The sequence below is a fragment of the Pelobates fuscus genome, chromosome 11, assembly GCF_036172605.1.
Source record: "Pelobates fuscus isolate aPelFus1 chromosome 11, aPelFus1.pri, whole genome shotgun sequence".
Taxonomy (NCBI): Eukaryota; Metazoa; Chordata; class Amphibia; order Anura; family Pelobatidae; genus Pelobates; species Pelobates fuscus.
In genome coordinates, this window is record NC_086327.1 from 8995750 (window position 1) to 9127915 (window position 132166).

A 132166-nucleotide genomic window follows, 5' to 3' on the forward strand; every position below is an offset into this window, starting at 1 on the left:
AAACGTGAAAACCTCCCAAGAATTCACACAACGGTGGGGAAAAGGAGCCATTTTATTGATACAGATTATATGTACATTCCCATTTACAGATATAAACTCTCTATATTTACATGCTCATATGTACAGGGTAGGGAACAGCTGCTATGGAGTTGCACATCTGTAGCTAAACTGCGAATTAAGTCTCTGCATTTGACCGTCTTCCCTGCTGCTTCCTGGTTTAATGTCCCTATCGTCTTTGGGAACACCTGAACTCTTACCCTCGGCCTCTTTGCAGAACAGTTACAAAGTGGTTATGGTACTGAGTCAAGCATTCAAGGCGGGGTGGAGCCTGGTGCATGTCACATGATGTCTAGAACTGTAACAACAACGTGACACATTGAAAAGTGTATTCTCATTAAAAACAAGAGTAAAAGTGTGTGAAACATTTTATTTATAAGGGTTGTTATTACCTCTGCAATATCTGACCTTGTACGTTCTCCAGCTCATTATAGCAGGATGGGATTGCGATAAATTAAACTGGAGACTAGTAATCAGAAATTGGTTATTATTTCAGTGGCAGGCTCTGATTTCAAATGCCATACAGCACAGATAGCGATACCATTGAGCAATTATTCCCAGTAATGGCCGAGTAATAAAGCAGGCAGGAGGCCCTAATTTTGGGTACGCTGGGACAATCAGGTCCTAGTTTACCAAAGATTAGTTGGCGGTTGCATTCCTGAGCTGTACTTGTTGCAATTTTAATAACAATACCTGAAATAGCTGTCACAGTACTGTAAATCCCACAAATCTCAGGCAGCACTGTAGCATGCACGGGTCGGCATACTGCCCTTCTGGTAGCGTAGGGATTAAATTGGAGGAATTTACTAAAATACACGAAACATTAACCCCTATACTACACTGTCACCTACTTAGCCATTGCACATTAAAGGGTCACGGTCATCTTGATGTGGTTTTAGCACACAGACCCTGTCGCTGGAATCTGGCAATAAAAAAACATTTACATTTCATAGAAACAGCAACATTTACATTTGGGTAAAAACAGACAGACAGTCAATAGAGCGTCATCGCACAGAGCGCAGCCAAAGATTCTCTGAGAATTCTAGTTTTATTTGGTATGGGTCACTTGGATCTGTATGATAACTTACAAGGCAATGTCTGATGCGAAGTTTTCTCAGCTATTACAATATCACATTCCTAACAGGAATCTATAAAAGGGAAACAGAAGTTATTAAAAACACTTTTACAGCGTTCCTTTTGTTAACTAAAATAGGGGTATTTCTATCCTACAAAGATGCTTTCATGTTTTAAAGCACATTTAGAGTGCAGGTCCTTTAATAACCTGGACATTAATACAGGTGCTGTATATTGTCACTTGCTCTTTGTAAACACAATAAAGGATGGGATTGGTACAGCACCCAAAAATTGCTATTTAACCTGTACTAACGCTAGATGTATAATCTACAGAAAACCAGAATTCTTTCCCAAGACTCCACAGGAAAAATGCTACCCCAAAAAAGGAATTATATATATATTCCCCTTTCAATCTAAATAAATCCTGCTATAACATACTTGTCACAATATTAGATATTTAACAAATCCCCATCCTCCAGTGCAAACAGTAGATATTTGTGGATGGAGCATAAAAATAAATACATTGCTTGCTACATTTGTACCCAATTTGGACAGGACGATATAGTTACATGATTTTCACACTGAAAGAATGCTTTATTAGATTGCCTGCCATTGTTTCCCCAGCATTTTAGACAGCACTCTCACTTTGCAGAGTTTTTGTTTTCCAAATTAATCCTGTTTGTTCTCCTAATTCCTTTCCCATTTATTTTGCTTTAACTTCCTTTGTCTTTTTAGCGGAGCAGAGATGAAGTGGAGACTGGCTATTTAGCGCATGATCGCTGACGATTGGCGGAGACAAAGCTGGGTTCCGTTTCAGTTGCCAAGGTAATTTACCCACAATCCATCAATTAAAATAATTCCATAGACGGGCAACTGCAGACATCATGGGCAGAGCTGAACAAAATGGCAGCACCCAGATATTGCAATCCAGCGCAAGATAAAAATTATAATAAAAAGTATCAAGAGGGGAATGGAGTCTGTTGCACATAGAAGGCTTATCAATAAACTGCAATCTTTAAGTTGGGATTCCAATATTGTTGAATGGGTTAGGCAGTGGCTGAGTGACAGGCAACAGAGGGTTGTAGTCAATGGAGTATATTCGAAGCATGGGCTTGTCACCAGTGGGGTACCTCAGGGATCTGTACTTGGACCCATTCTCTTTAATATTTTTATTAGTGATATTGCAGAAGGTCTTGATGGTAAGGTGTGTCTTTTTGCGGATGATACTAAGATATGTAACAGGGTTGATGTTCCAGGAGGGACAAGCCAAATGGCAAATGATTTAGGTAAACTAGAAAAATGGTCAGAGTTGTGGCAACTGACATTTAATGTGGATAAGTGCAAGATAATGCATCTTGGATGTAAAAACCCAAGGGCAGAGTACAGAATATTTGATAGAGTCCTAACCTCAACATCTGAGGAAAGGGATTTAGGGGTGATTATTTCTGAGGACTTAAAGGTAGGCAGACAATGTAACAGAGCAGCAGGAAATGCTAGCAGAATGCTTGGTTGTATAGGGAGAGGTATTAGCAGTAGAAAGAGGGAAGTGCTCATGCCATTGTACAGAACACTGGTGAGACCTCACTTGGAGTATTGTACGCAGTACTGGAGACCGTATCTTCAGAAGGATATTGATACCTTAGAGAGAGTTCAGAGAAGGGCTACTAAACTGGTTCATGGATTGCAGGATAAAACTTACCAGGAAAGGTTAAAGGATCTTAACATGTATAGCTTGGAGGAAAGACGAGACGGGGGGATATGATAGAAACATTTAAATACATAAAGGGAATCAACACAGTAAAGGAGGAGACTATATTTAAAAGAAGAAAAACTACCACAACAAGAGGACATAGTCTTAAATTAGAGGGACAAAGGTTTAAAAATAATACCATGAAGTATTACTTTACTGAGAGGGTAGTGGATGCATGGAATAGCCTTCCAGCTGAAGTGGTAGAGGTTAACACAGTAAAGGAGTTTAAGCATGCGTGGGATAGGCATACGGCTATCCTAACTATAAGATAAGGCCAGAGACTAATGAAAGTATTTAGAAAACTGGGCAGACTAGATGGTCCGAATGGTTCTTATCTGCCGTCACATTCTATGTTTCTATGAGTCAAATCATTAACGCATAACTGTCATAAAAAAAAAATATATCTTAACATAGTCTTTATGTTATATTAATACTATTTCTTAATTATGTAGAATTAAAAATTGTAATAAAAACACAGGCCTACCTTTCCAAAAACCATCAATACGCCCCTTGGGTGAGACAGTCACTCATGCAAACCCAATGTGTAACCGGCGTGTGCTATTTCTGCTTGCAGCATTTTCTATCAGGCATTTTTCAAAAGTGACGTATAGGTTGCAAAATAGTGAGAACTGGCTGGGATCAGGGACTGTCTGACGCAAGGTGCATAAAGATGGCTGTATATATTTTTAATGACAGTGGTCCTTTAAAAGACAAGGAGCATGAGGAAAGAAACAAAAAATACCAAGACAGGCCTCTTTAACAGAAAGGTACATTTGGCACATCGTCTTTTTCTTTCTTTAATAACGAGAGTAATTCCCTGCAGTTTACAGCGGACATGATTGGTTACAGATAAAATGGTTTCATTTCATAGCATACGGGTGATTCATGTGTTGTTAAAATAACAATTAAACATCACGGTATGTGCGGCATTAACCAGAAGATGTGAGCTGTGCGCTGACAGCAGAGACCGACATAACTGCTGCTGCCCAATGTAGTCTACCATCAATACGCCACAATATCTCCATTATTATCTGTAAACCACCTAATGGAAACAGCTAAAGGCACACGGAGTGAAAACGTCTCTCTCACTTCTGTAAACAAGTGTCAAAACGTATCGGTAAGGTGAATAAGCCCCTACTTCTATATCACATATCAGCAGCTTAGTAAATCTATCCCCAGAATATGTAGCTCAACATATTAAATTATAAAAACATATTACAGGGAAACATGTATATCTCATGTCTGTAGCTTTATGTTAATATAAAAAATAATATAAAACACTAACATGCCTTTGGAGAAACCAAGCGGTGTCCTATGTTGCTTTACATTCTAAATTCAGGAGGGCCGGGATTCTCCTAAAAACAACAAATATAATCAAGACTTTTCAAAGACCTAATGGACCTGCAGAAAACGTATTTAAGCATCTTTCGAGAAGCCGCCAAATTATTCTAAAAGAATATAGTCAGTAATCTATCAGCAGGCCCAAACGTTAATATGGTAGCCAGGGTTTTCATCAAGTTATTCAATTAAAGGAGATAACGTCCCCACAAGTTAGTTGAAAACTGTATATGGAATAGTCCCAGGCACCTATAGCTCTGTTTAAACCTATATATTTAAATGTCATTATAAAATACACACTATTCCACTCAGGATAGCATCTGGCTTCAAAAAAGGGAATATATCTTTTCAAGTGGTAAGGCAGATATTAGCCATAATTTGGTCAGCTTGTAGTCTTATGGCTGTAACCATATATTTAGATACGATTGTATTTATATGGATCACATATTCACAAACATTAGCGAAATATCCATACCACATCCTCAATAAATATTATGTAAATCCATGTGTTTTCATGTTCTAGGGTCGTACTGTAATAACTTGTGCTGAGGGGATCAAGGATTTAAAGCAATCCAAGCGTTATGCAACGTGAGCGGCATTCTTCAAAACATGAGTCAAGTGTTCCACAATATAAAGCTGCACTCCCCAGAAGTACATCGTGCCCCCATTGCTACTCTCTGGCCAAAAATCCTTAGAAATCATTTAACAGGTAAAGCCCTCAGGGGGGCTATGTGGATGAGGGGGGTTAAAGGCAAAGCCTTTGTAAATCAGTTGTTCCATACGCAGTAGGTAAATACAGTCTAGATGATTTTAATAGAGCATGGAAAAGGGCTAATCACTTCACAGCATCGGCCATGAATACTAACTGACGTGTTTTTATTTAAATAATATGTTCAGTCATATACTGGCCTCACCTTTCCAGGTTAATGTCCAATGTGAGATAGGTACATCTCAGAAAGCCTTACTGACTCTATATGTAAACATTCCTGAGCTTGTAACATTGAGTCATTGTAACAGCATATAGAGTTCTCAGACCCAAGGTCCCAGATTGCTTAATATAAACAGCCAATGCTATAGGATAAGGGGCAGCTGCCACATTAATAAGGTACTGTCCGTGTCTTTACCACACTGGGAAGTGTTTGATGTTGGATTGAAGATCCGATACCCTGGACCTCCCGATACAATAACCACTGAGGTGATCTCCTTGCGGTGAACGTCTCTAGTGCAAGGTCTACTTCTAAACCACACATCGGGATCGTCTGCCATCTCATAGATAGATCCATCCTCCTCACTGGTTTCAGGTGTGGCACACTCCGTTCTGGATCCCTCCTTGGCAGACAGGTGGTGGCCAGGTAAGTGGGAGGTGCCACGCAGTCGGTATTGTAGAAGAATCCCTTTAAGGCGGGATGGTTGGTGGTTGTCAGATGAGACCTCTTGACATGCCCCATCAGTTGTTGTTTCTTTGCAGTCCACTGGGCCATCACTGTCCCGCACATCTTCACTTGATCCCTGCTCTGCCCGGAGACACTCTGGAGCCATCGAACTGCAAGCGACAGTGAGAAACTGCACAGGACCACTGTGACCATTTAGGGACACCATACCTTTCCCTAGTTAATAAAGAAAATATTGTGAGCACTGGAGGGAATGAAATGTAAACAACTGTATACAAATCCTATGTTAAATACACTGCAATTAAACTCTCTGCTGCCCTCCCCAAAAAATGATTAATAATAAAAAAAAATAATGAAATAGTATATTATTATAAAATCACAGTATAGTATATATTCCAATGGAAATATCCACGCATTTCATTATGCATTGTTTCATTATTTAGGAATATATCTAAACAAGGTCTCTTGTCTGCAACTTTTGAAAGCCCTTTTACCCCTAACAGAATCTGGTCGATAACCTCCCCAGCTGTCTGATCGACAGCAATTATTTCTAAAAGTGCATATTTCGAATGGAAATGAGCACTTTTAGAAACTGCAATTAAAATATACATATCATTTTATATTATTAATATCGAATGGCACATAATATCTTATTCGCGTTGAGCTTTAGAATTCTTCATGCTGTCCAAGCTGATTCGGACTGCAATTACGGTGTGTGATGGGATGGATGTGAATATTCTATATAAAACATTCAGCTGAAACCTGTATTCTGAGCATGTTTCGGCAGTTTTAAAGGAGGTTAGCAACATCTATTACTTCTTCCCATAGCGACTGGCCCCAATTAAATACAGCAGGCAGGATGTGACAACCTGTCCGGGTACCAATAACTCCTCAGAAACCCAAGGAAGATTTCTGTAATGAAAATGGATCACATGGGCTGAAGAGGCATTGAAGTTGTAACCAAAATATTACAGTGAACTAGAAACAAGCGCCAGAGCTCACTGGGTACCGGCCATCAGTTCTTGGGTTTTTGGTCAGGAATTCACCAGGAAATCACAAATTTCAGGCCTTAGATAATTCTCAGTCACCCATATCTCAGCTCAGCCTTAAATGTGGAGTTCCCTGGTCAATTCCTGACAATTCACGGTTTAGTGAAGAACCCTCTACATCTCATATTAATAGTTTAATTTTATCCAGGAGAACAAAAACTGATTGAGATTTGCTTCACTCACAGTTCACGGTTATGCTGTGCAGATAAAGAACAATAAATCCTATTTCATGGCTAAATGGATATAATAGCTCTGAGTTCTGATTTGTGTACAGCTACCCCAAGTTAGAACAGTATCTATTAACCCAGTGTGTACACATCCTCCTAGACATGTAGGCAGTGAGACATTAACAGCTAAATATGATTGCTCCACTTTTAGCAAATCTTCCAGAGCCCCAATACTTCATCATAATGCAGAGGGGGGCCAAATACAGCCTCTTCTCAATCGGTTTAACAGAAAAGCATTCATGATAGAATTACACTGTAATATTTGGTTTCATCATCCATGCTCTGCTTCTAATCCGTGAGGTTTCTTTGCTGTGTTTGCAGACTTACATGAGACTGACAGAGGCAAACTGTCCCCAGAATGAAAGTGAATGCTCTCATTTTTTACAATAGAACAGGCATTTTAAAGGGACACTCCACTGCACAAACAAAATATTTTCTTAAAGTCGCCATATAGTAGATCTACCATAAATGAAAACTAAAAAAAACTAAAAAAAATCCTAAAAACAGCTTGCAAAACCTGCAGTTCTCTTGTCTGCTGTTTTTGCAAGCCCTCCCCTTTTAACCCCACCCAGACTTTCTGTGACTATCCAATCACAGACTTCCCAATGCAGCTCAATGAGAAGTCGTTGGAAGGCAGGTGCTCTGGGCAATTGAAGCCTCCTGAGTTGATCTCCACTGAGTTAATGAAACTAGGGTAGTAACAGAACCGGTTGTCTGACTAACAGCCAGGGGGGTGTAACCAAGTTAATTTTATACAAGTGTCAATTTCTATTGAAATCTGCACTTTTCGCAGAATGAAAAAAAAGAGGATACACTCTTCACACAGGAAGCGTTTCAGAAAGCTAAAGTGCTTTAGGGATCCAGAGTGACTCTTTAATGTGTGAATTAGGGAAGTAGAATTTGAGATAAATGCAACAAAATTGCCTTTTACTAGGAATTGTGATTGTTTAAAGAAATCGTTTAATCACTGAAATGACAAGAGACTGAAAATATGAGATATTATCCTTGCATGATCCGCATAGCTTTACACATACAATAATCTTATACACTTTGCAAGCACAAGAACAGGTCAATTTGACCTACCAGTGATTTTAGGAATCCCTTCTAGTTTTGGCACAGGCAGAGTTATCAGGATACCCAGGTCTGTGCCAACCCACAGCAGGCCCTGGTACACCAGCAACGCGGTAACTTTGGCATTCTTCTGACCTGTGAAAAGATTGGATAAAGAGAAATTGATTCGACAGCTGTAACCTCTCTCTGTCGTTCCGGACTAACCGGGTTGTACTTGTGATGTGTTTGCATTTAAGAAAAACAACCAGAAGGTGTCAAGCAAGTAAAAGGACATTCCCCTGGAAGGCAGAGATTAACCGTAATTACCAATTACACCTTTAGTAGGGATACATGTCACATTGAGTACAGATATTAATCTGATCTCTTTTCACCTCTTTAGTTTATCCCACGTGCAACACCTGCATGATTTGTTTTTATCTTTGTGTATTAACTAGAATTTTGACATAAATATTTAATATTCAGTAAAAGCATCCATCACATGAGATCATTCAGGTTTCAACATACAGCACATAAAGTCACATCTGAACACAAAACATGTATGGCTGGACAGGCACAGCAATAGCTTCATCTAAGAAGCTACGTTCATTTTAGTTCGGTTTTATTTAAATATTTACATTTATTGTAGTTTAAAGAAATGTTTAGTGTGAAGCTCTGTCACACAAACCAACAATATGGAGTTACTAGAAAAGAGGGACAAAGGGATTTGGGTAAAACCAGGTTTCTTTCTCTGTTTGCATTAACATACAAATAGATTGATGCAAATAGTCAGTGTGTGTGTGATGCATTTTCTAAAAATATCTAATCTCCTACATTGAAAAAGGTGGGTCCCACAAAATAATAATAATAATAATAATAATAATGCATAATTTAAAAAAATAAAAAAATAAGCGTAAAAATGTCAGCTTTATTTCTCTCTCCACTGATGATGTTAAATGATGGTTCAGATGCAACATCACATTCATATTATTGCACTTCTTTATTAGATATTACTTATTCAATAAAAGCATTACATCTAACTATAAAACAATGATATAAGAGGAGCGTGCTTGCGCAGTACTAAATGCCGCAGGTATGTCAGGGGAACATTCTGGGGTCTATCCACTAGGGAATGGCGTGGAACAAGAAAATACAGATTTTAGATGAAAAAAAAGCAGCGTTGAAAATAAAATTCTAGCCCAACTGTGTTAGCACATCTAGTATTTTCATCAAAGTTTTACAATTCCCTTGTCAGTTCTCCAAATTTCCAGTTTATTGGATAAACCTTGTGACCTGTGTGGTGAATAGAGCAACATGTTCTGTGCAGATAAGTTTATATCAGGCAGGCTTGGGGTTTTTTTTTTTTTCCTCTAAATGATCTGAGATTTACTAAGCTCTGAATGCTGGCTGGGAAGGCTATTAAGAAGTTAATTTGTCATCAGTAGCGAAGGCCGGAGGGAGCTTTGCCCAGGTGCCATTTCCGAGGCTGCGTTATCATTCACCACCATTCGCAGGCAGAGGGGCCTTTGCAGATATTGTGTGAGACAAAACGAGGCAGCCATTTCCTGCCAGGGATTAGCATGTTGTGGGTGTCAGCTTAGATTACTGCTCTTGTTCTCAGAGTCTCTTTTAGGCGGGAGCCAGGGAGAGGGGCCGCGGCCAATTTGTATCGTATCGTTAGCAGAGTGCTCGCTAAGCGTCCATCCAGCATGCAATGCACCCCAGGACAGGATTCATACTGATAAGCTAGGTGATCCGTGCACTGACAGAGTACTCCTGCTAATTACCTGCCCCTTGGCAGCGGCAGAAGCACTGCTTGCTAGGATAGTTACACGGTGCCTGAGGGTAGCAGGCGGATAAACAAGCTGGCAAAGTACGGTCCTGACATTCTGACCATCAGGCAGGTGAATGTGACTGTAGAAACTGGGTCATACCGCAGCATTGTGAGTTTCAACAGCAGAAAAAACAATATAACCACATTCAGTACAGCACTAAACAGGAACGCATGGACATCCTACGGATGATCTGTCAGGGAGGACTATTACAACTTCATGGCATACTGGCAGGAAATGAATACCACTAGTAACTCCAGCAGTAATCAGGATTACTGGACAGACTATATAGCAATCACACGAGAATAACGAGTTAGGGGTGAACCAGCAGTAGGGGCAAAGAGGGCATATTGAATCCTAATAATAATAATAATAAGAAGAATGGGGTTATCTGGTGACATCACATTACTGTTTGATATCTGAACAGCACAATTATGGTTTCCTTGCAGCTCAGGAAGGAATAATAATGCAGTAGTTACTGGTTGACCAGCAGGAGCAGTGCGTAATAACGCAGTATTTATGAGGTACCTGGCAGGAGCAGTGAGTAATAACGCAGTATTTAGGAGGTACCTGGAAGGAGCAGTGCGTAATAACGCAGTATTTAGGAGGTACCTGGCAGGAGCAGTGAGTAATAACGCAGTATTTAGGAGGTACCTGGCAGGAGCAGTGAGTAATAACGCAGTATTTAGGAGGTACCTGGAAGGAGCAGTGAGTAATAACGCAGTATTTAGGAGGTACCTGGAAGGAGCAGTGAGTAATAACGCAGTATTTAGGAGGTACCTGGCAGGAGCAGTGAGTAATAACGCAGTATTTAGGAGGTACCTGGAAGGAGCAGTGAGTAATAACGCAGTATTTAGGAGGTACCTGGCAGGAGCAGTGAGTAATAACGCAGTATTTAGGAGGTACCTGGCAGGAGCAGTGAGTAATAACGCAGTATTTAGGAGGTACCTGGAAGGAGCAGTGAGTAATAACGCAGTATTTAGGAGGTACCTGGAAGGAGCAGTGAGTAATAACGCAGTATTTAGGAGGTACCTGGCAGGAGCAGTGAGTAATAACGCAGTATTTAGGAGGTACCTGGAAGGAGCAGTGAGTAATAACGCAGTATTTAGGAGGTACCTGGAAGGAGCAGTGAGTAATAACGCAGTATTTAGGAGGTACCTGGAAGGAGCAGTGAGTAATAACGCAGTATTTAGGAGGTACCTGGAAGGAGCAGTGAGTAATAACGCAGTATTTAGGAGGTACCTGGCAGGAGCAGTGAGTAATAACGCAGTATTTAGGAGGTACCTGGAAGGAGCAGTGAGTAATAACGCAGTATTTAGGAGGTACCTGGCAGGAGCAGTGAGTAATAACGCAGTATTTAGGAGGTACCTGGAAGGAGCAGTGAGTAATAACGCAGTATTTAGGAGGTACCTGGAAGGAGCAGTGAGTATTGATAACGCAGTATTTAGGAGGTACCTGGAAGGAGCAGTGAGTAATAACGCAGTATTTAGGAGTTACCAGGGAGGAGTAGTGAGTATTGATAACGCAGTATTGAGGAGGTACCTGGCAGGAGCAGTGAGTAATAACGCAGTATTTAGGAGGTACCTGGAAGGAGCAGGGTGCGGGTGGATATGTTGATCTCCTGTAGAAGCTCTAATGTCTCTGTGTGAAAGAGACGAATAGAGGATCCAGTTGAAAATGCCATCCAAACGCCTCCTCCTGCCCTCACCATGTGGGTGACGCTCGACGCCTCGTCCTGTAATGCTTCAAAGCTCTGTAAAGAGGAACAGGCAAAATAAACTGCATGCAGGACATATCAAGGGGCAACATGATTTAGTGAGAATGCCAAATACAAGGGAAGATATTCTAGAGATCACATACACAAAGCATACTTTTATAGAAATAAATCAGAAATCATGAGCTAATGGGACACCTGGTGTAAAGAGCTTACAATCTAGCGGTATTATAGAAGAAATAGACACAATATGTAAGGCAAGGCAGTGAGAACATCAGGTATAGATACAGAGGCATGAATAATTTAAATATGTATGCACCAAAAGGGAATCCAATGCTAAAGGCCACAGACTGACACACATCTGAGAGAATATGGACCCAGGCTGTCCCAGACGCGGGACTCACCGCTAGCACAGTACAGGGAGAATAGGGACAGAGTCTTGGTAACACACATTGAATGTGACAGTCTTTTGATCAAGAGTGACAGGTATAAACAGAGTAAGAACCAACATGAATAATGTGCACCTGTTTTACTGAAAGGAATCTGAAAAGACATAAGAACTGGCGAAAGCATATTATGCCCTACAAATAAACAGTATGTCACTATATAAATCAGAGGTCAACTAATTAAGCCTTCAGCGAAACTAACAAACCCACAGAAAGGTGACCCTCAATAGCTTGCATGATTAAACATCCATAAATTATCTTCATTACCAAGAAACCGAAGACTTCCTAAACTCATTAAAACCTGCACTTCACCTCCCTGTGACATAAATAGGTCATTCTTACGAATCCAGCAACCAGTTTGGTGAACCTGTGCCTGATTATTTGAAATTCACCTTTTGTTTATAAAGAATTGTATATATATATGCCAGCTTTGACTGTGTTTTCCACTAGCCCAACTGGCGACAAATGGGCCACTCTCTTTATTTACGTCATAAAAATCTTCCCATGGCTTCTAGGATTATGGACCGTTTCAGACAGTGTACTATTTATTTTTGTTACACCGCGAGCAGGGAGGCCTTGCGTTCCACTGATCTTGACATCTTCACGCAGGGAAGGAATGCATTTTAATGGTTTCCCAAGACAATTTACCAACAACATCTAAGAACAGCCAGTCCTAGGGTGCAAAATCAAGAACCGAGAAAAGAAATCTAGACAAGGACTAATTAATTTACCCCCCAACTCCCCCTCTCAAAGCCAATCAATACTTCTAATTAAATCCTGGTTAGAAATGTTCCTGCAATAGGCCGTGACGATGTTATTACCGAGAAACTCATTGACCAAACCCAGTGAAGCAGAATTTCATTTGTAGTCTGGGTTACCAGCGCATGAAGCCACCAACAGGACACATTTCCCAGAAGGGGTACAGAACGGAGGGGGGGGGAGGTGATGTGTTTAGAAAAAGCATCAGATTATACTCAATTCTGATAAAATGCTACAGAGAAACAGACACAGGACAAGCAGGAGAAAACACAGAGGCGCACAAACATTCTTAAGAGTTCCCTAGACAGATATCAGAGTTCCATCTTCTTAACATACGAGCAAGGGTAAACGGAGGCATCATACGAGCATGGATACATTGAGGCATCATTCAACAAGCATAGATAAATTGAGGCATCAGTCCAGAAAGGACTCCTGGACCAACAGGACACACCATCAGGCCAGCGATGCCAACATAAACACATCCTGTTTAACTCTAATTAACTTTTGACGTATAAACACCTTGCTTTGTATTATGTGTCAATCACCTCAACCTATTGTTGTAATATAAATAAAATATTTGCAATTTTAATGCAACGCAAAATTGTTACCCTGCCATTTACGGTTATTCTGCCTTATGCGGAAGCCAAGGGAACATTGTCTCATTATTCTCTAACGAGTAGCTATAGTCACTGAGTCCAATAATGTGCGCCCCAGAAATCGCTGTTCACAAACATCGGGCTTTCACACTGCACCTGTTATAGACCACAATGATTTGGTGGACTGCATTTGTTCCCAAAATCTTTGTTCTCATTCACAGTCTCCAATACCTGTTCTCTATTCCACATGTACTGACACTCTTCTAATCCCAAATAGACACACTAAACCCTCTCGCCTACAAATAGCTGAATGCTTCCAATTCACCAAGACTGAGAAATACGGAGACACTAGGGCTGACAATCATTTTGGACGGTTGGTGTAAGGAAGATCCCCAGAGGGCTCAGTTTACTCTATGGAGATTTCACGTCATACGATTTAACTTGCAAAGTGCTGCACAGCACACATTCTGCTCAAAAATACGTATAATCCTCTGTCTATGTAAGAGGAATCATCAACACACAAGGCTTTCACATCCAATAACATCCATTCCTGTGCTTCCACATGTTTTACTGTTCATAGAGCAGTAATACTCGCATAGAACGTATACTTAGTAAATCTGTTCCCCTCAAAACCAAGTGGTGTTAGAAAAAACAGTGCATATTGCTGACGGTTGTTAGACCCTGTTCTACTGATTTCGGGTGCGAGTGGAGCAGCTACTGGTAACTCGGAGGAGCTACATGTACTGACGGCAGTGGATGGGGTAACAATTTGCATATCTTATTACCCAACATGCACCGCTGTCACAGCACTTTTTAAGGATGCCAGTCCAGCGTGTGTCTGCGTGAGATAACCCAGGGCTGGCAATGCATTATTCATCAGCTGCCGCTAGCAGCTGCCAGAGTTATGAGCTTTAATAGATGCAAACTAAGTTTGTGTGCTAAAATATGCAAGTGTGGATGGGAGAGTGAAAAATACATCCGAAAATAAACGAGAGATACAGTGTATCCGCTCTACAGCTCTGATTTGCTCTCAGTGGCTCAGCCAGGACCAGGGTGTAAACAGAGCAGAGAATGAGGATATGGGAATGGGCCAGATTACAGAGCATGGAAGATAACCCCTTAAGGACCAAACTTCTGGAATAAAAGGGAATCATGACATGTCACACATGTCATGTGTCCTTAAAGGACCACTCTAGGCACCCAGACCACTTCAGCTTAATGAAGTGGTCTGGGTGCCAGGTCCTTCTAGGGTTAACCCATTTTTTCATAAACATAGCAGTTTCAGAGAAACTGCTATGTTTGTGAATGGGTTAAGCCTTCCCCTATTTCCTCTAGTGGCTGTCTCACTGACAGCTGCTAGAGGCGCTTGCGTGATTCTCACTGTGAAAATCACAGTGAGAGCACGCAAGCGTCCATAGGAAAGCATTATGAATGCTTTCCTATGTGACCGGCTGAATGCGCGCGCAGCTCTTGCCGCGCGTGCGCATTCAGCCGACGGGGAGGAGAAGAGGAGGATCGGAGGAGAGCTCTCCGCCCACCGCTGGAAAAAGGTAAGTTTTTACCCCTTTCCCCTTTCCAGAGCCGGGCGGGAGGGGGTCCCTGACGGTGGGGGCACCCTCAGGGCACTCTAGTGCCAGGAAAACGAGTATGTTTTCCTGGCACTAGAGTGGTCCTTTAACCCCTTAAGGACACACGACATGTGTGACACGTCATGATTCCATTTTATTCCAGAAGTTTGGTCCTTAAGGGGTTAAGGGGTCAAATACGTCATCTATGCAATGTGCAACTCAAAACACTGTCAAACGTACAGTTTAATAAAGTTTTGTGGAACTGACGATTTTGTCCCCATCTATGCAGTGAGATGCATCCGAAATCGCTGTCAGCTGTATCCAAGGATTTATTTAACATGTCTTATAGAACGCTCATATCCACTAGTGCTTTACATAGATTACTGCTAATACAGGCATTGATGTAAAAATTGATTAAGCAATTAAAGTGAACATAAAGCAATGAAACATTATACAAATGATTAAAGATTATGATAAAACCCTAGAATTCAGGTCTTATCTAAGAGGGATAATGTAATAATATAGTCATTAATGAGCATAGGCAGAGCTAACAGAGTTCATAAAACATAAAAAGACATTATAAAACCATTAAACAGCATATAAAACAAAAAGCTTGGAATTAGCCTAGGTGGTGTTACAACTGGGGAAGGGCAGATAACGGATTGATGAGTACACTGATGGGATGGAAGGGGTATAGGATTCTAGGATTTAGCAGCAAGCTACGTTGGATGTGTGCAGGTTAAATCGTATCCCATTGTCGGATAAGTTTGCTTGAAGTCTTTGCTAAATAGTTTGGCCTTCCCTAAAAATCATGCATACCAATGACGTATATCGCTCTATGGCAAAAGCATTGAATGTGAAGTATTAAATACTATTTTACTGACAGATTCTGGCAATTTGTTTACATAATTTACAAATAGAATGTTATGGACTATAAAGTATATCATCTTCATTCATTATGTGATTCTGGGAGGTCAAACAAGGGGTGCTGGGACTCTGTCAACCCCACCAGCTTGTCTAATCCCATTCCTTAAACAATTTAGGTCTGACTGCTGGCTCATTGTCTTTATTTTTAATTAACAAATCTATATGATCAAGCTAGAAAACGTTCCTCTTGCCATTTAAAGAGATTATATGGCATCCCCAGTATTACCTCAAAAGAGTTAACAGCAGCGCATGCACAATGATTCTGAATGTGCTCAGACATTTATACCCTTCCCAAAACTCACTGTCACTTATTATCAAAACATTGAATCATTCATGAGATCTTCTAATGCAGTCGATTTAACCTAGGCCATAGCTAATTAATGCAGAATAAACAGAAAGCCGGAGATTGTATACCCTGAAAGCATATTGCTTAAACAATAAACTGGATGAAGACATCACAGCTTCAATGACACAATGTTAGGAAATCTATGTGTCAGACGTAGCAAACAGTCTTTAGGACGAGCCACTAAATGCATATTTAAAGTATACATAGAATACAAATATTGAGCAAGCTTTATTTATTTAGTTATATGTGTAGATGCCTCTCCGGGATACACAAACGTACGCAATACTCAGGGATAAGTACCTTCTAAAACAGACGTGTTACCAATAAATATGTTTATAACAAGATATAGACAATAAATGTGAATCTTCAACATGGAAGAAAATGCTACATTTACTGGCAATCTGGACACCCCAAGTCTGCCTTTGAGGTGCAGAGAACACAATAAAACGAAGTGCCAATCGAGTGTCAGTAGACATACAATACCTGTGTCTTTAGGGTGCAGGGGTCCAACACTGTTACCCGATTCTGGCAGCTCACCCATATACAGTCATCAAGCACCAGCAAGGCTTGAACTGGGCCTCTTCCCACCTTCACTAAGCTGGGATTCCCCGGGTCCCAGAGTCCTCCTGGAACATGAGCGACAGTGAACAGAATTGTGAGATTTCATTTCAAATCCTCAAACACACGCACTGCTTAATTCACTACACGTCAAAGTGATTGAAACTGAAATCCAAATGGCAAAGTTAGGCTAAAACAGCAGATTTGGAAGAGTCACAAGCTCACATGTGCCATTTGGATTTTAATTCTAGTTTAGAGCATAGAAAAAGTAACCTCCATGTTATGTGAATATTTTCTGAGCAATCTCAACATTGTTAAAATGCATCTGAAACTCGAATCTTTTTAACTCTTTAAGTTGTATTAACAAGGATTTACCAGTTTAGCCCAAACATGACAACCCAACCTACCAGCTTCTATCGACTCATTCTACATTGACACAGCGAACCCCTAAAAATACCCTCAAATTTCCATCCCCAGCAGTAGTATTTTGCAGCATCCTTCCAAACCATTGTACCTTGTTTTTTGGGGTACAGAGCCACAGTTCCATCCTGAAGACCTGCACACAGGAAATTTGGGCTGTTCCTCAGGCACAATACGGGATGAAGCCCGGGGCTTTTCACGGCCATGAGACAAGGCGTACCTGTGTCTATATTACCGTACACCATAATACTGCCAAGGAGAAAATACCAGCGTCAAGGATTCTATAAAATGCACAATTTTAATTCTTGCTTCCCATTAACAGAGCGGTTTGTTTTTCACATGAATCCAACGAGAAGTTAAGCTTTTGTCAGGAAGCATGCTGAATACCAAAGACTGCAGTTTGCGTGTACCCCCAAGCTAGTTACACCAAAATAATTAATCTGACACTTTACACCGCTCTATTAATCTAGCAACATTGAAAAATAATGTGAAGCCAACAGACAGACGCTGTTTAAAGGCACACAGCTCGATGAACTAGCTATATTGCCTAGAGTGTTTGGGCACCATCCACTGATTTTATGTTAAATCGTTTTGAAACAGTTTGACATAAACCCGACTCTCCCTTTCACCCAGAGACCACCCTCTCAGCCACAAGGATAATGAAGAATTTACACATTATCACCTGGAAGACAGAAATTGGCTGAGAGTGCTGGGACACGTTAGCACTGACAATTTGCGCCATCTGCTATCAGGTTATGCTCCGTTTTATTTTTATTATGGGAATCTCACTTGCAACTTTGTTGGATTGTAAAACATGCCATATGCAATGTATTATGCTTTCTTTCAGTTCCTTGTATTGTAGGAGCGTCTTTAGACCTGGACACATTATTCTAAGAGAGGTCTTGATAAGATGACATGAGCATACTTTTTCGTAGCATTAGCCCTCCAACTATGTGCCCAATAATGCTGCGCATTTTATCCACTGATATCACACCCGATCCCACTATGAATACCTCTTCCTACCCATTCAAGGATAATTTTGTGTGTTTGTTTTTTTCTACAAGTCTCTCCAAAATGTTTTAATTATACCAAACGAATGTAGTTATTGTGCCTTATGGACAGGTCTATCTCTTACCTCCCATCTTGAAGCCCGACACAAACAGCGGGGCTCGTAGTGGCCGAATAATTCTCCTCTACCTCCACACTTTCCATGGCAGAGGGAGCACACAGGTTTTCCACGCACAACACCCGTGATGGCAGTGGGAATGCCTTCATCATGCGCGGCGAGGTGTGGTTCAAAGAGAAGATTTGTACCTGACCTGCGCCATCCACCTGGCCACCCCCCAACTGTAGGAGAATAATTGAGGCAGTTGATTGATAGACAGAGAGAGTATTAGATATTACAGCAGGATCCAGATAGTGTCACCATATTGACATCAAACTAAAAAACTCACCCATAAATACCCCTGCGGTAACCAGGTGCTGACAGAGGAGAAGCCCAGGAGTGCCGTCTGTACCGGGGTGTGCACCGCTCCACCGAGCTTTAACAAAAAAAAAACAGAGTTTCTTCTTAATCCAACAAGAGACACAAAGAAAAAGAAGCAGAGAGACTGAGAAAGGATGTGGAAGAAGCTCACACGTGTAGACAGAACTGGATGACACCTTCTCCTGTAAAGCACTGGAAACATAGAATCTCCAATACAAATTTGGACATTTCCCTTTTAGCCTATTTAGAGACAGCATTATGGAGGCCAAGTATCTGAGGGGCTGCAGGACATGGGGCCTGTGATTTTGGACCCTTAGTTCTTGATAAATATCCCATGGCTCTGTACACAAAACAGTAAGCCAAATATCCAGGAGACTGGTTATAAGGGTATTCATGTTATGTAGATTTAGCCAGTTTTGAGGTTTTGGATGCCAAAGGGGTTCCTCAGTATACTGGACCCTGAAGGGTTAATGAGCTCTACCCTACCCGCAATACCATTTTCATCTTTCATGCTAGACCTGATTTGCTTCTAGAGCTGGTCAGATGTTATGGACAATTGGGGGTGACAGAACTCAGAGCTAGCTCTTGACACGAGATGAGAAATCATGATTTGTTCTAATTAGAGTAAACAGCAGCCTGTGATGTGAATGTAGGGAGAACTGGAAATCCCCCAGGAACCGTTCTGTGCTGCCCAAAAAGAGAGCTTCTCACATACCAGCTGTAATCTGCCAGGAAGATCAGTAAATCTGCACAACTCAACTGGGCAAGAGGACAGTCTCCAGGGGAGCAAGGTGACACCCTAATAATGCAACAGTGTAAATAAAACACCACCAAACAGGACAAGGGGTCTGGCTTTAGCAGAGTAAGACATCAACACCCTAATAATGCAACAATGTTAATAATACACACCCAATCAGGACAAGGGGTCTGGCTTCAGCAGAGTAAGACATCAACAACCTAATAATGCAACAATGTTAATAATACACAACCAATCAGGACAAGGGGTCTGGCTTTAGCAGAGTAAGACATCAACATCCTAATAATGCAACAATGTTAATAATACACAACCAATCAGGACAAGGGATCTGGCTTCAGCAGAGTAAGACATCAACACCCCAATAATGCAACAATGTTAATAATACACAACCAATCAGGACAAGGGGTCTGGCTTCAAAAGAGTAAGACATCAACAACCTAATAATGCAACAATGTTAATAATACACAACCAATCAGGACAAGGGGTCTGGCTTTAGCAGAGTAAGACATCAACATCCTAATAATGCAACAATGTTAATAATACACAACCAATCAGGACAAGGGATCTGGCTTCAGCAGAGTAAGACATCAACACCCCAATAATGCAACAATGTTAATAATACACAACCAATCAGGACAAGGGGTCTGGCTTCAAAAGAGTAAGACATCAACACCCCAATAATGCAACAATGTTAATAATACACACCCAATCAGGACAAGGGGTCTGGCTTTAGCAGAGTAAGACATCAACACCCCAATAATGCAACAATGTTAATAATACACAACCAATCAGGACAAGGGATCTGGCTTCAGCAGAGTAAGACATCAACACCCCAATAATGCAACAATGTTAATAATACACAACCAATCAGGACAAGGGGTCTGGCTTCAGAAGAGTAAGACATCAACACCCTAATAATTCAACAATGTTAATAATACACACCCAATCAGGACAAGGGATCTGGCTTCAGCAGAGTAAGACATCAACACCCCAATAATGCAACAATGTTAATAATACACAAGCAATCAGGACAAGGAGTCTGGCTTCAAAAGAGTAAGACATCAACACCCCAATAATGCAACAATGTTAATAATACACAACCAATCAGGACAAGGGGTCTGTCTTCAGCAGAGTAAGACATCAACACCCTAATAATTCAACAATGTTAATAATACACACCCAATCAGGAGGCGGTATTCTGAAGAGTAACATGTCAACACCATAACACAATGAGGTTTAAACTAAATCATCCATGGATGCACTCCACCCTGCTTTCTCCCAAACGGGCAACGCTTTTGAATGCTGTTGGCCATGTTGGGCTCTATGCTCAGTATTCTAATGCGACCTGTCCAAACGGACTGGAACATGGCAGAGAATGCTGTAACCTATAGCTATGATCCTGCAGGACTATCACTCACGATATGGGACCAAAGAGTCTCTTTGCTCAAGATAAAGATTGCCAGGGAAGCTGGTTGTCCAGTTTCTCAGAAGGTCCTGTGTTGCTGCAATCATTAGGTCTCCAATCTATTTTTTCAATGAGACTTTTTGTGCCCTGGTTCACTCTAAAACCTCAGGCTCTAAAATCTGAGATTGCTAATTTTGTGATCTCACTTGGACATTTTTTTTTCATAGATTTCCATTGGTTTGGTTTCCTTTAACACAGAACACGTCTCTGTTAAATTAATTGCCCAAACTGAAAACCGTCCCTTATTCACACTCATCGTAGTCAAGCTGTGATTTACCAAACTATTTCTGTCTCAGGCATTAACGATTAGCAGACTGTATTCACACTGCACACAACAGGGGCACCCTTAATACAGGGTTTGTGATTTTCGCTTTCTTTCTTCATATGCAAATTGTGTAGTTCAGATGTTATCAAAATTGTCTTTTACTTAGTGAATAATTCGATAAACAAAAATGTATAAATTAACCCATCTATTGGAATGATGTGCCTGTCTTTAGGATGGGAAGGTGTGAACACCCTAATTATACTATACTAATATTCCAGGTAAAAGTTTACCATTCAGCAGGATGACGGACTTGCCTTCCAGGGGAGTAAAACTGTCAACACAACAAATAATACGAGGAAAAACAACAGCATTCAATAACACAAGGGTACGGTCTGGAGGAGAATGTTAACAGCCTAATAGGGTAGCAGGTTTATACACTGCATCAAGGACTAAATACCCCAATAGAACATGGGGTCCTAATGAGAACAATGGGTGGAAATGCCTTAAAGCACAAACAGTGATAAGATGAGGGGCCTGTCCTAATTGAAGATCTGTGTCAATGCTCCCCCCAAACAGAAAAAAACAAAAAAAAAACTCATATTTCAACATGGGGAAATTATTTGTTATCTATCTGCTGAAATGTAACGGGGAAGAAAAAGACCCTTTTAGAAATGTCATAATATGCAGAGGGAGAAATTAAGGACAAAATAAACAAACTGGAAAGATTCTCTAAGTCAGCTATGCTTTCCATTCAGCTACTCTGGCCTTGAATTCGAAATTCACTTTGAATTCACATTTTACTCTCCAAATTGTAAAAAACTGAAATGACAACAAATGGGGCTAAAACAGTCAATCTGTGACCACAGCCGAGCAGGATAATGTTTCCAGATCAGCTTTCTGAAACCTAAATTTTGACAGATTTAAATTCTCTATAATACAGTGTTCGGTAAATACGCAAGTGAAAAGGTGAACTAAACAGAGTGTGGGAAAGAGATACTGCATGTGTCAGAATGAAGAAGTGAGAAAATAAATGATAGAAAAGTATTTATAAAAATAGAACACAAGTGCATCGAACATCCAATTAATACCCCCACCCCCTTGACAAGCGGGCTACATTGCTAGTATACAGAGAGCGGCAAGCTTTATCAAATTTCCATTATCCCAGATTAGACACTATCAGCCAATTACAATTTGCATACATTGTATGCCTCTTAGGGAGATGAAAGGGAGATTTAACCTTGTCGGAATGTGAACCTTGGAACTTGAGGTCAACTTTCAACAATAATCACCAAGGCGCGCCCGTTCGGGACCAACACCACCGCTAAGCACTGCTACATCAACAGAATGACAAGTCTTTTACTTCGATTACATATACCCACCAACAAACACACAGCACTGCATCACATCCACAAACATGGCTGTACGATATTTTATTGTTATTTTCTTTCAGACTACGCCAATAAAAACTGCGTTATAAATTACATTTACTCTGAACCCTGCTGCCCTACATCTTTTAAGCACTCGATGCACCGCATTATGCATTTTTGCTTGTCTTCTAATTAAAGAAATGGAAATTCATGGGTCCTAAAGAAGTCCTGTCCTTTCCTCCGCACCCCAAGCTAGATCAGTTATTGGGTAATTCTGTATAGACTCTATGCAGTTATTATCAGTATGTGGTCATGGCATCATGCAGACATTGGAGTCATGACTGAATTAACCTGCAAATCTGATGCTTTGGTGGAGAAAGCGGGCAGCCGACACACCAACGTAGGGGACCAGAAATGAGACTTTGTTTTTTTCTCTTCTTCTGGATATAGCCATCCAGGCTGGTTCTCTTCTCCTATCAAATGGAGAGAGAGGAGACTTTACATTGACAGCAATTATCCAATAATACATTTTAGATTTTAGTGAAGTCATTCTGCTGAGCAAAACTAAATTAATATTAGCATTGTTATGTCATAAAACTGCAATTGATAAGTGAGTTAAGACATAAAATCCTCTTCCCAAACTTAGAAGCAAAAAAACATTGCCTACAGATCTCCTTCATGCCAAGCAATCCCTAATCCCATTATTATCAATGCCCCTAGAAACACATAAAAAATCCAATGTCTGGTCTTCAGAGAATAGCTATTATGAATAAAGTGTTACGTGAAGGATCATAGTCACTGTAGCCTGTCAGGAGGAGTACCGTGGAACATTTTCATGGTAAAAGGAACTTTTACCTGGGTTACCAGAGGCTCCATGTGCCTCTCAGTGCTTGTGATGCACTTTTAAATTCTGCAGAGCTGCATAAGCCAATCATCATTCCTTGGCTGAGAGTGTGAGATAACTGCTGTTCAGTGTTGGCTAAGGAAGCCGCCAGATGTGGGGTTACACCTCCAGCAGTTATGGGGTTAAACTTTGTACGTGCAGCGTGTTATAGCGAAACGCTGCACGTACAGACTCCAGGCACCATGGCCACAAGTGGTCTCCTAGTGCTTGAAATAATCCCTTAACATCAGGGCAATTTGATAGAGACCTTACCCATATTGTTACAATTAGTTTGTCATTAAATGTAATAAATAAATAAAATATAATTCTGCAATGTATCAATTCCAGCTCTCAGAGAAGAAAACAAAACTGATCAATATATTACGCTTACTATTACAAAATCAACAAAAAACTGACTAAGCTAGGAGTGATGCCCAACAATACAATACAATAGTATAAACCACCATTTACTGAAGATTAAATCAGCTCTGAATGGGTAGTTTACAATGCCGAATTAATCAACATCACTTGATCCCACAGCTGACCTGACCAGCTGTACCCAATTCTACCCCAAGGTTAATTGACAAACGTCGCTTATCTGCAGATTTCACCACTGAATAAAACAATCAAAATCACTAGTTCAGTCCTAGCACAGACATTGCACTAAAGGAAGACAGACACGATGTTTCCGTTTCTCTTTGTATGTTTGTGTTCGGTCATTGCTGATTGACAAGTGCAAAGGGAGGAGCTTGTTACAATGGCAGACAGGGAGCCAAGATGGAGGTGTATCATTTTAGGAGTAGGTAAATACAGCTGTGTGGATTCTGACATTTAATTTTACTTTTCAGATCTCACATCACATCTCACATAACCAAAGGGGAAAAGTAAACATAATATTAAAAAAATGCATGGAAGTAAATGCTCTCTGATTCACAAAAATAGAAAGTCATTAAATTATACATAAACATGAAACTGTACGGTTTGTTATTACATTTACTTCATTTGTATGGTGTATTGCAAGAACAAAAAAAAAAAAGTTAAATAAAAACTTTACTACAAAAAATAAATACATATCATTTTGAATTGTTTGTTTCTTTATTCAGAGTTATGTGTAAATTGGTTTTCCAATCTGGATCAGAATCTCAGCTTTTAATTATTGTGTGATTTAACCAGTTAAACTCCAAATCAACATGTAGAACCAAGCCAAAATTATTTTTTAGAAACGTTAATATTTAAAGCAAAAAAAAGTGTTAAATGACTATTATAATAAAAAGGAGTTGGCTATATCTCTCTCTATATATATATATATATTTGAGAGAGAGAGAGAGAGAGAGAGAGAGAGGTGTGTATACAAGAGTTGGTTAAAAAAAAACACAAATGTTACATTCCAGAGGGGTAAAGAAATGCAGAGAAATTAGCTTTTGAGTTTTTGTTGTTTTGCCATTCTCACTTGAAAAATTCTGTTCAGATTCCCTCAAAAGAAAGCAAATAAATGTATGCTTTGTGTGTGGGTGGGGGGTACGATTAACCCCTTTTTAAAATTTTGGGGATGCAAAATGCAATGCCTGCTGAATGCGTCACAGCAGTCCTTAACGCACCGAGTTAGCAATCAAGCATAAAAAGCAATTTCTTCCCATTAGACTTGAATGGTCTTTTTAAACGAGTTATACGTCTCTTCCCTCTGGCTTGGCAGATAATTTTTTTGTTAAAAAATGTGAAAAAAAAAGCGTAAAGCAACAACTAAAAAAAAAAAATTGTTCCTAAGATGATTTGAAACAAAATTTCCTCCTGTTTAGTTTGCGGGCAGCGGCTGGCGAAACTGAAAAGAAGATAACGGTGATTCAGAATAGGGGCCTGAATCTTTTAAAAGCTCTGATGAGGCAGGGAACTGAAGAACACAGGGAAGCCCATTTAAAATCCTCACTTTTCTTCTCTGTAGACGTTTACTTATCCCCACTAGGCCGGCTCGTTCCTCACTGCGAAAACGCCTGCGCAGTTTTAAACCATTTCTGTCGGCATTATTTTTCGAGAGCGCCTCATTGTACACTTTGCATGAACAGCCTTCAAAAGAACCAGGCCACCTACCTGAGATTGCACAGGTTGTATAAAGTCAAAGAACAGCCACTTTCAGAAAAAATACCTCTTTGTGAATTGCTATTCAAAGCTATAATATCATGTATTAAAAGGTCTGCTAGGCAACAGTAGAAGCAGGCAGGATGGGAATATTAGATCGGGGACAGTGCAGAATTCCGTTACACTAGCTAGTTAGTGTAAGGCATGGCAGAATCACTCTGTGAATCTTTACTTACTAAGTGCAATCTTCGCTAAATGCATTCGGTTCACCCAGGAAATTTTGCTCAGTGGGTTTGGAGTGATGAAAAGTGCCATGAAGCTCAAGGGACGTCCAGACCTAAAATGGGTGTAAACTGTGAGATTTCAGCAGAATGGGTTCCTGTGGCATAATTTGAAGTTCTAACCAGTTATCACCAAAACGGGAGAAGGAGTCAGGTCTAAATTTTGTTATTCTGAGAGCAATAATCAGCAGACATTTGGCAGTGTAAAACACAAGAAATCTTTTTTTAAGGGACTCCAAAGGTTTGATGTGATCACTACCTATTTATTGTATATTTGTGAGCATTATTGAGATACTGTACTAAGTAAACAATAATGTAATCAAGCAATAACAATAAAAAGCTTACTCATTTGACTATCCCTCATTATGGCCACACTCTGATCAATGTGCACATAACACTGCGCGGCCTAGCAATGGCTAGTGTGAGCATGGTGCTGGGCAAACTACTATTTTTCTGTTGACAGTATTGCTTTATAATTGATTCATATAAAGAATATTTCACTGGCCACCTGAAGTCCACTAGTAGAATTATATTCACAAAACTTCTTCTTAGTTTCCCTTTTTCTGGACTTAGTTTTGCAATAAAGTTAAGTACATTTACTTGTCTTTCATATTATTTAGGGACCTATCTATGTATTTGATTTTGGTTATTTGGGGATTTGTATCTTGGGTTACCCCCACTATAAGTCTTCTAAACACACCATCGATCCCTAGAGGAAGAGTATTTATTTTTGGATTTATAATTATATTCAATGTCTTACCATTCGGCGTAGTCGAGGGAAACGGAATAGCTATTTATTTACAGTAGCGTTCAGCATTGTATTAAACATATGGGTTGAAAAGATGCTAAATTCTACCGGTGCTCTCATGAAGTCACCATGGGCCCGGGTCCCAGGACGAGACTCACTTGTCAGATTTCCGTGGGAGGTGAAGCTGAAGGCGCAGGTGACACTTATTTGCAGACTGGATTTCTTCCTCTTTAAGACGGATCAGTTTCTGCAGCCCGAGGCACCAGTCCTGCGCTACGGTCATATTGAGATTCTATGGATCAAGAAAGAGACACAATAAATGTAACCTAAACATTGCAATAATAAAGCTGTCAGCTATCAATCACTGCTCACTGTGGATAAAACATGTAATCAGAACAAGATGAGGAATCTAAACTTCAGCCAACATGAAACTGATTTGTTATAAAGCAGCAAGCCCAATGGAGCAGTGGGAGGGGATAAGGAGGAAGTGGGAAGGGTACAAGTTTCGCAATGGTTTGAAAAATAATAAAGTGTACAATTGTGGTTAAATATTTCCTTTGGAGTGTTACTTGATGTGTACAGTCAACAAATAAGGAACTGGTGATTTGGTAATAAATGTAAGAAACAACAAGCACCCAGGTAACGGAGTATAGTTCCCAATCAGGAGATGAGCATTTTGTAATCCGATAGAATCACATTACTTGCCTGATATGTTCCATGCAGGGTACTGATCAACTGTGTGATATGTTTCACCACTTCAAGGTCTTTCTTAACATCCTGCAGTTCCTGGTAGAGTCGAGGAGATCCCACCGAGCCTTTAGCTACAGGGAAACAAACAGTGTCATCATGGAGTCCACATAATAACCAGTTTGAGAGTTAGCAAGAAACGTGGGAGAAGACTTACTCTGGCTTGATGGAGACTGCTTCTTGCCATCAGCTTGTAACCCCATAGGGGCATCTTTATCAAAGACATGACCCTCTTGTCCAAACTCAGCCACTTGCAACTGGGATAATGGTATGTTCCACTTCAAAACATATCGAGGACCAAGAGGCACCAAATTTCCAATGTCCGGCTGCCCTCTAAGAGAAAGAATGGCATACTAGTATCACTTCACTGCAATAGGATTGTAGAAACCAATCTAACCACTGAACACCTCCATTTCATACAAGACAAGTCATACAGGAAAGCCTCTTTCCATGCGATCTACCAGTAGCTGCACAGTGGGGTGAAATGGTGAAATTTGCTGTCACAGCACAGACAATGAGAGACAGATGTTAATATATTGTTAAGTCTCATCTTCCAATACACAGAGGTCACTGACCACCTACTCTGCTTAACTTTGCTATTATTTCCCCCAATCATCCCTGGCAGATTCTTACTTGAAATTGATGTTGGCACAAACCAGTCCATCGTTCAGAAGAAAAAGCCGGCGTTCCTTGGACTTCAATAGCTGGCCTCGTTCTCCATACACCATCTCCGTAAACGTCTCACAGAGGAGGAGCTGGTGCTGCCCAGAGCTCAAACTCTACAGGTTAATAGGAAACAGAAGGAGGTAAGATAAAATACTAAATACATCTTAAGCCACATAGCAGATATGAACAGCTATGGCATCCCATGTTCTAAAACTACATTTCCCATAATGCTCTAAACTGACTGAGCGACATGGAAAATACACAGGGGTTTTTTGTTTTGTTTTTTTTTTACAAATGTGCATCAGTGAATTTTTAAATTCCCTGCCATAAAAGCAGTTTGTAAAAAAATGTCCCCAATCAGCTATGTGTTCAGTTCGGCTGTTTTATGGTTGCTTTTGGCTGTCTTTTATTTGAAATCTACTTTAAATTCACCTTGAATTCCCAGCTGATTCACACTTTAATGAATAACTCTGATAGTTTAAATCTAAGATTCCAAGGTTAGATATCACTTTCTGGATAAGGAAAAAAAAGCTAAACTATTGTGCTGCCACCTCCTGGCTATTGGCAGGCAGAGCGTGTCGTTTCAATGCATGCAGATGTTCACAGAACTTGTTAATCAAGCATTTTTTTTAGATGCTCTGATGGAAACGAATCCTCTCATTGTGCTGGTAACGCAATATCCCTTTATGTCTCTGAGAAAGTTTGGACAATTGTGTTCCCCCCCGTTTGTCGTTCTTGTTGTTTTTGTTCGTTTATATTATATTTTGTTGTAATTATTATTGAAAAAAGAATGTTTGGAAAAGCAGATTAAAATAATAATCTTGAATATATTGGTCTTTAAAAAAATGAATACTTTGTTTCAGATTCCTAGTGATGCTCCCAGGACAGGAATTAAACTGAAATATATTAATGCTATTCACTAAAAGGTGAATTAGCAGCAAATCAAAGTCCAGGCCACAATATCCAAACTGGAAAGGAATCTCAGCCTGGCTGTAAGTTCAGTGAATTTGGCAGAATACGTCAAATACAATTTGCATCCTGAACAGCTCATGTTATAGTGAAGTTCCCCAACATTGATTTCTTTTTTACTCATTGTATTAAGTATCTGCAAGTGATGAGAGAAAATCACTGAAAATACAGGGATAGAAAATAAATATAACCAACTCCTAGAGCAAGGGTGCCCAAAAGGTAGATCCCCAAATGTTGTAAAACTACAACTCCCACGATACTTTGCATGCATTTAGAATGACAATGCATAATGGAAGCTGTACTTTTAAAACCTCTGGGGATCGACCTTTTTGGCACCCCTGCTCTAGAAGTTAGTCCTAGAGAGACTCTAATCAAGTGGCTTAACTTGTTTTCCATGTTTTTCCCATATAGTCACACCTATTGGTAGCTAAAGACTAGAACAGTGGCAGGTATTTAGTCACTGAGCTGCGTCCTACATCCCACCTCTGAAGGGTGTGAATGCAAGGGAAGGCTCACTTGGTCAAGCAGCAAGGGAAGCGATGGCTGCAAATCTTTCCTCATCGCCTCTTAAGGACAGAGAGGTGCAAGAATAATGATTTAGGTTTATATTTACTGCCAGACCCTCTGTCTGCCATGAAATCCTATTAATAGTGACTTGGAAATTTAGCACATTTTCCTAACAGCGGAGGGATGAGGGGCAAGTATCAGACTGAGCCCGCTGGCGAATAACAGTGCAGGTCCTGCTAGTTTAGAGGAGTCTGTTCACGGATTGCACCTTCGCATTATAAAACGAGAAGATCGGCTACTGTATCAGCCGGCCAGCAGCTTGTTCTGGATCCATTGTAAGTTTAGACAATGGTCTTTGAGAAGCATTCGGTGAACTGGAGTGATAGGGTGGATGACTACCCAGGCAGACGGACTGGGCATGACGCCATGGGACTGCAAAACGTGGTTTAACACAATATGGCAAACAAAATGGCTGCCACATCTTACCTTGTGAAGAGGGTTGCGGTCGCTGATGCTCTTACACAGTTGCTGTATCTCAGCCATTTGGTCGGCCATGCGCTTTTGCTCATTTAGTTTCTCTGCCAGCGTTTCCAGTTCGGTCAGCGCCAGCTGCAGTGATAGGCGGTCAGGGTGCCCACGCGGCGTGTTCTTCAACATATCCTGCAAATCCAGAGACGGAGTGTTACTGGCAAAGGAGGGAGGTTAAGGAGGACGTAAAACAGTGCAGTTCAATGAGACTTTACCTGTAGCAGCAATATAAACTGTGGGAATCGCTGGATGGGTTTCACCATTAAACCATACAGAGTGACCCTATCCGGGCTGACAGCTTGTTTCTTCTGCAAAGGAAGCAAACTGATATAGAATGATGGCAAACATAGACCGATAGGGCAACAGATCTTTGTGTTGCCCTCTACAGGCAGTACTTATTCTTCATCCATGTTTCAACATATTTGGTTAAAAAAAAAAAATCCCCAAAATGTGTGCTCGCTTACAGTTAATTTTGTGAAATTGTAAGCACTGGCTGTGAATGTCTCATTTTGGCATTACCAAGTAGCTGGCTAAAATATAGCATTGGGCCTTTTTGTTACTGGCGGTGGGCTGCAGGCTGCAAGGAGGTGGGCATCTTTCCTAAATAGTCAGTAAAACCTGTATCAGTGACGCTGGACCCAGAGCCTGCAGACTCCAAGTATCCTATCTAGTCAGCTGAAATTGTTATGGTGCCTACGGTGCCCTTTTAAGTGGCTATGCCTGCTATGTAACATGACAGAACTGAGAACGGAAAAGAAAATTATGCATTTTAGGCTATAATGCAGTTTTTAGTTTTTTTTGGTTTTATTAATTATACGTTTTCAAAAAAAATAACACTGAATAAGTATCATGCAATAAACAAGAGATTAAACCCTTTATGAGGCTACTTGCCAATTCCGGAATTGTAGAGAATTGTTAAGAGATGCAAATTTATATATACAGAAACATCCAAACTGGGATTATTATAAATTGGCCACTTTGAACTAAATATGGAATTTCCGTGCTAAATCACCATTATTCCCAAAGTAATGTGTAATGTGTATTGTGCAAAAAACTAAACCATGACTATCATGTGTTAGATGGGTGAGCAATATGCAATACACAAATGATTTATTTGGAGCACGGTTTTCCAACATACTAGAACACAGTATGTGACAGCAATCATAATTACACAACTTAAACCTATCCACGTCACAAATGCAACAAAATCTCTCTCCATCCCATCGCTGCCACCAAGTTAGGATATGCAGGCGTCTTGGGACAAATGGGATAACTGGTCAAGAGACAAACATGAAAATTAAAATAGAACGGACAAAAAAAAAATCATTCCATTAACACACCTTTAGGAATTCCAGAAACGCTGGCTTTGTAAGGCATGCCTTCTTGATTAGCGTCATGGCGTTGGTGAAGTTATTAACATATTCACTATAAACGTCAAGCACCATGGACTTCGAAAACTGTGACAAATACCAAAAAGAGTTTAACAGGAATACATTGTGAAAAAAAAAAAAAAAAAGACACGGTCTGAAATGTCCATTTTCAGTTTTTAAAAAGCGGTTAAAAGTAGAGCGAATTTGGGGCAGAGTTCTAAAAGTGGAGCAGTCATCATGGAAACCAATCTTGACAAGTTTTTGCCAGACTCTTCAACCTTTTTGTTTACTTGTGGAGATTTGAGATTTTAAGAAGTCTGAATATAAATGTGTGTTTTTGTTTTTTAAAAGGATTACAGCTAATGGATTCTCCCCATTTTAGGTTATTTGGAGCCATGGAAACCACGGCAATCTTCCTCGTGATGCTCCACTTTTAGAACTCTGATTGACAACTGTAACAAATTCTTCTTCCATTGACACTTGTGAATTTCACTCCAAATATACTGTTAATAAAATAACTGATATAGCAGACCAGATCGTTAATCGTGTGAAGTCAACGCCACAGGCCATCTCCTATAGCAGGGTATGTATTTTAAACATAGCTCCAGCAAAGACACTGACAATAATACATGACAGAACTATTTCTATCACTCATGATATTGGGCAATTCTGGGGCAAAGACCTAAAAGGGGAATAATTAGCAGAGACTTTACATTGGTTTCCATGGTAACTACTCAACTGTTAAAAAATGAAAAATTGGGTACTTGAAAATTCTAAAATATTCTTGAAACCAGCTTTCCTGTGTATTGAGCCACTTTTGGCTAACATGACATTTTCTATACAGACTGTCAGAATAAAAGTGCAATAAAATGATGGAAGACACATCATTCACGTATATAATTTATGTTCACCTAAACCGATGCTATGTTTTATTATATTCCATTGTAGAGTCCTGCAAAATGTGTCTGCACTATACACATCATGGTAATCATCTTCGCAAGAATAGTGATTAAATACTAAACGAGGGACGTATTTTATACCGTGACATAGCTGTGGCCTTGGTGTATTTTTTCGGGAATATGTTGATGCATTTACAGGGGGCATCAAAATTCAGATTAGGGTTTGAGGAGTCAATAACTTTTATTAATGAACCAATTTCAATGATATTACATAGAATGAATGCTTAATGTATGGAGATTTGTTTGACTAGGTATGTAAGGTGACATCTTTTAAATGAGCTCTATTTGCCGCCTCGCAGTCGGACTCTTTCGATTGCATTGTTCATAACATGAACATGTTTGCATCTCGAATTGCTGCACGGATATTCTTTTTGAGCTACTTAAATATATGCAGTTTGTTCACTTACACCCGCTCCTTCAGACATCACTACCGGAAGTAATCGGGAGCTGAGAGTTCGGGAGAACGTGGCAGCCAATTAATCTGGGAATTTCATTAAATTATCCACTCACTCAGTTATATCAGGAGGTCCATTGTGGACCTGGCTGTATGGGCAGTAGCCCATCTTGTTGAAACCACATTTCAGGACAATTTTCTCTTTGCATCAAAATAATGGGCCTGCCATTTTGAAAATAAAACGCCACTAGTTTAACTAGTTGCTCCTTAATGAACTTACCAAAGTACCAGAGTATTGCAGTATGCAATGATACCCTTTTTATTGGACTAACATAATATTTCAAAGATAAGCTTTCAAGAGTTTTCCTCTCTTCCTCAGGTGTGTGTGTGTGTGTGTGTGTGTGTATTTATATATATATATATATACACACACACACACACACACAGTTCTCTTTTAGAGAGAAGATGGATTCTACGATTTCATCATAGAGTAGAGGGAGAATTTAGTTTCTCCTTTTCTTCTCTCATTATTTAGATTTTGCAGGAAATCAGCATGGGAGCCAATGGATGCAGACTTCATCTACTTCCTCTAACCTTAGAATGTTACTGCCCATTAGATTTAACAACTCATGTAACTCCCATCCAGTAGGTCAAGCAGGCCATTCTCTTTATATGTGTATATATACATAAGTGACATTAATCCAAATATTCAATCTACAATAAAATATATAAAGAAGAATTAAAGAAATTAGTTTGGTTCAATACTCGCACTCACAGAGGCTACAAACAGGTCCCCAACTTTTTCAGATGAATCCCACTCAGCCACGCGTGAGGCCAGGGCGATCTGGAACACGGAGTGACAGTGCAGAATCTCCTTCACTCGAGAGAAGACGACGTGACACTTCCTAGCACTAAGGAGTTTGGGCTCCATCTCCATGAGTGGCCCCCGGTAATCCTGAGATCAAGAGAGACCTAGAGGTTGGAACATTGTGCATTCTCCGCAACTTCGAGTTCCCTCAGTCAAGCTAGCCACACAGGACATGTTCAGCATCGCTACTCACACATGGGAACAAGGTTTACTGCATCGCATCAGGTAAGGGCACAGGGTGTGCTTCACAACTGTATGTACTAAGCTTTATCAAGTAAAAGCCCAGTGTTCTGGAACACGCCAGGTAAGAGCACAGCGCATGCCGTACCATGACAGGTAAAGACAGATACACATGCAGACACAACACATACAGAAAGAGCACATGCTAAGTCAGGCCAGCTGAGGGCACAGAGTGTACTGGAGTAGGGAATGCATAATCATATCAAAAGAGGTCACAGTGTGAATTCACCATCAGGTAGGTGTACAGTATATATGTAGACATGCCAGGTAAGTGTAAAGTATATATGTGGTCCTGCCAAGTAAGTGTAAAGTATATATGTAGTCCTGCCAAGTAAGTGTAAAGTATATATGTAGTCCTGCCAAGTAAGTGTAAAGTATATATGTGGTCCTGCCAAGTAAGTGTAAAGTATATATGTGGTCCTGCCAAGTAAGTGTAAAGTATATATGTGGTCCTGCCAAATAAGTGTAAAGTATATATGTGGTCCTGCCAAGTAAGTGTAAAGTATATATGTAGTCCTGCCAGGTAAGTTTAAAGCACACACTCAACAATATCAAGCAAAATATATTATTAATGCTTATATCAACCACTCACCTGTAGGACACGCCGCAGGGACTCCACGTAACTCCTTTCACTCTGTACTATAGAAGACAGAATGTGGCGACGAAGGATCTGGAAAAGACATGTTAAGAGTGAGCCAAGGATCTGTTTTATGATTTTACAACACTGTGAGACTCCACACAGATTGGCACTCACCTGCTGGGCACTAAGACCCTCTGGCATCGGGCCAAGCTCAGACGAAGGAGGTTGCAAGTCCAAATCGAGTCCACTGACTTCCAGAAAGCCCATTTCCTCCTCCTCTGAGTCACCTGCAAAAGAAAAACACAGGCTGAGAAAGGGACTCATGTCTTGTGGACTCCGACAGTGTCAACCACAGCTGTGTGTCTGGGACAACTGTGAGCGTCTAATTACCCGAGGAGACACTGTCCTCCTTCAGACACTCCTGATCAACTCTGGAACTCGTTGAGCTGCTTCTCCTGAACCAGCCCCTGGGTCCCCTTGTCCCATTCCCCATCCTTGGCACTGAATTCATGGAGAGCCGTGATTTGCACAGAAAGCTGTGCACAGTGTGTGTGTGTGTGTGTATGTGGCTAAGGGAGGGGGGGGGGCGGAGGGCAGGGTCTCTTCCTTGGCTTGGATTACAAGCTGAGGTTTGGTATCAGTGTCTGGGGAGGGAGGAAGGGATGAGTTTAGTTTGCCAGTCTGACGGAGGAGGAGTTCTGTTTTGGTCCTTTAAGGATCTGCTGACAGGACAAATTTAATTTTGTGACTCAGATGTCACTTCCTTCTTCATGTGCACCCATACAAGCAACCAGGCACATTACAAATAAATGGCCTATTTGTAACCTGCAGACTAACAGCTCTACCCATTAATAAATATATGGCCTATATGTAACCTACAGACTAACAGCTCTACCCATTAATAAATATATGGCCTATATGTAACTTGCAGACTAACAGCTCTACCCATTAATAAATATATGGCCTATATGTAACCTGCAGACTAACAGCTCTACCCATTAATAAATATATGGCCTATATGTAACCTACAGACTAACAGCTCTACCCATTAATAAATATATGGCCTATATGTAACCTACAGACTAACAGCTCTACCCATTAATAAATATATGGCCTATATGTAACCTGCAGACTAACAGCTCTATCCATTAATAAATATATGGCCTATATGTAACCTGCAGACTAACAGCTCTATCCATTAATAAATATATGGCCTATATGTAACCTGCAGACTAACAGCTCTACCCATTAATATATATATGGCCTATATGTAACCTGCAGACTAACAGCTCTACCCATTAATAAATATATGGCCTATATGTAACCTGCAGACTAACAGCTCTACCCATTAATAAATATATGGCCTATATGTAACCTGCAGACTAACAGCTCTACCCATTAATAAATATATGGCCTATATGTAACCTACAGGCTACCAGCTCTACCCATTAATAAATATATATGTCCTATATGTAACCTGCAGACTAACAGCTCTACCTATTAATAAATATATGGCCTATATGTAACCTGCAGACTAACAGCTCTACCCATTAATAAATATATGGCCTATATGTAACCTGCAGACTAGCAGCTCTACCCATTAATAAATATATGGCCTATATGTAACCTGCAGACTAACAGCTCTACCTATTAATAAATATATGGCCTATATGTAACCTGCAGACTAACAGCTCTACCCATTAATAAATATATGGCCTATATGTAACCTGCAGACTAACAGCTCTACCCATTAATAAATATATGGCCTATATGTAACCTGCAGACTAACAGCTCTACCCATTAATAAATATATGGCCTATATGTAACCTGCAGACTAACAGCTCTACCCATTAATAAATATATGGCCTATATGTAACCTGCAGACTAACAGCTCTACCCATTAATAAATATATGGCCTATATGTAACCTGCAGACTAACAGCTCTACCCATTAATAAATATATGGCCTATATGTAACCTGCAGACTAACAGCTCTACCCATTAATATATATATGGCCTATATGTAACCTGCAGACTAACAGCTCTACCCATTAATATATATATGGCCTATATGTAACCTGCAGACTAACAGCTCTACCCATTAACAAATATATGGCCTATATGTAACCTGCAGACTAACAGCTCTACCCATTAATAAATATATGGCCTATATGTAACCTACAGACTAACAGCTCTATCCATTAATAAATATATGGCCTATATGTAACCTGCAGACTAACAGCTCTATCCATTAATAAATATATGGCCTATATGTAACCTGCAGACTAACAGCTCTACCCATTAATAAATATATGGCCTATATGTAACCTGCAGGCTAACAGCTCTACCCATTAATAAATATATGGCCTATATGTAACCTGCAGACTAACAGCTCTACCCATTAATAAATATATGGCCTATATGTAACCTGCAGACTAACAGCTCTACCCATTAATAAATATATGGCCTATATGTAACCTACAGACTAACAGCTCTATCCATTAATAAATATATGGCCTATATGTAACCTGCAGACTAACAGCTCTATCCATTAATAAATATATGGCCTATATGTAACCTGCAGACTAACAGCTCTATCCATTAATAAATATATGGCCTATATGTAACCTACAGACTAACAGCTCTACCCATTAATAAATATATGGCCTATATGTAACCTACAGACTAACAGCTCTATCCATTAATAAATATATGGCCTATATGTAACCTGCAGGCTAACAGCTCTACCCATTAATAAATATATGGCCTATATGTAACCTGCAGACTAACAGCTCTACCCATTAATAAATATATGGCCTATATGTAACCTGCAGACTAACAGCTCTACCCATTAATAAATATATGGCCTATATGTAACCTGCAGACTAACAGCTCTACCCATTAATATATATATGGCCTATATGTAACCTGCAGACTAACAGCTCTACCCATTAATATATATATGGCCTATATGTAACCTGCAGACTAACAGCTCTACCCATTAACAAATATATGGCCTATATGTAACCTGCAGACTAACAGCTCTACCCATTAATAAATATATGGCCTATATGTAACCTACAGACTAACAGCTCTATCCATTAATAAATATATGGCCTATATGTAACCTGCAGACTAACAGCTCTATCCATTAATAAATATATGGCCTATATGTAACCTGCAGACTAACAGCTCTACCCATTAATAAATATATGGCCTATATGTAACCTGCAGGCTAACAGCTCTACCCATTAATAAATATATGGCCTATATGTAACCTGCAGACTAACAGCTCTACCCATTAATAAATATATGGCCTATATGTAACCTGCAGACTAACAGCTCTACCCATTAATAAATATATGGCCTATATGTAACCTACAGACTAACAGCTCTATCCATTAATAAATATATGGCCTATATGTAACCTGCAGACTAACAGCTCTATCCATTAATATATGGCCTATATGTAACCTGCAGACTAACAGCTCTATCCATTAATAAATATATGGCCTATATGTAACCTACAGACTAACAGCTCTACCCATTAATAAATATATGGCCTATATGTAACCTACAGACTAACAGCTCTATCCATTAATAAATATATGGCCTATATGTAACCTGCAGGCTAACAGCTCTACCCATTAATAAATATATGGCCTATATGTAACCTACAGACTAACAGCTCTACCCATTAATATATATATGGCCTATATGTAACCTACAGACTAACAGCTCTATCCATTAATAAATATATGGCCTATATGTAACCTACAGACTAACAGCTCTACCCATTAATAAATATATGGCCTATATGTAACCTGCAGACTAACAGCTCTACCCATTAATAAATATATGGCCTATATGTAACCTGTAGACTAACAGCTCTATCCATTAATAAATATATGGCCTATATGTAACCTGCAGACTAACAGCTCTATCCATTAATAAATATATGGCCTATATGTAACCTACAGACTAACAGCTCTACCCATTAATAAATATATGGCCTATATGTAACCTGCAGACTAACAGCTCTATCCATTAATAAATATATGGCCTATATGTAATCTCCAGACTAACAGCTCTATCCATTAATAAATATATGGCCTATATGTAACCTACAGACTAACAGCTCTATCCATTAATAAATATATGGCCTATATGTAACCTACAGACTAACAGCTCTACCCATTAATAAATATATGGCCTATATGTAACCTGCAGACTAACAGCTCTACCCATTAATAAATATATGGCCTATATGTAACCTACAGACTAACAGCTCTACCCATTAATAAATATATGGCCTATATGTAACCTGCAGACTAACAGCTCTACCCATTAATAAATATATGGCCTATATGTAATCTCCAGACTACCAGCTCTATCCATTAATAAATATATGGCCTATATGTAACCTGCAGACTAACAGCTCTACCCATTAATAAATATATGGCCTATATGTAACCTGCAGACTAACAACTCTACCCATTAATATATGGCCTATATGTAACCTGCAGACTAACAACTCTACCTATTAATAAATATATGGCCTATATGTAACCTGCAGACTAACAGCTCTACCCATTAATAAATATATGACTTATATGTAACCTACAGACTAACAGCTCTACCCATTAATAAATATATGTTCTATATGTAACCTGCAGACTAACAGCTCTATCCATTAATAAATATATGGCCTATATGTAACCTGCAGACTAACATCTCTACCCATTAATAAATATATGGCTTATATGTAACCTACAGACTAACAGCTCTACCCATTAATAAATATATGGCCTATATGTAACCTGCAGACTAACAGCTCTACCCATTAATAAATATATGGCCTATATGTAACCTACAGACTAACAGCTCTACCCATTTATAAATATGTGGCCTATATGTAACCTGCAGACTAACAGCTCTACCCATTAATAAATATATGGCCCATATGTAACCTGCAGACTAACAGATCTACCTATTAATAAATATATGGCCTATATGTAACCTGCAGACTAACAGCTCTAACTATTAATAAATATATGGCCTATATGTAACCTGCAGACTAACAGCTCTACCCATTAATAAATATATGGCCTATATGTAACCTGCAGACTAACAGCTCTACCCATTAATAAATATATGGCATATATGTAACCTACAGACTAACAGCTCTATCCATTAATAAATATATGGCCTATATGTAACCTACAGACTAACAGCTCTATCCATTAATAAATATATGGCCTATATTTAACCTGCAGACTAACAGCTCTATCCATTAATAAATATATGGCCTATATGTAACCTGCAGACTAACAGCTCTACCCATTAATAAATATATGGCCTATATGTAACCTACAGACTAACAGCTCTACCCATTAATAAATATATGGCCTATATGTAACCTGCAGACTAACAGCTCTACCCATTAATAAATATATGGCCTATATGTAACCTGCAGACTAACAGCTCTATCCATTAATAAATATATGGCCTATATGTAACCTGCAGACTAACAGCTCTACCCATTAATAAATATATGGCCTATATGTAACCTGCAGACTAACAGCTCTACCCATTAATAAATATATGGCCTATATGTAACCTGTAGACTAGCAGCTCTACCCATTAATAAATATATGGCCTATATGTAACCTGCAGACTAACAGCTCTACCCATTAATAAATATATGGCCTATATGTAACCTGCAGACTAACAGCTCTACCCATTAATAAATATATGGCCTATATGTAACCTGCAGACTAACAGCTCTACCCATTAATAAAGATATGGCCCGTATGTAACCTGCAGACTAACAGCTCTACCCATTAATAAATATATGGCCTATATGTAACCTGCAGACTAACAGCTCTACCCATTAATAAATATATGGCCCATATGTAACCTGCAGACTAACAGCTCTACCTATAAATAAATATATGGCCTATATGTAACCTGCAGACTAACAGCTCTACCCATTAATAAATATATGGCCTATATGTAACCTGCAGACTAACAGCTCTACCCATTAATAAATATATGGCCTATATGTAACCTGCAGACTAACAGCTCTACCCATTAATAAATATATGGCCTATATGTAACCTGCAGACTAACAGCTCTACCCATTAATAAATATATGGCCTGTATGTAACCTGCAGACTAACAGCTCTACCCATTAATAAATATATGGCCTATATGTAACCTGTAGACTAACAGCTCTATCCATTAATAAATATATGGCCTATATGTAACCTGCAGACTAACAGCTCTATCCATTAATAAATATATGGCCTATATGTAACCTACAGACTAACAGCTCTACCCATTAATAAATATATGGCCTATATGTAATCTCCAGACTACCAGCTCTATCCATTAATAAATATATGGCCTATATGTAACCTGCAGACTAACAGCTCTACCCATTAATAAATATATGGCCTATATGTAACCTGCAGACTAACAACTCTACCCATTAATATATGGCCTATATGTAACCTGCAGACTAACAGCTCTACCCATTAATAAATATATGACCTATATGTAACCTACAGACTAACAGCTCTACCCATTAATAAATATATGGCCTATATGTAATCTCCAGACTACCAGCTCTATCCATTAATAAATATATGGCCTATATGTAACCTGCAGACTAACAGCTCTACCCATTAATAAATATATGGCCTATATGTAACCTGCAGACTAACAACTCTACCCATTAATATATGGCCTATATGTAACCTGCAGACTAACAGCTCTATCCATTAATAAATATATGGCCTATATGTAACCTACAGACTAACAGCTCTACCCATTAATAAATATATGGCCTATATGTAACCTGCAGACTAACAGCTCTACCCATTAATAAATATATGGCCTATATGTAACCTACAGACTAACAGCTCTACCCATTAATAAATATATGGCCTATATGTAACCTGCAGACTAACAGCTCTACCCATTAATAAATATATGGCCTATATGTAATCTCCAGACTACCAGCTCTATCCATTAATAAATATATGGCCTATATGTAACCTGCAGACTAACAGCTCTACCCATTAATAAATATATGGCCTATATGTAACCTGCAGACTAACAACTCTACCCATTAATATATGGCCTATATGTAACCTGCAGACTAACAACTCTACCTATTAATAAATATATGGCCTATATGTAACCTGCAGACTAACAGCTCTACCCATTAATAAATATATGACTTATATGTAACCTACAGACTAACAGCTCTACCCATTAATAAATATATGTTCTATATGTAACCTGCAGACTAACAGCTCTATCCATTAATAAATATATGGCCTATATGTAACCTGCAGACTAACATCTCTACCCATTAATAAATATATGGCTTATATGTAACCTACAGACTAACAGCTCTACCCATTAATAAATATATGGCCTATATGTAACCTGCAGACTAACAGCTCTACCCATTAATAAATATATGGCCTATATGTAACCTACAGACTAACAGCTCTACCCATTTATAAATATGTGGCCTATATGTAACCTGCAGACTAACAGCTCTACCCATTAATAAATATATGGCCCATATGTAACCTGCAGACTAACAGATCTACCTATTAATAAATATATGGCCTATATGTAACCTGCAGACTAACAGCTCTAACTATTAATAAATATATGGCCTATATGTAACCTGCAGACTAACAGCTCTACCCATTAATAAATATATGGCCTATATGTAACCTGCAGACTAACAGCTCTACCCATTAATAAATATATGGCATATATGTAACCTACAGACTAACAGCTCTATCCATTAATAAATATATGGCCTATATGTAACCTGCAGACTAACAGCTCTATCCATTAATAAATATATGGCCTATATTTAACCTGCAGACTAACAGCTCTATCCATTAATAAATATATGGCCTATATGTAACCTGCAGACTAACAGCTCTACCCATTAATAAATATATGGCCTATATGTAACCTACAGACTAACAGCTCTACCCATTAATAAATATATGGCCTATATGTAACCTGCAGACTAACAGCTCTACCCATTAATAAATATATGGCCTATATGTAACCTGCAGACTAACAGCTCTATCCATTAATAAATATATGGCCTATATGTAACCTGCAGACTAACAGCTCTACCCATTAATAAATATATGGCCTATATGTAACCTGCAGACTAACAGCTCTACCCATTAATAAATATATGGCCTATATGTAACCTGCAGACTAGCAGCTCTACCCATTAATAAATATATGGCCTATATGTAACCTGCAGACTAACAGCTCTACCCATTAATAAATATATGGCCTATATGTAACCTGCAGACTAACAGCTCTACCCATTAATAAATATATGGCCTATATGTAACCTGCAGACTAACAGCTCTACCCATTAATAAAGATATGGCCCGTATGTAACCTGCAGACTAACAGCTCTACCCATTAATAAATATATGGCCTATATGTAACCTGCAGACTAACAGCTCTACCCATTAATAAATATATGGCCCATATGTAACCTGCAGACTAACAGCTCTACCTATAAATAAATATATGGCCTATATGTAACCTGCAGACTAACAGCTCTACCCATTAATAAATATATGGCCTATATGTAACCTGCAGACTAACAGCTCTACCCATTAATAAATATATGGCCTATATGTAACCTGCAGACTAACAGCTCTACCCATTAATAAATATATGGCCTATATGTAACCTGCAGACTAACAGCTCTACCCATTAATAAATATATGGCCTGTATGTAACCTGCAGACTAACAGCTCTACCTATTAATAAATATATGGCCTATATGTAACCTGCAGACTAACAGCTCTATCTATTATAATAAATATATGGCCTATATGTAACCTGCAGACTAACAGCTCTACCTATTAATAAATATATGGCCTATATGTAACCTGCAGACTAACAGCTCTACCTATTAATAAATATATGGCCTATATGTAACCTGCAGACTAACAGCTCTATCCATTAATAAATATATGGCCTATATGTAACCTACAGACTAACAGCTCTACCTATTAATAAATATATGGCCTATATGTAACCTGCAGACTAACAGCTCTACCTATTAATAAATATATGGCCTATATGTAACCTGCAGACTAACAGCTCTACCTATTAATAAATATATGGCCTATATGTAACCTGCAGACTAACAGCTCTATCCATTAATAAATATATGGCCTATATGTAACCTACAGACTAACAGCTCTACCCATTAATAAATATATGGCCTATATGTAACCTGCAGACTAACAGCTCTACCCATTAATAAATATATGGCCTATATGTAACCTGCAGACTAACAGCTCTACCCATTAATAAATATATGGCCTATATGTAACCTACAGACTAACAGCTCTACCCATTAATAAATATATGGCCTATATGTAACCTGCAGACTAACAGCTCTATCCATTATTAAATATATGGCCTATATGTAACCTACAGACTAACAGCTCTACCCATTAATAAATATATGGCCTATATGTAACCTGCAGACTAACAGCTCTACCCATTAATAAATATATGGCCTATATGTAACCTGCAGACTAACAGCTCTACCCATTAATAAATATATGGCCTATATGTAACCTGTAGACTAACAGCTCTACCCATTAATAAATATATGGCCTATATGTAACCTGCAGACTAACAGCTCTACCCATTAATAAATATATGACCTATATGTAACCTGCAGACTAACAGCTCTACCTATTAATAAATATATGGCCTATATGTAACCTGCAGACTAACAGCTCTATCCATTAATAAATATATGGCCTATATGTAACCTGCAGACTAACAGCTCTACCCATTAATAAATATATGGCCTATATGTAACCTACAGACTAACAGCTCTACCCATTAATAAATATATGGCCTATATGTAACCTGCAGACTAACAGCTCTATCCATTAATAAATATATGGCCTATATGTAACCTACAGACTAACAGCTCTACCCATTAATAAATATATGGCCTATATGTAACCTGCAGACTAACAGCTCTACCCATTAATAAATATATGGCCTATATGTAACCTACAGACTAACAGCTCTACCCATTAATAAATATATGGCCTATATGTAACCTGCAGACTAACAGCTCTACCCATTAATAAATATATGGCCCATATGTAACCTGCAGACTAACAGCTCTACCCATTAATAAATATATGGCCTATATGTAACCTGCAGACTAACAGCTCTATCCATTAATAAATATATGGCCTATATGTAACCTGCAGACTAACAACTCTACCCATTAATAAATATATGGCCTATATGTAACCTGCAGACTAACAGCTCTACCCATTAATAAATATATGGCCTATATGTAACCTACAGACTAACAGCTCTACCCATTAATAAATATATGGCCTATATGTAACCTGCAGACTAACAACTCTACCCATTAATAAATATATGGCCTATATGTAACCTGCAGACTAACAGCTCTACCCATTAATAAATATATGGCCTATATGTAACCTACAGACTAACAGCTCTACCCATTAATAAATATATGGCCTATATGTAACCTGCAGACTAACAACTCTACCCATTAATAAATATATGGCCTATATGTAACCTGCAGACTAACAGCTCTACCTATTAATAAATATATGGCCTATATGTAACCTACAGACCACGGCTGCTATTGATAAATACGTCTTGGGTCTTTATTAAATGTAGGAATATGGCTACTAGTTAATCATAATTTTGTGAATTTGTAACAGTATTTGAGGCATTTTGACCTCGATATGAGTTATCTACAAAAAATCCGCACGCTTAAAGTGCGACTTCTGTATATAAATTATTTGGACATTTTTCTTAGAGTACTAAATGATTTGGAAAGCTTATTAAAGTGAGGTCTATGTATCTATTGAAAGAGTGTAAGTTCTGAAATATAATTCTGTTTATTTTGCGATATCCAGACCCTTATATTTAGTACCATCTGGTTAAAAAAAATTGCTGTCCATGTATTTGGAAGTTGCAACACGTATGTTCAAATGTAAGAAAAAAAAAGAAAAAACACATACTTTTCAACAACAGCCATGCAATAAAGTAATCAACCAGCTTAGGTTTATGTGCTAGCTGCGCAAGCAAGCTTTCCAATAAATTTGGGGTAAATGAAAAGGTGGTGGGGGGTTTAGTTTGCACACCCGGACTTCTACCGGTAAATAAAAATATAGCAGTATTATGAAACCTGCAGAATTTCTTACCAGTAGTTTCTTTACGCTGTAAAAAGGTTACTTTGCGCATCACCGCATTGCGTGTTTTCTCCAGCCCATCCTTTGTACCGCTTCTCGCAGCTTTCATCAATTGCGTCATCTTCATGAGAAAAAAAAGTTGTGTTAGTTCAAAGGCCGGGACTGAAAATACCAACACGTATATTAGAGCATCAGAGTGTAAATAGTATCCGCAATCAACTGAATTTTGTTATGTGTTATCTGTAATAAACAAAGTAATCACCTGACAGGAATCTGCTGGAAGCTAAGGGATTAATTTGAAAGCAAGATTATAATGAAACCATACACACTGCGAGGGAGAGAGAGCGCAGGACAAGGCACACTGCGAGAGAGAGAGTGTCAAGACAAGGCACACTGCGAGGGAGAGAGAGAGTGTCAGGGCAAGGCACACTGCGAGGGAGAGCGCAGGACAAGGCACACTGCGAGAGAGAGAGAGTGCCAGGACAAGGCACACTGCAAGGGAGAGAGTGCCAGGACAAGGCACACTGCGAGTGAGAGAGTGCCAGGACAAGGCACACTGCGAGTGAGAGCCAGGACAAGGCACACTGCGAGTGAGAGCCAGGACAAGGCACACTGCGAGAGAGAGAGAGTGTCAGGACAAGGCACACTGCGAGTGAGAAAGTGCCAGGACAAGGCACACTGCGAGGGAGAGAGTGCCAGGACAAGGCACACTGCGAGTGAGAGAGTGCCAGGACAAGGCACACTGCGAGGGAGAGTGCAGGACAAGGCACACTGCGAGGGAGAGAGCGCCAGGACAAGGCACACTGCGAGGGAGAGAGTGTCAGGACAAGGCACACTGCGAGTGAGAGCCAGGACAAGGCACACTGCGAGGGAGAGAGAGCGCCAGGACAAGGCACACTGCGAGGGAGAGCCAGGACAAGGCACACTGCGAGGGAGAGCCAAGGACAAGGCACACTGCGAGGGAGAGCCAGGAGAAGGCACACTGCGAGGGAGAGCTAGGACAAGGCACACTGCGAGGGAGAGCCAGGACAAGGCACACTGCGAGGGAGAGCCAGGACAAGGCACACTGCGAGGGAGAGAGAGAGTGCCAGGACAAGGCACACTGCGAGGGAGAGCGCAGGACAAGGCACACTGCAAGGGAGAGAGTGCCAGGACAAGGCACACTGCGAGTGAGAGAGTGCCAGGACAAGGCACACTGCGACGGAGAGAGTGTCAGGACAAGGCACACTGCGAGGGAGAGAGCGCCAGGACAAGGCACACTGCGAGGGAGAGAGAGAGTGCCAGGACAAGGCACACTGCGAGGGAGAGAGAGCGCCAGGACAAGGCACACTGCGAGGGAGAGAGAGCACCAGGACAAGGCACACTGCGAGGGAGAGAGCGCCAGGACAAGGCACGCTGCGAGGGAGAGAGCGCCAGGACAAGGCACACTGCGAGGGAGAGAGCGCCAGGACAAGGCACGCTGCGAGGGAGAGAGTGCCAGGACAAGGCACACTGCGAGGGAGAGAGCGCCAGGACAAGGCACGCTGCGAGGGAGAGAGAGAGTGCCAGGACAAGGCACACTGCGAGGAAGAGAGAGCACCAGGACAAGGCACAGTGCGAGGGAGAGAGAGTGCCAGGACAAGGCACACTGCGAGGGAGAGAGCGCCAGGACAAGGCACACTGCGAGGGAGAGAGAGCGCCAGGACAAGGCACACTGCGAGGGAGAGAGCACCAGGACAAGGCACACTGCGAGGGAGAGAGCGCCAGGACAAGGCACACTGCGAGGGAGAGAGCGCCAGGACAAGGCACACTGCGAGGGAGAGAGAGAGTGCCAGGACAAGGCACACTGCGAGGGAGAGAGAGTGCCAGGACAAGGCGCACTGCGAGGGAGAGAGCGCCAGGACAAGGCACACTGCGAGGGAGAGAGCGCCAGGACAAGGCACACTGCGAGGGAGAGAGCGCCAGGACAAGGCACACTGCGAGGGAGAGAGTGTCAGGACAAGGCACACTGCGAGGGAGAGAGCACCAGGACAAGGCACACTGCGAGGGAGAGAGCGCCAGGACAAGGCACACTGCGAGGGAGAGAGTGCCAGGACAAGGCACACTGCGAGGGAGAGAGTGCCAGGACAAGGCACACTGCGAGGGAGAGAGAGCGCCAGGACAAGGCACACTGCGAGGGAGAGCCAGGACAAGGCACACTGCGAGGGAGAGCCAAGGACAAGGCACACTGCGAGGGAGAGCCAGGACAAGGCACACTGCGAGGGAGAGCCAGGACAAGGCACACTGCGAGGGAGAGCCAGGACAAGGCACACTGCGAGGGAGAGCCAGGACAAGGCACACTGCGAGGGAGAGCAAGGACAAGGCACACTGCGAGGGAGAGAGAGAGTGCCAGGACAAGGCACACTGCGAGGGAGAGCGCAGGACAAGGCACACTGCAAGGGAGAGAGTGCCAGGACAAGGCACACTGCGAGTGAGAGAGTGCCAGGACAAGGCACACTGCGACGGAGAGAGTGTCAGGACAAGGCACACTGCGAGGGAGAGAGCGCCAGGACAAGGCACACTGCGAGGGAGAGAGTGCCAGGACAAGGCACACTGCGAGGGAGAGAGAGCGCCAGGACAAGGCACACTGCAAGGGAGAGAGAGCGCCAGGACAAGGCACACTGCGAGGGAGAGAGCGCCAGGACAAGGCACGCTGTGAGGGAGAGAGCGCCAGGACAAGGCACACTGCGAGGGAGAGAGCGCCAGGACAAGGCACGCTGCGAGGGAGAGAGTGCCAGGACAAGGCACACTGCGAGGGAGAGAGCGCCAGGACAAGGCACGCTGCGAGGGAGAGAGAGAGTGCCAGGACAAGGCACACTGCGAGGAAGAGAGAGCGCCAGGACAAGGCACAGTGCGAGGGAGAGAGATTGCCAGGACAAGGCACACTGCGAGGGAGAGAGCGCCAGGACAAGGCACACTGCGAGGGAGAGAGAGCGCCAGGACAAGGCACACTGCGAGGGAGAGAGCACCAGGACAAGGCACACTGCGAGGGAGAGAGCGCCAGGACAAGGCACACTGCGAGGGAGAGAGAGAGTGCCAGGACAAGGCACACTGCGAGGGAGAGAGAGTGCCAGGACAAGGCGCACTGCGAGGGAGAGAGCGCCAGGACAAGGCACACTGCGAAGGAGAGAGCGCCAGGACAAGGCACACTGCGAGGGAGAGAGCGCCAGGACAAGGCACACTGCGAGGGAGAGAGTGTCAGGACAAGGCACACTGCGAGGGAGAGAGCACCAGGACAAGGCACACTGCGAGGGAGAGAGTGCCAGGACAAGGCACACTGCGAGGGAGAGAGTGCCAGGACAAGGCACACTGCGAGGGAGAGAGCAGGACAAGGCACACTGCGAGGGAGAGCCAGGACAAGGCACACTGCGAGGGAGAGAGTGCCAGGACAAGGCACACTGCGAGGGAGAGAGTGCCAGGACAAGGCACACTGCGAGGGAGAGAGCAGGACAAGGCACACTGCGAGGGAGAGCCAAGGACAAGGCACACTGCGAGGGAGAGAGCACCAGGACAAGGCACACTGCGAGGGAGAGCCAGGACAAGGCACACTGCGAGGGAGAGAGCACCAGGACAAGGCACACTGCGAGGGAGAGAGCACCAGGACAAGGCACACTGCGAGGGAGAGAACGCTAGGACATGAGTTAAATTCGGATCAGATAAATCGCACATAAGCAAAGCATAGCTGGTCTCAGAGAAGTAATAATACACTCTACACATATGGTGTGGGACACAGGACGGCTCCCCTAGGCCTGGCTATTAAATTTACAGTCTATCTGCATCGGATCATTAAATCATTAAATTAACTCTCACTTGTCAGATATAATGAAGAGTTGTGAGATGCAGCTGCTTTTATCAGCCAGTTTAAGCATTGCCAATTACAGTCCGGCTGTGTCACTAACACACATTGCCAGGTGACTGTCTCTCACACACGTTACTCTATACAGCTCACTATGTCTCTCACACATGTTACTCTACACAGCTCACTATGTCTCTCACACACGTACGTTACTCTACACAGCTCACTATGTCTCTCACACACGTACGTTACTCTACACAGCTCACTATGTCTCTCACACACGTACGTTACTCTACACAGCTCACTATGTCTCTCACACACGTACGTTACTCTACACAGCTCACTATGTCTCTCAGTAAGTGACTGCAGTTGTGAACATGGCAGTTGTAAATGCAGAACGCTGCCATCTGTAGTACTATAGACACCACCTTACATTACGAAACTTCGACCCCTGCAACTGTTCAAACTGTGCTTTAAATACTTCTATTGCAAGGGATGTTTTATTAAACGTTTCTATGATTCCTTTGTGTATGTCACGCATTTTTGGAAAAGGTCATATGAGCAGATTAAAGATAATTCTCACCAGTAACATCGCAAGACAGAAACACACACACACATTAAGGAAAACACTGTGACACAGAAACACACACACATACATTAAGGAAAACACTGTGACACAGAAACACACACACATACATTAAGGAAAACACTGTGACACAGAAACACACACACACATACATTAAGGAAAACACTGTGACACAGAAACACACACACACATACATTAAGGAAAACACTGTGACACAGAAACACACATACATACATTAAGGAAAACACTGTGACACAGAAACACACACACACATACATTAAGGAAAACACTGTGACACAGAAACACACACACACATACTTTAAGGAAAACACTGTGACACAGAAACACACACACACATACATTAAGGAAAACACTGACACAGAAACACACACACATACATTAAGGAAAACACTGACACAGAAACACACATACATACATTAAGGAAAACACTGTGACACAGAAACACACACACACATACATTAAGGAAAACACTGTGACACAGAAACACACACACACATACATTAAGGAAAACACTGTGACACAGAAACACACACACATGCATTAAGGAAAACACTGTGACACAGAAACACACACATACATTAAGGAAAACACTGTGACACAGAAACACACACACATGCATTAAGGAAAACACTGTGACACAGAAAACACACATACATTAAGGAAAACACTGTGACACAGAAACACACACACATGCATTAAGGAAAACACTGTGACACAGAAACACACACACATACATTAAGGAAAGCACTGTGACACAGAAACACACACATACATTAAGGAAAACACTGTGACACAGAAACACACACACACATACATTAAGGAAAACACTGTGACACAGAAACACACACACATGCATTAAGGAAAACACTGTGACACAGAAACACACATACATTAAGGAAAACACTGTAAGACAGAAACACACACACATACATTAAGGAAAACACTGGGACACAGAAACACACACACATACATTAAGGAAAACACTGTGACACAGAAACACACACACACACATACATTAAGGAAAACACTGTGACACAGAAACACACACACACATACATTAAGGAAAACACTGTGACACAGAAACACACATACATTAAGGAAAACACTGTAAGACAGAAACACACACACATACATTAAGGAAAACACTGGGACACAGAAACACACACACATACATTAAGGAAAACACTGTGACACAGAAACACACACACACACATACATTAAGGAAAACACTGTGACACAGAAACACACACACACACATACATTAAGGAAAACACTGTGACACAGAAACACACACACACACATACATTAAGGAAAACACTGTGACACAGAAACACACACATACATTAAGGAAAACACTGTAAGACAGAAACACACACACATACATTAAGGAAAACACTGGGACACAGAAATACACACACATACATTAAGGAAAACACTGACACAGAAACACACACATACATTAAGGAAAACACTGTGACACAGAAACACACACATACATTAAGGAAAACACTATGACACAGAAACACACACATACATTAAGGAAAACACTATGACACAGAAACACACACATACATTAAGGAAAACACTGTGACACAGAAACACACACATACATTAAGGAAAACACTGTAAGACAGAAAATGAACGCACACCATCAAGCGCTTGTCTTACAGGTATATCAGGTCATTCTTAGAATAAATTACCTGAAACATTGAGAAATGGGAACATGAAGAGTTAGAGTATGTATACCTTACACTCATATCTCTGTTTTGGTTGGTGGCTATCCCTTCCCCGGGCTCTCAGAGCTAGGATTTCTCTCTTAGTCTTGCTGTACCTCTCCTTAAACCTGTTCAGGTCAGGAGAGCGCTGTAAGGCAGCCAGGCAAGCGTGCAACAGAAACAGAAGGCAACCACATGGGGAGTCAAAGATGTTAAGGGGTGCAACACAAGGACGGGCATCAGAAAAGAAACAGTGCATAAAAAATGTCTAAACACAAGCAGAAAATGGGACAGTCCCACCAACGCCAACACCTGCAAGTTCATGAATTGGTTGTTTGATACGATGGTTAATTTATGGAAAGGAATGATAGGACGAATCCAGAACCCTGCAGGTTATGCCCACGCACTGTATCTTTAAATATTCACAAGGTTATCCACTAAAAAGTGAATTGATAGGACAAAATAGACACATTTTAGTAAATGATCCTAGTCACAGGTTTCAGATGGACCCCTTTGGCCTAAAATTGGAATCCCAGACAATTCACACTTGGTAATTTGTGTGAATAGGTGACGACAACCCTCGCGCCAACTTAAATCTAAAACATGAACAATCCGCACCATTTCCGAATCGCAGTAACACCCAATGCCATCAACCAAATCCCTTACAGTGACCTCTGAGTACACACATTATACCACAGGTTTGATGTGATGTAGGTAGGGTTAAAGTATTCTGTTCAAACTAACACTAAACACTATGCATGTTATTTATCCACTGGCTACAATGTATAAATCCAAAACGGAACTGTTTAAATCCTATAAAATCAATTAATCCAGGGCAAATAATTACTGCTGTTATTAGAATAAATGGAAACTATTCACGGAAATCCAGCCATACATAGCTTCCGGTGTGTTCAGGAAAATGTTAAGAATTGTATTTTAATGCTCAAGATACAAAGAAGGACATGACATATATATATATATATATATATATATAATTATTGGCATTTACCCTTTCATGTAAATAATCCAATTTAGCCTAGATGCAATCCCGCGTTGAAAATATATAAACAAAAGTAAAGAGATGCACCCGAAGGACTTAATAAGTGAAAAAAAAGGTAATTTATTCCAATAGGTATTACATCAAAAATTAGCCGACTCGAATGGGTCGAAATGTCGGCTAATTTTTTATGTAATACCTATTGGAATAAATTACCCTTTTTTCATCTATTAAGTCCTTCGAGTGCATCTCTTTACTTTTGTATATATATATATATAGGGTATCGCCACTCAGCAGCAGGAAATAACCAATTACAGAATTACTCAGATTTGAAATAGGTCGGGTGACGCTTAGAGTTTCCAGATCTGTATATATAAACCAAGGCAACGCACAGTAATGAATAATCAAAATACTAATTACTAATAAATGTTCAACTGCTAAAGAGCGCACACATTCAGCATTACCACAAGGTGTCGCTATATAGCTAAATTGGAAAGGGGAGGAGGGGGGAGGATTTCGCCATGGGTATTCATTTACTTTTTTCCTCTTCATCTAAAATCTCCTAAAATTCGCATGTCAACTAAAATGTTAATAGTTTGTGCTGGCATTCTAGAAATTTCGGGTCAGTGTATATTTTACTGTCTTTTAGAAGTATTTTATTAAAAAAAGTTTTCTTTATTTGTTTTAATAAAAATAATTCTTAACTCTCTTAGCAGCAGAGCTGTAAAATAATTAAAAGTTTATCAGATAATGTTTATATCTGTATTGCAGTAGAGAGAGCGGGCTCTCAACATCCCTCTATAAACACAAACTCTCTCCCCCAACGCTGCCCACACCCTCTATAAACACAAACTCTCTCCCCCAACGCTGCCTGCACCCCTCTATAAACACAAACTCTCTCCCCCAACGCTGCCTGCACCCCTCTATAAACACAAACTCTCTCCCCTAACGCTGCCCACACCCTCTATAAACACAAACTCTCTCCCCTAACGCTGCCCACACCCTCTATAAACACAAACTCTCTCCCCCCCAATGCTGCCCGAACCCTCTATAAACACAAACTCTCTCCCCCCAAATACTGCCTGCACCCCTCTATGAACACAAACTATCTCCCCCCCAATGCTGCCCGTACCCTCTATAAACACAAACTCTCTCCCCTAACGCTGCCCACACCCCTCTATAAACACAAACTCTCTCCCCCAACGCTGCCCGCACCCCTCTATAAACACAAACTCTCTCCCCTAACGCTGCCCACACCCCTCTATAAACACAAACTCTCTCCCCCCAAATACTGCCTGCACCCCTCTATGAACACAAACTCTCTCCCCCCCAATGCTGCCCGTACCCTCTATAAACACAAACTCTCTCCCCTAACGCTGCCCACACCCCTCTATAAACACAAACTCTCTCCCCCAACGCTGCCCGCACCCCTCTATAAACACAAACTCTCTCCCCCTATGCTGCCCGCACCCTCTATGAACACAAATCTCTCCCCCAACGCTGCCTGCACCCCTCTATAAACACAAACTCTCTCCCCTAACGCTGCCCACACCCCTCTATAAAAACAAACTCTATCCCCTGCAATGCTGCCCGCACCCTCTATAAACACAAACTCTCTCCCCTAACGCTGCCCACACCCCTCTATAAACACAAACTCTATCCCCCCCAATGCTGCCCACACCCCTCTATAAACACAAACTCTCTCCCCCCAAATACTGCCCGCACCCTCTATGAACACAAATCTCTCCCCCAACGCTGCCTGCACCCCTCTATAAACACAAACTCTCTCCCCTAACGCTGCCCACACCCCTCTATAAAAACAAACTCTATCCCCTGCAATGCTGCCCGCACCCTCTATAAACACAAACTCTCTCCCCTAACGCTGCCCACACCCCTCTATAAACACAAACTCTATCCCCCCCAATGCTGCCCGCACCCTCTATAAACACAAACTCTCTCCCCTAACGCTGCCCACACCCTCTATAAACACAAACTCTCTCCCCCAATGCTGCCTGCACCCCTCTATAAACACAAACTCTCTCCCCCCAAACACTGCCTGCACGACTCTATAAACACAAACTCTCTCCCCCCCAATGCTGCCCACACCCTCTATAAACACAAACTCTCTCCCCCAATTCTGACTGTCCCCTCTATAAACACAAACTCTCCCCCCCAATGCTGCCCGCACTCTCTATAAACACAAACTCTCTCCCCCAACGCTGCCCACACCCCTCTATAAACACAAACTCTCTCCCCCAAGACTGACTTAAACTCTCTTTCTCTTCCCAGCTATATGTTGTGTATATTTGATGATCACTAACACAACAGTCTAATTCTCATCGGAGAGCATTTTCACAATGGCATAAAAAATAAATAAATAGAATCAGAAGAATCGCCTACAGGAGTAATGACACTTGTCTTGGAAATAAATGTAACATTGATCCCCTTTAAAAATAAAATACAAGTGCATTCCAGCTAAAACGATGTCTGCGTATCGTCTGCGATCTGTGTGCGTTGGACCTGGTGATGTCACCAAAATTGATACCTTGGGCTGGAAGGCAACAAATGGTTTTGCTGGCTTTGGTTTTCTTTCCTCTGCCTCTGAGTCTTCGCTATAACTCTCAAACTCACTAGAGCTCCAGCCAGTATCTTCTGGGGCGTCTTCACACCCCTCGAGATGAATATTTTCATAGATCAGGTGGTATTCCAGCCCTGCCAGACAAAAGGAACATTACAAAGCCATACAATGAGTCTGACGGAGTCAATGAGTATAGCATGATCTGACGTTACCGACAACGTACAATGGGTGTCACTGGCTTCCACCTCCCTACACTCACCTGCATATTGTGTATTGAAACAGACAAAAGAAGGATTCATTTACACCGACTACCCCACAAAATCTGGATATCTCAGCTGTCCCATTCCATTAGACTGTAAGCTTGCAGGCCAAGCTCTCCATGCCTACTGTCTTGAAGGCTTAAAATTCATGTCAGCTCCAAACAAGCGGTTTCAAAGAGCAGATTAAATGCACTATCCATTTAAATATACAGTATGAAGCTGTGTCACTGCTTTCTCCCTCCCTCGGGGAACACATGCATGTAACATGATCTCACCATCTTGGTTCTCATGGTCGCACGGTACGTCGTCGTAGATAATCCCGTCCTCTGTGCTGTGTGAGCTGGAGAGACGATTAGATGAGGAACCTGAAAATAAAGATGGGATCAGAACTATAAAAAAAGCTTTAATATTAACATGAATGGTGATCCCACACTTAGGAGATTGCCAGTAGAGACACCATTGACAACATTTTCAAGAGAGTCCGGACCCATATGTTAGATGCACTCTCTCTGTTAGTAGCTCTTTCCCTGACTCTCTATGTTAAACGCACTCACTCTGCTGGCAAAGCTTTCCCTGACTCTCTAGGTTAGAAGCATTCCCAAGCTGGTGGAGCTTGCCCTGACTATTGATATTAGAGGATATTAGGTTAAATACACTCTTTATGCTGGTGGAGCTAGCCCTGACCCTTGATGTTGGAGCCTACTCTGACCATCTGACCATATTAGAGGCATTCTATCAGCTGGTGGAGCTTGCCCTGACCATTGATGTAGGAGGCACTCTCTCTGGTAGAGCTTTGCCCTGACCCTTGATATCAGGGACATTCTCTTAGCTGGTAATTCTTGCCCTGACCATTTATATTAGAGAAATTGTCTTAGTTGGTAGAGCTTGCCCTGGCCATTGATATTGGAGACATTCTCTCAGCTGGTGGAGCTCGCTCTGACCATTGATATTAGTAGCATTCTCTCAACTGGTGAAGCTTGCCCTGACCATTGATATTAGAGGATATGAGGTGGTGGAGTTCGCCCTGACCATTGATATTAGAGGCATTATCTCAGCTGGTGAATCTTGCCCTGACCATTGATATTAGAGGATATTAGGTGATGGAGCTTTGCCCTGACCATTGATATTAGAGGATATGAGGTGGTGGAGTTCGCCCTGACCATTGATATTAGAGGATATTAGGTGATGGAGCTTTGCTCTGACCATTGATATTAGAGGATATTAGGTGGTGAAGCTCGCCCTGACCGCTGGTGAAGCTTGCCCTGGCCATTGATATTAGAGGATTTTAGGTGGTGGAGCTTTGCCCTGACCATTGATATTAGAGGCATTCTTTCAGCTGGTGGAACTTGCCCTAACCATTGATGTTGGAGGCACTCTCTCTGGTAGAGCTTTGCCCTGACCCTTGATATCAGAGCCATTTTCTTAGCTGGTGGAGCTTTGCCAGGACCCTCGATGTTCAAGGTACTCTCTGTGTTGGAGCTTACAGAGGTCCTTGATATTAGAAGTACACTCTCTGCTGGAAGAGCCGACACAGAGTTGCCCACTATGCAGAGCCCCCATAGATGCAAAAACAAAATCCCAGTAACAGTATTTATGCTTCATCTCATCAGGTTGGAGATAAAAGTGAATGGAGGTTTTTAGTTACCTCCAATGGCCATGAGAGGGTATGACGTGGCAGGTGTGCATACCCTCTCATGACCATTGGAGGTAACTAAAAACCTCCATTTGTTTAAAAATACATAGGGATGTGGAAAGATTGCAGGTAACGTTTTTTTCTTTGGTTTTTACTATATGTATTTTGACTGATGTGTACTATGGTCGTTGCTGCCGCCCAGGAGTAATTGGAGTTTGAGCGCAGGACTTGTTTCTTTGTATTTGGAGATAAAAGTGACATGTTGAAATGAATTGTATGAAATGTACAAGCACACACTACTCACCTTTACTAATCAGACTCTTTCTTAGGCTGCGAGATCGAACAATATGTCCCTTCTTTACATGGGAATACCCATCATTATCTGCTTCTGGGGGGGTCCTGAACAAGAAGACAAAACCAAACATAATCATCATTTAGCAGGTTTTGCCCCAAGGAGGCAATAAGAAATCCAGTCTTCTATTTTTCCAGCGTGTGCAGTAATGGGTTAAACAAGCCGTGTGATCTGATGTCAAACAACATTCTTCAAATTGTAAGAGGTTGACTTGGGTCGTGTTTCTATTCTATCAAATACAGAGAGCTTGCCATTCTAATATAAAGACAGGTCAACACATTCTGCAATTTACAGATGGTCTCGGCCCAGTACATCAACCTTCATAGGAAAATATTACCCATAATGGGGCGGTCTTAACTCTTTCATCGACACTATTTCACTCCATGCAATCCTGAAACCTACATAGGACATCAGTATCCTTAATTTAATATGATTAACCCTTTCATACACATGGCTCTCAGTGCAATCCTGTGATCTATTAAGCAAAACAACAACCATAATAGAGAAAAGAAAGAAAGAAGTAGAATCCTTAAAGGGACACTACAGGCACCCAGACCACTTCAGCTCATTAACCCCTTAAGGACACATGACATGTGTGACATGTCATGATTCCCTTTTATTCCAGAAGTTTGGTCCTTTAATGGGTTAAAGGGATCTGTGTGCATTTCCCAGGTCCTTAACCCAGCAAAAGTAATTATTTCAGTTATTAATTAAGTGGTAGAGTGTCAGAAAACAGAGCTGTGTTCACAGAATATAGTTACTTGTAAAATGACGTATAAGAATAAAATAATACAAAAGGAATTTGGATAAATAAAGGAACGTTAATTGATCTAAACTAATAACAGCAGAAAATAAATAAACATGAATCATGTATCTCATTAACAGGTTGTAATAAAATAATTACAATGCTTTTAATTAACTTTGGAAAACATGTTTAACAGCCTCTCTCTGTGATTCTAGTTTACCCAACATGTACGATGTTAAGAGATCATTTGAGGCAATGTTGAAGGCTTTAAAAATACATTGTTGCACAGCAGCAGAATCTACAGTATAGAGACAGGCTCGGCCTGAATTAAGTTCTATGGGACGGGATTCTGAAAGAGGTCTACTAGCTCCTCTGCCTAATAATAAAATGCATGCAAAGCTAGATCTGACTTCAGCCAACTGATATCCACAAAGGCAATCAAAGGGTAAAACCTCACTAAGGGGGGTCCCCTGGTGGTATCTTTGCTGGTACCCTACCTCCATCCCAGCGCCCACGGTGAGCATCTCTGCAAAGCCCCTGATGGACAAATATCACATGAAAATAGCAGCAGGAAGTGGAAATCAGAATAGGCTGCAACATTCAGACCCGGCTCTGCCTCATTCCCACACTACACCCTCCCTCTCTCTCTCTCTCTCTCCCAAATTCCTCTCCTCCCCTGTGTGAATCTGACTGCAGCTCAGACACAACACAGCATGGCTGCAGCCGCAGACTGGGGAATCAAGGAAGCATGCAGGGCTGGGGCCAGTCTAGGACAGGGTTAAATGCCCTGAAAGACCTCTGTGACAAACCAGAGGAGAAGAGGATTGTCTGAATCCAGGAAATAAATGTGTAATAACTGGTCTCCGACAGGATGGCCTCACTAACATTGGACTTTATAAATCTAACTGGAAATTGCGGAGAAATGGCAAGCGGACTACAAAGCCCAGGCCAAAACAATCAAACCAGAAACATTTTTTTCATTGAATGCACATTCTTGTTAATAGGAACTCCATCTAGTCACAGCGGTAGGCAACCTACAGCACTCCAGATGTTTTGGACTACATCATCCATGATGCTTTGCAGTGTTAGGTCCAAAGGCTGCCTACCCTAATAGGGTTTCCTAATGCATCAAGTTGTCCTGCAGACCTATTACTACTTTAAGCAGTTGGGCAGTTCATGAATAGTGCTGCCCTGCATTGTAAAGCATTCCTGTACCACAGAAAGGTAATCAATTATTTAGTCAACAAGGGGACCCAAAAGATGTGGCTTCCATTAGCCTTGGACTACATAATTAGTTGTTTTTTGTGTCTTCAATCTTGTATGGGTTTTTTGGGGAGGAATGCTTTGCAGCAATTCTACATGTTAAACCCAGTGAGTACTTACACAATCTGGCTATTTTGGACCATAATTTGAAATGCACTTTGCTTGCCCAACAATTTACTTTTTAGTGAAAAGCCTTGAAATGTCGAATGAGGAAATGTGGGCAGCACTGAAATGAATGTACCACCTAATCACTCCTCCCTCCTTCAAATAGCAAATTGCTGCAAAACTGCTCTTAAGAAAGAACACTAAAAGAATTCCAAATGTAAAGGTTACTCCTATCATCACTCCTCTGTAGTGACTCCTAGAGTACCCTGGCCCAGATCCCCAGTAATGTGGCAAACGGTTTGCCCTCTTACCGGGGTCCCTGCTGAGCTCCGATGTTCCCAGGTGGTCCGGTGACACGTTTCTGGCTCTCACAGCGTGACACAAGCCGCAGTCATTGCCATTCATTAACTGAGAGAGTCAGCTGAATGTCCTATTATGCAATAAAAGTTGCACAGAATTGACATTGGCAACCAGGAACTCCTATTCATGCCAAATACCGAACAGTATCCACTTGATTTCAAAATTTGTAATGGTACAAAATCAAATACATTTAATTTCTGAATCAAGTGGATACTGTTCCTTTGATTTAATATCTGTGGGCCATGGTTCTGACTGAAGGTGGCAAAGAAGGTGTTAGCCCCCATGCCAAATCAGGGGAGGCACCCCAAGGCGCCAAACTTTACTACGTTCTGTGAGTGAAACTTTATAGCACGCGTTGCATTGTATGTAACTGTGTTTCACCATACGATGTATTTTTTTTTTAATCCTTTTTATAGATGTTTAACTGAATCTCTAATATTTCGATTCTTTTCACGTTAGTAAATAACCCTGACCAACAATGAAATTTACTAAACTGAGAATACTTAGGAATTCAAAGTGAATTTAAAATTTAACGCCAATGTAGCTGAACTGGAGGAATTCTACCAGTCAGTTATGCTTCCAATTCAGCTACTTTGACCTTAAATTTTAAATTGGCTCTGAATAAATGTAAATTCTCACTATTGCAATAACCCTGAATGTGCGAGTCTGCGCCCACATGAAGTGTTTCAGGAATGTCTGCTAATTCACTAATATCCCAATAACATTATTGGCCGCGGGTCGAGTCCTGCCTGCAGACACAAGGTTTACGTGACTGAACTCCTGGGCACTCAGTATCACTGTGACAGCTTGCACACCTCCATTGTATTTCCGCGTCTGGCCTGGCACTTTGCTGCAGGCTGTGACTGCTTCTCAATACATTTTAATCAGGCCATTTACTGAGTCTCTCTGAGAGCCTGCACTTTATCGATTTTCGACGTTTTGAGGATTTGTAAAAGTCAACTCTGGTTATGGCTCTTGCAAACAGGTTTAATGACGTCCCGGTAACATAATAATCACTAGATGGCGTGAATTCTATTCTATTCTGCTTTCCTTCACAGGTTAGACTATCCAAACCAGTGTCAAACAGGCGTGTTTTTTTTTTATTTAATTTTTTTTTTTTAACCCTTACCTGACATATCATTGACGTGATACAAAAGATTCCCCATAACTTCTTATCATGAAGGGGTTAAGCAAAATCACGAATTGCCTCTACACCTTCTTTAAATTCTTCTTAAGACCAAAATAAACCAGTAGCATATTTAAGGCATGAAAACAGCCATTCCGATGGGAGGCCTGCTCCATCCAAACTCAGATGATGTTATTATTTCCTGCATTCTTACAGCCCTTACTGTAATAATATATTAGTTTTTAGCTGGGTGCTGTGGCAATGTGAGCTGTAGGCATTTATTCACTCACCAGCTATTTGTCCTGAATTGATTAATAAAGGGGTTTATTTACTATACTGAATTGTGAGAAATTGAAAAGCAAATAAAAAATTCATGCTCATGCCGTAATTGACAATCTGGGACTATAACTGAATTGGAGAATTTTTTTAAAAGCAGCTATTCTGGACTTAATCATTCAAAGCTCAATTCATTACCACTTATGGTTTAGTGCAGGGGTAAGCAACCTTCAGCACTCTAAATGTAGTAGACTACATATCTGAGAGGGTAGTGGGTGCATGGAATAGCCTTCCAGCTGAAGTGGTAGAGGTTAACACAGTAAAGGAGTTTAAGCATGCGTGGGATAGGCATAAGGCTATCCTAACTATAATATAAGGCCAGGGACTAATGAAAGTATTTAGAAAATTGGGCAGACTAGATGGGCCGAATGGTTCTTATCTGCCGTCACATTCTATGTTTCTATGTTTACATCTCCCCCAATGCCCTGGCAGCCATATTTCTGGCAAACAAATCATAACTCTATGACCAGGTACCCGCAATTTCCTCGTTCAGCACCTACTGGTATAATTTTACACATCGCACAATCTCCACAAACTCGCACTTATTTATGTTTCTTTCCATTGCTATCCGCGATTTCCCCCATCACACTAGCTGTGCCAGCAGGATAGCTTGAACGGGAAAATCGAGGGATAGCAATGCAAAGAAACATAAATAGGTGCGAGTTTGTGGAAATTGTGGGATATGTAAAATATATTATTAAATATTAGTAAAATGTAGTTTCTCACTTTTCTTCTCGATGCCACATCTTCCTGTCCTGAAAGTAATGAAAGAGCCAGATGCGCTATCTCTGACCACGTGTGCAGAGTGCTTTAGACATTTTTTTTTTTTTTACCAAATTTGAGAAAAAAAAGTTACGTGGTTAGAGGGTTAAGGATTCCACTTATGGAGTGCCAAATCTTGCTTTCTCCTGGTTCAGTGAATAAAGCACTCAACATTGGCTATTATGGCCTAACTTGTAATTGCAATTCATGCTGCAATTTGATCCGAAATTGCTTAACGCCCGGCTATTTGAAGCTTTTGCAGACTCAGGCAATTCTCAGTTTAGAGGAAATTGAGGGCCACACAGTGTCAGACATACTCTATCTATCTATGCGCAGGACAGCATGGCTCAGGGGTTAACACAGATTAAAGTGGGGGTTTAAAATGCCAGTGTCCGCTCATAATGAATTTTAAGGAAATCTTTGCGCTAATTAAAACAAATACTCACTCTAAGATATCCACAAACACAATTTTCATGTGACAGCTCTCATTTCCTTAAGCTAAATGATTTGCCCATCAGGATGTATAATTCATATTCATCCTACATACTGCAAGACAGCCTTTTACATGTCTGGGAAAATACTAACAGATGGGTAAGTAAATGGTGGACCTAGCAACAATAAATCCAAAACTTAAAGGGACACTATAGTCCCCAGAATAACTACAGCTTGTTGCAATTGTTCTGGTGAGTATAATCATTTCCTTCAGGCTTTTTGCTGTAAACACTGTATTTTCAGAGAAATAGCAGTGTTTACATTACTGCCTAGGGATACCACCACTGGCCACTCCTCAGATGGCTGCTAGAGGTGCTTCCTGGGGCAGGGCTGTATAGTGTGACTGCCATTCAGTTTCCCCTCCCTCTGCATGGAGTCACTGAACTTTCCTCATAGGGATACATTGAGTCAATGCATCTCTATGAGGAGATGCTGATTGGCCAGGGCTGTGTTTGGCTTGTGCTGGCTCTGCCCCTGATCTGCCTCCTTGACAAACTCAGTCAATCCAATGTGAAAGTATTGTGATTGGCTCAGAACACAACTTCTGATGATGTCAGTCAAGCAGGCAGATCAAAGGCAGCAGCTGCAGACTTGAACAAAAGTAAGATTTCTCTTATGCAAGAACTATCTTATTCTCTATTTAGCTTTGTATTGCTGGTAGCACCATGGTCAGCCCTCTAACAATCTAACAGAAACACCGGCACAAACTACAGAAAATGGATTGGCCACTGGCGACAAAGGGAGTAGTCAGTCAAAGTCACTCAAACAGAGAAGGTGAATTATGTGTGTCCATAGACACATAGCTGTTATTTTTTTTATTACACAAATAATGAATCATTTATTATAGCTTATATAACAGAAGAATTACAACCGCACCTATCACTGATGTAAAATACAATTAGAAACACCTGTATTTCTGTTTTCAGGGAACTCTTAAATTCATCTTTAGGACCTGCTATTGTTTACTATAAATTCTGCCATCGCATTTGTACACATCACTGTGTTATGCAAACTCTAGTACCGCCTGCGTGTTTTACCATTCTCGATCTCGTGGAGATGGTAAACTAGATCACTGAGATGGTCTACAGGTTCAATCTTTTCAACATTTAAAGGTAGGGTACACAGAAATTACAGTTTGATCACTGCAAAAATCGAAATGTCAGCACCTGCCAGAAATCCTATTTACCCCTGCCAACTGAACAGGTAATTAGTGCTGACACTGAGAATTAGCTTAGATTTACAGCTGTCATGGTTCCCCAATTTCCTGGATAGCATGTCAGCTCATAGAGATTGCATTTTGGAAGTGTGTTCAGATCAGAAGATGTGAATCATGGCAAATGTAGGCCAATTTGCATTAAATGCCCTGGCTGTGCCTTTTCAGATTCAAGTTTTAACATTTGAGTAAAATAAATTAATATCATTTTTTTAATTTATTTTTTTAACTACCGGTAAATTAAAAATAAATAATACAAGACGATTTTATTTGCTAGATTCCAGAATACTCTAATCACAAATGTGACAGAAGCAATTTAGACTCTATAATCCTATTAGATGTTCTAACTCTCTAGCATCGTATAATGCAGTAACAGAAATATGTGTGCTGTAATTCATTACAGATGTATATGGTACCTAAATCATGCACATATACACTATATATCCATACAGACTTTTAGAGTGCTAAATCATATATACGCACACACCTGATGTGCAAACATCCCCTCAGTTGTTGCAGTTCAGCTTTATTATATTATGTTTTTATTATATAACTGCGTTTCTACAGTTTAATAATTACTGAATATATTGCTGGTTTTTATATCACTCCATTATTAAAATACACTATCGGCCTCAGAATTATAAAATAATGAACATCATAGATGCATGCATATTTGACTGCCAGAATGTAATTCGGATAATATTTAAATGGACAGTATAGTTACCAAAACTGCTTTATTAAGCTAAAGTTGTTTTGGTGGCTATAGTGTCCCTTTAATTAAAATAAAGCAAAAATATATTTCTCCTCTCTCAGACACACTCAACTCATTCTCACTGTAAGAGATAACAAACACTTACTGGGACGACGGAGTTAATATCTCTGGTTCTGTAAAAAGAGAAGAGACAAAGCTTCAGTGACCAAGCCATGCTGCATTAATGTTTCAGAATGACATATATTCAGAGAATTGGTTCATTTTGCATAGTAATATCTGTTTACACAATATAATTCCAGATGCAGAGACCCCTCCCCCCCTTCCCCCCCCCCCCCCCTGCACAGAATTTAATAAGGTTTCTGTATAAAGAACAGTTCAAGGAAACTTAGCAAGATGATTATTACATTATTCCCATCTCTCCAATTTACAAATTTACGACAAGGAGTTGGTAAGCACATGGCCTGCAGTTTGTCCTGTGGAAAGCCTGATTATTTGCAGGACTTATTTGCAAATCATATCACTCCAAGAAACCAAGACTGAAAGGTTTATTAACTAAACGGAGGATTGTGGAGAGCCAACAATCACAATGAGACCACCACGGCTGGGATGGGATATCCTTTTATAACTTATCAGGAGACAACATATTCCCTGGTCTTACCTGTAGTGGAGGAGACTTGGCTTATCTAGATAGACAGACACGTTCTATTGCTTGACATTAATGTTAATCTTCCTATTTTATTTGACACGTTTCATTTACAGCGCTCTATCTATTTTTGGGCAGCTGTATAAAATTCTCCTAAGAAAGCGGTTTTCCATATTTTGCGAAAGGTCGCTGCCTATTAATAGCGCTCCTTGCCATGTGAATTTGCCCTTTTTGGGTCATGTTTTGTTTCTCGAAGACTCAGATGACACAACAGAAAATCTCGGCCATGCTGACATCTGCCGTTTAATCACTAATCTGACTGCAAGAAAATAACATTTAATCAGCAGTGTACGTATTGCTCAGATTAATTAAACAATTAAACATACACCCTCCCATGTCACATATCAGGCTTTGCGATTGGAATCTATTGTGAACATTCCATTTACACGTGCTGTCAGTCCAGTTATGCCTGTCTACAGATGATAATGGCATGACGTGTATGGCCATGCCAAGCCAGGGGTTCAGCCTGAGTGAACCTCCTGCTCAGGGAGAAACGGATTATACTTTTTTTATTCCGGAGTTTAGTCCCCTATTCAATACAGAGGGATCGCCAGATCGAAGCCTAGACTGCGGCAATATCAGGGTAACACTAATCCTTTTACACACATTAATAAAAAAATACCGACAGCTAGTGCTTCCCAGCAATTAAACAAATGACGGTGTCAGCCAAACTTGTGTTATGGTACAGTTAGTGCGATTTACCAGCGTTGGAAGGTAGTTGCGCTGTTGTCCTATTCCTCTGGGGTGGAGGCGACTCAAACGCAGTGCTGGAGGACGAAGAGATCGGTCTGGCCTTTACCCTCGTGCTGGGCCCAGAATCCTCTGCTTCTAAATCGCTGTCAAAGTCAAAGGCCTCCCCCAAGTCCTCTTGTTCCTGCTGGGGGGCGCCACTGAGCTCACTGCAGATATCATCTGAAGTTACAGTATGACAATTACAGGTTATATACATGAGGAATGTGTCACCGCACGCACACGTTTCCACTGGTTCACAATTTATTTTCTGGGACTTTAACGGAGATTGCGGCACACAAAAAATATTAAGATATGTAGGTAATCTCAACTAAGAAAAATCATACATTAAATAATTTCCTGGTTTAGATCATTCCATTTCTCATAAACAGTTGGTCTTACATCCACGTAGTGGGAAATGGCAGTAAATGACGTGGTATCTAATATCACAAGGAACGCCAGTGCTGAATGCATGCAAAGAAGGCATTGCAGGACGTGAAGACAGCTATATCAGACTAAAAATAGAACCATTATTTCATCACTGGACAGACTTCTTCAATTATCACTTAAAAACACAATTACACAGCCGCTAACAAGGGAACCGGTCAAGACAAACAGAATCTAGGAGTTAAATACACATACAATTCAGTAGGGTTAACACACTCTGGGTGCAGGGATTACACAGACAGGGTGCAGGAATAAACACTCGGGGTGCAGGAATTACACTCTCGGGGTGCAGGGATTACACACAGGAAGCAGGGATTACACACACCGGGTGCAGAGATTACACACTCCAGGTACAGGGATTACACACTCGGGGTGCAGGGATAACACACTCGGGGTATGGGGAATACACACAGGAAGCAGGGATTACACACACCGAGTACAGGCATTACATGCACAGGGTACAGGGATTACACATACAGGGTGCAGGGATTACACACTCAAGGTGCAGGGATTACATAGACAGGGTACAGTGATTACACGCTCAGGGTACAGGGATTACACACTTGGGCTACGGGGATTACACACAGGAAGCAAGGATTACACACACCGGGTGCAGGTATCACACACTCAGGGTACAGGGATTACATACACAGGGTACAGGGATTACACACACAGGGTACAGGGATTACATAGAAAGGGTACAGGGATTGCACACACAGGGTACAGGGATTACATAGAAAGGGTACAGGGATTACACACACATAGGGTGCAGGAATTACACTCTCGGGGTGCAGGGATTACACACACAGGGTACAGGGATTACACACTCGGGGTGCAGGGATAACACACTTGGGGTACGGGGATTACACACAGGAAGCAGGGATTACACACACCGAGTACAGGGATTACATGCACAGGGTACAGGGATTACACACACAGGGTGCAGGGATTACACACTCAAGGTGCAGGGATTACATAGACAGGGTACAGGGATTACACACACAGGGTGCAGGGATTACATAGACAGGGTACAGGGAGTACACACTCAGGGACAAGGGGTTACACACACAGGATGCAGGGATTACACACACACAGGATGTAGGGATTACATACAGAGGTACAGGGATTACACACATAGGGTACAGGGATTACACACACAGGGTGTAGGGATTATACACACAGGGTGCAGGGATTATACACACAGGGTACAGGGATTACACACACAGGGTGTGGGGATTACACACACAGGGTGTGGGGATTACACACATAGGGTGCAGGGATTACACACTCAAGGTGCAGGGATTACATAGACAGGATGCAGGGATTACATGCACAGGGTACAGGGATTACACACACAGGGTGCAGGGATTACACACTAAAGGTGCAGGGATTACATAGACAGGATGCAGGGATTACATAGACAGGGTACAGGGATTACACACACAGGGTGCAGGGATTACATAGACAGGGTACAGGGAGTACACACTAAGGGACAAGGGGTTACACACACAGGATGCAGGGATTACACACACACAGGATGTAGGGATTACATACAGAGGTACAGGGATTACACACATAGGGTACAGGGATTACACACACAGGGTGCAGGGATTATACACACAGGGTACAGGGATTACACACACAGGGTGTAGGGATTACATACAGAGGTACAGGGATTACACACATAGGGTACAGGGATTACACACACAGGGTGCAGGGATTATACACACAGGGTGCAGGGATTATACACACAGGGTACAGGGATTACACACACAGGGTGCAGGGATTACACACACAGGGTACAGGGATTACATACAGAGGGTACAGGGATTACACACAGAGGGTGCAGGGATTATACACACAGGGTACAGGGATTACACACACACAGGGTACAGGGATTATACACACAGGGTACAGGGATTACACACACAGGGTACAGGGATTACACACACACAGGGTGCAGGGATTATACACACAGGGTACAGGGATTACACACACACAGGGTACAGAGATTACACACACAGGGTGCAGGGATTACACGCACAGGGTACAGGGATTACATACAGAGGGTACAGGGATTACATACAGAGGGTGCAGGGATTATACACACATGGTGCAGGGATTACACACACAGAGTGCAGGGATTATACACTCAGGATGCAGGGATTACACACACAGGGTGCAGGGATTACACACACAGGGTACAGGGATTAAACACACAGAGGGTACATGGATTAAACACACAGGATGCAGGGATTACACACACAGGGTGCAGGGATTATACACACATGGTACAGGGATTACACACACAGGGTGCAGGGATTACACACACAGATGGTACAGGGATTACACACACAGGGTGTAGGGATTACACACACAGGGTACAGGGATTATACAAACAGGGTACAGGGATTACACACAGGGTGCAGGGATTATACACACAGGGTGCAGGGATTATACACACAGGGTACAGGGATTGCACACACAGAGGGTACAGGGATTACACACAGAGAGGGTACAGGGATTACACACACAGGGTGTAGGGATTACACACACAGGGTACAGGGATTATACAAACAGGGTACAGGGATTACACACAGGGTGCAGGGATTATACACACAGGGTACAGGGATTACACACACACAGGGTACAGGGATTACACACACAGAGGGTACAGGGATTACACACACAGGGTGCAGGGATTACATACACAGAGGGTACAGGGATTACAAAAGAGTAAAAAGGGAGTAAAAAGAGTTTATCTGCAGGGAGTCACAAAGAGGATGGGGAGCAGCACTCAGAAAGGTTAATGCAGGGAAAGAAGAGAGCTTTGTTTGTACAGTACCTAGTGATTGGAAGTGAAACCGGGAGCTCTCAGCAGATTCCATCTTTCTCGTAGTTCAGCCTGAAATACATTAACACGGACTAAGAACTCACCCCCTGCCTGAGCATTACCTGGAGGCCTGGCTGCCCTGCTTCCTGACAGCTGCGCCCTTAGGTGTGCCCAGCTCCCAGCCCAGGAAGCCTGGCGCCTGCACCATTGGAAACAACGCAGACCCTGTGTACAGAGCTTAAATGTTAACCATAGACCCCCTCTATGCCCTTCAACCATGGCACAAAGCACCTACCTCTATACAGTTTATCTACCGTTCTGGAGATCTCAGAGTTTCACCCCACCCTAAATGCTCAGTCTTACATACACTGTATATGCAACACACAAATCACGTCTGTCACTGCTATGAATCACTGTATCAGGAGTGGCACAAAGGTGGATCCCCATGTGTTACAGGACTACAACACCCATCATACTTTCCCAGCCTGCAGTTATGCAATTGATGGGATCTACCTTTTGACCTTCCATGTTCTACAAGTTCTGTTTGTGAAAGTAGTGACAGCAGTAGGTTTTAAATCCCGTCCAACCCGAATCTCGAGGAAAATGACAATCCCAGATTGACAAAGTTCCAATTTTCTATTCACTATAATCAGTGTTTAGCAATTAAACCCATTGATTTCGAAATAGAATATAATCCAGTATAAACAAATATCAGGGTTCTTCACTACATTGAGGACTGTTAGGAATTCACGAGAATGCAAAGTGAATTTCAGGCAGGAAAAATCCTTCAATGTACGCTTTAAATGTGGCTACAGTGTGTTGGATTTAACCCCTTAAGGACACATGATGTGTGACATGTCATGATTCCCTTTTATTCCAGAAGTTTGGTCCTTAAGGGGTTAAACTCCCAACAAGTCTCCCGTTAGTTAATAACCCTGTTTGGTTAAAACAACCTAGCTCTAAACTGTGTCTATAGCTGGGATTCCAATTTATTTGTAATTCAGATTTAATTTTGGATTTGGCCGTTAACTCTCATTAAAAAGAGAAATTACGTAACGAGTCTCTCCAGTAAAAAGTACCATCAAGACACCATACGGAATGCGTACAAAGTATCTGTATTCCGCACCATGTCTGAAACGAAATGTCTATGCATTGTACGGAACTAAGATTGTTTCACTAAACTGGGGAAATATGAGTAACGAGAAACAGAACTGCAAATTTAAGGCCACAATAGTCAATGCGGGAAATTTTTCTTCCATTTCAATGGTGTTGGCATAAAATCCGGGAGGAACAAACAGACCGATAAACAAAGAATGGAGGGGTTAGACACCCGCCTTTTTACTCTGTGAACTTTCAGATAACGGGAAAGGAAGATATAACTCCTGACGGACCCGTAGTGCTTTCTAATTCTGACCGGGTTTTGTTATCGGTGACCCAGACTAACTGACCTATGTAGTAAATGTAAGGTAATATTGCAATATGATTTCCTGACAGACAATACACAAAGCAGGGATAATGGAAAAGGTTCCTGAGTGACTGTTATATGAATATGATTTCCCTGGGATCCGTCTGCCAAATATTACGCTGAATACAATAACCTGGCCAGCAGTCAAAATGGTAGGAGACTGGACGCCCTGGGCTGCGTATTATGTGCTGCCTTAACCCTGCTTTAAATGTGTTTTCAGAGCTAGCCAATAAAGTGTGAAATTAGCCAAACTGAGATTTGTCAGGAATCCAATGTAAATTGCAAAGTAAAGGCCAAGATAGTTCAATTAAAAAAAAAAAAAGTAGTTGAACTGAGAGCTGACTTGGAGAATTTTTTCAATTGAACTATTTTGACCTTTACTTTGAAATTTACTTTGAATTCCTGACAATTCTCAGCCTTTCTCAGTGTGGCTATGGTGCCCTAATATTTGGAATAAACGTAGAATTGACTTTGCGTTCGCCATTCGCACTGTGTGAGTTCGTAGCACGAATAAAGGGATATTAGCAGTTTAACATTTAAAGGTTCCATAGAGATAGTTTGTCTGATATGCTGCTGTGTCTGTCACAAAGGTCACGTCTCCCAGCACCTCACCCAAACTAAAATATCTATAACCTGTTAGCTGAGCTGTCTCACACTGGATCCATAAACTGAGCTGTCTCTCCCTCTGTACCTGTTAGCTGAGCTGTCTCACACTGGATCCATAAACTGAGCTGTCTCTCACTCTGTACCTGTTAACTGAGCTGTCTCACACTGAATCTATAAACTGAGCTGTCTCTCACTCTGTACCTGTTAACTGAGCTGTCTCACACTGGATCTATAAACTGAGCTGTCTCTCACTCTGTACCTGTTAGCTGAGCTGTCTCACACTGAATTTATAAACTGAGCTGTCTCTCTGTGTACCTGTACAGTAGGCAGTCTCTCAGTGTATTAGTCCGCTGTCTCTCTGGGTACCTGTACAGTAGGCAGTCTCTCAGTGTATCAGTCCGCTGTCTCTCAGAGTACCTGTACAGTAGGCAGTGTTTTAGTGTAACAGTCTGCTGTCTCTCTGGGTACCTGTACAGTAGGCAGTCTCTCAGTGTATTAGTCCGCTGTCTCTCAGAGTACCTGTACAGTAGGCAGTCTCTCAGTGTATTAGTCCGCTGTCTCTCAGAGTACCTGTACAGTAGGCAGTGTTTTAGTGTAACAGTCAGCTGTCTCTCAGAGTACCTGTACAGTAGGTAGTCTCTCAGTGTACCAGTCCGCTGTCTCTCAGGGTACCTGTACAGTAGGCAGTCTCTCGGTGTGTACGTCCGCTGTCTCTCAGAGTACCTGTACAGTAGGCAGTCTCTCAGTGTATTAGTCCGCTGTCTCTCTGGGTACCTGTACAGTAGCAGTCTCTCAGTGTATATGTTCGCTGTCTCTCAGAGTACCTGTACTGTAGGCAGTCTCTTAGTGTATATGTTCGCTGTCTCTTAGAGTACCTGTACAGTTGGCAGTCTCTCAGTTTGCTGTCTGTCAGAGTACCTGTACATTAGGCAGCCTCTCAGTTTGCTGTCGCTCAGAGTACCTGTACAGTATGCAGTCTCTCAGTGTATCAGTTCACTGTCTCTCAGAGTACCTGTACAGCTGGCAGTCTCTCAGTTTGCTGTCTCCGAGTACCTGTACAGTAGGCAGTCTCTCAGTGTACCAGTCCGCTGTCGCTCAGAGTCCCTGTACAGTTGGCAGTCTCTCAGTTTGCTGTCTCTCAGAGTACCTTACAGTAGGCAGTCTCTCTCAGTGCATACGTTCGCTGTCTCTCAGAGTACCGGTACATTATGCAGTCTCTCTCAGTGTATCAGTTCGCTGTCTCTCAGAGTACCTGTACAGTAGGCTGTCTCTTACAGTGTCTGCTATAAACTGCACCAATGCTTTGATTTCCATTAGGATTTCCTATGGAAAATGTTCAGAGCAGCCAGTGAGTTCCTGTGCGTGTTACATTGCTGCCCTCCAATCATAGTGTGTTATTATTTATATTTATATAGTGAGAGCAAAGTCCCATCACTCCAGCCAGCAGGCATATAAATGATATAATATAATGTATATAATATAATGTATATAAAGTATATAATATAATATAGTGCATATAAAGTATATAATATAATGTATATAATATAATGCATATAAAGTATATAATATAATGTATAATGTATATCATGTAATATAATATAGTGCATATAAAGTATATAATATAATGCATATAATATAGTGCATATAAAGTATATAAGATAATGCATATAATGTATATAATATAATGCATATAAAGTATATAATATAATATAGTGCATATAATGTATATAATATAATGCATATAAAGTATATAATATAATAGTAATATATTATATAAAGTAATTCTTGCTGTCATACATTTTTAGATCAGGGCAGAGAAAGGCACTATTTCTATAAGGGTTTAATCCCCCCCATATTTATATTTAAACATTTTTACACCAAGATTAGCAATCATCCAAAGCCCTATAAAACCCAGCTCTAGTTCTCTGTTATTTAAATCTGTCTCTGTATTTACATGTGAAGTTATGCAAATCCCAGACCTTCCTCTCCCGCTGAGCATGACCTTCATAGAGCCCAGTGTACACCTCTGAGCTCCTAGAGGGCGGAGTCAGCAGGCGGCTCCCCTTCTGATTGGCTGTTTCCGGTCATGTGACCTGTCTGCGCGGCATTCTCTGAGAGCTGTGTGGGGGCAGTATCTATGGCAGTAACTGGATTCTATGGCGTGCGCCGGATATGACGTCGTTAGACATGTCACATGACTTTCTGAGACGCTTATACACTATAATGGACTGTAAGTAGGCAGGGTGGGCTCTCAGAGGGCTATACTGACAGGTCGGAGGAAATGAGGGATCATGGGGGAGAATGAGAGCTCATGGGGGAGAATGAGGGACTATGGGGGAGAATGAGGGATCATGGGGAGAATGAGGGACCATGGGGGAGAATGAGGGATCATGGGGAGAATGAGGGACTATGGGGGAGAATGAGGGATCATGGGGGAGAATGAGGGACTATGGGGATGAATGAGAGATCATGGGGGAGAATGAGGGATCATGGGGTGAATGAGGGACTATGGGGGAGAATGAGGGATCATGGGGTGAATGAGGGACTATGGGGGAGAATGAGGGATCATGGGGGAGAATGAGGGACTATGGGGATGAATGAGAGATCATGGGGTGAATGAGGGACTATGGGGGAGAATGAGGGACTATGGGGATGAATGAGAGATCATGGGGGAGAATGAGGGACTATGGGGGAGAATGAGGGATCATGGGGGAGAATGAGGGATCATGGGGTGAACGAGGGACTATGGGGTAGAATAAGGGATCATGGGGGTGAATGAGAGATCATGGGGGAGAATGGGGATTATAAGGGAGAATGAGGGATCATGGGGCAGAATGAGGGACTATGGGGGAAAGACAGAAGTAGATAAAGGGAGGAATGAAACAAAGGGACAGAGAGGAGATACACTAGCTATATGGAGGGGATAAAATGGAGGGATAGAAACTTGAATAAAAATGGAGAGACAGAGAGTGGAATAAATAGGAGATGGGAACAAAATACAGGGGAAGTAAAATGGAAGGATAGAGATGGAAATTAAAATGGAGGAATATAATTAAGGGCTAGGGAGGGGAAATAAAAAGGGGGATAGAGATTGGAAATAAAATTGAGAGGGGAACAAAATGGAAGGACAGAGAGGGGGAGTAAAATGGAGGGACAGAGAGGGGAAATAAAATGGAGGGACAGAGATGGGAAATTAAATGGAGGGACAGAGAGAGGGGGAGTAAAATGGAGGGACAGAGAGGGGAAATAAAATGGAGGGACAGAGAGGGGAAATTAAATGGAGGGACAGAGAGGGGAAATTAAATGGAGGGACAGAGAGGGGGGGAGTAAAATGGAGGGACAGAGAGGGAAAATAAAATGGAGGGACAGAGAGGGGAAATAAAATGGAGGGACAGAGGGGGGGGAGTAAAATGGAGGGACAGAGAGAGGGAGTAAAATGAAAGGACAGAGAGAGGGAGTAAAATGAAAGGATAGAGAGAGGGAGTAAAATGGAGCTACAGAGAGAGGGAGTAAAATGGAGGGACAGAGAGAGGGAGTAAAATGAAAGGATAGAGAATTCTCATTTTGGCCTGTGGTGGCTTATCTCATAATCCAGGTCTAGCAGTAGTTTATGGGATATGTAGTTTACCCCCAAAGAGGAGTTTGCAATAATCACATAGGGTAAGTGTAACCGGTCTGTATACTGATAGCTCCCTTAGCTTATCTCAATTAAACTGTAGCCCGCTATTGGGAGCGCCTACAGTCCATGGCTCGGCGAGCTCAGCCCGGTTAGTGCAGGCACTGCACATAAAACTTGGACAAAATATAGATGTAATGCTGTGATAGTGCTCAGAGCAACCTTTTAAAATATATGTTCAAAAAAAGAGCGGTCCTTTGTCGTACATACAGGTTGGATAAAACCGAGCGAGCGAGCGAGCAAGGAGGAACACGGACACCTTCACTGTGTTACAGCCAAGCCGCAGTGAGTGTTTTGTTTTTTTTCTTTAGATTGCTGCAGTGTTGCGGTATACACCATAACCTGTGCAATGATACCAAATCCTTCTAATAATTAGACCGGTGATTCCCAGAATTGATAATAAACAGAATTGTTCGATGCTGCTAAAAGTGAGTATATCTATATGCTGCATATACTAATGTGGCTGGATTAACCCTTTAATATCCATTTATAGCCCAACCTTACTCTCACTGAACAGGTTTAATATGTTCGCTGTACGCAGGCTCTGCATGGGACCCACTGCCAGCTTCTAGTTAGACAGAGGAGTGAGGTTCAAAGTGCTCAGCAAACACATATCCCCAACAGGCCTGCACGCTGACTTTATGTTTAGTTGGCTGCTTTGAAAAGCACAGAGCAATCTTAACACAGAAATTGAGAGACCCTGACATCTTCATAATATCCTAACCTGAAGCACAGACAGCACTCATATGCTGTGCTGTGTGTAAACAAGTTTGGAGGAGCGAGCGGAGAGCGAGCAGATGGCCTTATTGGCAGGCTGTAATAATGCCAGGAGCCAGAGTGTTACTGGGACGTGTGGCTACACTGAGCGCACGTTGCCTAAAATATATCATGATTCATTTTAACCCTTTAACAGCCATGTGCCATCAGGGCTGCAGTTACACCATGTTTCCTGGAGACATTTCAGATCTACGTACTGACGGGCAACGTATGGAAAGTGGCACCTTGCATAACATAGGACTTACATGCTCCCGGAAGGGGTAATCGGTTCATTGAGGAGAGATAAATCCCAAACGAACGGCTTTAATTTTGTATTTACCTTCGTCAGCATAAGAATGATACTTATTATTGTGCAGAACTTTTCCTGCTCTGCCTCATAGTGTGAAGAACGTGTGCCATCCACCCTCTTTCTCTTATATTACAAGGTTCGTATTTCTGGTAGCAGAGCCAGGGAACACAAGGATGAAAGAGAATTACAGTATAGTCTTCGTAATACAATGAGGTGACTTTATGTTAAAATACATAACATCATTTCTATGCTGACCTATGATGTACAGGTTTTCATTTATTAAAGATATAGCAAGGTACATCCACCTTCAATACTTGTTAATCAATCAGCACCTTTGGCATAGTCCCTGTGACGAGAATTGAGTGACAGGGGAGAGCAGGAGAACCCTCCAATATGGAGTATTCCTACACATGACCTCCCTCTCGCAAGTCATGCATTGCTATAGAAAATAGGGACAAAGTTACAGATATCTCTATTGTGCTTCCAATAAGCTGGCGATGAAGCCGTCATGTCAGCATCATGGTTAACGTGTGCTCGTTTTGGGGAGTTCTCTCCAAACAGGGCCAGTCTGATAGGAGCTGGCTGGTATGGTGGGTGTTACAGTATTAATGCAACCAGTCATCCGAGAGGCCGGCAGTGCTCTCTGCGCTGTATTGATTACAAATCCCCATCTCTAGCAATACAAAGTGTCATTTATCATGATGACTGACAGATTGACTGCTTAATGAGATGCTATTGTGTAAAATGCCCCATGATTGTTATGACTTAGAACTACAATATGGTTTTTACCTTTTTTTCTGTAGGTAACGATAAATACCCATTCACTGCTAGAGGTGAAAACAAATTACTGAGAACCAACATTTAGAGCTTTGTGTTGAAGCCCAGCGCTAGTGGGCCAGCAGCGCCACACAGTGGAGAGAGTTGGGTATTGCTGGTAATATTAAACAGGAGATTGCTTTGTCCTTGTATAGCCAAACACTAATTCCTGCCCACATAATTCATTACAGGGCCCTATAGGCTGGGAGCGCTCTACGCCAATACTGTATCTCCCAATACAGGCTTAATGCAAGTACAATAAAACTGCAATCAGCTGCTATTCACTGTTCAAATGAACCCCACCACTAGCAGGTTATTTATAGATAGATATTAGCAGAATCAGTTTCTTTTTGGGTGTTTTGTCCTGAAAGTAATGTGTAAAATGACTACGGTACTGAAACAGTTAATATGTTTTCATCATTAGACACCAAGAGGGAATTATCACTAAATAATCATTTGTGAAACGTTCCAAATTCTCCAAACTGACTGTTTTAGCCAAATTTTGCGAGTTATTTGTCAACTTATCACAAAATATTGTTTAGCGAACAAAACCCTAAATAGCTTCAACATATCTTTAAAAGGAAACTATAGTCACCAAAACAACTTTAACTTAAAGCAGGGCTCGACAAATCCCACGTTGCCATGGGGACTAGGAATTTTGACCTAGCACCTTGGATTTGTCAGCCCGTTCAGGGGAGGTGGCACAATGAGGGTGAATGTAGGCAGACAGACCGGCACGGGTGCATGGAGGGGGCGAGGGAGGGAGCTGTTTTCTGTAGGCTTTCTTTGCTCTACTCCCCTGCGCAACCTGCAGTGATGCCGGGATATGATATAACTCCGGCCTCGGCATCACTAAACAGCGCTCGAGGGAGCAGAGGACAAAGCGCTCTTCAAAGGTAGGGAGGCTGGGTGGACTTAAATAGCAATTCTTAAAAATGGATATTTGAGTTTGTGAGAAAATGTGTGAGCATGTCAGTGTTTGTCTGTCATTGAGTGTGTGTATGTCTAAAAGTGTCTGTCAAGGAGGGTGTGTGTGTCTAAGAGTGTCTGTCAAGGAGGGTGTGTGTGTCTAAGAGTGTCTGTCAGTGAGTGTGTGTATGTCTAAGAGTGTCTGTCAGGGATTGTGTGTGTGTCTAAGAGTGTCTGTCAGGGATTGTGTGTGTGTCTAAGAGTGTCTGTCAAGGAGGGTGTGTGTGTCCAAGAGTGTCTGTCAGGGATTGTGTGTGTGTCTAAGAGTGTCTGTCAAGGAGGGTGTGTGTGTCCAAGAGTGTCTGTCAGGGATTGTGTGTGTGTCTAAGAGAGTCTGTAATTGAATGTGTGTGTTTCCAGTGAGTGTGTCTGTTTAGGTGACGCCCCCCCCCCCCCCCCCCTCTGATCGCATTGGAAAGGTGTTTTTACTTAACTTTTTTAGCCTCCATGGCTGAAATGATCAATCTTGATGATCTTAGCTAAGCCAAAGTATCCCATAAGAAAACACTGGAAGACTATTGCACATGCACTAATCAGCATCTCCTCACAGAGATGTGTTGAATGCATCTCTATGGGGAACATTCAGCGCCTCCATGCAGAGCGTGGATGCTGAATTTAGGTGCTGCACACTGTGCAGCACTAGACTAGAAATCACCTATAATGTCTGTCTGAGTGACTGTCACTAAAGATGTTACTAGGCAGCAATGTAAACACTACCTTTTCTCAGAAAAAGGAAGTGTTTACATTAAAAGGCCTGCAGGGACAGGCTATATACACCATAATCACTACATTAAGCCGTAGTGGGTCTGGTGACTATAGTGTCCCTTTAAGAACTGTATTTTTGTCTTTAAAAACTAAACTTTGTTTTAAAAAAAAAAACTGGCTCATATCTTTTTTAGCTGACTCCTAGATTCCTAACAAATTTGCCAAGCCCTCGCTTAAAGGGACACTATAGGCACCCAGACTGCTTCATCACATTGAAGTGATGTGGGTGCAGTGTCCGCATCCCATTTACCCAGCAATATAAAACATTAAAGTTTTAGAGAGTTAAGACTGCCTCTAGTATCTGTGTCCCAGCCACTAGAGGCACTTACTGCTGCTTCACAGAGTTGTGTGCCTCATTTCATACAGTCCGTTTATGGAATTCCATTAAGCTATATACAGCATACAGGTGTTTCCTAGCGCCCTGTCACTTATTTAGATAACACTGTGTATATAGACACCAGGCCAATAATCAGGAGATGGGATTTAATAGTTTATTGTGTGAGAACAACTGCCCACTAATGGCTGATCACAAAATTGACAGGAATCCAGAGGAAGGTTGTAGGCTATAGCATTGGAAACTGAAATAAGACAGCTTTGAAAATGTAGAATTATTTTTTCAATTATTTCAAATTACTAATTTAGTAATAAACTAATGTCTACAAAGTCAGGAATTCAAAGTAAAGTGAGAGAATCCACAGGATTGTCTGATGGCTGATCTGGGACTGTGTGCCACAGTCTCTAATGCTTGACATTTACATTTTCCAACTCTTTATGCAAACCTGATTTGCAATCCCATGATTCATTTTGATTTAATTAATTCAGTTAGTCATAATTTTAGAATTTCACAGGCACATTGATTATATAGACTTGAAATCCCTGGTTTATGGATTTCCACACTACATATACATAGAATCCCATGATACTCACACGCAAAGCAAATCATGCATTCAAATGTACATAGTATTCTGGCAATCCTTTCTAAATAAATGATAGGGAGGGTTTATAAGGGAAAATCTGTTTTAGGTAAAAGCTGATCAGCCACAACATTAAAACAACCTGTTTAATATCGTGTAGGTCCCCCCTCGTGCTGCCAAAACAGCTCTGATCCGTCGAGGTATGGACTCCACAAGACCTGTGAATGTGTCCTGTGGTATCTGGCACCAAGATATTACCAGCAGGTACTTTTAAGCCCTTCAAGTTGCGAGGTGGGGCTCCAATGGATCTGGTTTGTTGTTCCAACACATCCCACAGATGCTCAATCAGGAGGAATGTCGAGGCCAAGGCAACACCTTGAGCTCTTTGTCATGTTCCTCAAACCATTCCTGAACAATGGTTGCAGTGTGGCAGGGTGCATTATCCTGTTTAAAGAGGCCAATGCCATCAGAGAACAACATTGCCACCCAAGATTTCTCAACAGAACATTGCCCGAGCATGACACTACCTCTGCCGGCCTGCCTTCTTCCCATAATGCATCCTGCTGCCATGTCTTCCCCAGGTAAACAACGCACAAGCACCTAGCCATCCACCTGATCTAAAAGAGAAAAATGTTGCCCCCTGGCAGGTGTCATCATGGGCACTTTGACCAGTCTGCAGCTATGCAGCCCCATACACAACAAAATGTGATGCACTGTGTGTTCTGACACCTTTTCAGAATCTGAGCTACAGTATCTCTTCTCTGGACCAGACGAACTAACCTTCCCTCCACATGCATCAATGAGCCTTTGGCGCCCATGACCTTGATGCCAGTTGTCCTTCCTTGCACCACTTTTGGTATTTACTAACCGCTGCGTACTGGGAACACCCCACAAGACCTGCCGTTTGCAGATGCCCAGTTATCACTATTTTGCACTTGTCAAAGTCACTCAGATCCTTTCGCTTGCCCCTTTTTCCTGCTTCCAACACATGAAATTCAAGAACTGACTGTTCACTTGCTGCCTAATATATCCCACCCCATGAGAGGGGCCATTGTAACGATCTAATCAATGTTATTGATTCATCGTTGATTATATAATGGCATTGCAGTTTTAGGCTGATGTCATTGTGGAGATATCCCTCCAGAACTGGGACTGAATTATGAGACCATAAATTCTCGCTGTGAAAAGGGCTTGATAGAAACCCTCCTGCAGACAAATCTGAGAGACTCATGATTGGTATAGTATCTTCCTGGTTGTAGAGGTAGTCGTCTGGAGACCACCTCTCCTCAATTAGTAGAAACAGGAACTTTAACCCCTTAAGGACACGTGACATGTCATGATTCCCGTTTATTCCAGAAGTTTGGTCCTTAAGGGGTTAAAGGTGAGTGTCTTAAAGGACAACTGTGAGCAAACGTTATGACATTTAGTGAAACGGAGTGCGTGTTTGATTGGTGTATAGTGGTTACTTATAAAGAAAATGTTACTTTTTTAAATTTTGTCTGAGCAGCCAGATTGTACTGTTATCTGAGCAGCTGCTGTGATTGGTCTGTATGACCCTGACGCAGGGAGCGAGTTAGGTTGGGCAGCAGGCGGTCAGATAACGGTAGAATCAGCGTGATAAAGAAAGTTACATTTTCTCCCAATAAAACCTAATATTATTGCTGGTATTTATAAAGTTCCAGAATATGTATCATGTGAAAAAGAATATCGGTAAGTTTTTCATGAAAGGCAATAAACTTTTTTTTAAATGTGATGAAAGTTTCCTTAAATTCTTTCAATGTATGTGTATATCTATAATGCATTTTATAATGCAGGGTATTTCATGGCCATCCGTGGGGTGTTCCTTTGATAAATCATTTCTAATGGCTAGTAACGTTATCGTGTGACAGAGCTGACAGCATTAAACTTTGCTCAGACACACGGTGGAGATGCAGTCAGTATAACCTTGTACCATATGTTCTATGTGCGGGCTGTCCCTCACTGAAACTCCTCCGGGAGCAATATCTGCTGCAATATTTATTGCCTTTAATATTTTAAAGGCAGATTCAATTTAGCAAATGGTAAACTTGTCCTGCGGGTAGAATTGTATTGTAAATGGCTTTCCCACGCCATATAGCCTTTTATGGTTTTAAATTTGGAAAATAGTTATATTTCCTGCAGTAGTACCTAGCGCAGTAAACCTTCAGCACTCCAGTCGTGGCAGACTACATCTTCATTAATGCTCTCACAGCCGTAATACTGGCAAAGCATCAAGGGAAATGCAGTCCACAACATCTGGAGTGCCGAAGGCTGTCTACCATTGACCTAGCTTGTAGTATTGTTACTCTCTAAATCTGTAGCTAGCATTATTTGGTGGCATTTCTCCTGTTTACTAAAATCGAGGTTTTACTCTCCTTTAAACACATGTTAATTATAACCTATTGTACAATGCTTCTGAATATGTTGGTGCTATATAAATAAAAACAATCTTTCCCGCAGTTGCCTCTGAGGGGATCAGCTTTGCTCTGTTATTGAAAGACAGCAGGTTAATTGCTAACGAGGTGAGCTGGTAAATAAATAATAATGTGAGTTTTCTTTTTGCTATTTCATATCCTATTTGTTCAAATCCTTATTTAGTGAATACACCCCCCTTACTGGTGGTTCATACGCCCCCCTTACTGGTGGTTCACACACACCCCTTACTGGTGGTTCATACACCCTCCTTACTGGTGGTTCATATACCCCCCCCTTACTGGTGGTTCGTACACACTCTTACTGGCGGTTCATACACCCTCCTTACTGGTGGTTCATACACCCTCCTTACTGGTGGTTCATACACACTCCTTACTGGTGGTTCATACACCCTCCTTACAGTTGGTTCATACACCCTCCTTACTGGTGGTTCACACACACCCCTTACTGGTGGTTCATACGCCCTCCTTACAGTTGGTTCACACACCCTCCTTACTGGTGGTTCATACACCCTCCTTACTGGTGGTTCACACACACCCCTTACTGGTGGTTCATACACCCTCCTTACTGGTGGTTCGTACACCCCCCCTTACTGGTGGTTCATACACCCCCCTTACTGGTGGTTCATACACCCCCCTTACTGGTGGTTCACACACACCCCTTACTGGTGGTTCATACACCCTCCTTACTGGTGGTTCGTACACCCCCCATTACTGGTGGTTCATACACCCCCCTTACTGGTGGTTCATACACCCCCTTACTGGTGGTTCATACACCCCCCTTACTGGTGGTTCATACACCCCCCTTACTGGTGGTTCGTACACACTCTTACTGGCGGTTCATACACTCCCCCTTACTGGTGGTTCATACACCCCCTTACTGGTGGTTCACACACACCCCTTACTGGTGGTTCATACACCCTCCTTACTGGTGGTTCGTACACCATGTAAATGTAATATGGACTGACAGTGAGAAATAAATATACCCAATGAGATGAAATAACAGTAGGGCTGCGTCACATACAAGGGAGCGACTTATTAAATGAAACCGAAAAGATATAACTGGTATGTGAGCGCTCCAATTAATTATGCAGATCTACATAAAAATCAAGATAAAAATATCAATAAACTTAAAAATGACCAATCTCGCCGAGATCACCACAATGACCACCATAAACCACAATTGAATGTACTGGGTGAGTCTTATCTGAATCAGAATACTCTACACATATATATAAGAGTATAACAAAATATCATTTATTGTATAATAAACCAATCATAAAAAATGAAACAACATCTCAAAACGTCCAGTATCAGATGTAATCGTGATGAATAGTAAGGGGCCCCGTATTCATATTCTTGTCGACAAAGGACTGATGTAAAAAATCAGAGATGTGCACATTAGCATAAAAACTATATGTGAACTCAAAAAAGTTCAAGCAGTAGGCTCCAGTCCAGTCCGTGAAAAAATATATAAGTGGATAAACGGATAGTGCCCAGACGACCAAGCCGTCTTACGGAGAGGGAGCTCAAACACCAGCCAAACACCCTGGTCAAGACTAAGAGGGAAGCGATAGGGATGGCCCCAAAGGTGAAAAATCACATCCAGATATGGAAAACTATGGGGATATCACTTCAGCAACTTACCCTATCCGTCCGACCATCGGGTGAGAAACTGGGAGCACATAAACTCCAAACCGTGAAGGCTGCAGGAAAAAGGCCGTTCTCGCCAGGTCGCTTGCCGAAAATCAATGGCAGGTCGTAAAGGACGAATCGGCTGGGAAGTTCAAATCCGTCGGCGGTGTGGTGAGGTAGCAGACAGCACGTCTACGCGTTTCGTCCTAGCTGGAGGACTTTTTCAAGATCGTCTTGAAAAAGTCCTCCAGCTAGGACGAAACGCGTAGACGTGCTGTCTGCTACCTCACCACACCGCCGACGGATTTGAACTTCCCAGCCGATTCGTCCTTTACGACCTGCCATTGATTTTCGGCAAGCGACCTGGCGAGAACGGCCTTTTTCCTGCAGCCTTCACGGTTTGGAGTTTATGTGCTCCCAGTTTCTCACCCGATGGTCGGACGGATAGGGTAAGTTGCTGAAGTGATATCCCCATAGTTTTCCATATCTGGATGTGATTTTTCACCTTTGGGGCCATCCCTATCGCTTCCCTCTTAGTCTTGACCAGGGTGTTTGGCTGGTGTTTGAGCTCCCTCTCCGTAAGACGGCTTGGTCGTCTGGGCACTATCCGTTTATCCACTTATATATTTTTTCACGGACTGTACTGGAGCCTACTGCTTGAACTTTTTTGAGTTCACATATAGTTTTTATGCTAATGTGCACATCTCTGATTTTTTACATCAGTCCTTTGTCGACAAGAATATGAATAAGGGGCCCCTTACTATTCATCACGATTACATCTGATACTGGACGTTTTGAGATGTTGTTTCATTTTTTATGATTGGTTTATTATACAATAAATGATATTTTGTTATACTCTTATATATATGTGTAGAGTATTCTGATTCAGATAAGACTCACCCAGTACATTCAATTGTGGTTTATGGTGGTCATTGTGGTGATCTCGGCGAGATTGGTCATTTTTAAGTTTATTGATATTTTTATCTTGATTTTTATGTAGATCTGCATAATTAATTGGTTCGTACACCCCCCCCTTACTGGTGGTTCATACACCCCCCTTACTGGTGGTTCATACACCCCCCTTACTGGTGGTTCATACACCCCCCTTACTGGTGGTTCACACACACCCCTTACTGGTGGTTCATACACCCTCCTTACTGGTGGTTCGTACACCCCCCATTACTGGTGGTTCATACACCCCCCTTACTGGTGGTTCATACACCCCCTTACTGGTGGTTCATACACCCCCCTTACTGGTGGTTCGTACACACTCTTACTGGCGGTTCATACACCCCCCCTTACTGGCGGTTCATACACCCCCCTTACTGGTGGTTCATACACCCTCCTTACTGGCGGTTCATACACCCCCCTTACTGGTGGTTCATACACCCCCCTTACTGGTGGTTCACACACACCCCTTACTGGTGGTTCATACACCCTCCTTACTGGTGGTTCGTACACCCCCCCTTACTGGTGGTTCATACACCCCCCTTACTGGTGGTTCATACACCCCCTTACTGATGGTTCATACACCCCCCTTACTGGTGGTTCATACACCCCCCTTACTGGTGGTTCATACACCCCCCTTACTGGTGGTTCATACACCCCCCTAACTGGTGGTTCATACACCCCCCTTACTGGTGGTTCGTACACACTCTTACTGGCGGTTCATACACCCCCCCTTACTGGGGGTTCTTACACCCCCCTTACTGGTGGTTCGTAGACACTCTTACTGGTGGTTCATACACCGTCCTTACTGGTGGTTCTTACACCCTCCTTACTGGTGGTTCATACACCATCCTTACTGGTGGGTCTTACACCCTCCTTACTGGTGGTTCATACACCCCCCTTACTGGTGGTTCACACACACCCCTTACTGGTGGTTCATACACCCTCCTTACTGGTGGTTCGTACACCCCCCCTTACTGGTGGTTCATACACCCCCCTTACTGGTGGTTCATACACCCCCTTACTGGTGGTTCATACACCCCCCTTACTGGTGGTTCATACACCCCCCTTACTGGTGGTTCATACACCCCCCTTACTGGTGGTTCACACACACCCCTTACTGGTGGTTCATACACCCTCCTTACTGGTGGTTCGTACACCCCCCCTTACTGGTGGTTCATACACCCCCTTTACTGGTGGTTCATACACCCCCTTACTGGTGGTTCATACACCCCCCTTACTGGTGGTTCATACACCCCCCTTACTGGTGGTTCATACACCCCCCTTACTGGTGGTTCATACACCCCCCTTACTGGTGGTTCATACACCCCCCTTACTGGTGGTTCGTACACACTCTTACTGGCGGTTCATACACCCCCCCTTACTGGGGGTTCTTACACCCTCCTTACTGGTTGTTCATACACCCCCCTTACTGGTGGTTCGTACACACTCTTACTGGTGGTTCATACACCGTCCTTACTGGTGGTTCTTACACCCTCCTTACTGGTGGTTCATACACCCTCCTTACTGGTGGGTCTTACACCCTCCTTACTGGTGGTTCATACACCCCCCTTACTGGTGGGTCTTACACCCTCCTTACTGGTGGTTCATACACCCTCCTTACTGGTGGTTCTTACATCCTCCTTACTGGTGGTTCATACACCCCCCTTACTGGTGGTTCATACACCCCCCTTACTGGTGGTTCATACACCCTCCTTACTGGTGGTTCATACACCCTCCTTACTGGTGGTTCTTACACCCCCCTTACTGGTGGTTCATACACCCTCCTTACTGGTGGTTCATACACCCTCCTTACTGGTGGTTCATACACCCTCCTTACTGGTGGTTCATACACCCTCCTTACTGGTGGTTCTTACACCCTCCTTACTGGTGTTTTTTACACCCTCCTTACTTGTGGTTCTTACACCCTCCTTACTGGTGGTTCTTACACCCTCCTTACTGGTGGTTCTTACACCCTCCTTACTGGTGGTTCGTACACCCTCCTTACTGGTGGTTCATACACCCTCCTTACTGGTGGTTCATACACCCTCCTTACTGGTGGTTCATACACCCTCCTTACTGGTGGTTCTTACACCCTCCTTACTGGTGGTTCATACACCCTCCTTACTGGTGGTTCTTACACCCTCCTTACTGGTGGTTCTTACACCCTCCTTACTGGTGGTTCTTACACCCTCCTTACTGGTGGTTCGTACACCCTCCTTACTGGTGGTTCATACACCCCCCTTACTGGAGGTTCATACACCCCCCTTACTGGTGGTTCTTACACCCTCCTTACTGGTGGTTCATACACCCCCCTTACTGGTGGTTCATACACCCCCCTTACTGGTGGTTCATACACCCTCCTTACTGGTGGTTCGTGCACCCTCCTTACTGGTGGTTCGTACACCCCCCTTACTGGTGGTTCATACACCCCCCTTACTGGTGGTTCATACACCCTCCTTACTGGTGGTTCGTACACCCTCCTTACTGGTGGTTCGTACACCCCCCTTACTGGTGGTTCATACACCCCCCTTACTGGTGGTTCATACACCCTCCTTACTGGTGGTTCTTACGGTGGTTCATACACCCTCCTTACTGGTGGGTCTTACACCCTCCTTACTGGTGGTTCTTACACCCTCCTTACTGGTGGTTCTTACACCCTCCTTACTGGTGGTTCTTACACCCTCCTTACTGGTGGTTCGTACACCCTCCTTACTGGTGGTTCATACACCCCCCTTACTGGTGGTTCATACACCCCCCTTACTGGTGGTTCTTACACCCTCCTTACTGGTGGTTCATACACCCCCCTTACTGGTGGTTCATACACCCCCCCTTACTGGTGGTTCATACACCCTCCTTACTTGTGGTTCGTACACCCTCCTTACTGGTGGTTCGTACACCCCCCTTACTGGTGGTTCATACACCCCCCTTACTGGTGGTTCATACACCCTCCTTACTGGTGGTTCTTACGGTGGTTCATACACCCTCCTTACTGGTGGGTCTTACACCCTCCTTACTGGTGGTTCATACACCCTCCTTACTAGTGGTTCATACACCCCCCTTACTGGTGGTTCATACACCCTCCTTACTGGTGGTTCATACACCCTCCTTACTGGTGGTTCATACACCCTCCTTACTGGTGGTTCATACACCCTCCTTACTGGTGGTTCGTACACCCTCCTTACTGGTGGTTCGTACACCCCCCTTACTGGTGGTTCATACACCCCCCTTACTGGTGGTTCATACACCCCCCTTACTGGTGTTTCATACACCCCCCTTACTGGTGGTTCATACACCCTCCTTACTGGTGGTTCATACACCCTCCTTACTGGTGGTTCTTACACCCTCCTTACTGGTGGTTCTTACACCCTCCTTACTGGTGGTTCATACACCCTCCTTACAGTTGGTTCATACACCCTCCTTACTGGTGGTTCATACACCCTCCTTACTGGTGGTTCTTACACCCCCCTTACTGGTGGTTCATACACCCTCCTTACTGGTGGTTCATACACCCTCCTTACTGGTGGTTCTTACACCCTCCTTACTGGTGGTTCATACACCCTCCTTACTGGTGGTTCATACGCCCTCCTTACTGGTGGTTCATACACCCTCCTTACTGGTGGTTCATACACCCTCCTTACTGGTGGTTCATACACCCTCCTTACTGGTGGTTCTTACACCCTCCTTACTGGTGGTTCATACACCCCCCTTACTGGTGGTTCATACACCCTCCTTACTGGTGGTTCTTACACCCTCCTTACTGGTGGTTCATACACCCCCCTTACTGGTGGTTCATACACCCTCCTTACTGGTGGTTCATACACCCTCCTTACTGGTGGTTCATACACCCCCCTTACTGGTGGTTCATACACCCTCCTTACTGGTGGTTCATACACCCTCCTTACTGGTGGTTCATACACCCCCCTTACTGGTGGTTCATACACCCCCCTTACTGGTGGTTCATACACCCCCCTTACTGGTGGTTCATACACCCTCCTTACTGGTGGTTCATACACCCCCCTTACTGGTGGTTCATACACCCTCCTTCCTGGTGGTTCTTACACCCTCCTTACTGGTGGTTCATACACCCCCCCTTACTGGTGGTTCATACACCCCCCTTACTGGTGGTTCTTACGGTGGTTCATACACCCTCCTTACTGGTGGTTCATACACCCCCCTTACTGGTGGTTCATACACCCTCCTTACTGGTGGTTCATACACCCTCCTTACTGGTGGTTCTTACACCCTCCTTACTGGTGGTTCTTACACCCTCCTTACTGGTGGTTCTTACACCCTCCTTACTGGTGGTTCATACACCCTCCTTACTGGTGGTTCATACACCCCCCTTACTGGTGGTTCATACACCCCCCTTACTGGTGGTTCATACACCCCCCTTACTGGTGGTTCATACACCCCCCTTACTGGTGGTTCGTACACACTCTTACTGGCGGTTCATACACCCCCCCTTACTGGGGGTTCTTACACCCTCCTTACTGGTTGTTCATACACCCCCCTTACTGGTGGTTCGTACACACTCTTACTGGTGGTTCATACACCGTCCTTACTGGTGGTTCTTACACCCTCCTTACTGGTGGTTCATACACCCTCCTTACTGGTGGGTCTTACACCCTCCTTACTGGTGGTTCATACACCCCCCTTACTGGTGGGTCTTACACCCTCCTTACTGGTGGTTCATACACCCTCCTTACTGGTGGTTCTTACATCCTCCTTACTGGTGGTTCATACACCCCCCTTACTGGTGGTTCATACACCCCCCTTACTGGTGGTTCATACACACTCCTTACTGGTGGTTCATACACCCTCCTTACTGGTGGTTCTTACACCCCCCTTACTGGTGGTTCATACACCCTCCTTACTGGTGGTTCATACACCCTCCTTACTGGTGGTTCATACACCCTCCTTACTGGTGGTTCATACACCCTCCTTACTGGTGGTTCTTACACCCTCCTTACTGGTGTTTTTTACACCCTCCTTACTTGTGGTTCTTACACCCTCCTTACTGGTGGTTCTTACACCCTCCTTACTGGTGGTTCTTACACCCTCCTTACTGGTGGTTCGTACACCCTCCTTACTGGTGGTTCATACACCCTCCTTACTGGTGGTTCATACACCCTCCTTACTGGTGGTTCATACACCCTCCTTACTGGTGGTTCTTACACCCTCCTTACTGGTGGTTCATACACCCTCCTTACTGGTGGTTCTTACACCCTCCTTACTGGTGGTTCTTACACCCTCCTTACTGGTGGTTCTTACACCCTCCTTACTGGTGGTTCGTACACCCTCCTTACTGGTGGTTCATACACCCCCCTTACTGGTGGTTCATACACCCCCCTTACTGGTGGTTCTTACACCCTCCTTACTGGTGGTTCATACACCCCCCTTACTGGTGGTTCATACACCCCCCTTACTGGTGGTTCATACACCCTCCTTACTGGTGGTTCGTGCACCCTCCTTACTGGTGGTTCGTACACCCCCCTTACTGGTGGTTCATACACCCCCCTTACTGGTGGTTCATACACCCTCCTTACTGGTGGTTCGTACACCCTCCTTACTGGTGGTTCGTACACCCCCCTTACTGGTGGTTCATACACCCCCCTTACTGGTGGTTCATACACCCTCCTTACTGGTGGTTCTTACGGTGGTTCATACACCCTCCTTACTGGTGGGTCTTACACCCTCCTTACTGGTGGTTCTTACACCCTCCTTACTGGTGGTTCTTACACCCTCCTTACTGGTGGTTCTTACACCCTCCTTACTGGTGGTTCGTACACCCTCCTTACTGGTGGTTCATACACCCCCCTTACTGGTGGTTCATACACCCCCCTTACTGGTGGTTCTTACACCCTCCTTACTGGTGGTTCATACACCCCCCTTACTGGTGGTTCATACACCCCCCCTTACTGGTGGTTCATACACCCTCCTTACTTGTGGTTCGTACACCCTCCTTACTGGTGGTTCGTACACCCCCCTTACTGGTGGTTCATACACCCCCCTTACTGGTGGTTCATACACCCTCCTTACTGGTGGTTCTTACGGTGGTTCATACACCCTCCTTACTGGTGGGTCTTACACCCTCCTTACTGGTGGTTCATACACCCTCCTTACTAGTGGTTCATACACCCCCCTTACTGGTGGTTCATACACCCTCCTTACTGGTGGTTCATACACCCTCCTTACTGGTGGTTCATACACCCTCCTTACTGGTGGTTCATACACCCTCCTTACTGGTGGTTCGTACACCCTCCTTACTGGTGGTTCGTACACCCCCCTTACTGGTGGTTCATACACCCCCCTTACTGGTGGTTCATACACCCCCCTTACTGGTGTTTCATACACCCCCCTTACTGGTGGTTCATACACCCTCCTTACTGGTGGTTCATACACCCTCCTTACTGGTGGTTCTTACACCCTCCTTACTGGTGGTTCTTACACCCTCCTTACTGGTGGTTCATACACCCTCCTTACAGTTGGTTCATACACCCTCCTTACTGGTGGTTCATACACCCTCCTTACTGGTGGTTCTTACACCCCCCTTACTGGTGGTTCATACACCCTCCTTACTGGTGGTTCATACACCCTCCTTACTGGTGGTTCTTACACCCTCCTTACTGGTGGTTCATACACCCTCCTTACTGGTGGTTCATACGCCCTCCTTACTGGTGGTTCATACACCCTCCTTACTGGTGGTTCATACACCCTCCTTACTGGTGGTTCATACACCCTCCTTACTGGTGGTTCTTACACCCTCCTTACTGGTGGTTCATACACCCCCCTTACTGGTGGTTCATACACCCTCCTTACTGGTGGTTCTTACACCCTCCTTACTGGTGGTTCATACACCCCCCTTACTGGTGGTTCATACACCCTCCTTACTGGTGGTTCATACACCCTCCTTACTGGTGGTTCATACACCCCCCTTACTGGTGGTTCATACACCCTCCTTACTGGTGGTTCATACACCCTCCTTACTGGTGGTTCATACACCCCCCTTACTGGTGGTTCATACACCCCCCTTACTGGTGGTTCATACACCCCCCTTACTGGTGGTTCATACACCCTCCTTACTGGTGGTTCATACACCCCCCTTACTGGTGGTTCATACACCCTCCTTCCTGGTGGTTCTTACACCCTCCTTACTGGTGGTTCATACACCCCCCCTTACTGGTGGTTCATACACCCCCCCTTACTGGTGGTTCTTACGGTGGTTCATACACCCTCCTTACTGGTGGTTCATACACCCCCCTTACTGGTGGTTCATACACCCTCCTTACTGGTGGTTCATACACCCTCCTTACTGGTGGTTCTTACACCCTCCTTACTGGTGGTTCTTACACCCTCCTTACTGGTGGTTCTTACACCCTCCTTACTGGTGGTTCATACACCCTCCTTACTGGTGGTTCATACACCCCCCTTACTGGTGGTTCATACACCCCCCTTACTGGTGGTTCTTACACCCTCCTTACTGGTGGTTCATACACCCCCCTTACTGGTGGTTCATACACCCCCCTTACTGGTGGTTCATACACCCTCCTTACTGGTGGTTCGTACACCCTCCTTACTGGTGGTTCGTACACCCCCCTTACTGGTGGTTCATACACCCCCCTTACTGGTGGTTCATACACCCTCCTTACTGGTGGTTCGTACACCCTCCTTACTGGTGGTTCGTACACCCCCCTTACTGGTGGTTCATACATCCCCCTTACTGGTGGTTCATACACCCTCCTTACTGGTGGTTCTTACGGTGGTTCATACACCCTCCTTACTGGTGGGTCTTACACCCTCCTTACTGGTGGTTCTTACACCCTCCTTACTGGTGGTTCTTACACCCTCCTTACTGGTGGTTCTTACACCCTCCTTACTGGTGGTTCGTACACCCTCCTTACTGGTGGTTCATACACCCCCCTTACTGGTGGTTCATACACCCCCCTTACTGGTGGTTCTTACACCCTCCTTACTGGTGGTTCATACACCCCCCTTACTGGTGGTTCATACACCCCCCCTTACTGGTGGTTCATACACCCTCCTTACTTGTGGTTCGTACACCCTCCTTACTGGTGGTTCGTACACCCCCCTTACTGGTGGTTCATACACCCCCCTTACTGGTGGTTCATACACCCTCCTTACTGGTGGTTCTTACGGTGGTTCATACACCCTCCTTACTGGTGGGTCTTACACCCTCCTTACTGGTGGTTCATACACCCTCCTTACTGGTGGTTCATACACCCCCCTTACTGGTGGTTCATACACCCTCCTTACTGGTGGTTCATACACCCTCCTTACTGGTGGTTCATACACCCTCCTTACTGGTGGTTCATACACCCTCCTTACTGGTGGTTCGTACACCCTCCTTACTGGTGGTTCATACACCCCCCTTACTGGTGGTTCATACACCCCCCTTACTGGTGGTTCATACACCCCCCTTACTGGTGGTTCATACACCCCCCTTACTGGTGGTTCATACACCCTCCTTACTGGTGGTTCATACACCCTCCTTACTGGTGGTTCATACACCCTCCTTACTGGTGGTTCTTACACCCTCCTTACTGGTGGTTCTTACACCCTCCTTACTGGTGGTTCATACACCCTCCTTACAGTTGGTTCATACACCCTCCTTACTGGTGGTTCATACACCCTCCTTACTGGTGGTTCTTACACCCCCCTTACTGGTGGTTCATACACCCTCCTTACTGGTGGTTCATACACCCTCCTTACTGGTGGTTCTTACACCCTCCTTACTGGTGGTTCATACACCCTCCTTACTGGTGGTTCATACGCCCTCCTTACTGGTGGTTCATACACCCTCCTTACTGGTGGTTCATACACCCTCCTTACTGGTGGTTCATACACCCTCCTTACTGGTGGTTCTTACACCCTCCTTACTGGTGGTTCATACACCCCCCTTACTGGTGGTTCATACACCCTCCTTACTGGTGGTTCTTACACCCTCCTTACTGGTGGTTCATACACCCCCCTTACTGGTGGTTCATACACCCTCCTTACTGGTGGTTCATACACCCTCCTTACTGGTGGTTCATACACCCCCCTTACTGGTGGTTCATACACCCTCCTTACTGGTGGTTCATACACCCTCCTTACTGGTGGTTCATACACCCCCCTTACTGGTGGTTCATACACCCCCCTTACTGGTGGTTCATACACCCCCCTTACTGGTGGTTCATACACCCTCCTTACTGGTGGTTCATACACCCCCCTTACTGGTGGTTCATACACCCTCCTTCCTGGTGGTTCTTACACCCTCCTTACTGGTGGTTCATACACCCCCCCTTACTGGTGGTTCATACACCCCCCCTTACTGGTGGTTCTTACGGTGGTTCATACACCCTCCTTACTGGTGGTTCATACACCCCCCTTACTGGTGGTTCATACACCCTCCTTACTGGTGGTTCTTACGGTGGTTCATACACCCTCCTTACTGGTGGGTCTTACACCCTCCTTACTGGTGGTTCATACACCCTCCTTACTGGTGGTTCATACACCCCCCTTACTGGTGGTTCATACACCCTCCTTACTGGTGGTTCATACACCCTCCTTACTGGTGGTTCATACACCCTCCTTACTGGTGGTTCGTACACCCTCCTTACTGGTGGTTCATACACCCCCCTTACTGGTGGTTCATACACCCCCCTTACTGGTGGTTCATACACCCCCCTTACTGGTGGTTCATACACCCTCCTTACTGGTGGTTCATACACCCTCCTTACTGGTGGTTCATACACCCTCCTTACTGGTGGTTCATACACCCTCCTTACTGGTGGTTCTTACACCCTCCTTACTGGTGGTTCTTACACCCTCCTTACTGGTGGTTCTTACACCCTCCTTACTGGTGGTTCTTACACCCTCCTTACTGGTGGTTCTTACACCCTCCTTACTGGTGGTTCATACACCCTCCTTACAGTTGGTTCATACACCCTCCTTACTGGTGGTTCATACACCCTCCTTACTGGTGGTTCTTACACCCCCCTTACTGGTGGTTCATACACCCTCCTTACTGGTGGTTCATACACCCTCCTTACTGGTGGTTCATACACCCTCCTTACTGGTGGTTCATACACCCTCCTTACTGGTGGTTCATACACCCTCCTTACTGGTGGTTCATACACCCCCCTTACTGGTGGTTCATACACCCTCCTTACTGGTGGTTCATACACCCTCCTTACTGGTGGTTCATACACCCTCCTTCCTGGTGGTTCTTACACCCTCCTTACTGGTGGTTCATACACCCCCCTTACTGGTGGTTCATACACCCCCCCTTACTGGTGGTTCTTACGGGGGTTCATACACCCTCCTTACTGGTGGTTCATACACCCTCCTTACTGGTGGTTCATACACCCCCCTTACTGGTGGTTCATACACCCCCCTTACTGGTGGTTCTTACACCCTCCTTACTGGTGGTTCTTACACCCTCCAGCGTTACAATATGCACACACCACAACTATGCTAATTAGTGATATCACGTCCACTAGTTCCTGCTCACAATGTATCTTATAGGGGTTAATGCACTAAACACTGTATTTTAGGGGATTGAAAACTAATTCACAAAATGTAGATTATTTGTATATAGCTGATTGGGGAATTTATCCAAATCTGCTACATTATTGAAGGTTTACTTTTCAGTTATATAGAATTTGGTGTTCAGTGAATATATCCACTAAGAAATAAAGTGTGAATGCGTTAATTTGTACCTTAAATGCTGTGATGCAGCTAAATCCACGTTGGTTGCTGTGTCTGTGCCATGCAGCTGTGACCGTTCACACACTGCCCGTCCGAGGCAGAATGGGAGTGCGGCTATTACAGACTGCTTTAAAGAGTTTATGGTGTTGCTAAGAGGCCGGACATTCTTTGCACAAGCAGTCGGAGCTATGACATTCTGTTTGTATGTTGTTATTGAAAGGCAGGACAGCCTGTATAACCTGAAAGGGCCTGTTTAGATCATTTTAATGGCAATAATCTCTAGATAATGGATAGTAGGAAGAAAGACTGTTGGGTGAGATTAATCCACTAAACAGTGTGTTTAAATAGTTTTCCTGTTTGACTTAATTTTGCCAAAAATAATCTGTTTACTTGTCCTCAGCTTGCTGTTTAGTGACTAAATTCCGATAGCTCTAGACCAGGGGTAGGCAACCTACGGCACTAGTGCCATGCACGGCACTCGAGGTGTCTTTGCACGGCACTCAAGGCTGCTAGAGCCAAACAGGCTGTGGCCTATCAGGAGTCCCAGTGAAACTTCAGATATCTGCTAATCCGAAAAGGTGGTGAAGGACAATCCTCAGTTTATGCATTGCAGCACGTTGAGGAAGTGATCTCAGATCACTTCCTCCCAGCACTTGTGAATAGGAATCCATACTGTAATAGAGCAGCCCACAGCTGCTGTTGCAGCTCCTGTCCTTGACCAGTACCTGGCCAGCCTGGCCCCCCACTGGAACCCAGGGAAGCCACCCACACTTCTAGATATACACATAAATGCAGAATAACCCTCCCCTCATACAAATAATACGGACGGCCCACACACAAACATACACACAATCCGCACAAACGAAACACCACTAACAATCCACATACCTGCACACAACCCCACATGCAATACCCCGAAAAGCCCCCACACACTACCAAACACACACTGTGACATATCCATCCACACACACACACAATTGCACAAGCGGCCCCCATACACAGCCCACATTCATATGTATCATACACAATACCATAAACTACTCATGAACATAAACAATATAATAGCTCATATATGCAGGGCCATCTTTAACGCGGGGCAAACTGGGCAGCTGCTGGCCTCAACTATTTCTAACCCTCTGGCCGGTAATCTGCACACTAAGGAGGCCCACCGGGTGGCCCATGCACAAAGGACCACCTGGTGGGCTTCTGTCATCAGGGGCCCGCCGCACGCTGAGGCGCTTTAACAGCGCGAGCGGCCCCCTTGCTTTTCGGCAGCAGGCTGAGAGGAAGTGACGGCTGAGCATCACTTCCTCCCACAAAAAGAGGAGCGCGCGGGAAAGAAGAGCAGATTGGAGGGGGGCTGGCCGAGAACGCTAGACCCCAACTCCCAACACCTTCAACCACTAGCAGGAAAGGTAGGAAACTGGAGGGTGGGTTTTAAAGTGTATGTCTGTGTCAATATGTCTGTCACTGTGTGTGTGTGTCTGTATGTGTGTGTGAGTCAGCATGTCTTTGTGTGTCAGCATGTCTTTGTGTGTCAGCATGTCTGTGTGTGCGTCAGTATGTCTGTGTGTGCGTCAGTATGTCTTTGTGTGCGTCAGTATGTCTTTGTGTGCGTCAGTATGTCTGTGTGTGCGTCAGTATGTCTGTGTGCGTCAGTATGTCTGTCAGTATATCTGTGTGTGTCAGTATGTTTGTATGTCAGCATGTGTGTGTGTGTGTCAGTATGTCTGTGTGTGTGTATCTGTGTGAGTGTGCGCATTTCAGTGTGCATATATCTCTGTGTATGTATATGTGCATACATCTCAGCATTCACACACTAACAATACACACAAATGCACCTCTGCATTCAAATCTCAACAATACGTACAAACACATGTCTGTGTTACACACCAAAATTATATTTAAATACACCCCTGCATTCAAAAACCAACACTACACAAATACATGCTTGCAATCACGCCAACACCACGTACAAACAAATTCCATACAAAAACCTGTTTACATTCAAACACACAAAAACTGCAAAGTGCTAAATACAGACCTGCAAACATGGGTAAATGGTAGAGCCCCAGCTATCAATGCATTTCTGGAGTTGCACGACAGATGGGAATCTACCTTTTAATCACCCGTGCAACAGGGAGACCCCCAAAAATGCTTGCACCTCTCTACTTTAGGTCCGCCACTGCGTTGAGGTGGAGGACGTGATTGCATGCCTGGGAAGGGGGGAAAGGGTCCAGGGGGCCCTAAGCAAATGCTTTGCCCAGGGTCCAGTCACTATTAAAGAAGGCCCTGCATATACGCACAAATACAACGATACAAAGCAATTACAGTAAAAATAACACAAGCAGAATACGGCAGCACACACACCTTGATTAAAAAAAAAAATAGGACCAGCACGCTACGGGACATCACAATCCTATATCGGCACAATGCTGCTAAAAGGTTGCCTTCCCCTGCTCTAGACTAACAAGTTAAAGGGACACTATAGTCACCCAAGTCCACTTTATCTCTGTGTGTCCCTGTCCCTTTAACCCCGCAATGTAAAACACATGAAACGTCAATGTTTACACTGTGGGGCGAACTCCTCCTCTAATGGCTGTCGTACTGAAGCCCATATAAAAGCATTACCTCCCTCGACTGTAATGTAACCTGTAAAGTGCTAAGTACACCTTTAGAGCTATATAAATATAATATACATACACTGTATACCTACTGCACTTACTGTACCTCCATCTACTGTAATGTAACCTGTAAAGTGCTGAGTATACCTGTTAGCGCTATATAAATAAAATATACATACACTGTATACCTACTGCACTTACTGTACCTCCATCTACTGTAATGTAACCTGTAAAGTGCTGAGTACACCTGTCAGTGCTATATAAATATAATATACATACACTGTATACCTACTGTACTTACTGTACCTCCCTCTACTGTAACCTGTAAAGTGCTGAGTACACCTGTTAGCGCTATATAAATAAAATATACACACACTGTATACATACTGCACTTACTGTACCTCCATCTACTGTAATGTAACCTGTAAAGTGCTGAGTACACCTGTTAGCGCTATATAAATAAAATATACATACCCTGTATACCTACTGCACTTACTGTACCTCCCTCTACTGTAATGTAACCTGTAAAGTGCTGAGTACACCTGTTAGCACTATATAAATATAATATACATACACTGTATACCTACTGCACTTACTGTATCTCCCTCTACTGTAACGTAACCTGTAAAGTGCTGAGTACACCTGTTAGCGCTATATAAATATAATATACATACACTGTATACCTACTGTATTTACTGTACCTCCCTCTACTGTAATATAACCTGTAAAGTGCTGAGTACAACTGTTAGTGCTATATAAATAAAATATACATACACTGTATACCTACTGCACTTACTGTACCTCCCTCTACTGTAATGTAACCTGTAAAGTACTGAGTACACCTGTTAGCGCTATATAAATAATATATACATACACTGTATACCTACTGCACTTACTGTATTTCCCTCTACTGTAATGTAACCTGTAAAGTGCTGAGTACACCTGTTAGCGCTATATAAATAAAATATACATACACTGTATACCTACTGCACTTACTGTACCTCCCTCTACTGTAATGTAACCTGTAAAGTGCTGAGTATACCTGTTAGCGCTATATAAATACAATATACATACACTGTATACCTACTGCACTTACTGTTCCTCCCTCTACTGTAATGTAACCTGTAAAGTGCTGAGTACACCTGTTAGTGCTATATAAATAAAATATACATATACTGTATACCTACTGCACTTACTGTACCTCCTTCTACTGTAATGTAACCTGTAAAGTGCTGAGTACACCTGTTAGCGCTATATAAATAAAATATACATACACTGCATACCTACTGCACTTACTGTACCTCCCTCTACTGTAATGTAACCTGTAAAGTGCTGAGTACACCTGTTAGCGCTATATAAATACAATATACATACACTGTATACCTACTGCACTTACTGTTCATCCCTCTACTGTAATGTAACCTGTAAAGTGCTGAGTACACCTGTTAGTGCTATATAAATAAAATATACATACACTGTATACCTACTGCACTTACTGTATTTCCCTCTACTGTAATGTAACCTGTAAAGTGCTGAGTACACCTGTTAGCGCTATATAAATATAATATACACACACTGTATACCTACTGCACTTACTGTACCTCCCTCTACTGTAATGTAACCTGTAAAGTGCTGAGTACACCTGTTAGTGCTATATAAATAAAATATACACACACTGTATACCTACTGCACTTACTGTACCTCCCTCTACTGTAATGTAACCTGTAAAGTGCTGAGTACACCTGTTAGCGCTATATAAATAAAATATACATACACGGTATACTGCACTTACTGTACCTCCCTCTACTGTAATGTAACCTGTAAAGTGCTGAGTACACCTGTTAGTGCTATATAAATAAAATATACATACACTGTATACCTACTGCACTTACTGTACTTCCCTCTACTGTAATGTAACCTGTAAAGTGCTGAGTACACCTGTTAGCGCTATATAAATAAAATATACATACACTGTATACCTACTGCACTTACTGTACCTCCCTCTACTGTAATGTAACCTGTAAAGTGCTGAGTACACCTGTTAGTGCTATATAAATAAAATATACATACACTGTATACCTACTGCACTTACTGTACCTCCCTCTACTGTAATGTAACCTGTAAAGTGCTGAGTACACCTGTTAGCGCTGTATAAATAAAATATACATACACTGTATACCTACTGCACTTACTGTACCTCCCTCTACTGTAATGTAACCTGTAAAGTGCTGAGTGCACCTGTTAGTGTTATATAAATAAAATATACATACCCTGTATACCTACTGCACTTACTGTACCTCCCTCTACTGTAATGTAAGCTGTAAAGTGCTGAGTACACCTGTTAGCGCTATATAAATAAAATATACATACACTGTATACCTACTGCACTTACTGTACCTCCCTCTCCTGTAATGTAACCTGTAAAGTGCTGAGTACACCTGTTATTGCTATATAAATAAAATATACATACACTGTATACCTACTGCACTTACTGCACCTCCATCTACTGTAATGTAACCTGTAAAGTGCTGAGTACACCTGTTAGCGCTATATAAATAAAATATACCTACACTGTATACCTACTGCACTTACTGCACCTCCATCTACTGTAATGTAACCTGTAACGTGCTGAGTACACCTGTTAGCGCTATATAAAAAAAATACCTACTTCACTTACTGTACCTCCCTCTACTGTAATGTAACCTGTAAAGCGCTGAGTACACCTGTTAGCGCTAAATAAATAAAATATACATACACTGTATACCTACTGCACTTACTGCACCTCCATCTACTGTAATGTAACCTGTAAAGTGCTGAATACACCTGTTAGCACTATATAAATATAATATACATACACTGTATACCTACTGCACTTACTGCACCTCCATCTACTGTAATGTAACCTGTAAAGTGCTGAGTACACCTGTTAGTGCTATATAAATAAAATATACATACACTGTATACCTACTGCACTTACTGCACCTCCATCTACTGTAATGTAACCTGTAAAGTGCTGAGTACACCTGTTAGCGCTATATAAATAAAATATACATACACTGTATACCTACTGCACTTACTGCACCTCCATCTACTGTAATGTAGCCTGTAACGTGCTGAGTACACCTGTAAGCGCTATATAAAAAAAATACCTACTTCACTTACTGTACCTCCCTCTACTGTAATGTAACCTGTAAAGCGCTGAGTACACCTGTTAGCGCTATATAAATAAAATATACATACACTGTATACCTACTGCACTTACTGTACCTCCCTCTACTGTAATGTAACCTGTAAAGTGCTGAGTACACCTGTTAGCGCTATATAAATAAAACGTGTTTGTGTATATAGGGGTAATTTTCAAATTAAATCACTTTGGGGTTTATTCACTAAACACCATATTGCACTGAACAGAATAATGAATTTTAAATAACCGTAAATAAAATATTTATAGAATTTATAGTCATAGGTCCGCCTACATTTTGTCATTTAGTATTCAGTTCTATGAAATTCTGTGTTTTATAGTGAATTAATATTTTTCACAAAATTCTATTTCAGCTCAGCTCATGGTAACTGAAGGATTCATAGTCTGCAAACAAACTACATTTCAGTGGATTCAGGTTTATATCGTTACTGTGTGACATTCCATCCAGCTCCTGGCTCGGACACGGGGTCCCGTCCTGTCGGACAGCTTGGATTCTCTTGTGAAGTTAGTATCAAGGGCTTAGCCCAGCCTGCTCAACGTGTCATTCCCACCAGACTCAGATAGATCTCTACAGCTAGAGAAGCACTCTCATCCCCCATAACTCCAGCTGATTGAAGTTGTTATGGTAGCAGGAGTGCCCAGATGCCATTTTATCTTCATGGGTTAATGTGATGGGCTGTCGCTCTCAGCCTATCACCGACCTCCTGGTAAAACCTTCATACGGCGGCAGCAGAAAAGAAGAAATGTCAGGGGCAGCGGCTGAAAGATGGCAAACGCTGTAACGCTGCTACCCAGGTAACAACTGTGAAGCTAAAGTTGTTGTGGGAATTTTCTTATCGAAGCACCATTACCGTGTAGTGAATTGGTTGTGGTGCCAGGAATCCCCTTTCAAACTGTAAGAAAGGTATGTATCTTTCTCATACTGGTTTCTGAATGGGGAGTTAGCGATAATGGGAGATCGTCAGCCTCTCGTCATTGAAACCTCTAAGGCACAGAGCGAAGTGCTGTCTTCACAATTTTGGGGTTTAACTGTTTGTAAATGGTCTAACTCCTTAAGGTAAAATGGTGCCCATGGTTTCATGGCACCATAACAACCTAAAGGCATATTATAGTCACCAAAACAACTTTACTGAAGACTTCAGATGCACAAGCTATACACCAACACCGATTTATTGAGCTAAAGTTGTTTTGGTGACAGTAGTGCCCCTTTATTTAAGATTAAGTAGTTATGGTGCCAACAGTGTTCCTTTAATACAGGTGTAAAACTCTTATTATCTCAGAGGCGCTGGGCTTTGGGTGCCCTGAGAGCCCTAGGATCTGCGACTAAACACTCCTTGCACCATAATCACTACAATAAGATCTAATCGTATCATACTCTGCAGTGGGTTTTGGTGCTTAGAATGCCCCATATTTGCATGACCTGTATGTTCTGAATCTTACTGCATTGTAAGCTATCCCCATGCGTAGAGCAGACTAACACATGGACAGGGCACTGTGTATTCCAATTAAAGTCACGTAACCCGAGCTTTCGCCATTATTTTTAGAACTCCTATCTAGACAGTAACAGTTAATTCTAGAGCAATGAGCTGAAAGGGACCATGATCTAATTATAAACATGGTAATTAGCAGCCTCACGTGACCCCCATAAATGGGACCCCACCATCCCTGACTCAAAGCTTGAATATGAATACCCACTTAGCATCTCTTGGGTACGCGGCAGTCTGTGTTGGCAGTTAGGTGGTTATTAGGACGATAGGCAATATGGGACTCTGGTCACTCGCAGGGTTAATATCTCCGGCTGTTGCATGGGAATGGTAATGTTACACCCTCTGAGATCTCATAAGTAGGGCTCAGTGTCGCCCTCACAAGGCAGGCTGTCCCACTGGGGCAAATAGTTAACCTCTTCATTGCCATGTATACAAGAGCATGTCATCCAGGAGATTTAAGGAATGACTATTAACAAGTTGAAAAATAAAGTTTAGATTAGTTTTACATCAATCAGTTATCTGCTATTCCGAGGCTTCCCAAAAAATAACATATTCACCAATTACCAATAGCACAGAATGCAGCCCCCACAATATTTCTAAAACACCGAACTCATGGGCTGCGCCCCATACAGGCATGTACTCATTAACCCCCTCCCTCCCAGACGTGTATTGTGATACACTCCTGTAAGTAGCTACCCAAGTTCCAGTCTGCGTTAATATACAGCACTCGTAGCGTTCTACATCATATTAACAATATTGAAATGTCACTGCCATCATAGAAGCGCAGCGTCACTACCTCTAGGGATTGGGGGGTTTCATATTAGGAGATGTTTATATTCCTATATCTTTTTCTTGATGTTTAGGGGGGCGCTAGCGTGCATGGAGTTTACCATTTGGGAGACTAAGGTTTAAGGAGTCCCCCTTAAAGCTGATGTGGACTGCAACTCCCGTGACATTCCCCCATGTGAAGATTAGATTTATGAGTTATATTCCACAGCAGCTATACATCCAGTAACTAGATCATTCACCCCAAACACCCCATCACCATGGGTACCCCCTAAATCTCTCTAAACCTACTGCATGGGGTAACACAGAATTACTGTTACATGTGGGACTCCCAGAGCATGTGGTATATTGTTACACTGTGCAACACGTGGCATTAGTGTATCCAGACACCCAGTATACCTGGTATATAGGTACACCCTGCACGTGGCATTAGTGTATCCAGACACCCAGTGTACGTGGTATATAGGTACACCCTGCACATTGCATTACTGTATCCAGACACCCAGTATACGTGATATATAGGTACACCCTGCACGTTGCATTACTTTATCCAGACACCCAGTATACATGGTATATAGGTACACCCTATGCGTGGCATTAGTGTATCCAGACCCCCAGTGTACGTGGTATATAGGTACACCCTGCACGTGGCATTAGTGTATCCAGACACCCAGTATACGTGGTATATAGGTACACCCTGCACGTTGCATTACTGTATCCAGACACCCAGTGTACGTGGTATATAGGTACACCCTGCACGTGGCATTAGTGTATCCAGAGACCCAGTATACGTGGTATATAGGTACACCCTGCACGTGGCATTAGTGTATCCAGACACCCAGTATACGTGGTATATGGGTACACACCGCTACACGTGGCATTAGTGTATCCAGACACCCAGTATACGTGGTATATAGGTACACCCTACACGTGGCATTAGTGTATCCAGACACCCAGTGTATGTGGTATATGGGTACACACTGCTACACGTGGCATTAGTGTATCCAGACACCCAGTGTATGTGGTATATGGGTACACACTGCTACACGTGGCATTAGTGTACCACCCAGTGTACGTGGTATCACGTTTATTGTCAAAATGTACAGACTCTCAGCTGTTTGTAATGAACAAATCAAATAGAATAAATTGGAATAGCTTGACACAACGAATAACCTTTAAGTGGATTCCCCAAATTCAACAGAAAATGCCACTTCTCCAATTATTCAACCCCTGAATGGAATCCTTCACGACATTCCCATTATCATTGTCAGACAGTGTGCTGCCAGCCAATGCTTTGTATATTAATGATATTGTATCACTACACTATCAGGCCAGACTGTGTCATTGTCAGTGTCTGTCTCTCTTCTATATATACCGCGCTGTAGTATGTGTTGGTGCTCAATAATAACAAAGTAACCCTGCACGTGTGATATATTCCTTCTCCTCCAATAGTTCTCATCCTATCAGGAGCCAAATAAACAAAAACAAAGGGACTCCAAGATCCATGATGCATTGCATCCAGACTAAATCCCGAGCAGTCCCCAAGTTGCACAGAGCGTTCCCTACAGATGGGTTCAATGAAGGGTCTTTCATTGTCAACCCTCGCAGGTGCCTGTATGGAGGTCCTGGCTGGGTGACTGTGTATTAGGAGTCTGGTTACCAAGGTTACAAAGCCCTCTTCTTTTGTGAGTCTGGGCCAGATGATTAGTGGGTGAGGGGTTGGGAGAAGGATATATATAAAGCACTTTGAGGACAGACACAGCACGGGGCAATCACTTACCCACATTACACTCCAGTCTTTGTTGTTATATTACAAAGGAGATGGGACACAGAGCGCTGTCTCCTGCAGACCATCTTACACCTTCTTAGAGACCTACTCGTCTAGCATTTCATAGTGCTGCCACACTCAGCCGTCCATGTGCCCCCCCCCCCACACACACAAGCAGTAACAAAGGGGAGAAGCCCAGGCCTCCAGCGTCCCTCTGCCTCAATACATTCCCTTCACTCCCAGTGTGATCAATAGGACCTGCCCTTCCCTCTTCTAGTCTCAATGCACACAGCATCCCAGGCATCCAATCACAAGCTCCCGCTCCAGGCCACTGGGACACAAGGGGCTCCAAGCACTGAATATCCAGCCGAGGACCAGAGAGGTCACATCCCTGCTCCTCCCTCGTTCTTCTCATCCACTGAACTGGCCCACTGGCTGCTGGTTCTGCAAGTGCATTAACCCTTTCCATCCCCTAGTGTAGGTTAGTTTTAATGGAGGCAACGTCACGTGCATTTGTTTGGAGTGTTCTGCATAGAGATGTCCCCTGTTATTTCAGATTATTTGGGGGGGGGGGGAGGGAAATGAATTTATAAGAAAGAAAAACATTAAATAATTTTAGCCACTTTCCCCCAGTTTTACCCGATAGCCCCCAACTCCCAACATTAAATAAAAACGCCAACATCGCCCTGCGCTCAAATCGCAATATTCTAAGGGGCATCAATGGCTGTAGGATTCATTAGCCAAGTTAATGGCACACTACCAATGTCCTATTCACATTGATATGTTTTTATTATTGCCAGTGCATTGGCCCACAAGCTCCTGGAGGTTTTTTACACAAATTAACCCCTCTGCATATAATTGTATCTCCTGCTAGCTTTGCACATCTAATAGCACACACACCTACCATTTCTGTACCAACTGGTTTATTTTTTAATAAATCCATCAGTACTCACCAGAAACTTAATGGATCACTCCTCTGTTTCAAAACAAAATAAATTCACTATTTAGTAGATATCCAAACAAAACATGTGTGTGTTTTTCTGAATTCTTTCCTTGTGGGTTTATGAAAAACTATTTGCAAAAGCTGCAGATCTGCTGTCTGCAGCCTTTGCATGTTAAGTGGCCCAGAGCTCGCACAGCTTTCGTTTCCGATATCTCATTGAGCTGTAGTACATCTCTTTGAGGTATATTAGCAGGCTACACAATACTCCTCACATTTTTACCATTGCAGCAGTCTTTAGTGGTTATGGTACAACCAAAAGCATTGCTTTCATAAAACACTGATTTTGGTTAGGATAACTGTTTCTGAGCCCCATCCCACACTTCAAACTTAAAAGAAACGTTTAAACTTACCTCTGATCTATCGCCAAGTCCAAGTTCTCCCCTGAGCCCAGTCCCCCTTTGCTGACTTCACTACCCTGAATTGGTATGGAATCAGCACCACCATTACCCGTCTGGTGCCAGCATGCGCCAGAACTGGCTAATGACGCTGCTGGAGGTGGAGGTCCACCTATGGCATCTTAGGGGTTAATCTCTGTACGTGCAGCGTTTCAAAGTAAACTACTGACTCCAGACACCACGACTACTTCAAATCACTGACGCAGTTATGGTTACTGGACTAACCCTTTAAACTCATCAACGTTTAACGTCTTTTAAAAATATGTGTTTATGTCAAAAGCTAATATTTCATCACTTCTGCCAACAATTTTTCCTCTTCTGCCTTTAAAGAGAAACTATTGTGCCAGGAAAGCAAAGTTTTATGGGGTTTTGAGTGACGCTGGATAGGGTCGATCCTAGTATCACAGACACCTTGGTGCAGAATTGTTTTTGGCGCCCCCAGATGGGCATGGTCATCTTGCTAACTGTTGCCATAGAAACATGCTTGTCTGGACTTGGCAAATGTCCAGACATGCATGTTTCCACTGCAATGACTCCACCACTCCATCTATATGCATCACCTCTTTTTGTAATCACACATTCACTGGCAGTCACACACTCGCTGACATACACTCTGAATGACACACCCACAATCTCACTTATTTGAAACACTCACTGACAAACACAAACACACTGAAAGACTCACATACACTCACTGATAGACACACACCTATACACTCACTGACAAACACACACATACACACTGAAAGTCTCACATGCACTCACTGATAGACACACACACACATACACTCACTGACAAACACACACATACACACTGAAAGGCTTACATACACTCACTGATAGACACACACACACACACACTGACAGACACACAAACATACACTCACTGACAAACACACACATACACACTGAAAGGCTTACATACACTCACTGATAGACACACACACATATACACTCACTGACATACACACTGAAAGTCTCACATACACTCAATGATAGACACACACATACACTCACTAACAAACACACATAAACACTGAAAGTCTCACATACACTCACTGACAAACACACACATACACACTGAAAGGCTTACATACACTCACTGATAGACACACACACACATACACTCACTGACAAACACACATACACACTGAAAGGCTTACATACACTCACTGATAGACACACACACACATACACTCACTGACAAACACACATACACACTGAAAGGCTTACATACACTCACTGACAAACACACACATACACACTAAAAGGCTTACATACACTCACTGACAAACACACACACCCTGAAATACTCATATACACTCACTGATAGACACACAAACACTGACAGACACACACATACGCTCACTGACACACATTTACACATTCTTGCACGCGCACTGACATACACAGAAATATTTACACATTCTTGCACACACACTCACAAATTCATTTTATTTATTGCTGGCGTTTTTTTTGGAGGCCCATTCATTCTCCCTATCTTTGGGAGAGCTGGTGTGGGTCCTCTCCCTGGAGGTCTCCCTGTATGCTCCTTACTGCTCCCTTACGCGTGCAGTTTAGTGATGCCATATGCCATATTCTGCCACCAGGCATCACTACAGAGGGCCGTGAGAAGCAGGAAGAACAGGCTGCGCTCCCTCATCACCATCAGCTTTCTGCCTCCCTTCCCTCTGGCCTGGTAAATTTCAGCAGTGTAGGCACCTGCAGTGTGGGGAAAGCACGTGCTTACTCTGCCTTAACTGAGTAAACACCACTCTGGGGGCGCCCTTAGGTTGCAAGTTGACCACCTCTGGGGCTCCCTGTGACACTCCACCTGCCCGCTCTTCACAGCGCCACCCAGCTCTAGGCAGCCACTAGAGGTGGAGTTAACCCTCCTAGGTAATTATTGAGTTTATCAAAAACTGCAATAATTACCATTGCAGGGGTAAAGGGCCTGGGACACTGCACCAAGACCACGTCCATAGATGTGCGCAGCGTATTGTATAAGGGTGTGCACCCTAAAGCACAAACACGCCGCGTATATATATATATATATATATACATACATACACACACACATATGCTGCTGTTTGTGTGAGGGCGCTGTGTGTGGAAGGGTGCTGTATGTGTGTGGGTGATGTTAGTGTGTGTGGAAGGGTGCTGTGTGTGTGTGCTGTTTGTGTCTATTGTGTGGGGAGGCCGTTTAGTTAATATCCCCCCACCCTTCTTACCTTATGTTCGGAGGGGGGACCGTGCTCCTGCCATCCTTGGGGGTCCAGTGGTGAGTGAACTCTAGCCTAGAGTTGACTCTCGCGAGATCTGAGCATTGCCGCGGTAACCGCGGCAACGATCCGACCTCGCGTAAGGAACCCGGCGGAGCTGCTGGCAAGAGCTCCCCGGGTCCTCGCCTGCTGCTGTTGGTCTGTGAGGGAGATCTTTGATCTCCCCATCAGCGACGGTGGGAGGCAGATAGTGCGTGCCGCGGGGATTAGTGTGTGCCCAGGCACACCCCGTGCGCACGCCTATGACCACGTCAATGAGCTGAAGTGCTCTGGGTGCCTATAGCGTCACTTTAACTCACACTGGGTTATGTACCAAAATGAGAATTTTGATATAAAAGTAAGGACAGAATAGTAAAGCTAAAATATCCCACCTGTTTCCTTTGTCAGTTTCCACATTTTATTGTAAAATATTAAAACTGAATTGCAATTCTAAGGCTAAACTAGCAGATTTGGAAATATCCTCAATCTTAATTTAAGTCACATCTTGACTGTTTTAGCCTGAATTTGTCAGAATTCAGGCTAAAACAGACAAGCTGTGACGATGACGGAGTGGATGATTTTTCTAGATCTGCTAGTTTAGTTGTTTGTACCATGTGATATTCAGTGTGTTACAATATGGAATATGGTGAGTCCATTTTCAGTCTCTCTCTCTCTCTCTCTCTCTCTCTCACACACACATTTCTGTCTGTCTGTCACTGCTTGTCTGTGTCTCTGTCCATATTTCTCTCTACCTTCTCTGTCTGCCTCTTCCTCTTTACCTCCCCTTATCCCTCTCTTTTAATGTGTCTGTATGTCTCTTTCTTTAACTCTCTCTTTGTTCTTCTTTGCGTTTAACTCTTCTGTCTTGGACTCTTACGATGTTCTCTCTCCTAACATACTAAGCAGCGTGTTTACCCCCTCTGATATGAGACAGAATAATACGCCCTCTGTACAGGCTCAGTAAAGAATGCTAAACTAAGAGAAGAATTTATTTCCTGTTCCTTACCCTCAATGAGAAACTGTACAAAGCTGCCCCTGTACCCCACTCCCTTCCCAGCCCCAGTAAACACTCACTGTGGGAATCCAGGCGTGTTTCTCTCCTCTCCCAGATGGGTTTGGAAGCTTCCTGGCCGACCTCCACGGGTAGTGTTTTAAATAACGCAGGAGTCAATTTATCCAACCTGTTCATATTCCTTTTTCTTTAGAAATGTTCGATTAAACCAGAGCCAGCTACAGCCAAATGCAGTGCAGTCACATTTACACCAAGGTCACAGTCTCCAGGCGAGATCAGAGAGTCCGTGAACGTGAGAAAATACCGACAAGCACCTCGTCAGGAATTTCAAGGCTGGTGCAAGGGATTCAGATATAATTACAAGAAAAGTAAAACTCGACTTTTACCCTAGGTACACTAACCACTTTTACCGTCTGTAAGATTTCTCACTTTCAGAATAAAGAATCAGAAAAGAAAGTAATAGCTAAAAAAATCACATGCTTCTCAAACATCCCCAAAACTTGCCCAGGGCATTTTCCTGATAGAATCTGAGTCCAGCGGCCCGGGTGTAGGGTTTAAAGAATACTTCTAAACTGGTCACCCAAACATAAATGGACGAAGGACTGCAGTTTGCAATAAATTAGCAAAAGCAAAAATTCTCTCATTGTTTGCTGTGTTTTGGCCCCTGTAGTAATGGAAACTGCTCACACCTGGTTGAAAAGCCTGGTTTGTACCATTTTATTTTTTTTTGCAAGCTTCGCAAAATGATGAATACCTGAAGAGCGTACTGAATCCCAGAGTATTACTGTCTGAACACGTCTGCCGCTCCCACACTGGAAACGAAGAGTCTGGTTATACAATACGAGTTCAAATTTTCCATTCAACTACTCTGGCCTTAATGCGGCTTGGCCACCCCCTCAAAAAATTAGTATTTTATAAAGATAAAGTCTTTACGACATGCTCATATTTACTGTTTTGGCATTTCACTGAAATTCCAATGTAGTCAAAAGATCATAATATACAGCAGGTACTAACTTGTCTCATCCAATTTTCCTTTGCTTGACAAAAAGCCAAAGCTCCTCATGTCACGTTTTGTCAGCTACCCCAGTCACTAGTTACAGCTGTGAGAAAAGGGGCACTGTCTATGGAGGCTCTCGTGGCATCGTCCATGTGTACTCTCGCAAAGGGTACCTTCCCCTGGGCCACCGCACTGCAAGCGGCGAAGTCATCATCGGAGTATTTTCAAAGACAGCAGAAGGTGACAGAGTCGCTTTCAATTTGAAAGTCACACTTTAGTAAATTAGCCTCACAGTATCAAAGCATTGTTTAGTGCTAAAAAACAGAGTAAAAAGGTAATTAAGTCCTCTTGTGTGGACTATTTATAGTCAGTGGTTGAGACTTTGTATATGAGCACAGACACAATCAAGTAATTTATTCCACAGAGTGCAGATGATGTCAGATCACAATGGAGGGGAGTGTGAAATACATTGATCTGAAATATGACAGGCTTTCCCAAGAATTCTGATACATGATGTCATCACGATGGAGGGGACTGTGAAATACATTGATCTGAAATATGACGGGCTTTCCAAGAATTCCGATACATGATATCAGATCACGATGGAGGGGACTGTGAAATACATTGATCTGAAATATGACAGACTTTCCCAAGAATTCTGATACATGATGTCAGATCACGATGGAGGGGAGTGTGAAATACATTGATCTGAAATATGACAGGCTTTCCAAGAATTCTGATACATGATGTCATTACGATGGAGGGGACTGTGAAATACATTGATCTGAAATATGACAGGCTTTCCCAAGAATTCTGATACATGATGTCAGATCACGATGGAGGGGGCTGTGAAATACATTGATCTGAAATATGACGGGCTTTCCAAGAATTCCGATACATGATGTCAGATCACGATGGAGGGGACTGTGAAATACATTGATCTGAAATATGACAGGCTTTCCCAAGAATTCTGATACATGATGTCAGATCACGATGGAGGGGACTGTGAAATACATTGATCTGAAATATGACGGGCTTTCCCAAGAATTCTGATACATGATGTCAGATCACGATGGAGGGGACTGTGAAATACATTGATCTGAAATATGACAGGCTTTCCCAAGAATTCTGATACATGATGTCAGATCACGATGGAGGGGAGTGTGAAATACATTGATCTGAAATATGACGGGGTTTCCCAAGAATTCTGATACATGATGTCATCACGATGGAGGGGACTGTGAAATACATTGATCTGAAATATGACAGGCTTTCCCAAGAATTCTGATACATGATGTCAGATCACGATGGAGGGGGCTGTGAAATACATTGATCTGAAATATGACAGGCTTTCCCAAGAATTCTGATACATGATGTCAGATCACGATGGAGGGGAGTGTGAAATACATTGATCTGAAATATGACGGGCTTTCCCAAGAATTCTGATACATGATGTCAGATCACGATGGAGGGGACTGTGAAATACATTGATCTGAAATATGACAGGCTTTCCCAAGAATTCTGATACATGATGTCAGATCACGATGGAGGGGAGTGTGAAATACATTGATCTGAAATATGACAGGCTTTCCAAGAATTCTGATACATGATGTCAGATCACGATGGAGGGGACTTTGAAATACATTGATCTGAAATATGACGGGCTTTCCCAAGAATTCTGATACATGATGTCATCACGATGGAGGGGACTGTGAAATACATTGATCTGAAATATGACAGGCTTTCCCAAGAATTCTGATACATGATGTCAGATCACGATGGAGGGGACTGTGAAATACATTGATCTGAAATATGACAGGCTTTCCCAAGAATTCTGATACATGATGTCAGATCACGATGGAGGGGAGTGTGAAATACATTGATCTGAAATATGACAGGCTTTCCAAGAATTCTGATACATGATGTCAGATCACGATGGAGGGGACTGTGAAATACATTGATCTGAAATATGACGGGCTTTCCCAAGAATTCTGATACATGATGTCATCACGATGGAGGGGGCTGTGAAATACATTGATCTGAAATATGACAGGCTTTCCCAAGAATTCTGATACATGATGTCAGATCACGATGGAGGGGACTGTGAAATACATTGATCTGAAATATGACAGGCTTTCCAAGAATTCTGATACATGATGTCAGATCACGATGGAGGGGAGTGTGAAATACATTGATCTGAAATATGACAGGCTTTCCAAGAATTCTGATACATGATGTCAGATCACGATGGAGGGGACTGTGAAATACATTGATCTGAAATATGACGGGCTTTCCAAGAATTCTGATACGTGATTTCAGATCACGATGGAGGGGACTGTGAAATACATTGATCTGAAATCTGACAGACTTTCCCAAGAATTCCAATACATAATATCAAATCACGATGGAGGGGACTGTGAAATACATTGATCTGAAATATGACAGGCTTTCCAAGAATTCTGATACATGATGTCAGATCACGATGGAGGGGACTGTGAAATACATTGATCTGAAATATGACGGGCTTTCCCAAGAATTCTGATACATGATGTCATCACGATGGAGGGGGCTGTGAAATACATTGATCTGAAATATGACAGGCTTTCCCAAGAATTCTGATACATGATGTCAGATCACGATGGAGGGGACTGTGAAATACATTGATCTGAAATATGACAGGCTTTCCCAAGAATTCTGATACATGATGTCAGATCACGATGGAGGGGAGTGTGAAATACATTGATCTGAAATATGACAGGCTTTCCAAGAATTCTGATACATGATGTCAGATCACGATGGAGGGGACTGTGAAATACATTGATCTGAAATATGACGGGCTTTCCCAAGAATTCTGATACATGATGTCATCACGATGGAGGGGGCTGTGAAATACATTGATCTGAAATATGACAGGCTTTCCCAAGAATTCTGATACATGATGTCAGATCACGATGGAGGGGACTGTGAAATACATTGATCTGAAATATGACAGGCTTTCCAAGAATTCTGATACATGATGTCAGATCACGATGGAGGGGAGTGTGAAATACATTGATCTGAAATATGACAGGCTTTCCAAGAATTCTGATACATGATGTCAGATCACGATGGAGGGGACTGTGAAATACATTGATCTGAAATATGACGGGCTTTCCAAGAATTCTGATACGTGATTTCAGATCACGATGGAGGGGACTGTGAAATACATTGATCTGAAATCTGACAGACTTTCCCAAGAATTCCGATACATAATATCAAATCACGATGGAGGGGACTGTGAAATACATTGATCTGAAATATGACAGGCTTTCCAAGAATTCTGATACATGATGTCAGATCACGATGGAGGGGACTGTGAAATACATTGATCTGAAATATGACGGGCTTTCCCAAGAATTCTGATACATGATGTCATCACGATGGAGGGGGCTGTGAAATACATTGATCTGAAATATGACAGGCTTTCCCAAGAATTCTGATACATGATGTCAGATCACGATGGAGGGGACTGTGAAATACATTGATCTGAAATATGACAGGCTTTCCAAGAATTCTGATACATGATGTCAGATCACGATGGAGGGGAGTGTGAAATACATTGATCTGAAATATGACAGGCTTTCCAAGAATTCTGATACATGATGTCAGATCACGATGGAGGGGACTGTGAAATACATTGATCTGAAATATGACGGGCTTTCCAAGAATTCTGATACGTGATTTCAGATCACGATGGAGGGGACTGTGAAATACATTGATCTGAAATCTGACAGACTTTCCCAAGAATTCCGATACATAATATCAAATCACGATGGAGGGGACTGTGAAATACATTGATCTGAAATATGACAGGCTTTCCAAGAATTCTGATACATGATGTCAGATCACGATGGAGGGGACTGTGAAATACATTGATCTGAAATATGACGGGCTTTCCAAGAATTCTGATACATGATATCAACAATAATCTGATTTCCTTTTTATAATCATTTGAATGCAGCGACTTAAATGCTACATATTTGTGATGAGTCTCATTCTCACTTGGTGAAAACACCATTACCAGCAGGATGCAGTGTCAAAGCAAATACCATTCACTATAGAACTGACAAGAAAAGGCCAAATTGGGGGAATACAATGGAATGAAGCTCTCTATAGTAGAAGGGGGCAGGGGGGGGTTAAGGGAGGTGACATTTACTCATACGTATCACAGGAAGAAAGCAGCATAAGTGGTTCTGTCTAGGCATCGGAGTTAGTGCTATTCCAGAAGGGTATTTTAGGGGTTTACGGTGCAGGGGAAACATTTGTGGGTCCAGAATTGTTGACAGGTTAGTCTGCCTTGCCCTTGTGTGAAACGATTGGGCAAATTCAGTGGTGGAGGAAGCCAGGGACCTCATTCAGTGTTAAACTGCCCAAAAATGGTTTAACACTGAAGGGAGGCACAGTGTCAGGGTACTCCGAGCACCATAACCACTTCATAAAATAGTTATGTTGTTCACAGTGCCCCAATAAGGCTTTAACTTCTTGTTGGAGGGATAATGCACCCCATGGACGTTTTAGGAGTAATGGGGAGAAGGACTGTTAATGAAACATTCTGCCTGCCTGGAAGCTTACAATCTGTTGGAGTATAATACAGCTACAACATAACGTGCAGATGGAGGGTCAGCGCTGGATAGATTGCAGAGTGTATTGCTGCTAACAAAGCTAATCTTCCAATATTGTAATCAGAGTATTGTTAGATCGACCTCCCATGAAATCAGTGCCTCGGGCAGCTGCTTGTCTCCTCGCTCCTATAAATAGGCTGGCATCTGTGAGATCATGGATCAAACTCCACAGGGTTTTAACCAAAGTATTCAAAAAGATCCCCTAATCCTGCTCACATACACAGTGTATCACAAGGCGTCCTCCATGTTATACAGGGCCGATCTGTGCCGGGATAGCCCTGCTCACATACACAGTGTGTCACAAGGCGTCCTCCATGTTATACAGGGCCGATCTGTGCCGGGATAGCCCAGTTCACATACACAGTGTGCCACAAGGAGTCCTCCATATTACAGAGGGTCTATCTGTGCTGGGATAGCCCTGCTCACCTACACAGTGTGCCACAAGGCGTCCTCCATATTACAGAGGGTCTGTCTGTGCTGGGATAGCCCTGCTCACATGCACAGTGTGTCACAAGGCGTCCTCCATGTTATACAGGGCCTATCTGTGCCGGGATAGCCGTGCTCACATACACAGTGTGTCACAAGGCGTCCTCCATATTACAGAGTGTCTATAAGTGCCGGGATAGCCCTGCTCACATACACAGTGTGTCACAAGGCGTCCTCCATGTTATACAGGGCCGATCTGTGCCGGGATAGCCCTGCTCACATACACAGTGTGTTACAAGGCGTCCTCCATGTTATACAGGGCCGATCTGTGCCGGGATAGCCCAGTTCACATACACAGTGTGTCACAAGGCGTCCTCCATGTTATACAGGGACGATCTGTGCCAGGATAGCCCTGCTCACATACACAGTGTGTCACAAGGCATCCTCCATATTACAGAGGGTCTATCTGTGCCGGGATAGCCCTGCTCAAATACACAGTGTGCCACAAGGCATCCTCCATATTACAGAGGGTCTATCTGTGCCGGGATAGCCCTGCTCACATACACAGTGTGTCACAAGGCATCCTCCATGTTATACAGGGCCGATCTGTGCCGGCATAGCCCTGCTAACATACACAGTGTGCCACAAGGCTTCCTCCATATTACAGAGGGTCTATCTGTGCCGGGATAGCCCTGCTCACACACAGTGTGCCACAAGGCATCCTCCATATTACAGAGGGTCTATCTGTGCCGGGATAGCCCTGCTCACATACACAGTGTGTGAAAAGGCGTCCTCCATGTTATACAGGGCCGATCTGTGCCGGGATAGCCCTGCTCACATACTCAGTGTGCCACAAGGCGTCCTCCATATTACAGAGGGTCTATCTGTGCCGGGATAGCCCTGCTCACATACACAGTGTGCCACAAGGCTTCCTCCATGTTATACAGGGCCAGTCTGTGCCGGGATAGCCCTGCTCACATACACAGTGTGTCACAAGGCGTCCTCCATATTACAGAGGGTCTATCTGTGCCGGGATAGCCCTGCTCACATACACAGTGTGCCACAAGGCGTCCTCCATGTTATACAGGGCCGATCTGTGCCGGGATAGCACTGCTCACATACACAGTGTGTCACAAGGCGTCCTCCATATTACAGAGGGTCTATCTGTGCCGGGATAGCCCTGCTCACATACACAGTGTGCCACAAGGCGTCCTCCATGTTATACAGGGCCGATCTGTGCCGGGATAGCACTGCTCACATACACAGTGTGTCACAAGGTGTCCTCCATGTTATACAGGGCCAATCTGTTTCCCCATGTATCCTAGTGACACGGGCACACTGAGACATGGGGACACTGGGAGACTAGGGGACTGGGCGACATGGGGACACTGACACTGTGATGCATAGGGACACTGATGCCAGGCTGGCCTTCCAATTCTTTGGACAGACATACCCCCTTTTTGGGCATGTTCGCCCCTTCTGGCAGTTCTGGTCATGTGATTTGCATCAGTGGCCTACTCTTTTAGCCTGTCCATTGGCTTCCTGCTTCACTGGACACTACTGTTGGTATGGATTTACTTGAAAGATGAAAGGATGAATTAGATAAAGAGATTCGCATAGAGTACCGTATTTATTCGAGTATAACGCGCATTTTTTTTAACCGATTTTTAATTAAAAATTAAGGGTGCGCGTTATACTCGAATAAATATACCTTCCAGGACCGCCGGGCTCATTACAAGCCCGGCGGTCCTGGGGGGTGGGCAGCAAGCATTTACTCACCTCCGTGCAGCTCCTCCAGCTTCCCAGTGTAAATCTCGCGAGACCCGCGGCCAGCTCTGACGCTCTGACGTCGTCAGAGCTGGCCGCGGGTCTCGCGAGATGTACACTGGGAAGCTGGAGGAGCTGCACGGAGGTGAGTAAATGCTTGCTGCCCACCCCCCCAGGACCGCCGGGCTTGTAATGAGCCCGGCGGTCGGTATTATCGAGCACCCACTCTAATATTTATTCGAGTATAACAAGCACCCTAATTTTAGATAAAAAATCGGTATAGGCGTGGCCTAGCAGCGGAGCGGAATGGCTGCCTAATCTCTGAGCTCCTCCGTACTCGCCCTGCAAATCGCTAGAAAGCTGCCCCAAACGCAAATATGGGGAAACACACTAAGGCTGGGGGTACCCCCAAACCAGCGGCCACCCGCCCACCTGCAATCCAGGCATCGGTCAGGCAATACATGACCACACAGCCGGACCCATCTTCCCAGGCCTCCGCTGAGGCCTTCCTGTACTCGGAGGCCTCATCCATGAGCCCGAACTCCCAGGTCGGCGACGCGAGCGGAGAACCCACTGAACACCCGCCGGCAGACTGGATGGCCCTGCTGAGAGCACTGCCTACCAGAGCTGATCTGACCCAAGCCACATCGGCCCTCCATGCCTCGATCCGGGCCGACCTCCAACTGATGAGAGCGGACATGCAGGGTATGGCGGACCGCATGGCGCGGCTGGAAGAGGAACAAGACAACCTCACTGTGGCCCACACAACCACGGAGTCCACGCTTCTCAGCCACACTGCCCACTTACAAGCCATGGCGCGCCATGTAGAAGACCTCGACAACAGGGGCCGCAGAAACAACCTGCGGATCCGAGGCCTACCTGAAGGCGAAGAACCCTCAACCCGGCTCACAGACACACTTACCTCCTTATTCAACGACCTTCTAGGCCGTCCTACGGACACGCTGATTGACTTTGTCCGTGCACACAGGGCATTAAGACCCAGAGGCCCTGAAGGAGCGCCGCCAAGAGATGTTATATGCTGCTTAACTATCTTCTCCCTCAAAGAAGACATACTACAGGCGGCTCGTAATGCGGGATCCATTACCCACGAGGACCACCCGATCCAGATATTTCCTGACCTCTGCCCGGCCACATTAGGCTACCGCAGGGCCCTGAAACCCCTCACTCGAGCCCTGACGGCTCAGAAGGTGAGATACCGATGGACTTTCCCGACCGGCCTAATTGCTCACACCCCTAATGGTCCCATGCCGGTACGCAACCAACAGGACCTGCAAGATCTCACCATTGAGCTCCAGCTACCACCTTTCAACATGCCTTGGCCGGACCCATTAGACTTCTATGTAGGCCCACCGAGGCCGACACGAGACGACCCACTGCCACAAAGAAGAACTAGATCTAGACAGGAGACGGCGCGACCAGTCGGCAACACCCGCTGAGTTCTACGGCTCCTAAGAGACTTTGAGACCCACAGTTTGAGGTACCTGCCTATGAACAATAACCCGCTGGGGAGCTTCCCATAAGGTATCTCACAAACCACACTGAACTGCCGGTCTCCCTCTCTTGTTACACTTTTGGGTGGGGGGCTGAAACGGGGGATTTGATGACTCTGCGGCTCACGCTATGCCTCGACCGCCACTCAGAAGGGGAACATTCTCTTAACCGGCTGCGTTGCCATAGAGGGACTGACATTGCCACACCACCAACCACGAGCCGCAGAGACGGGGAGACTCGGTGCCACCGGCACATTTTGTGACTACTAACAATGGTGATATAGGGTCTTTGTCGGAGGGCCCATCCTCCCCCCTCTATTGAAGTGGATGGGTATATACCATGGGGAAGGATAGGCAGGAGGGAAACACAACCACCACACACACGCCTGACGCCAGAGCTCAGGGCCACAACACGACACGCCATCCAACTAGACACGCCATGATGCTCGCACACACGACTCACAAGGCTAGAAGCCTGGTCCACACGACATGCATAATCTTTACGATACCCCACTCACAAGATCACAGATAACCTAGGGGCTAGAGTATTTTTTGGGCGGGGCGGGTAGGGGGTAGCCAGAGGGGCCTTCCACGTGGGAGTTTTTCTTTCTTTTTGTCGTCACCGCTGTAGGTGACCCCACGGGGAAACACCTCGTTTTTTTTTCTCCTTTTTTATCCTTTCCTCTCCCCTCTCTGAACCGGGACCCCGGAGAGAGACCGGGTATATCCGAGAGGCATTCAGTAACCAGTAGGCCACGTTCCCACCTGGTCGGGGTGTCAGGTAGAAAGGCAAGGGGACTCGACCGAACCGCTAGTACGGACGGGACGACTCCACCTCGGCCTACACCCGAGCCATTATTTTGTATAGTGTTGTTTTATTGTTCATTGTTTACTTATTGTTTACATAGTGTTCATTTTATTTTTCTTTTCTTTTTTGTGTCGTCTCTGTATCTAATCCTAGGCGCTCAAAGTCCGGCTGCGGTGTCCGCGTGGGGACTCGGGAAGGGGCCTCATCAAGGACCACCCGTCCAGGTAACACCCTTTCCCTGTACCTCTGACACGCTCCTCCCCTGAACCCACCCACCACCTGAGTGGTACTGCAAACCGTAGGCCCACCATTTATCTGCCCGCACTACCCCTCCCAGAATAGCCCATAGGTACTCCGTCATGCAGAACCCGAAACCGGTAACCAGAGCAGACATCAACATTGTCTCTATTAATGCCAAGGGCCTTAACCAACCTGAGAAACGATCACAGGCGCTCCGCCACTTTCACAGCCAAAGAGCCCACATAGTATTCATACAGGAGACACATTTCAAGGAAGGTCTGACACCTAGAATGACTGACAAACGGTTCGCCCAATGCTATCTCAGCAACAACCCCTTAGGAAAATCCAAAGGCACGGCCATCCTCCTTCATAAATCCCTACATTTCACACCCACAGCAACCATGAAAGATGACTGGGGAAGGTATATATGTGTTAAGGGAACGATAGCTGACCGTACGTACACGCTAGCCAACCTGTATGCTCCTAACACTGCGCAACACCGTTTTCTGACTAAATCACTGAAAGCCATCATGGCCTTCACGGAGGGTTGTCTGATCATGGGAGGAGACCTAAATGTGGCCCTACAACCGAGCCTAGACACCTCTACGGGCACCTCGACGATACCCAGACATGTGTTGACCACTATCAACAAAACCCTTAGAGACCAACGCCTGACCGACTGTTGGAGAGCGACACACCCTGACGACAGAGACTTCACCTTCTATTCCAATCCAAACAAGACGTACTCCAGACTTGACTACTTTTTCCTACAACACTACTACCTGACTGATGTTAAGTCTGTGACGATTGGGACAGCGACATGGTCCGACCACGCACCACTCACCATGACGCTAACGTCTCCCCTCTATAAGCCGACGTGCCGCAACTGGCGACTGAACGAAGCCCTACTTAACGACCTAACAGTAGCCACGGAATCCCGAACCGCACTTACTCAATACTTCACTGACAATGTTACCCCAGATGTGACACCCCTCTGTGTGTGGGAGGCCCACAAATGCGTGATACGAGGCTACTTCATAGCCAAAAGCGCAGCCCTGAAAAAAGCAAAGGCTGCCAGACTGGCGACCATAATCACGGAGATACAGGTGGTGGAAGCCAGGCACAAACTTACACGGCTCCAGAGCGATGGTGCCAAGCTACTGACACTACGCAGGGAACTGGCATCCATCATGAATGCCTACCACCAAAGGGCGCACCTGCGCACCAAAGCCTTCTTTCACACACACGCCAACAAATGCGGGACCTTGCTGGCCCGTATGATCGCTAAAAAGAGAGCAGAATCCTACATACCTAAAATTCGTGATAAAGAAGGGCGACTGAAACATCTCCCGGGAGACATGGCGGCGGCAATACGGGAATATTATGCGGAGCTTTATGCCATACACCCCGACAGGGAGCCACCACGCCAAGGTGACGCCTTACCAGAAACTAGACAATACCTACGCACACGCATACATAACCGACTTCCCAGGGAAGCTACGAATGCCCTTGACGAACCGATCACGCCTCGCGAGTTAGCCTGGGCCATAAAAGAGTCGAAATTGGGCAAATGCCCGGGCCCTGACGGTCTCCCCACTAGATACTATAAAAAATTTGCTGACGTGTTATCCCCACATCTCTTGACTGCCCTTAACACCTTACGTGACGGAGCCAGCCTACCCACACAGACTCTAGAGGCCAACATCTCCCTAATCCCAAAGGAAGGTAAGAACCCGGAACTCTGTGCGAGCTACAGACCTATCTCCCTACTAAATTGTGACCTTAAACTCTTCACAAAAATACTAGCCCGCAGACTACAAACCTACCTCCCTGATCTCATACATAGAGACCAGGCAGGGTTCACGCCCCAGAGAGAAGCAAGAGACAACACCATCAGGACACTGGATCTCATCCACAAGGCACAAGACAGTCGGGAGGGCCTCCTCTTGCTCTCCACAGACGCGGAGAAGGCCTTCGACCGCATAGATTGGGGCTACATGCTGGCGGTATTGGAAGAGATAGGTCTGGGCCCGCACATGATGAGCTGGATACGAGCACTATACTCCAAACCCACAGCAAGGGTATGCGTGAACGGACTGTTCACGAACCCGTTCCCCATCCGGAACGGCACAAGACAGGGATGCCCCTTGTCCCCATTGCTGTTTGTACTGGCACTGGAGCCCTTTCTTAACTCTGTCCGGGACAACCAAGCCATAAAAGGGATACAGATAGGGCAGACGAGACACGTAGTGGCTGCCTTTGCAGATGATCTGCTGTTTTATGTCACTCAGCCTGAAACATCAATGCCAGCAATTATGGCAGAGTTCCAGCTCTACGGCCAATTATCGAATTTCAAAGTTAACCTCGCCAAATCTTCGGTTCTGAATGTCTCGATCCCACCCAATAGAGTTGCAGCCCTGAAGCACACGCTCCCATTCCAATGGTCTGACACTACTATAAGATACTTAGGCACCTCCATACCAAGAGACCTGTCACAAATATACACCGCTAATTTCCAACCCCTCCTAACCACAATACGTAGAGACCTGGAGGAATGGACTAAAGTTCGCCTTTCCTGGTTTGGACGCATTGGAGTGTTGAAAATGAACATCCTACCCAGGCTGCTCTACTTGTTCCAGACACTGCCAATTCACATACCTGAGGCGTACTTCTCAACACTGCGCTCCATGGCACTCAGATTCACATGGCACAATCTACAGGCACGGGTCAAACACGACACTCTCACATTACCAAAACGGAAGGGCGGCCTGGCCCTCCCAGACTTCCAGGTTTATTACAAGGCAACCCATCTCCAGAGGGTGATGGAATGGTCCAAATCGGAGGTCCACAAGCTATGGAAGGAAATAGAGTCAGACCAAATATCCAGACCAATAGGGCTCCTACCGTGGCTAGATCACCACCAGGGCAGACAGCTGGCTAACCCACACCCGCTAATTAGAGCAACCTTAATGGTCTGGCACAAAGTGGGGACACCCTCCTCCTTCACCACGCCCATCTCACCACTCTTACCCCTGACGCATAATGACGCCTTCCCACCTGGACTAGACGCAGGCCCGTTCCAACAACTGTTAGGAAACTCACTACCCAGACTCTGCCACGCTACCACCAATGGCACGATACGGACTCTTGAGTCCCTGCTGCCCGTGGGGAGACCAACGTTCATGCTGCAGTTTAGATACAAACAACTATCCGCTTACCTACTTATAGTCACCAAAGACATCCATGCCCACAGGCCGCTCACAGACTTTGAAAGGCTCTGCCATGACCCAAACCCACTGGCCAGGGGACTGTCCACACTCTACAGCCTCCTCATGGACGCAAAGAGACTTCCCCCACCGAGCTTCATGAGTAAATGGGAAACCGACCTGGGAATTACACTCTCGCCAGCCCAATGGGAAAAGATCTGTACCCTGTCCCTTCACTGTTCAACATCCAGCGGCATACAAGAAACGGCCTATAAGGTACTGTCTCGCTGGTACCGCACGCCACTGGCCACCCATTCCTACGACCCAACCGCCACCAACAACTGTTGGAGATGTGAGAAAGCCCTAGGCACTCTCTTCCATATCTGGTGGACGTGCCCCCTGATACGACCCTACTGGGCAGCGATCCACACGATCATCACCAAATTTTCTGATACTCCCCCCCACTTAGACCCAGCAGCCTTTCTCCTGCACCACACCTCCACCCGTAGCTCAGCTTACAAAAAATCCCTAACGATCAGGATCTTAAATACAGCCAAGAGTCTCATTCCCTTATACTGGAAACAAAAGACCCCACCACCTGTGTCGACCTGGTTTAAGCGCATGGAAGAGCTAAGGGCATTAGAGGAACTCACCTCACACGCAGAGGGGAGGGAACAGTCGTATATGACGACCTGGACACACTGGATACTGACCACGACGAAACCTGACTTCCAGACGCTTATCACAGACTGAGTAGACATCAGAAGGGACATGACCCGAGACGATGGGTAGGGGTGACAAGGAAGGACCGACAAGACAGCGCACGTCATACATAAAGCTACCACTGACAGACGTTAACTCGACAATTCTGACCCTGACAGAGACGAAGGACCACATAAACCTAAAGGGAAGGGAGGACGCTTTCTCAAACGCTGAGGGATCCCCCCCCCCCATTTTTTATCCCCCCCCCCCCCTCTCCCCCCCTCCCCCCCCCCCCTTCCCGGGTGGACTTGCGGGCCGCGCAGCCGGACCAGGATACAACAGACCACAGGTATGCCATTAAATGCTCAACTACACATGTTCCGACCTGGAAACCTGCGCGTTTCTCTGCATTACTTTACCGACACCTCAGAATCGCTAACAATGTGCCTTATTACCTGTATCTGCCAGTTGTTGGAAACCTGCGTGTTTCACTGAACCACACTTGAGACGTTTACCTTTATTGTTATTTGCAAATTTATTCTTGAAAATCTGAATAAAATTTAATTCACAAAAAAAAAAAATCGGTATAAAATTTTATACCGATTTTTAATCGAAAATTAGGGGTGCGCGTTATACACGTGTGCGCGTTATACTCGAATAAATACGGTATGTGTTTTCTTATAGCTGCATCCTTTGAGTTTCCCTCCAACACCATCTCCATCAGATACATGACGCTTGAGAGATATGATTGTTTTAGTATTTTTGGTTGATAAGATTCTATAATTAGGCCCATCATAATTGTCAGCACCAGGCCCACTGGGCTCTTAATCCGGCCCTGGGTATAATATATAATACATGCCTACCCCTGGGTTACACCATCCACGTTATGGGGCGGGTGGGGATGTATTCGTTCTTATTGGGGGATTCAGGTGGGCTGGGTGTTCGGAGATTGGGGAAGCATAGATATGAACTCATCTTACTGTTGGCCAGGACATGAAAAGTACTTGTTGTACCTGTAGTTCAAATCATTAAATCATAGAGGCGATCCCATAAATAGAGGAGATCACCACAGTGATGCATGGTCTCTGCAGACTGCTGGGGAGCCCCTTTCATACAGTGCCTGACGGCCTTATATTTGACACGTTAGAGGTTAACGTTTGTTATATGACAGTGAAATTATTCTGGTTTCTATCCTACATTCCCTGGGGTCGCTCAGTAAACCTGTGTTTCTGGGTGTGTCGAGTCCCAGTATTTACAAGGCGTTAGAGTCAGTGAATTAAACGCCTTGATTCATACAGCCTGTACCCTTTAATGCTAATTGTAGCCCAGTAAGTGGAGCAGTCAAACAGACTGACAGAGCAATAATCACTGCTGCACCTTTTCAATATAAATAGATTTACCGGTAATTGTCTCCACGTTGGGAATCCTTAAAGAATAGCAGGTTTAATCCTCTCAGAAGGCGATTTTATACCTACTAAGAATTATACATTTTAAAGCCTGGGTAGGGCCTTTACTCAGGACATTATGGAATTATAATTTGCAAATATTTGCCAGACACTGGTTTGGATACCTGCACAGTATTTATAATCTAAATGGGCAGTATTGGAGCTAGCCTCATTGTTAATGGGTTACTCCAAGCACCATAACCACTACAGCCCTCGCCTGGCTCCCTGTAATGGGACAAACCGTTTTCCCCATTATTTGGGTTCCTGCCACTCTCTGATTCTCCTGGTGCCCAGTGAAGCTGCGGCGTTCGACATTCGCTGGCCGAAACATCAGCTGACCACTCACAGACAATGACTGACATTCTGCACAGAATTGGTATTAGCTAGCCTGGAACTCGTTTCGGGCTGGCTAATGACACCCCAAATGGCATTGCCCAAGGCGGAGTAACACTGCTGGCAGCTTAGAGGTTAAACTCTGTTACAGCTAGCGAACATTGGGGGTTATGTATAAAAAGTGTAATGTTCCCTTTTCATGCTTTTTTTTTTGTGTTGCTTCTCCTGTTTTGACCTATTCATTTTATTTCCTCCAAACTATTTATTGCTGCGCCAGGGTCACAGACTTGTCTCCAGTTAATAAATACTAGAGGTATAGAAATGCCACGACCAGCTTTTGCAGCCTCCCTTATTGCGGTACAATCCTTACTGAGAACTTTGGAGATAAAGTACAAAATAGAGACTCTATAAAACAGATCGACCAGAACAAATCTCCAGGAGTAGGAATAAAACCAAATTCTAAAAATAATCTGGTGAGAAAAATGGGAAACCCCAAACCAGTAAGGTGCCAGGTATAACTATAGATGGACAGAAAATAGGAATTGGATCAGCGCTGAGTGATCTGATAGGAAGGTGAACAAATGGAAAGCTGCAACCTATGGGTATGAGGTTCCCTCTAATAACCTCAAAGGAAAAATGGCAAAAACAAAATAATAGGTCGCGCTAGGTACAAATAGATGAGTAGTAACAATGTAAAATAAATAAATAAAAATATAAAAATATAAAATAGAACAGGATCAGAAAGAATCGGAATAAAATTGTTAATATTGATATATATATATCCACTTACATACACTTTAACAGTAAGTCATGGAACAGTTATAATGAATAGTCCCAATATTTAATAGTCTGCTTGTATATTCCAATGAATAAGTCGAAGGCTTGATATACAAGAATTTCCAATGAAGAGAATGGATCTTCTAATTCATCGGGTGTCTTGACTCCGTGGTGTACATGGAAAGATAAAGCAAAGAAACTCCAATAGTGCAAACTGAGGACCAATAAGAGCAGGATGAATATAGGAGAGGTATATTACTCACCTATTATTGAGCATAAACCAGCTCAAGTATAATAAGCATTCAGTGGTGTCTGCCCCCCACTGGCGGGATAAGGTGAAGATAATTCCTCGGTATAAAAAAAGGGGAAGAAAAACAACCAAATATAGTGCTCACTGTGGATATGATAAAAATAAATATAAACAGTAGAAATGCAGGTACTCACATTTGGATGAGCAGGATATACTGCTCAATCTATTCGTTTGGGTGGTATAGTCCCCACCTAGGATTCTTTAGCAGGTATCAGCTTCACAGTAGTATATGACCAGTTTTTTATAACTATAGATGGATTGATTTGGCAGCTTACGGGAAGGGCAGAAAGAAATGGCACCGATGTATTAAGATAATGCTTTTCAGACCGTTTTTCCACCTTGGTACGTAGGGAAACACTGGCTGGAAACAAGAATGAAAATGCTATGATTTTAACACCTAACCCCCATAAAGCGAGCCTTGTGTGAGGGCATTTACTGAGTGTGATCACAGAATATATTACTGGGGCCCCCTGCAGATAACAAGAGACCTGCAACCAATCATGCATCGCCACTAAGGGGGTCTATTTACTAAACGGTACGGTGCGGAGTGTTGGCAGCCTGCATGGAATAATCTTCCAGGATCCCCAAAACATTTGAGCCCCATACAATTAAATGCAAATTCAATTAGATGTTCCCTGAGTCGTTTATTCACGTGAAACTAGCTGGCAATGTGGCTCCAATTCTCTGTTCCCCGCATGAATACACAGCTCTGTGTATTCTTATTTACTAATGTGAGAATTGAATGTGGATTTCAAATTTAAGGCCAGAGTAGCAGAAATGGAGGCATAGCTGACTTAGAGAATCTTTCAGGTTTGGCTATTTTGACCCTCGATTTGAAATTTACTTTGAATTCTCAATCAGAATTCAAATTTAGAAAGATCCCTTTACATTACGGCAAGTGACAGATTACGAACTGAAGGAGTTAACCAGGAGCAGACAAACTTTCCTATTGGTTGCTCAGTGGGCACCAAGGCTAACACTCCAAGGTTTTGGATACCCAGAATCAGAGATGGCTAACCTCTTGCACTGCAGCTGATGTAGACTACACTCCATATCATGCTCAGCGACTACGTGGTTCACAACAGCTGTATTAGCAGATATTAGTCAGTTATTGTATTATACACCCTGTACCTCAGATTACCAGTATGTGTATATATTCCATAATTATAAAGAGAATAACGGCTAGTATACTGGCGTGGTGGGATCAACCTGTATCCAACATTGTGTCGTTACAGAACGGGGTTCAGTCACAGAAGGAAATTAGGGTTCAAGGAGACACACTTTATAGAATGGGGTTCAGTCTGTGAAGAATGGTTGGTGCACCTTGTGCTGTACAGGATAGGGTTCACTCTGTGAAGGATAGTTGTACAGGTTGGGGTTCAGTCCATGAAGGATGGTAGGTGCATCTTGTGCTGTACAGGATGGGGTTCAGTCTGTGAAGGATGGTAGGTGCACCTTCTGTTGTACAGGATGGGGTTCACTCTGTGAAGGATGGTTGTACAGGTTGGGGTTCAGTCCGTGAAGGATGGTAGGTGCACCTTGTGCTGTACAGGTTGGGGTTCAGTCCGTGAAGGATGGTAGGTGCACCTTGTGTTGTACAGGTTGGGGTTCAGTCTGTGAAGGATGGTAGTGCACTTTGTGCTGTACAGGTTGGGGTTCAGTCTGTGAAGGATGGTAGTTGCACTTTGTGCTGTACAGGTTGGGGTTCAGTCTGTGAAGGATGGTAGGTGCACCTTGTGTTGTACAGGTTGGGGTTCAGTCTGTGAAGGATGGTAGGTGCACTTTGTGCTGTACAGGTTGGGGTTCAGTCTGTGAAGGATGGTAGGTGCACTTTGTGCTGTACAGGTTAGGGTTCAGTCCGTGAAGGATGGTAGGTGCACCTTATGCTGTACAGGTTAGGGTTCAGTCTGTGAAGGATGGTAGGTGCACCTTGTGTTGTACAGGTTGGGGTTCAGTCTGTGAAGGATGGTAGGTGCACCTTGTGTTGTACAGGTTGGGGTTCAGTCTGTGAAGGATGGTAGGTGCACCTTGTGTTGTACAGGTTGGGGTTCAGTCCGTGAAGGATGGTAGGTGCACTTTGTGCTGTACAGGTTGGGGTTCAGTCTGTGAAGGATGGTAGGTGCACTTTGTGTTGTACAGGTTGGGGTTCAGTCTGTGAAGGATGGTAGGTGCACTTTGTGTTGTACAGGTTGGGGTTCAGTCTGTGAAGGATGGTAGGTGCACTTTGTGTTGTACAGGTTGGGGTTCAGTCTGTGAAGGATGGTAGGTGCACCTTGTGTTGTACAGGTTGGGGTTCAGTCTGTGAAGGATGGTAGGTGCACTTTGTGCTGTACAGGTTGGGGTTCAGTCTGTGAAGGATGGTAGGTGCACCTTGTGTTGTACAGGTTAGGGTTCAGTCTGTGAAGGATGGTAGGTGCACCTTGTGTTGTACAGGTTGGGGTTCAGTCTGTGAAGGATGGTAGGTGCACCTTGTGCTGTACAGGTTGGGGTTCAGTCTGTGAAGGATGGTAGGTGCACTTTGTGTTGTACAGGTTGGGGTTCAGTCTGTGAAGGATGGTAGGTGCACTTTGTGCTGTACAGGTTGGGGTTCAGTCTGTGAAGGATGGTAGGTGCACCTTGTGTTGTACAGGTTGGGGTTCAGTCTGTGAAGGATGGTAGGTGCACCTTGTGTTGTACAGGTTGGGGTTCAGTCTGTGAAGGATGGTAGGTGCACCTTGTGTTGTACAGGTTGGGGTTCAGTCTGTGAAGGATGGTAGGTGCACCTTGTGTTGTAAAGGTTGGGGTTCAGTCTGTGAAGGATGGTAGGTGCACCTTGTGCTGTACAGGTTGGGGTTCAGTCTGTGAAGGATGGTAGGTGCACCTTGTGTTGTACAGGTTGGGGTTCAGTCTGTGAAGGATGGTAGGTGCACTTTGTGCTGTACAGGTTGGGGTTCAGTCTGTGAAGGATGGTAGGTGCACCTTGTGTTGTACAGGTTGGGGTTCAGTCTGTGAAGGATGGTAGGTGCACCTTGTGTTGTACAGGTTGGGGTTCAGTCTGTGAAGGATGGTAGGTGCACTTTGTGCTGTACAGGTTAGGGTTCAGTCCGTGAAGGATGGTAGGTGCACCTTATGCTGTACAGGTTAGGGTTCAGTCTGTGAAGGATGGTAGGTGCACCTTGTGTTGTACAGGTTGGGGTTCAGTCTGTGAAGGATGGTAGGTGCACCTTGTGTTGTACAGGTTGGGGTTCAGTCTGTGAAGGATGGTAGGTGCACCTTGTGTTGTACAGGTTGGGGTTCAGTCTGTGAAGGATGGTAGGTGCACTTTGTGCTGTACAGGTTGGGGTTCAGTCTGTGAAGGATGGTAGGTGCACTTTGTGTTGTACAGGTTGGGGTTCAGTCTGTGAAGGATGGTAGGTGCACTTTGTGTTGTACAGGTTGGGGTTCAGTCTGTGAAGGATGGTAGGTGCACTTTGTGTTGTACAGGTTGGGGTTCAGTCTGTGAAGGATGGTAGGTGCACCTTGTGTTGTACAGGTTGGGGTTCAGTCTGTGAAGGATGGTAGGTGCACCTTGTGCTGTACAGGTTGGGGTTCAGTCTGTGAAGGATGGTAGGTGCACTTTGTGTTGTACAGGTTGGGGTTCAGTCTGTGAAGGATGGTAGGTGCACTTTGTGCTGTACAGGTTGGGGTTCAGTCTGTGAAGGATGGTAGGTGCACCTTGTGTTGTACAGGTTGGGGTTCAGTCTGTGAAGGATGGTAGGTGCACCTTGTGCTGTACAGGTTGGGGTTCAGTCTGTGAAGGATGGTAGGTGCACCTTGTGTTGTACAGGTTGGGGTTCAGTCTGTGAAGGATGGTAGGTGCACCTTTTACAGGATGGGGTTCAGTCACAGCCAGACGTTGGGGTTCAGGGAGAGGCCCCACCTTACACACAGGGAGCATTGGGTACAGATAGATCGTTATTTACTAAAGTGAGCGTAGCTGGACTGGAAGCAGAGCAGACTGAGAGAACGTTCCACTTCAACTATTCTGACCTTAACTTTGAAAGTCACTTAAGTGAATAATCCCGAAAGATTCCTAAAATGTAGCAATTTGCTGGACCATGCGCAGGGAATGCTGGGAGAGCGGTGAATGCTGGGAGAGCGGGGAATGCAGAGAGAGCGGGGAATGCAGGGAGATCGGGGAATGCAGGGAGATCGGGGAATGCAGGGAGATCGGGGAATGCAAGGAGATCGGGGAATGCAGGGAGATCGGGGAATGCAGGGAGATCGGGGAATGCAGGGAGATCGGGGAATGCTGAGAGAGCGGGGAATGCAGGGAGATCGGGGAATGCAGGGAGAGCGGGGAATGCTGAGAGAGCGGGGAATGCTGAGAGAGCAGGGGATGCAGAGAGAGCAGGGAATGCAGGGAGATCGGGGAATGCAGGGAGATCGGGGAATGCTGAAAGAGCTGGGAATGCTGAGAGAGCAGGGGAATGCAGGGAGAGCGGGGAATGCTGAGAGAGCGGGGAATGCTGAAAGAGCTGGGAATGCTGAGAGAGCTGGGAATGCATGGAGAGCTGGGAATGCATGGAGAGCTGGGGATGCAGGGAGATCAGGGAATGCTGAGAGAGCGGGGAATGCTGAGAGAGCGGGGAATGCAGGGAGATCAGGGAATGCTGAGAGCTGGAAATGCTGAGAGAGCGGGGAATGCTGAGAGAGCAGGGGAATGCTGAGAGAGCGGGGAATGCTGAGAGAGCAGGGGAATGCTGAGAGAGCGGGGAATGCAGGGAGATTAGGGAATGCTGAGAGCTGGAAATGCTGAGAGAGCGGGGAATGCTGAGAGAGCAGGGGAATGCTGAGAGAGCGGGTAATGCTGAGAGAGCGGGGAATGCTGAGAGAGCAGGGGAATGCTGAGAGAGCGGGGAATGCTGAGAGAGCAGGGGAATGCTGAGAGAGCAGGGGAATGCTGAGAGAGCGGGGAATGCAGGGAGATCAGGGAATGCTGAGAGCTGGAAATGCTGAGACAGCGGGGAATGCTGAGAGAGCAGGGGAATGCTGAGAGAGCGGGGAATGCAGGGAGATCAGGGAATGCTGAGAGCTGGAAATGCTGAAAGAGCGGGGAATGCAGGGAGATCGGGGAATGCAGGGAGAG

The 132166-nt window shown here is 43.5% G+C and overlaps 1 protein-coding gene across 1 annotated transcript; it reads right to left on the reverse strand.

The window, feature by feature from the left end:
* Nucleotides 1–3412: 3412 nt before the first annotated feature.
* On the reverse strand, nt 3413–110210 carry ARHGEF10L (Rho guanine nucleotide exchange factor 10 like). The gene is made up of 27 exons (XM_063436666.1): nt 109939–110210; nt 66009–66218; nt 64749–64776; nt 57442–57536; nt 55780–55869; nt 55212–55378; nt 51701–51817; nt 45546–45654; nt 34427–34539; nt 34265–34342; nt 33340–33519; nt 31182–31298; nt 30057–30149; nt 29800–29973; nt 27805–27950; nt 27329–27504; nt 27130–27245; nt 26583–26716; nt 25632–25732; nt 22791–22912; nt 18554–18640; nt 18235–18446; nt 17194–17348; nt 16605–16747; nt 11350–11518; nt 7970–8092; nt 3413–5826 (listed from the first exon to the last, which is right to left on the reverse strand). The coding sequence occupies exons 1-27, from the start codon at nt 110051–110053 to the stop codon at nt 5291–5293; spliced, it is 3906 nt and encodes a 1301-aa protein (XP_063292736.1). The 5' UTR covers nt 110054–110210; the 3' UTR covers nt 3413–5290.
* Nucleotides 110211–132166: the final 21956 nt, after the last annotated feature.

What these genes read in the sequence shown, in the direction of transcription:
- ARHGEF10L (XM_063436666.1), bottom strand. Translation starts at nt 110,053, where the DNA reads ATGAACAGGTTGGATAAATTGACTCCTGCGTTATTTAAAACACTACCC. An exon ending in AAAGAGTCTGATTAGTAAAG is followed by an intron (nt 55,870 to 57,441) that starts GTGAGTAGTGTG and finishes CTTTATTTTCAG; the next exon opens with GTTCCTCATCTAATCGTCTC. An exon ending in CCAAAGCATCAGATTTGCAG is followed by an intron (nt 18,641 to 22,790) that starts GTTAATTCAGTC and finishes TTTTTGTTAAAG; the next exon opens with CTCGGTGGAGCGGTGCACAC.